General features: G+C 44.4%; 2 long non-coding RNA genes, 2 other non-coding genes and 2 pseudogenes across 6 annotated transcripts; 3 read left to right on the forward strand and 3 right to left on the reverse strand.

Annotated features, from left to right (window-relative positions):
• Positions 1-8,893: 8,893 nt before the first annotated feature.
• Positions 8,894-8,965, reverse strand: TRNAH-GUG (transfer RNA histidin (anticodon GUG)). The gene has a single exon. It is a non-coding gene; the product is annotated as a tRNA-His (tRNA).
• A 4,239-nt stretch (positions 8,966-13,204) lies between these two features.
• Positions 13,205-23,240, forward strand: LOC126932869 (uncharacterized). 2 transcript variants are annotated; one of them, XR_007718354.1, is made up of 3 exons: positions 13,205-13,634; positions 14,950-15,380; positions 20,611-23,240. It is a non-coding gene; the product is annotated as an uncharacterized LOC126932869 (long non-coding RNA). The 2 variants fall into 2 exon arrangements; XR_007718355.1 differs by having other exon boundaries at positions 14,953-15,380.
• A 4,995-nt stretch (positions 23,241-28,235) lies between these two features.
• On the forward strand, positions 28,236-28,307 carry TRNAQ-CUG (transfer RNA glutamine (anticodon CUG)). The gene has a single exon. It is a non-coding gene; the product is annotated as a tRNA-Gln (tRNA).
• A 6,043-nt stretch (positions 28,308-34,350) lies between these two features.
• Positions 34,351-51,611, reverse strand: LOC126932824 (uncharacterized). The gene is made up of 3 exons (XR_007718335.1): positions 51,498-51,611; positions 35,594-36,893; positions 34,351-35,291 (listed from the first exon to the last, which is right to left on the reverse strand). It is a non-coding gene; the product is annotated as an uncharacterized LOC126932824 (long non-coding RNA).
• Positions 51,612-66,921: 15,310 nt separating this feature from the next.
• Positions 66,922-69,127, forward strand: LOC126932481 (DENN domain-containing protein 10-like; annotated as a pseudogene). Its single transcript, XR_007718204.1, has one exon. The product of XR_007718204.1 is annotated as a DENN domain-containing protein 10-like (transcript).
• Positions 69,128-80,217: 11,090 nt separating this feature from the next.
• On the reverse strand, positions 80,218-81,987 carry LOC126932190 (guanine nucleotide-binding protein G(q) subunit alpha-like; annotated as a pseudogene).
• Between the last annotated feature and the right edge of the window lie 34,681 nt (positions 81,988-116,668).

Raw genomic sequence — 116,668 nt, forward strand, 5'->3', positions numbered from 1 at the left:
GGGTTCGTCCCAACCCTTCTTGGGAGTACTGAATGGAAAAGGGGGAGCCTGCGCAATTGCTTGGTCGAATGTAGACAAACATTGCGGGATTTGACTGTGGTACCATCGTTTAGACGTCCTAGTGATTTTTACACCTGCCTTCTGCTTAGGGCACCGGCCAGTTTTCCATTTGTGTCTACTCCACCTGCTGTCTTTGTTGGGTAAGCGAACATGGCCCCCCCTCTGCCACTTAATCGGCAAACGGGCGGTCCTGGAGGACCTCACCCGCCTCTCACCCCCCTCCCAACCTCGCGGACATCGCCTCCGGTCGCCTGTTCCAAGGCCTAAGAAGCACGTTAGCTGCGAAGGGAGGTGAGGAGGCTCAGCTGACCGCCTGTGTCAGCTGACAATGTGTGGCACGCACAAACGCCACAGCTTGGCTTGGCCTCTCTGTTATTTGCAGCTCAGCCCAATCGGCGCCTCCAGGACGGCGGAGGCGGCAAAGACGGTGGGCTTCTTGGGTGCAGCTCCACGAGGGCTGGCATCCCTGCACGGCGGTGTACACCTGAGCGAGACGCTCAGTCGCTCTCTAAAGCCCCTTCTGCGGATGACGGACACGGAGATAAATAAGAGCGGTGTGTCATGAGAGGCCGTCCACCAGGACTTACCCTCCTTCGCAAGGGTTTGCACCTCGCAGCGGAGACTGTTCTGCCTCTGGCCCTTGGAGCAAGCCGGCTGACAGCGGAGTAAAGAAAGATTCCTGCGGGTAGGCGGTCAGTGCAAAACAATTCCCTGACCGGTAATCGCACCCCGATGCGGTGGTGAAAGAGCTAAATGCTAGCCACTAGACCAGCAGGGGCGCACGGGAGGGTCTTGAGTCTCAACCTTCTTGCCATATAAGTGACTGTTTGCCTGTGTGCTGGGAGGACTTGGGCCTTGTGGGCGTCGTTGGTCGCTCCTGGAGTCGTCTCACAAGGCCTTTTCCTCCTTTCTCCGAAAGAGGAGCCCGCAGGCGACGCACCCAGCACTCCGCGAGGCGAGTCCTGGAGCGGGTTGCAGCGTCCCGGCTGTACCTGAACACTGACCTACAGATATGCCTTTGTGAAGCTGCAGCGCGTGGAGAAACAGTCACGGGTCGCCGGGGTCAGAGCCGCGCACCGGGTAGCCAGGAGCAGGTAGGAGCGAGGAGGCTCCCGGGTTGAGACCGAGGCACCCGAACATCATAAAGGACTCAGAGCTTGGCATGCCTGACACCATAAAGGACTCACACGGATGCGGAAACCGAGATGGGATGGAAAACTCTTTCCAGGGAGGCTCCGGGGCCCTCAACTGGTCTCCTACCTTCCCCTGCAACCTGCGACACCTGCCATTTTCCCATCTTAGGCAATGGCAACGCCACCCTTCCTTATGCTCCGGGCAAAACCCCGAGAGTTCCCTCTGATGCTGGAGTTTTTTCCTCATATCCAAGATCCAATTGGTCGCCAATTCGTGATTTCCCGTCGGCCAAGTGCGTGGGCATTGATCTACACGGGAGTTTCTCCACCTCCGTGGAATGGCTACTTCGGGGTTGGGGAGGGGCCCTCCGGTGAATTGTAAGGTGTTTAGCAGCATCCCTCGCCTCCGCTGACTAGATAGATACCAGGGGTTAACATTCTCCCTCCGGGCTTCCCCCATCGTGGCCTAGTGTCCCAGCAGGGATGGGGGAAGCATGTGAGGGTGAAGTTGCTGCCTGTTGAGAACCATAGTCCTGTCCTCTGAGCTTGTGCTGAGGACTCTCCAGATTAAGGCTCAGGGGTCGATCCAGCTCGAGAACCCCTCGCTCCCCCGCACAGTCGGACCTTAAAATTGGAGGGTTTTAACATCTCGACATCATGAGATTCTACCGTTAGGTCTTTTCTTCCCTTCTTTCCGCCAGTTCAGCTTCTTCTGAGTGTGTCAACCAGGGCCAGCCAGGCAGAAGGCTGGTTTCGCTCAAAGAGGATCCTCTCGCCCCTCCTGGAGCTTCAGGCCTATTTGGGTTGGGCCTGCAGAGACGCCTTAGGGGCCACTTCGTTCAGCATCGGGCGGGGTGGGCGGGAGGGGGCAGGTGCGCGATGCGGGGAAGAAGAGGGTTTGACTGCTGTTCCCGACCCCGGGTGCCAAACCTCCACCCTGGTGCCAAACCTCCAACCTGGTGGGGCGCACCCCTCCAGGCTCCTACTGGTCCCACTCGCTGGTAGTTAGGTCTCCGGTCAGCCTAAGCTCCCGAGACACCCAGGCCCAGAAAGACATGTGGAGATACCCAGGCCCAGAAGGACACGTCGGGGAAAACGGCTACTCACTTAGGTCCTGTCCGCAAGGGATCCCTTTCTGATGGGAAAGAAAGGCGGCGAGTCCTGTCCTGTTGAGTAAGCAGAAGAGAGATCAAAGGGAAGAGAAGAAAAATCCTGTGAGGTTTCAGGATCTAAAGTTACCATGAAGTCGACCAAAGCTCGTCTGGAGGTCCTCCCGTGGCTGGTGAATGTGACTCATGTCCCCGTCTTCAGTTTGTCAACGTGGAAAAAGCCTACGACAACGGCCAGTACCAGCTACTAGGAATCCCCAGTCTTTCTAGTTGGTGGTACTGGAGCTTCCCTACCCAGGATTTCCATGGATTTCAAGGATACAACTGAACAGCCTTTGTTGTTCCAACTGCTCTTATTTGAAGAAAGGGCCGATCTGTTGAGAAGCACATAGGAAAACCACTTCTGTAAGAGTATAGCAACTGTTGTTGAGACTGTCACATTCCCCCTCCTCCTCCTCCTCCCTCTTCCTAGAAATGTGCAATGAAAATTAATCCCCAGGATGGGCCTGTTGTACTTTCAATGCACAGTTGTCGGAACCTAAGAGAACTCTAGGAGGTTCTGGGATGAATATTTGAAGTATAACACAGTCATTTTTATTTACAGTTGCATTCCAAAAACACATTGGACAAACACATCCAGTTCATCTGTGCCAGACTTACAAAGATGGCAAAAGAGGGACTACATACAAACAAGTGAAAGATGTAACCAAATGGCTTTTAAATATTTGCTGTTTCCACTGAAGGTCTTCTCTGGATACACCTACCAGTGTCTTCTCTTTCCCTAAAGTCAGACATTCAAGTGCCAGACCCTGAAATCAGTTTTCTGGTTCCAGCTTATTCTTCCCCGTTCTGTGTCTCTGCCCCTCCATTCTCTTCTTTCATATGCAGTAAAAGGTCAGCTCTCTGTCAGTTTCTCATTTGCAACATCCCACTTGAAGAACGCAATGACCAGCATCAAAAATTAGACACCCTCCATGGGACTCCATCTCTGTCTTAGTTGGAGCTTCTATAACAATGTACCATAAACTGGGTGGCTTATCCACAACAGACATTCCTCACAGTTCTGGAGTTTGGAAATCTAAGATCAAGGTGCCAGCATGGTAGGATTAGGGTGAGGAACCTCTTCCTGGTCGTAGATTACCATCTTCCCACTGTATCTGCAGGTGGCTGAAAGAGGCTGAGAGAGCTCTCTAGTGTCCCTTTTATAGGGGCACTAATCCCACTCAGAAGGACTCCACCCTCTGGATCTAATTACCTCCCAAAGGCCCCTCCTCCTAATTTTAACACTTTCCAGGGGTGGGTGGGGGAAGGTTATGGTTTCAACCAAGGCATTTTTGGGGGACACAAATATTAGGTCTCCTGTGATCGTCCTAGAAAAAGAAGAAATTATAAATGATCCAAAGCTTTGTACATTTCACAGTCAGAAATAAAGAAAACTTTTCCTAAGATTTTGAAAGGTCTGAAATGTGAGCTTCCTCCCAACCAAACCCACCACTAAAATCTGGACTCTGTGCTGAGTGTTGTGGACTTTTTGCATGTTCATCCTCCCTGCAGACAACTGAAGATTTATTCTCTCCAGAGGGTAGAAGAGAAGATCTATTGGGAGAACCCACCCCCAATATTTCAATGTAGGTTCTTTCTATTTTCCGTGTCAGCCTGCTGAGAAATAAAGAGAGACAGTACAAAGAGAGGAATTTTACAGGTGGACTCCCGGGGTGACATCACATATCGGTAGGACTGTGATGCCCACCTGAGTCTCAGACCAGCAAGTTTTTATTAATGGTTTCAAAAGGGGAGGTGGTGTTAAGAACAGAGACTAGGTACAAAGATCACATGCTTCCAAGAGCAAAAAGCAGAACCACTGATAAGGGTCTAACAAAGATCACATGCTTCTGAGGGAACAGGGCAAAGGGCAAAAGCAAAACCACTGATAAGGGTCCAACAAAGATCACAGGGCAAAGGGCAAAAGCAGAACCACTGATAAGGGTCTATGTTCAGCGGCATGTGTATTGTCTTGGAAAACATCTTAAACAACAGAAAACAGGGTTCGAGAGCAGAGAACTGGTCTGACCACAAATATACCAGGACTGAGTTTTCCCAACCCTACTAGCCTGAGGGTTCTGCAGGAGAGCAGGGCTTATCTCATTTCTTATCTCAACTGTGCAAGACAGACCTTCCCACAGTGGCCATTCATAGCCCTCCCCCCCGGGGCACATTATTTTCCCGGGGTATCAATATTAATATTCCTTGCTAGGAAAAGAATTTAGCGATATGTTTCCTACTTGCACGTACATTTATAGACCCTCTGCAAGAAAAAAATACGGCTCTTTTTGCCCGACCCCACAGGCAGCCAGACCTTATGGTTGTCTTCCCTTGTTTCATAAAAATCGCTATTATTCTATTCTTTTTCAAGGTGCACTGATTTCATGTTGTTCAAACACACGTTTTACAATCAATTTGTACAGTTAACACAATTATCACAGTGGTCCTGAGGTGATGTACATCCTCAGCTTACAAAGATAACAGGATTAAGAGACTAAAGTAAAGACAGGCATAAGAAATCATAAAAGTATTATCTGAGAACTGATAAATATTAAGATGAAATCTTCACAATTTATGTTCCTCTGCCATGACTCCAGCTGGTCTCTCCATTTGGGGTCCCTGATTTTCCATAACAAGGATCCTTGGCCCCAAGGGGGCAATCAGCATAGATGAGCGAGGGCTTGTGTCCCACACTGAAATGAGAGGGATGAGGTGACAGCATATGTTGATCTGTGTGATGGTTACATAAGTTGTGACCTAATTCAAAGCTTATTGTGCTGTATTAAAAAGAAAACCAGAGGACTTGCACAACCTGACTTTCAGACTCACTCTAAGTTGTTATAAACAAGGCAATGTGCAAGCAGCATTGGGAGACCCAAATACATAAACAGACTGACTTGGGAGACCTCAAACTGACCCACAGCTATAAGATCCATAGGGTTTTTTTGTTTGTTTATTAATTTCTTTTTGCTTTCTGAGACAGGGTCTCACTCTGTCATCCAGGCTGGAGTGCAGTGGCCTGATCTCGGCTCACTGCAACCTCTGCTTCCCAGGCTGAAGTGATCTTCCTGCCTCAGTCTCCTGGGTAGCTCATACTACAGGTGCATTTTAGTAGACACGAGGTTTCGCCATGTTGCTCAGACTGGTCTCCAACTCCTGGGCTCAAGTGATTGACCAGCCTCAGTCTCTTACTGTGCTGGGATTATAGGCATGAGCCACCATGACCGGCCATAGGTTTTCAATAAAAGCAGTTCAAGGGGCAAAGGAAATAGTTTCAATTAATTGACTTTCATAAAAGAGAAGGAGGAGATGAAGAAGGTTATTTCTCCCTCACATTATACCTGAAAGTAACTTGAGGGACATTATAGACCAAAACTTAAAAGCTGAAGATATAAAGCATTTTGAGGATACTTTGTGACTTGTTGGTAGACACAGATTTATTAAACAAGGCACAGAAAAAAACATGTATAAAGGAAAGACTTGATAAATTAGACTTCATCAATATTAGCCATATCTTCTCACCAAAAGACACCACAAAGAAAGTGAAGAAATGAGTCAGCCTCAGACTGGGAGAAAACAGTCACAAAACCTATCTGACCCCCAAACCCTGTAACTATGATGTATGGTGAGATCTTCTTACCTGGTAATTAAAACAGCAACAACAACAACAACAACAACAACAAAACCCAATCAACCCAAGTATGCTAGATGGGTAAAAGACTTGAACTGATACACAGGAATAAAAGGTACACACATGGTCAACAAAGCACATACAGTATGTTTAGCTATCAGGAAAATGGAAATTAAAACCACATTGAGACAGCACTGTAACTCCCCGTAGCATGGCTAAATTTATAAGGAGAGGAAACACCTAATCTTGGAGAAGATGAAGAACAACAACAACTCTCACATGTCATTGATAGAAATGTAAAATGACACAACTACTTTGGGACAAGTTTTGACAGTTTTTATGAACTTGCACATATCCCACTCTTTGGTACCAGCAATTCTGCACCTAGGTTTTCCCCAAGAGACATGAAAACAGATGCCCTCAATATCTCTTGTGGGAAGAAAGTTCAAAGCAGGCTTATTCAGAATAGCCAATATCGATTTATTCAGAATAGCCAATACCCAAAAGCTCATTATCGGGTTGGGGGTGGGGTAGGAATGGCACACAAACTGTGCTGTTTCTTTGCAATGGAATACTACTCAGCAATGAAAGAGGAATGAACTTCTGCTACACTCAGCAATGGGTAGAGCCAGAGACATTATGCAGAGAGAAAGAAGCATGTAGAACAGAGTAGATGCACCGTGATTCCATCTGCGTGAAGTTCTAGAAGCAATGGTAAAGTGAAAACAATCTGGAGAGTGATTGTTCACAAATAAGGCAGAGGACAATGACAATGATTTTTGTAATTCTAGTGATTATGTTATTGATTGAGTAGTCACTAAATCCAGGCATGTCTGACAACAGTAGTGTAAGGCAGAGTTTGCGAAGTGGCCCAACCTTCCATAGAAAAATGTTGAGGCACATAAAATTTAAGACACTTAACCAAGGTCAGGCAAGAGCTGACACAGATTTCCAACACAGAACCTGGATTCTTGGACATAGGTTAGACTGGACCTGTCCACTTCTCTGTTTCAGGTGTCTCTGGGATTCTCAGCTACACCAGAGGAGAGAGAGAAGGAGATGGAGGGAGAGAGGAGTAGGGAAGAAATGGAGGAAGGCACAGGGCCTGTAGCTGTCGAAGAGCAGAGAAGGAATGCTTGCCAGTGTATTTACAGTACAGAGAAGTTTCCTGGGGATCAGGACATTAGCAGATGCTAAGCTTGCTGTGGTCAGGAGATGAATTTGATATGCCATAGATTTAGAAATTAAAACAAAACCCTTAAGTTATTGGAAGAGAATGTAGCAGAATACATTTCTGCCTTAAGAGACAACAGGAAAAAATAAAACAAAGTAGAATTTCACCAAAGTTATCAACTTCTGCTCATCAAGAATCACCATGAGAAAGTGAGAAGGTGAGCCAGAGACTGGGAGAAGATAATTGCACTGTGTTTACCTGAAAAAAAAAAATGACTCAAATCTTGAATATAGAGAGTACATTTTAGAAATCAGTAATAAAAAGTCAAGCCAATTGAAATAGGGAAGTTGCTTTGATAGCCTCTCTTCGCAAAGAAGGATTGCTAAATGGTGAAAGGCATTAGTAAATATGCTCAACAGCATTACTCATTAAAGGAAACACAAATTGAAGCCACGATGTGGTACCATTTTACATCCACCAGAACGGGTGTATTTAAAAGACAGAACACACCACGTACTGTCAAGGATGTTCAGCCAGTGGAACTCTCCTTGCTGGTGAGAAACCATTCTAGAAGAAACCATCTGGCTGTTTCTAATAAAGTTAACATTGCACCTACCCTATGACCCAACAATTCCAGTACTTGGTATTCCTCAAGGGAAATGAATGCACGTGTCCACAAAAAGACCCACGCAAGAAGAATCTTCATTTTTCTTGTCCAGCAAGTGGAATCTGTTCCTTATCAGCAGGAGTAGAAGTCTGAACACTTCTGGCCACAGCCTCTTGGTATCAGAGTCATCAAGGAAATACAAGCAGTCAAGTGCTGGATGGAAGAACAACACATTATTCACACAGAGAGGAGACAGAGCGGGGTATGGGCTCTGCTTTAGTCCTGTGCGTTGGTCCCCCATGGCCAGCAGGTCCCTCCGTTTGGCCTGCACACACAGCCTCTTGAGAAGCAGAATAAAGGGTCCCGCCCCCTCCCCTCAGTAGGGGGCAGATACAGCAGCTGGTCAGGTGCCAGTTGATGCACATGTTTAAGTGGAACAAAGGGGTACACACTAAGTCAGATCTGGGGAAAGATACTCCCACACAAGGGGGTGAGTCCAGCACAGGCTGTGAGGACTCCTTGTCTCCTGGGAAGGAAGTGCTCCAGGCCCAAGCCCCATTTCTACCCAGCAGAGTGGAGGTTGAAAGACCCCTGCAAGAGATTGCCCTTCTCCACAGTTTCCTGTTGGCATACAAACTTGGTGATGGGCTTGGAGACAAGCCATTTGAGGCCACAACAAAGAGTCTGGAGTTTAAAGTCATTAAAAGCTTGTCATCGTTTCGTGTGTAACTGCCCCAGTGACTGGAAAACAGGTTCTGATCACACCATTGCCTTCGTGTAAGCCACGACCAACACGGCTGACTGGGTTATTTGCTCTGTGAGGCTCAGAGACAGGAGGGTGCATGTCCAGGGTTTCCCTTGGACTCCTCCCCAGGTTGGTGAGCTGTGACATCTCTTCTCCTTCCCCTGACCTGGCCCCAGTGACTGGAAAAACGGTTCTGAGCATACCATTGCCTCCGTGTAAGCCACCAACAGGACTGACTGTGTTATTTGCTGCATGAGGCTCAGAAACAGGACAGAGCACGCCCAGGGCTTCCCTTGGATTCCTCGCCAGATTGGTGAGCTGTGAGGCCTTTTTCCTTCCCCTGAGGCGTCTGGTTGCGGGGAGCAAAAAGCGATAGCCTGAACGAACGACGTTGCCGTGACTCGGATTCGAACCGAGGTTGCTGCGGCCACAACGCAGAGTACTAACCACTATACGATCACGGCCAGCCACAGGCCAACTGGCAATGTCTGAGCTTGCTCTAGTAATTTTGACGTCAATAGATTTTGATTATTAAGCGGATTTGTTCCCAGACAGCCACGGGGGGTTCCCGCTTTTCTTTCTTTTATGCCTGCTCTGCTTTTCCCTCCCTTCCTCCCAATCCTCATATGTGATGAGAACAACTCTCATCTCATCTCCAGCCCGGGCCTCCCTGCACCAGCCTCTCTCGGGAGGTCTCTCTGTACTCGTCGGCACCTCCTCTGCTTCTCTCCCGCCTCTCCGTATTTCTGCTTTTCACCCTTCCTCTCTCCCGCCCCACCGACCGAAGCCGAGGTGAGCGAGAGGAGCGCAAGCAGCGCAAAAACTCGGGCGAAGGCGGTGCAAGAACGGGAAGAGCCATCACTAGAGCCCACGGTGCGTTCTGCTTGCTTCCCTTGGGACCCATGCTGCTTAGGCCCAGGGAGTCGCGGACCCGGACGTTTCCTGGGATGCTGGGTCTGGCGCCTGCGAGAGGCAGGACGCGGCGATGGCCATTCCCCTGCGCTTCCGGCTTCGGAATCACTCAATGCGTGGGTTTCAACCGTAGCCAGCAAGATGCGCCTCTCCTGTTTTCCGAGGCTTTGGAGCCTGCACAATTGTTCTACAAAAGGTGGTGGCTCCGCCTAACGTTGGATAGGCGCTTGCTCTGCATGGTAATACCAGAGAAAGAGTTGACTGTCCGTGTGTCGCAGTCCGGTGGTGTGCTTGCTTCCAAGTCTAGAGGTGGGTGGTTCAAGCCCGTTCTATGGAGCATTTCTTGCATTTTAAAAATGTTTAAACCGCTGGTAACTTTCTTCTATCCAGCACATGCTCTCATGGAAAGGCAGAGCGACAGAGCAAGACCAACTTTACCCTCTTCTCCTCCGTGTCTCGCGTACCACATGAGGACAGAAATCAAGGTCCGCTAGGATTCTGGAAACTCTCTCTCTCTCTCTCGCTCTCGCTCTCTCGCTCGCTCTCTCTCTCTCTCTCTCTCTGTTTTGAGACGGAGTCTCGCTCTGTTGCAAGGCTGGAGTGCAGTGGCACGATCTCGGCTCACTGCAACCTTCGACTTTCTGATTCAAGCAATTCTCCTGCCTCAGGCTCCCGAGTAACTGGGATTATAGGCACGCACCACCACGCCCAGTGAAGTTTTGTATTTTTAGTAGAGAGGGTTTCACCATGTTGGCCAGGGTGGTCTCCATCTCCTGACCTCGTGATCCGCCCGCCTCGGCCTCCCAAACTGCTGGGATTACCCATGGCGCCTGGCGCGCTCTTCTCTCTCTCTCTCTTTAACTATCATTCATTTAGCCCTTTCCATACGCTTTTGAGGTTAAATGGTTCCGTGATTTTACAATTAACATATAATGCTCTAGACATTTTTGTATGGGCATTTTCAGCCACTGGTGTATTTCTACAGCATAGAAGTTCAATTACTATAGGAAGAGCAATTATCATAGTATTCACATGGTATTTATATCATTCCATTCTCTCTCCTCTGTTGGCTTATTAGCTATAACTCTTTCTTTTGTTATTTTAGTAATTGCCTTAGGGCTTAGAGCAAACCTTTTTAACTGATCACAGTCAACCTTCAAGTGATATTAAACCTCGCTGTCTGGCCTTGACGCTACTGCTGACATGCACTTTGCTTTTAGGTATGTTATAAACCCAACAACACGGTATTATTGCTTTTGTTTAAATAGTCAAATTTTTACAAAAGAAATTTACAAAATAAAAGAATACCTAGGACAGTTACCCATTTCTGGTGTTCTTCATTTACTCGTGTAGATCTGGATTTTCATCTGGTATCGGATTCCTTCTGCCTGGAGGACTCCTTTGACGTTTCTTGTAGTGTGGGCGGGCTGGTAGTGAATTCGTTCGGCTTTTGTACATCTCTAAATGTCCTTATTTCACTTCCAGTTTTGGGAATTTATTTTTTCTGGCACAGTATTCTAGGCTAACTTCCCCTGCCCCCAGTACCTTAAAGATGTTGCTTCTCTGCTCGCGTGCATTGCTGCTTCTGGTAGAGGCCGGCAGGAGCAGAAAGGAAACTGATGCAATCCTCATCAGTTTCTGTGTATGTGCATCCACATGTTCCTGTGTATGTGCAATGTCTTTTTCTTCTGGCCGGATTTGAGCAATGTTATTTTGATGTATCTAGGAGTGGTTTTCTTCATGTTTCTTGTGCTTCGGTTTCCTCAACTTTTTGGGTCACTGGATTTATAATTTTTGTTATGATTGGGAAGTTTTCAGCTATTGTTTCTTCAGAAATTGGCCAGGCACAGTGGCTCACACCTTCAGGAGGCCGAATCAGGAAGTGTTGAGTAAGGAATGAAATTCAAGACCAGCCTGGGCAACATACTGAGACCCCATTCCTAATAAAAATAACAGAGAGAAAATAAATGTTTCCTCTCCTCCCTGCTCCTTCTCAGGGACTCCCATTACTCATAAATTAGACCTCTTAAGTCTGCCCTACAGTTCACTGATAATCTTTTCACTAAAAAAAAGTCTTTTGTCTGTGAGTTTCATTTTGCATATTTTCAATTATTCGTGGTTCCATGTTCCCTGATCATTTCTTCCACAACGTCTAATCTGCTGTTAATCCCATCAATGAATTTATCATCTCTGATACTGTGGTTTTGGTGTGATATTGGCTCACTGCAACCTCTGCCTCCCATGTTCAAGTAGTCCTCCTGCTTCAGCCTCCCAAGTAGCTGGGACTACAGCTATGTGCCACGATGCCCGGCTAATTTTTTGTATTTTGTATTTTGAGTGGAGATGGGGGTATCACCGTGTTAGCCAGGATCATCTTCATCTCCTGACTTTGTGATCCACTGGACTCAAACTCCCAAAGTGATGGGATTACAGTTGTGAGCCACCACACCGGCTCCTTCCTTCCTTCCTTCCTTCCTTCCTTCCATGAGACAGGGTCTCACCCTGTAGCCCAAGCTGGACTTCAGTGGTGTAATCTTGGCTCACTGCAACCTCTGCCTCCCAGGCTCCAATGATCCTCCCACTGCAACCTCCTGAGTAGCTGGGACTACAGGCACACACCACCATGCCTGGATAATTATTTGATTTTTCTTGGTAGAGATGAGGTTTCATCATGTTGCCCAGTCTGGTCTGAAACTCCTGCATTAAAGGGATCAGCCCACCTCGGCCTCCCAAAATGCTGGGATTACAGGCACCTGTTTGTTTGCAGAGAGGAGCAGTGGGCAGATTTCAGGCAGGAGAGTAAATCGGGCATCTGTTACTCCAACACTGCCAGGAGCTGAAGGCATCTCTTTACGTGTTCTTAGTTTGACTTCAACAGAAGATGTGCCAATTTATCTTCCAATATATTTTTCCAACTCAGTGAGAGAGCCTTTTCCTTCGTGCTCTTGCCAGCACAGCAAAGTTTCTATACATCAGTCTGATGTACCAGTGAGGGGGTGGTGCCCGCCTGACTTACCTAAGCAGTAGACGCAGCAGAAAGACATGGTGGACACTGACTGCCCAGAGATAATCTCTGGCACATGTTCCACAGCTAAACCTCCAAGATGTTTAGAAAGTCTTCCAATAATTGTAATTGTTTTCTCTGGTGATCTACCTAACTGAGTCCAGAGAAAACTGGCTGGAGGGACTCTAAACTGCTTCCTGTCAAGAGGCTAATCAAACAGGAGAGGAAAGAATGGCTCCTTCTAGACATTTGTTCCTCTTCTCTTTTCTTTATGAATTGCATTCTGCTTTTGTTAAATGCAAACGATCTACAGACTGTTCTCCCTCCTAGACAAGGGTGCATTAGCACATTAATAACTACCTCTGTGTTATTCCTTCCTTGGTGATGTTTGTTTTGTTTTTCTATAAAACTCAGATCTCACTGGAGACAAATCTCTTACGTCCAGCCAAACCTCAGACCTAAGAAGGTGGGGAAGAGGACATGTGTGTCTCCTGATTAGGCTGGAGTTTGTCCCGTCCCGCGGGATCGTCAATGTAGACCCTAGAAGAGGGAGTGGGAACTCGGGGGGACAAGAGACACGAGAAATGGAGACAAGACAGTATCGTGATCAAGTCTCGTTTATTGGTGGCAGCGTAATGCCTTATATAGACCAGCAGGGGCGGAGGTTGGGCCAGGGCGATGATGGTGGCCCTGCGGTGGGAGTGGCCAGGTAGGTTTCCCTTTCTTGGGTCGGAGGTCATGTTGCGCCTGCGCCATCGGTTGGTAATTTTCCCCGGCGCGGAATGGCGCCTACGCTGTAAGTTGATCATCTTCCCCAGCGCGGGAAGATGGGTGATGAAGAACCCCGAAGAGCGCCATTTTGTACTGGCCTATGAGATATCAGTACAGGGAAGAAAGTAAATCTAGGGAGGAGGCATAGAGTAGAAACTTATAGAGCTCAGGCATCAGTTGTCAATTATTATCGCTATGGCCGGGCCATGCGGCTCTGAACAGGAGTTGATTGTACATCAACAGAAACAGGTTAAAACAACAAAGCGAGGCGTCCGGGGACCACCAGCCTTTCTGTTAACAGAGGAAGGCGCTAACTGATTGCGCCACAGAGACCACTACTACTGATTCTACTGGGCGCTACATGTAGGGCACACCCACCAAACTCTCCCCATCCCTTCTGTCCTGAGGGCCTGCCCTCCGGAGGGAAAACCCAAGAGATTAGAGCGGTGAGTCGCACTGATCACGTTGCACACCCGCGGGTTGGGAGATTCTGGAGCCAGAAGGACAGCCTAATGGCCTTCGCCGGCCCTGCCCCTCCCCTGCTTCAGAAGCTCCCGGAAACGCCCCGTCTGCGACCCGGGCCCCAGCCGCCTGGGGGCCCAAGGGAAGCTGAACGCCCGGTGGGCTCCCAGGATGCCTCTTCCCGTTCTTTGCGCCGCTTTCACCCAGTGAGGGAGCTTGTGCCCACCCTGCCCAGTCGCTTTCGGGGCCGCTGCCGAGCTTTCGCTGCCGTCTTCGGATCCTGTGTCCGCAGGGGGGTGATGAGAGTCGCTCTTGCTCCCCTCGCGGGGAGCAGGGTCTGCCACGCACCAGGGTCGTCGCCTTTAGATTTTAGTCCTTTGAAGAGTCCTGAGAATGTAAATCATGAACTAGTTTTCTATGGGGAAGTTTTGTTTTGTTTTGCGACAGGGTCTCACTTGGTCGCCCAGGCTGGAGTGCAGTGGTGCAAACAAGGCTCACTGCAGCCTCGACCTCCCGGGGCCAAGTGATCTTCTTACCTCAGTCCCTAAGTAGCTGAGAAGACAGGCGCGCGCCACCACGCCCGGCTAATTTTTGTATTTTTTGTAGAGACAGGATTTCGACATGTTGCGGAGGTTCATCACGAAGGGGAAGTAAGCTCCTTTTTTTTTTTTTTTTTTTTGAGACGGAGTCTCACTCTGTCGCCCAGGCTGGAGTGCAGTGTCGGGATCTCGGCTCACTGCAAGCTCTGCCTCCTGGGTTCACGCCACTCTTCTGCCTCAGCCTCCCGAGTAGCTGGGACTACAGGCGCCCGCCATCTCGCCCGGCTACTTTTTTTTTTTTTTTAGTAGAGACGGGGTTTCACCGCGTTAGCTAGGATGGTCTCGATCTGCTGACCTCGTGATCCGCCCGTCTCGGCCTCCCAAAGTGCTGGGATTACAGGTTTGAGCCACCGTGCCCGGCTGTAAGCTCTTTTTAAAAAGCATTTATTCCGATTGATTTCTCGGCATCCTCTGGGGCGCGCAAGGGGCGAGGCCTCCAGTGGCCTCTCTTCCCGCTCTGAGGCAGGGAGCTGCCGGGGCTCAGCTGCGCTGTTTTCGTGTGCCTGTCTGGGGCAGGAGACCGGAGCCGGCCAAGGGTTGAATCCAACAGGGAATTGCCAGGAGGAGGGCAAAGAAGTCGATAGAGGCGTGGACCTGGGAGGCTAAACTTCGCAGTAGCTTTGTGCAGCGGTAAGGACTGCACACGGGAGACGTGAGAAGTGTGTTTTTTTTGTTGTTGTTGTTGTTTTGTTTTTTGTAGCAGAATGGGGAAGAAAGGGAGGAAAAACGGAGAGACAGCAAGAAAGAACGAAATCTACGCGGACCCTTAGGTCTCCAAAACGAAAGCAGCCCTGCATTAAGTTTGAAGAAAGAGCCCGGCGCGCTTCAGCTCCTGCGGCTCGCGGTTATCATACTGTGTTTAGTACTCTACGCTGTGGCCGCAGGAGGCTTGGCTTGGAATCCAAGTCATGGCAACGTCCATTCTTGAGTGCAGCGCTCTTCTTTCCCTTTCGCCTCCAACCTGAGCCTAGGCTGCGCCGTTGACCTGCGGCTAGAGAGGTCACAACTTTCCTGTGGCTTAGAACTCTCGGTAGAGTCGAGAACAGAGGGAACTCCTACCCTGCACGCCTAGGGGTCCGGTTATCTTGAAAGGCTTTTGCTTCCTCTCTGAGCAAGTACAACACCCAAAAGGTGAGGTGCCCCCTGTTAGTCAGCCTTATTGGAATCTTTTACTGTTGGCCTGATGTGGCCCTACCCGTTTTTCTGGCTCAGATATTTCAAAAATCCGTGGGGCCTTTTCAGGCCAAATCAGAAATGGACAAGAGAAGACGAGAGTTCGCACTCCAACTGGGTATTTTAAATAAAACCGAAAGAGTACAATAAAATCTAAAGTTAATGACATTCTCCAACCCCAATTTTAAATTTTGTTTGTATTTATTTATTTATTTTTGCTATCAGTAAATGACTGAAGTATAATCCACAGAGACCAAAGTGCACCAATCTTAAGTGTGCAGCCCAGTGCATTTTGACAAAAGAAACCATCACCTAGATCAAGTTACAGGACAGTTTCAACAGACCAAAAAGTCGTGCGAGCCCCTTTTCAGTCAATCCTCACCCCATCCCCACTTAGGCAATCGCCATTTGATTTCTATCTCTGTGGTATACTTTTGCTTCTTGTAGAAATCACATAAAGGACTATACTGATTGTGCCTGCGTTTTTCTTTTTTTTTTTAAATGCAACAATGGTTATGAGATGCTTCCATTTTATGGCATGTATCTCAGCTCTTTGGTGTTATTAATGAGTGCTATTCCAACATGTGAATATACTAGAGTTGATGGACAATTGGGATATTTCTAGTTTTGGCTATTGTGAATAAGGTGTTTGCAAATATTCTACTATGGGCCTTTTTATGGGTCTGTGCCTTCATTTCTGTTGAGTATAAACCTAGTAATAGAGTGGCTGGGTCATGAGTGGCTGGGTCAACTGTATTAGAAACTATTAGACAGTATTTTAGAATGGTGGCACTATTGTATTCTCTTTTATCTTTTTATTTTATTTTATTTTATTTTTGAGACAGTCTCACTTTGTCACCCAGGCTGGAGTGCAATTGCACGATCTCTGCTCACTACAACTTCTGCCTCCCAGGTTCAAGCAATTCTCCTACTTCAACCTCAACCTCCCAAGTAACTGGGATTACAGGTGCCCATCACAACACCTGGCTAATTTTTGTATTTTTAGTAGAGACGGGGTTGCGCCACATTGGCCAAGCTGGTCTTAAACTCCTGACCTCAAGTGATCCACCCAGCTCAGCCTCCCAAAGTGCTGGAATTACAGGCGTGAGCCACCACTCCCCGCTGTACTGTTATATTCTCTTGCCAGCAACAAGAATTACACTTGCTCTGCATTTTTATAAGCCAGTGGTTTTCCCTGTCTCTTAAATGTTACTCATTCTGATGGGTGTGTAGTGGTGTATCATGGCATTTTAAATTTGTGTTTCCTGAATGAGTAATGAAGCCAAGAATCCTTTCTTATGTCATTTGGCCATTAAGAAATTCTCTTTGGTAAACAAACACCATTCAAGTGTTTTGCCTATTTTAAATTGGCTTGACTCTTTTATCCTCCCCACATTATACACAAACTTTTCTATTAGAATAGAAAAGTTGAGGAGATAGTATACAAAATGGAGTAAAGAGGATGGAATGGGTTTTTGGAAACCAATTCACACTTTAAAGTTGTTTTAATATCCCCCATCCCCAAAGAACAATGTATGTTTTCCAAAGACATTCCCTTATTGAAATATGCAGAGAAAGTGTGGGATAAAAGAGCATATACTAAACTCAGAACGAGTTTCTGGAAGTGGACAGGGAAATGGGAGTGGGATAAACAGAGAAAAGAAGGAAAGACAGTAAGGGCCTTGCTCAGAGCAGCCACCATAATGTGCCCTGAGCTAAGGTACATGATTACCTTTTCCCTGTGCACCTGAGATCTAAGAAAATATATTAACTAATCAGGGACATGGAATTTCAAAAACACTACAGGAAAACAAAACATTTACCCAGACAGACCAGTCTAGTTAAGAAAGGCAGGAAGATATTTTATAAACAAAGCAAAAACACAGAAATCATACAATGAGGTGGTGAGAATGAGACTAACCATGCCCGTCATCTCCAACATAACACTAATTACTGCTAATTATTGCCTGGTGGTGGCGCCAGGAAGAAGTTGTTAGTAAGGCTGCTATTATGGCTAATTCCATGATTAGGAAAGCACACCTGAGCTGAAGTGCCTGCCATATGGGAAAGAGTGCAGGTCAAACAGATATTAAATGAAAATTGGGGAAAATGGTAGCAAACAAAAGCAGTGCTTTTAAATCCAGGAAGGATTGAAATTGTACAATTTCATGGAAATCCTATTGTCTTTATCAGGAGAATGACTACACAAGGTTTATTAACTGGGGGGAAATGCTTTAAATTCATTAAAACTATAATGGATTTAAGTCTCTCAGATTGGATAGAAAAGGAAATGCCAGCTCTGATGGTTTAATGGGCGGAAAAGGGTTAAATATTCAAAGCAGGCCTTTTCGGGAATTCGAAAGAGGTATAGGAGGAGAGAAGCTCAATTTTCACCGTGGTCTCCTGGAGTATCCCAGGCATAGTTCCAAGAGTTCAGCTTTCCAAACCGGGGTCCCCGTGTTCTTATGGCCTTTTTTGCAGGAAGTAATGATGTTCGTGTCAAGGTTGGGAGGAAAGGGTTTGGGAGGCACCAAGCAATGGGGAGGCAAAGAGAAGACATCAAGGAGCAAGGCAAGAACTTTCCACAGGCTCACACTGGATATAGGACCAGAGACAAGAAATTGAGTGAATTTCTGATGTTTTCCTACAGAGGTTTGTTATCCAGTTGCACAGAGCCTACTCAGAATAAGGCTTTTTCAAGTCAGCTCTTTTAATGTGAAGCCATAACTTTGTGGTGTTGCCTGATGCAAATCTCCACTGCAAGCCTTTGCTCTGGGTGTCTCTTTTGGTAGCCTCATCAAAGAGAACATGGCAAAAATCTTGACTCCTTTCCCCAAGTCTGTGTCTCAACTGTGTCCAAGGCTGCAGAGCTTGGGGTCAGGAGGCATTGGCGGTTCAGTGGTAGAATTCTCACCTCCCACACGGGAGACCTGGATTCCATTTCCGGCAAATGCAGTGTCCTGTCTTTGTGCCCTGTGGTTTTTACAGTTACTTACTGTAATTGTCCCTCAGGGAGGTCACAGCCTCTCTAATAAAGAAAAAAAAAAAAAAAAAGAAGCTACTGTATAGTCCTTGGGTTCTTTCCCTAGCGGAATTTATCTTTCCTTTTTAAAATTTTTGTTTGTCTGTTTGAGACAGAGTCTCAGTCTGCCACCCAGATTGGAGTGCAGTTGCACGATCCTGGGTCACTGCAACTTCCACCTTCCCGGTTCAAGCAATTCTCATGCCTCAGCCTCCTAAGTAGCTGGAATTACAGGCATGTGCCACCATTTCCTGCTAATTTTCCTATTTTCAGTAGAGACGGGGTTTCACCATGTTGGATTGGCTGATCTTGAACTCCTGACCTCACATAATCCACCAACCTCGGTCTCCCAAACTCCTGGGATTACAGGGTGAGCCCGGCCCCAGAGTGGAATTTATCTAAGCAGGGACTTTGCAGAGACAGTTTTGAAGCAGCCAGTGGGTCTGGTTGGTCTCTATGTTTCTACATATTTGGCGCTAAAACCGGAGCAACTTTTATCATCTCTGCTGTCAGATCCCTGCAATACAAAGAGTCACCTGATCACTGATTCTTTGCCTGGACCTTGGGTAGACCATTGGACCACATCTTGCGATGGAGTGTGGCTCAAGAAATGACATTCCTGAAAGAAGAGAAGCTGTGGGGTTGGGCAAACACACTCAGTGGTGGGGGACTGGGGCCCAGGGAAAGGGGAGGCATGTGGAGAGGACCCCCTCCTGTCGAGGAAGGCCCAGTCTTTGGTGGTCTTGGCAAAATGAAGGATGGGCCCCAGGTGGAGAGCAGCACATCCACAGAACTCATTTCTATCACCCCTGTTTGTTTTACACTCCACCAGGCAAATCTTCTGTCTAGCAAATCTTCTATCTAGGGATAGAGTCTAGCTCTGTCGCTGGGGTGTAGTGTAGTGTGCGATCTCGGCTCATTGTAACCTCTGCCTCCAGGGTTCAAACGATTCTCCTGTCTCAGCCTTCTGAGTAGCTGGGATTACAGGCATGCGCTGCCACGCCCAGCTAATTTTTGTATTTTTAATAGAGACGGGGTTTCACCATGTTGGCCAGGATGGTCTCGATCTGTTGATGCAGAAATGGAGACAGGGCAAATGGAAAACTCTTTCAAGCAAAATTTTGGGACCCTGGACTGATCTCTGTTTTTCCTCCTACAACCTGCCACACCTGCTATTTTCTCACCTCTGTGGATGGAAACTGCATCCTTCCATATGCTCAGTCCAAAAATCTTTGAGTTTTCTTCGACTGCTGATCTTTCCTTCACACCCTATAGCTGTTTAGTCAAGAATTCACATTATGCTGAGCAATCAGGTGTGGTCCTTAATCCACATCATCCTTTCCCCCCAGTTAATAAACCTTGTGTAGTCATTCTCCTGATAAAGACAATAGGATTTCCATGAAATTGTACAATTTCAATCCTTCCTGGATTTAAAAGCACTGCTTTTGTTTGCTACCATTTTCCCCAATTTTCATTTAATATCTGTTTGACCTGCACTCTTTCCCATATGGCAGGCACTTCAGCTCAGGTGTGCTTTCCTAATCATGGAATTAGCCATAATAGCAGCCTTACTAACAACTTCTTCCTGGCGCCACCACCAGGCAAATGTCATAGGATTTAATAGGTAAAGAATCATAGGATCGCCCTATTGCTTGGTGTTATAAAATGAATAGTTTTCCCCTGAATTCATATGTTGAAAGCTTAACCCCCAACTTGACTGTATTTAGAGATAGAGTCTTTAAGGAGGTAATTAAGGTTAATGAGGCCATACAAGTGGGGCCCTAATCTGGTAGGAATGGTGTCCATATAAGAAGAGGAAGGGGCCGGGCGCGGTGGCTCAAGCCTGTAATCCCAGCACTTTGGGAGGCCGAGACGGGCGGATCACAACGTCAGGAGATCGAGACCATCCTGGCTAACACGGTGAAACCCTGTCTCTACTAAAAAATACAAAAAACTAGCCGGGCGAAGTGGCGGGCGCCTGTAGTCCCAGCTACTGGGGAGGCTGAGGCAGGAGAATGGCGTGAACCCGGGAGGCGGAGCTTGCAGTGAGCTGAGATCCGGCCACTGCACTCCAGACTGGGCGACAGAGTAAGACTCCGTCTAAAAAAAAAAAAAAAAAAAAAAAGAAGAGGAAGGGCATCAAAGAATCTCTCTCTTTCTCCACAGAGGCACGGAGGAAAAGCTATGGGAGCACAAAGCAAGAAAGTGGCCTTCTGCAAGCCAGGAAGAGAGGCCTCCTCAGGAACCAACTCTTCGTGCACGTCGATCTCTGACTTTTGGCCTCCAGAACTTTGAGGAAAAAAAAAGTCTGTTGTTAAACCACCCAACCTTTCATATCTTTCTATGGCAGCCTGAGCTGACTAACACCCTTGGTAGGTGGGGGACATTCACCTTATTGGGCTACACAATGTGAAATTAAAGTAACTTCAGCAATAGGTACCATCTAATTTCATTGTATAGACACTGTGTCTTTTGCACTAATATTGCCTTTTTTAGTTGTATGTGTATTGATGCCTGGGCCTAGCATTACAAGACCAGTCGAAATGGGAAGAAAGAAAAGAAGGTGGGAAAGATATCAAGTTCCATAATTGCATCCTCTACCCACATCCAGTTCTCAGAATCTTTTCCACTGGAGGCCGCACCTGTGTACCCCCTCAAATTCAATCTGAGCACACAATCATTTAGACAACCAAGGCAACTTTTCCAATTTTCAGCATCACATGCTTGGGGAAACAAGTATTTCAATCACTAATTTAAATATTCATTGAGATAACTGTTCTGAGGTTGATGAAAAATGTGGTGTATCCATGTACTGTTGCCTTCTCCTGGGTCAAGAGTGTTGTCTTTACTCTGTTGGCTCACATTTGACCAGAAATTGTAGTCCCAGCAAATCTTAGTAGCTGCTCAGGAAGCCTGTTTTAAGATAGACCCAAAGTTAAGATTACCCAAACTCAATCTTGTTCTAAGACTAGTATACTGATTGAGGAGAAAGAGCCTCATGATAAAAATTCAACTAGAGCTGTGGGTGACAGTTGTGTGTCTCCTACTAGTCTGGGCCCAGGTTTCTCTTGAGCACCTAATGAATAGGCTCATTTGTAGGGATCGTCAAGATGTTTACTATGTCTACCTCAGAGCCTCAAAAGAGGTGATCAGCTAACAGAATTTGTGTAGTATCCTGAAGGGAAATTAATCCAGAAATAGAGAAGAATATAAAGATTTTTTAAATCAGACATGTGATTCAACAGTAGTTTAAGATGTAGAAATCTGTAAGAGACAGTTATTCCCACTCTAATGACAAGAAAATGCTGTATGGTCTGCGAAATCATGTGTTTTGATCTCACCAAAGAGCGAAGTTGCAAAGCAACTGAAGTCGAAAGCATGAGACACCCCCTATAGAAGGACAAACACATGAAGCGGTTCATCATCTTTGACAGATAATGGAAGGAAAAGATGGCAGCCATAAATGTTGGTTGGAGATAATCTCTGAAGTTTTCATCGTTTCTTAAAGGCCAAGTGTGAACTATTGTGACAGCTTAGAATCTCTGAGAGTCCCAGATACGTAGCATGTTTTTTGCCCATTTGCTGGGTCTTTCCTCTCACATCCTAAGTGCTGACAAGACACGCGTGGCAGGGAAAGCAAATTTCTTGAGTTTGCCACAGTGATGTAGGCATATAGGTCATTATCAGCCACCACCAGAGTACAGGTACAATACCTGGTTGCTTCTCTCACATGAAACAAAAGGCATCTACCACTGATGCTGGAACAAGGAACCACTCCAACCCTTGGCCCCAGGTATAGGCCAGCTGCTGCGGTAGAGTTAGACACAAAAGCTGTCTATACTGGACAAGGGGAGGAGATGTGCTCTTGCCCAAGACTTCCCATCATTGAAAGGTAGAGTTCCAATACCCCAAGGGGATGTCACAGGAACACTAGGACTCAGGCATCCATGGCCTGAGGTTTGGTACACATTCAATGCAATCAGTAATATGAGTTGGCTTCAATCAATCAACTGAGTTGGTTGCAGACCCTTTCCTTTAATGAGGAAAACCTGTGATGTGGGTACAAAGTTTCCACGTCCAGAAAGATTGGCCTTGTCCTTAAGGATATTATATTGATTGGGATTTCTCTCAGCCTCCTTAAGTTGTGTTTACCATTATTAAAATTAAGTGACATTCACTTGGATTAAGTGGTAATAAAAACAAGATGTGAGAATTTCTAGTGATTTTTGATCCCAAGCCTGGTATCACTGTTGGGCCTTCATGTGTGTACTTGAAAACAAAACATGTACAATTGTTGCACTGGTTTGAAGATTTTAATGGTGAAAGCAACCTAATCAGTAATCAGTAGCATATCCAGACACCAATCTTGGAAATATGTGATTATGCTCTTTTAAAATAGCTGAAAAGAAGGCTGGGTGTGGTGGCTCATTCCTATAATTTTAGCACTTTGGGAGGTCAAGTCGGGCAGATCACTGAAGGCCAGAAGTTCAAGGCCAGAAGCCTGGCCAACACGGCAAAACCCCATCTTTACTAAAAACACAAAAATCAGCTGGGCATGGTGGTGCCCACCTGTAATTTCAGTTGCTCGGGAGGCTGAGGCAGGAGAATCCGTTGAACCCAGGACTCGAAGCTTGAGGTTGCAGTGAGCTGAGATCCTGCCAGTGTACCCCAACCTGGGTAACAGAGGGAGATTCTGTCTCAAAATAAATAAATAAAATAGTGGGAAAAAAAATGACTGTGTGTTTATTCTCACTTTGTTCTTGTTTTGTTGTATAGTATTTAAATAAAAGGAGATTATCCTCATACTGAATTTCCAAAACTGGTATTTGCATTTAGCATTTTGTTAAATGATGGAGAGAAAATTTAATTGTCTTACTTTGAAAAGTTTGGCATAGGTTCTGTCACCTTTTTGATGCTTTCTATCACAGTTCTGTCATTAGAATGCTGGCAACTAGTTACATGCAAGGAGTATCCTAACCACTTTAATACAGTGGTTTGAAGTGCTGCAGGCAGTAACCACTGGACACCAAATCACAGTGTTTTTATTGGTGACATGAGAGGGAAATAGAACTTTCTGCAGTACAAATGTCCTATTAACTAATCCTTGTGCTGTTAGCTTACAGGGCTTTGACTCCTGGGTCTGAAAAAGGCAACTTCTCCTGCTAAATCCTTTTTTTTTTTTTTTTTTTTTTTTTTTTTGAGACGGAGTCTTGCTGTGTCACCCAGGCTGGAGTGCAATGGCCAGATCTCGGCTCACTGCAAGCTCCGCCTCCCGGGTTCACGCCATTCTCTTGCCTCAGCCTCCCGAGTAGCTGGGACTACAGGCACCCACCACCTCGCCCGGCTAGTTTTTTTTTGTATTTTTTATTAGAGACAGGGTTTCACCGTGTTAGCCAGGATGGTCTCGATCTCCTGACCTCGTGATCCGCCCGTCTCGGCCTCCCAAAGTGCTGGGATTACAGGCTTGAGCCACCGTGCCCGGCCTGCTAAATCTTGAATATTGACACCAATCAATGCCTCATCTTCAGACCCTGGGGAAGGTGACAATTAAAATGAACTGCTTTCATGAGAAACGGAACCAGAAATTGAAACCATTCAATCCCTCTAGGCCCAACAATCCCACATGTCCCCTTTTCCACCTCATGAACCCTCTTCCTCTAGACAGAAGAGGTGGGCACATGAGAATTGTAAGGCCGGAGTTTGAGGGATAAGTTTAATTCAGAGACTTTCTTTCTTTTCCTTCTTTTTTTTTTTTTTTTTTTTTTTTTTTTTTTGTATTTTTGGTAGACACAATGTTTCACCATATTGCCCAGGCTAGTCTCAAACTCCTAAGTTGAAGTGATCTGCCCACCCTGGCCTCTCAAATTCAGATTTTCTGTAAATTAGACATTACACTCAGGAGCACACTGATGCAAGGCCAGCATCTGGGCCCATGTATTGAAATAGCAGGGTTTTCTAGAGCATTTATCTACTCTTAAGTTGAAAAGTATGAAAGGTTATGAAAGGTTTTTGGAACTCTTACCTCATGGTCAAACTGATTAAAGTTAAATTTTTGTATAAGGTTTTATTAAAATTAGCTTTAACATGTTAATACACCACACAAAGGTAAAATTTGGTTTTCTCTTTTGATCAAAATGTTTGTGTAGTATTAATAATAGATAAAATATTTTTGTTTACTTTCAAAGTAAACTGCAGGGCAAAAGAAGGAAGGGGAGAGACAGATACACATGGCCTCATGTTGTCTTCATTAGCACTTACTGTTCAGAAAACTCAGCCTCCTTTCTAGCAAAGGGTGAACATTTTTGTTTTATCATTTTGTCGAAATGATTGACTATTCTAAGGTGACCTGTGATCCTATTTTGTGGTATCAAGTGTCTCAAAACTTTGATATCTGGCAAACTTTCTAAGAGTGAAGTTTCTAAATTCAGCCCTTTGGACCTCAAATTAACTTTTTGGATATTTTAGGTTCTTGAAGCTCAAGAGAGATATATTAAGCTTCTTAGGCCTATTTGTTATGCTAGAATTATGCACAATTATGCATAATTTGAATTATGTCAAATCTGAGGTGGTCTTTCACTTCCTTTGGGTTCTGTTGACACAGATGTGTTGTTAATGTGTGTTCCAGGATTGTATGAGATTCCTAGAGTTCAGATATGCTGTCAGTAATTATTATGATTATTATGTTAAATTGTTGTATGCCACAGAAACAACAGAATTCACTTGTCAACTGTGTCTGTAACTATGGCTGTCTTAAGGCTTTTGTCATCCACAATTGTTATTTTGCTTTGATTCTTCTCAAAAAGTGACTTAAAATCAGTTACAGTCCAGGCCTTGCTTCTTTGGGGGAAGTCCATAAAAAGGACTCTCGGATGGAGGTTTCTGGTAACTTTGGAGATTGTGCCATTGAACTAAAGAGAAAATTTCCAGGGCACTAATAGACAGGCTGATGTGTTCATAGAGATTGCTAGCCGAATAGGACACAGAGCAGGAGTTGATTGCATGGATTGAACTAATAGAGGACTGAAATAAGTTTTTATGGCCTTTGTTTCAAACATTGTTGATTCTTCAGAGTCTGGAGAACTTGTTTCCTTTTGAGCTATTTATAGCCTGCAACAATTGAGTAGAATAGTCTTCTAAACAGAATTTGAGGCATATTTTTCTCTCTCTGCCGAATTTCTCCAGAATTTGTAAATTGAATATTCTTAACTTGTGACAATGTGTTTGTTTGCAGAAGTTCAATAAGATTCTGTTTTCTTTTATAATGGGACACAGGTGGAGGAATTGATAATTTTCCCAGGGCTTTGCCTGAAATGGCATTGTGAAATGTTCCAGCAAAGCCCATTTAGGAAAGCCTATATGAACAATGATTCTTGCTGCACTTTGTGTGGGTAATCAGGCCAAGTATAGGGGACTGAAGCTTCTTTGGCAGGTACGTTGGTCCTACTGTGTTTTGTCTTTAGTGGAAATGGGGGACTGGAGAGAGGAAGATTGTATTTCAGGAGAAACTACAGTATTGGATAAACGTTTGATTCCTGGGTGGCCATGCATTCACCCATGGTGTGGAGCTGCCCAGGATGCCCTTTCTCCACATGACGCAGCCAGAAAGATCGACGACCAAATTCCCCATGATTGAGGAACTGACAAATAGAAAGTGGGGACTGAAATCGACCCAATAGTCCCACAGACAGTGTTTTTGGACAGACATAGAAATTGACCCTTCTGGTCTTAAAGCTTGAAATTTACATTTGTTTTATCTGAGTTCCTTCCTCAGGAAAGGACCCTCAGGGCTCTCAAAAAGCATCATAGACCTGAAACTCAGCAGATCACAGCCTCCAGACAATGAGATGTCAGTCCCCTCACTCATCATGAATGCTTCCTCACCCCTCCCTAGTTCCTCTTTTCCCACCCACAATTATGTTTATTCCCTGCTACATAGACCCCTCACTTTAGTTGACCAGGGAGATTGATTCGAGACTGATGTCCCATCTCCTCAGCTGCAGCACCCAATTAAAGCCTTTTTCCTCAGCAATACTCGATGTCTCAATGATTGGCTTTCTGTGAACTGAGAAGCAGGGCCTCGGCTGAACTCCTGGGCTTTCAGTAACAATACATGTGCGCTTTTAAAGACTGCAATTAATGGGTCATGATATATTGAGAAATTGGAATGGCATCAACTTGGCCAATTTTGAGAAAACACACTGTGCTTAAATATCAGGGCCCTGTCTCCTGACCTCGACAGTATATGGCTGATTTTGAGTCATCGTAGGAGAGTATGGCCTGGTTTGAGTGTTTTATAGAGATGTACAACATGGCTGATTGCTTTTATTTTAAATCCAACAAATCTCCATTTCTGGCGAGAAAATTTTGTTAAAACCAACCAACCAAGCAAACATAGAAGTATATGAAGAAAAAAATAAAGGATTCTGTGCTTCCCAATCTCACTGGATTGCTGTCTTCTATTATATACTACAGGGAGGAAGGGGGCAATGTGCCCAGGAAGTACCATGTCCTGTTTTGACAATCATCTGGCCTCCTTGGGCAAACAGAAAAGAAGGAAAAGCATAAAGAAAATAACAGAAATTTTACAGCTATTTCATCTCTGGGCTGGGCACGGTGGCTCACACCTGTAATCCCAGCACTTCAGGAGGCCAAGGCTGGCGAATCACTTGAGGTCAAGAGGTCGAGAGCAGCCTGGCCAACATGGCGAAACCTCATCTCTACTAAAAATACAAAATTTAGCCTGGCATGGTGGCCATTGCTTATAATCCCAGATACTGGGGATTACAATCAGCTGAACCCAACAAGACGGAGTTTGCAGTGAGTGGAGATCGCCCACTGCCACTGCGCATTCCAGCCTGAGCAACAGGAGACTCTGTCTCAACAGAAAAAGAAAGAAAGAAAGAAAGAAAGAAAGAAAGAAAGAAAGAAAGGAAGGAAGGAAGGAAGGAAGGAAGGAAGGAAGGAAGGAAGGAAGGAAGGAAGGAAGGAAGGAAGGAAGGAAGGAGAAAAGAAAGAAAGGAAAAGAAAAAAGAAAAGAAAAGAAAGAGAAATTTCATCTCGGCACAGGAAACTGCGACCGAGGCTTTAAGGAAAGAGAGAGAGAGAGAGAGAGAGAGAGAAAGGGAGAAAGGGAGAAAGGGAGAAAGAGAGAAAGAGGAAAGAGAAAGAGAGAGAGGAAGGGCCGGGCGCGGTGGCTCAAGCCTGTAATCCCAGCACTTTGGGAGGCCGAGACGGGCGGATCACGAGGTCAGGAGATCGAGACCATCCTGGCTAACACAGTGAAACCCCGTCTCTACTAAAAAATACAAAAAACTAGCCGGGCGAGGTGGTGGGCGCCTGTAGTCCCAGCTACTCGGGAGGCTGAGGCAGGAGAATGGCGTAAACCCGGGAGGCGGAGCTTGCAGTGAGCTGAGATCTGGCCACTGCACTCCAGCCTGGGCGACAGAGTAAGACTCCGTCTAAAAAAAAAAAAAAAAAAAAAAGAGAGAGGAAGGGAGGGAAGGAAGGAAGGAATTTCACCTTGGCACAGGTAACTCTATGACCGAGGCTTCACGGGCTCTTCTCTGGCCCTAAACCCAAGTGGATTTTGCCTCATTTTCCGAGATGCAAATGAAATGATAGAAGTCGATCAAAGGAGAGGGCAGAGAGGAAGCAAGAGGGGTGGCTCTTCTTGCAGGCCCACCTTCCTCAAGTGTTGCTTGTGGGATCAAAAGAAATGTCTTGACATGGGTAGGTGGGAACTATTGCTACTTATTAGGAATTCAGACTACTGCAGCAAGTTTGCATTGCGTGGTTCCATGGTGTAATGGTGAGCACTCTGGACTCTGAATCCAGTGATCCGAGTTCGAGTCTCGGTGGAACCTTACTGTTTAATTAGGATGGTAGTACCGTCTTTTACTCCCTAAATGGGGTAGTGCCGTCTTTTACTCCCTAAATGGAATGGGGATTCTGCTGACGTTCAGAAGCTCTGCGCTGCAGGCCTCCGTGTCCCTTCTGCTACCTCTGTCTGAGCCTCGCGATGTCGCCCGTGCTCTTCGTTCCCTCTTCCTCTCCCTCTTCGGTGTTCCGGGTCCCAGAAACCGGGTTCTCGCAGTGGCCCCGACCACAGCGAAACTGCCGAATCATCCAGTCGGGATGACCGAGCCTGCAGGGTCCCCTTCCTGGGCCAGCCTCCTGGCAAACAGCAATCGGAGGCTCGGATCCCCACGCCAGGGACCCAGCGACCCAGCAAGTCCTCACCCCCTCTCAGGGCGACCTGGGCCTCGGGGTGAGAGGTCTCCTCCACCAAAAAGGCTGCCGCCCCTCAATCCTAGACCCCGAGATTCCTTTCGCCCGGGAAATCTCGTAATGGCACCCATTGTCATTTTGGAAAGTAAACAGTGGCGTGAGAAATGTTGATGGGGTTAGCTCAGTCATTGGCGATTGTGTCTCAGTTTAGGGTCTATGGTTCGAAACCTAACTTGGGAGTAGCACTGTTTTATTCAGATGGCCCATCTGATTCTGAATGTTAATTTATTCTGTTCTTCATATTTAGATTTTTATGCCGAATTTCTAGCTCCTACGTTTCCATTGCGGGCCCTAGAAGTCGCTGTTTCTCTAAGCTTTGGAACCTGACTCCAGGAGATCTATTCTTTCGTCCCAGGATCTCAGCCGGAAAGAGAAATCCGCGCGGCGGCCTCTTCCAGCGCGCGGGCTGGGAGCGCGGGTTCTGATCCTCGGTCGCCCCGGCCGAGCTCCCTCAGGGCCACGGGAAAGAGGAACCTCAGCAGCTCTGAGGGGCGAGTCTCTGACGGTGGGGCTCCCCCTCGTCCTGCCAGGACCCTGCCCCAAAGTCTTGCCTTAGGACGCTACCACAGTTAAAAAACGTTTTCTCCTGCTCTTCAGAGCACTTGGGATAAGTCTCCTGATGGGTCTTGGGAATGAACTAAGATGTCGCTCCAGGCACTCAGGACCATCCCTCTGATTTTTATATTTTGGGGCTGAGGGCATTTATGAAGGACTGAAAAACACCACAGTCTTTGAGGGTCTCCGTTTGGAGTATGAGGGGGTGGGAGAGGACGCCTTCTTGGTCCTTGGAGTGGACTGGCAGGCAAGGAAACACACAAACTCCGTTTCCCCTTGCAGGCTGGACTGTAGGGCCTGGGATGGAAAATGGGACAAAGGCTGAGAGTATTTATGTAGAGTTTGGCTGCATGCATTAAAAATTGTTATCCCTAGAGATAAGTGTAGGAAGGGACCAGGGCACTGCTGTTCACCTCCAGCTTTGCAGCATATGTAAATTTGACAACAGTGTATAGTGCATAAAAATTCATTCCTGTTTACAAATTATTGATCACAACCAGTTACAGGTTTCTTTGTCCCTTCTCCACTTCCACTGCTTCACTTGACTAGCCTTACAGGGAAAAAAATTATTTGTAAATATGATATGGTTTCAGTTGATCCTCAGCCCACCAGCTAAAAGTAGTTGGAACAACAGGTGTGCACCACGTGCTGGGCTCATTTTTGTATTTTCAGTAGAGACAGGGTTTTGCCATATTGACCAGGAAGCTCTTGAATGCCTGGACTCAAGTGATCCGCCTGCCTGGGCCTTCCTGCTCTTCCCTGCTGGGATTACAGCTGTCAGCCGCCCCACTTGGCCATCATATTTTGAATTTAAATATTTTGTAGTCATCACTCTTCAAAGATTCTGGGTTTTGTTGCATGTGCATGATGGGGTTCACGACATGCTACTCCAAAATATAACATCTTGGGGTATTGAATATTTTATGTTTAATTTGAATAAACAATAGAAGCAGGAAGGTCACTGTCACCCTCCCCCTGCCCTTCTTCCCTGAAGTCAATTATAAGACCCTTATGTGAGAGGTGCCCTCTCTGTACCCAGAGGAAAGGTACATTCTGGAGTCTGAAGACCCAGGGACACAGAGGAGCCTGAACACAGAGGCCTGGCTACGTTTTCCCCAGTTTGTTACTGTTAGATCATAGTTTTATTGTCTTATCATACTTCTCCATGACCATCCATTCTTCAATAAAACTACAGTTAAAACAAACAAACAAACAAAAACCCTGAGGTTTAGCTGTTTCCATGGGCCCTCATTTCCTTTGGAAGGCGCTCCTGTCATGTAAAACTTACATTAAATAAATACATACGCTCTTCTTTTGTTAGTCTGTCTTTTGCTGTAAGGGTCTCAGCAGTGAACCTAGGCTGGGTAAGGAAAAGTCCTATTTCCTCCCCTACATGTATAAATGTCTTCCACTGTAAAACTATAAAAATTTTATTGGGGCAGACTTGAAGCAAGAAGTTGAATCATTATTCCCCTTTGGATGAGCTGAACAGATAAGCTAATAAACTCCCATCTCCTCCCAGATAGAAATACTTCTCTAGCTCATTCCCTGAAGCTCCTTGAGGGTCAAACCTGCTGGAGATTAAGGGGCCTTCCTGGGATCTCCCAGCCCAGGAGGTTATTGTTGGTGAGAGGTTTGCTGCAATCTCCCTGGGAGGGTGCACGGCCAATGGAAAGTATCACTGCTGTAACCAGTACAAATGGTTTTCGTCACATCTGCTCTTTGTGCAGTGTTGCAGGCAAAATACAAGAGCTAACATGCACATGAGTAACATATGCACATCATCAACCGTGCCTGAATCACAAAGTGCCACATGTCACGCACAGTTGATGAGTGCGTATGTTTACTCATTTATTCCTTACCTCAGGCCGAGGTCACACCATCACTTTCATCTTCCATATGAGAAAACTGAGATGCACGAAGACGTTAAGTGACCTGCCCAGGGTCACTCAGCCAGCAAAGGAGGATTTGAAAGCAGGAATTTGAAGTGAAGGCAGCCTGGCTCCAGAGGACATTCTCAGAACCACTGCGTTTTTACTGCTCCTAACAAAACTACCCTTGCAAAAATTATGACAGTGAGAAAAACCTGGCATAGGAAAACTATGACTGTGAAAGAAATCTGACCTGACTGACCGCATCTTAATTCTAACTTCTGAGCTGCCCTTGTCCATTCCTGGGCATAGGCCAGGCTGTGAGAGGAGTTTAGTTCCAAGTCTAAGTCTGAAGCAAAGATGATCTCCCCTTCCTGAGACAAACTCCTTCCTATCTTGGGGATCAGACCTCCTTAGCAAAGCTAACAAATTAGGCACGAGATTAGAAATTATGGCTCAGGAGCCATGCAGCCAGAAGCCACGTGATTCCTAAGCTCCCAAACTGTGCCTTTATATGACATTATTAGGGTCAAACCTAAGATTGGTGTTTAAGATATTTTTCAGACCCTGCCTTATGATGGACTAGCTGGTGCCACTCAGACCAGTAAACTGGCTCATCTGGTCTGGTGGCCCCCATCCAGGGACTGACTCCGTGCAAGTAAACAAGCTCTTATACCCTGTGATTTCCATCCCCAACCCAACCAATCAGCTTTGCCCATTCCTAGCCCCCTGCCTGCCAAACTATCCTTAAAAAAACAAAAAACAAAACAAACAAAAAACAAAACAAAACAAAAAAACCCTAGTCTCTGAATTTGGGGGGAGGCAGATTTGAGTAATAATAAACTCCTGTCCTAGTCCTTCAGCTGTGTCTGCATTTATTAAATTCTTTCTCTGTTGTAGAAAACCTGCTGTTCTCAGCTCCATTGGTTTATCTGGGCAACAGGCAAGATAAACCTACTGGGCAGTTACACTAATAAAAGAGAAACACAAATGGTAAGCATGCTTAAAAAGAAATCTGTGTGTTTCTTTTGAAGAAACACAAAGGGAGGAGGAACGATAAGACAGGCAATACACTGTACTACATATTTTTGTGATTCTCCTGCCTCCTTCATATCCTTCTTGTCCCAACAACTTCTCCCCAGAAACCTTCAACTTAAACATGATTCCCGCCAGAGCTGGGTTTGTCCTTTACTTTACATTTTCCTCTCATCTGCCCCACACCCCTTCCAAATCTAATCTGTTCTTTTACTTCCAGGTCATTGAGGATTTTTCATTTAAATATATAAAAATTCGTAAAGAGGAAGATAACTGGTCATCCATATTCACACCTCTTGGAATTAACTACTGTTAACATATCTATATATTTTTCTTCCAAATCATTTTAAGCTATTGTCTTTTTAAAAAAAATTTATACATGCTAAGCATAGACTGTACTAACAGTAGAGAAAATGTAAACATATGTAAAGTTCTTGATCACCTAAAGTTCAAAAATAACTTCTCATAACATTCAGGCAACACTGGAGTCATGGTATTGTGGTATATCTACAGAGAGAAGAATGTATATTTTAGCTAGACTGTCCCCCCCAGGCCCCACGAAAGAAAAAATAAGAAAAAAATAATAAAGAAGGATATATATACCTGAAAAAAATTGCAAAATAATAAAAAGTATATATTTAAAAATATAAAAAATACATATTAAATATAATCATATATTTAAATAAATATAAGCATATATATGTTTGCTTTTATAAAATTGAGCTTAGACTCTATTTTTATTTTACCAATATTCCATTTAATAATGCATCAACTTAACTGCAGACAAAGAGACGGAAACACAAATGAAGGAATTCCTGAACTCCCAATCACAGTTAGAGAGACATTTTTCTAAAGGAATCCTCTAAGGGTAAACATACACTAAATTGAGTAGAAGACATTAAGATTTGCAGTGGTTTTCTTATTCCTTTTTACAACCAAGTTGATTAAGGTGTGAGCTGACTATGGTACAACGCATCCATTTCAAGTTCGATGACGTGTCTATTACTCTAAAAGGTCCTCTTGTGCCCTTTGCAGTCAGTCCCGCCTCCCCCGCGACCCCAGCAATCAATGATGTAGTTTCTGTCACTATACAGGTTAGTTTCACCTGTTCTAGAAATTCACCTTGATGGCGCCTCACAGGATGCTCTCTTCATTACTCGGCATAATGTTTTTGAGATTATCCATGCCATCTCATGTTTCCGTAACGTCCCATTTTATGGCTGGGTAGTTCGGGTAACTGGGGTAGATTGCAGCCCTTTCTGCCTACAGGTAAGACTGCGGTTCCGATCTGCAGGCCTCGGTGAACGTGAGCAAGGGCACCTGGGCTCCGGGAGAGCCCTCCCGTTCCCCTACAGAAAGCAAGTGTGTTGTGTCTACAACCGAACGGGGACACTACCTTCATCACAAAGAACAGCACCAAAGGCCCTGCTTTCATCCCAGAGACAGCACCCGACTGCCTAGAGTTTCTACCTGGCTCTATGAGGTGAGAACACGTTCCCCGCTAGCACAAAAATCCCACAAACTCGCGTGGGGGCTGCGGTTAGAAGCAGAGGCTGTGTGAAGGGTGACTCTGGGGGCTACTAAGAAACACCAGTTTTCACAGAGCGTGAGAACTCAAGAGACTGGAGACAGTGAAGCAATGTCTGCAAAAAGGAGCCCCACGTAGAAAGGGAAGAGAAGGGCCCTGCGGCCACTTAGCTTGTGTTAAACAAGCTCACGACAGGGGCGGAGAGGACAGTAACACGGTACTTTCTCTGCTCACTTTTTGCACTACAAGATTTCAGCGGAAAACACTAACGCAGTCTCCCACTACCACAAGCTATGCAATTGAATTCCACATATATGGAGAAAACGCAACGATTAGCACGTGGGGAGTGTAATGGAATAGCCTCGTTCTGGCAAAACCACCTTCAAAACGTTATCTTCTCTGCCAGGTGAGTATGAGTTTACACACCTCCGCCCTGCCACAGCCCCACACGCCTCACCCTTTACACACACGGTCACTTGCCCCGCGCACCCTCGAGCCCTCCTAGCCCTGACACACAGCTGGGACTCTCAGGTCCGACCAGCGGTCCTGGACTCGCTCCCACAGCAAGGAAACTCCTTCGTGGCCTAGCAGCCGGTGGCGAAGCGGCAGCCCCTGCGCTGCCTCATCTACATAGAAGTCGCTCTCTCCGTGATGTCACCAACAGTGTCTTTCCCGTCCTACTCTGCGTTTCTGCCCCATCTTCCGCCACTCAGTCGAACAACTTGCTGCCAGAGCCTGCGGGGGCAGTGACGTCTGCCTCTCCTTCCTTTCCCTCCCTTCTCCGCGCCTGATCTTTCCAAAGAAGTGGGTGTTTCTGTTGTAGTTTTTTGTTTTTTGTTTTGAGCCGGAATATCGTTCTGTCGCCCAGGCTGGAATGCAGTCGCATGATCTGTGCTCCCTGCAACCTCCGCCTCCCGAGTTGAAGCGATTCTCCTGCCTCAGGCTTCTGCGTTGCTGGGATTACAGGCGCATGCCACTAAGCCCTGCTAATTTTTGTGTTTTTAGTAGAGACGGGGTTTCACCATGTTGGCCAGGACGATCTCGAACTCCTGGCCTCAGGTGATCCGCCCGCCTCGGCCTCCAAAGTGCTGGGATTACAGGCCTGAGCCATCAGGCCTGCCCAGAAGCCAGTTCTTAGCCTGTGTTGCCGAGGACCTCTTTGGCAGACAGCTGGAGCCTGTCCACCGTTCTTCAAACAATGGCTTGTAATGTGCAGACTAAAACATGTAGGATTACACAAGAAACTGGTTCTCTTCACGTCGTTATCCTTGTGATTAGCATTCTACTTGAAATTGGAAGCCGTTCAATATCAGAGGGAAACCATATCTATGAAACTAGAGAGGCTGCTCAGATGACTGCAAACCAGCCATCCTTACTTGTTTTACCACTAGCACTGTTATAAAGAGGGTGGTCCAATTTCATGAATCTTGTAGGGTGTTTTCAAATACAGCAATGTACAGATATGCTGCCAGCAGAGCACACTGGACACTCAGGCATGGTGCTGGAGTGTGTCATCTCTTCCACAGCCTTCTCTAGACCTTAGCACTTACCTCGTGTTAGCGCTTTATGCTCTGCAAAGACAGAAACAAAGTGGTCCAAATTTGGAGGAAAAAAAATTGAGGGGAAATTTTATTTGAGGTGCTTGACTGATTACTTTCAATCTGTAGAATACAACCCCAAACTTGGACAATACTCCATAGACTCCAAATCTATCAGACCAGTTTTTCCTGTCCTTTACTTTCATATAAATCGAATCATAAAGTGTGTAGTGGGTTTTGGGGGAGTATAACTGCCCAATGGGTTCACGTTGCCTGCTGCCTAGACAGAACCAATTTATTAAGACAGGGGAATTGCAATAAAGAAAGTTACTTACCCAGAGCCGGCTGTGTGGGAGACCAGTTTTATTATTACTCAAGTCAGTCTTCCTGAGCATTCTGGGACCAGAGTTTTTAAGGATAATTTGGTGGGTGGGGGCCAGTGAGTTGGGAGTCTGATTGGTCAGGTCGGAGATGAACTCAGAGGGAGCTAAAGCATCTTCTTGAGCTGGGTCAGTTCCTGGGTGGGGGCCACAAGGTCAGATGAGCTGGTTTATCCATCTGGGTGGTGCCAGCTGATGCATTGAGTGCGGGGTCTGCAAAATATCTCACACACTGATCTTATGTTTTACAATAGTGATTTGATCCCCAGGAACAATTTGGGGAGGTTTAGAATCTTGTAACCTGGAGGCTGCATGACTCCTAAACCATCATTTCTAATATCGTGGCTAATTTGTTAGTCCTGCAAAGCCAGTCTAGTCCCCAGGCAGGAAGGGGGTTTGTTTTGGGAAAGGGCTGTTATCATCTTTGTTTCACAGCTAAACCATAAACTAAGTTCCTCTCAAAGTTATTTTGGCCTGTGGCCAGGTATGAACAAGGACAGCTTGGACGTTGGAATCAGTTAGGTCAGATCTCTTTCGCTGTGATGATTGTCCTAGTTATAATTTTTGCAAAGTCGGTCTCAGGAGCAGAGGCATAGGTTTGACTTCTTTCACTCAGTCTTACATCTATGAATTGTTCATGTTATTCATGTGGTTATTTGTTTCTGTGTGTATTCCTTTGTATGAATATAGGCCAACTTATTTATTCTACTGTTGCTGAACATGTTGACCTAAAAGAAAGATGCTGAAGCACAAAATATAATTTAGAGTTTACTTGAGCCAACGTGAAGGCAGCTGCCTGGAAGACTCATACCCAAAGAACCTTGGATCTGAGCTCCCTTTGGCCTCTGTCACAAGCAGGTTTTTAAAGGTCAAAAGGGGGGACGCGCGATGGACTGATAGAAAGGTGCCTGTCCGGAATTCTCATTGATTTTCAGAAATGGCATTGATGAGAGCTTGGCTCTCCGTTGTTATACGGCGTGGAATATAGTGTTTGGTGTGGCATTATTAGATTAATTTACAGCTACCTGGAGTGATAGCAAGCAGTTCCAACAGATGAATACGTAGCTCAGAAGGAAGGAATCAGAAAGTGATTGCTGTCTTGATTTAATGTCTCTCTGATCATGTGAAGTGGCTCACATTCCTCAGATAAAAATTCTTTTAAAAATCTTTCTTCTTGAAAGCACTGATGATCAAAAGCTCAGGCACGGTGTCCCTCTTTGCCAGGAAGGCTCATTCCCAGATGGTCTTTCCCACACTGAGGGCGGGGGAGGAAATGAGAGAGAGACCTCAGTTAAGTCTACAGCTATCACTTGTTGAATCATCTCTAGTCTTCAGATACCATAAAATCACTTTTCTCAGAAGTAAAACAGGAAATATATAACATTAATAATTTGAATAGAACACATATAATGCACACAAGAATGAGAATCACAAAGAGAATCTGTATGCCAGAACAGTAAGGGAATCTATTCCATTAGGGAGCCAACTAAAAACATTGGGGAAAACATCACATCCCAGTTCTTCTTTCATGATTTCTTGTAGCCAAATGACTTCTAATTTTTTCTAGATGACGTTCTACTTCATGGGAAGTATTTATTTATGTATATGCAACAAGACTTTGTAACCAGCACACATCCACCTCCCTGCTCAGCTAAATCTACCATCTGAGGTAGGCTGCGGCTCTCCCCTTGTGTGTTCTGGGCTGTGTTGTGTTGTACTAAGTGGAAGAGGAGGTTGTGGGCAAGCGTTGTGCAGAGATCACAACCAGGTGGGCAGGCGGCTGCTGTCTCCACACTATCACCTGACAATGTACAATTCCTTTTATGAACTCTTGTAAGTGCTGCTGTATCTACCCGTTGTTTTTGTTTTGTTTTGTTTGAGACAGACTCTCTCTCTGTCTCCCAGGCTGGAGTGCAGTGGCACGATCTTGGCTCACTGCAACCTCTGCTTCCTGGGTTCAAGCGATTCTCCTGCCACAGCCTCTCAAGTTGCTAGGACTGCAGGCACACGTCACTGTGCCCAGCTAATTTTTGTATTTTTAGTAGAGACTGGGTTTCACCGTGTTGGCCAGGCTGGTCTCAAACTCCTGACCTCAGGTGATCCAACCACCTCAGCCTCCCAAAGTGCTGCGATTACAGGCATGAGCCACCGAGCCCAGGTTCTACCCATTTTTAAATAAGGCTAATAGTGTCTTTGAAAATATATATAATTGGCCGGGCGCGGTGGCTCAAGCCTGTAATCCCAGCACTTTGGGAGGCCGAGACGGGCGGATCACGAGGTCAGGAGATCGAGACCATCCTGGGTAACACAGTGAAACCCCGTCTCTACTAAAAATACAAAAACTTAGCCGGGCGAGGTGGCAGGCGCCTGTAGTCCCAGCTACTTGGGAGGCTGAGGCAGGAGAATTACGTGAACCCGGGAGGCGGAGCTTGCAGTGAGCTGAGATCCGGCCACTGCACTCCAGCCTGGGTGACAGAGCGAGACTCCGTCTCAAAAAAAAAAAAAAAAGAAAATATATATCATCTAAAGTGATGCAATTATCTAGTACAACCTTACCCAGTGAATAAATAGCTTTTTGTAGAGCTATGAAAGAGGCTACAATTTCATCAGCAATATTTCTTTCTTTCTTTTATTTTTGCTTCTTTCTTTTTTTTTTTTTTAAGACACGGTCTTGCTATGTTGCCCAGGCTAGATTGCAGTGGTGCAGTCTCGGCTCATGGCAGTCTCAACCTCCCTCGCTCAAGCAATCCTCCCACTTCAGCCTCCCAAGTAGCTGGGACTACAGACATGCACCACTATGCCTGGCTAATTTTGGTTTGTGTTTGTTTGTTTGTTTTGTTTGTTTGTTAAGAGATAGGGTCTCGCTATCTTGCTCAGGATGGTCCCAAATTCCTGAGCTCAAACAATCATCCCATCTGAGCCTCTCAAAGTGCTGGGATTACAAGCATAGGCCACCAAACCTGGACTCGTTATTTTTCTTTCAGAGAGACAGAGTGGCTCTGTTGCCCAGGCTGAAGTGCGGTGTCGCCATCATAGCTCACCGAAGGCTGGAACTCCTGGGTTTCAATGATCCTTCCACCTCAGCCTCTGAATCACTAGGATTATAGGCCAGAGCCACCATGCTCAGTTTTTATCAGCAATATTACCTGATGCTAAAGAAGGATTTCTAACCATGGGAAGCAACATCCCATCAAAGCAAAAGGGTGTTCCCCCAAAAATGTATGGAGCTACTTTCTTAATGTCCAGGCTGGTAATTAGCAAATTTTCCCCCAACAGGATCTCCATCTATTAATAAAATAGAGTGGTGGGCATGCCTAGTGAAAAGTTTGAGGATACTCTTCCAATTTTTTTGTTTGTTTGTTTTGTTGGTTGGTTGGTCGTTTTTTTGAGATGGAGCCTCTCTCTGTCTCCTAGGCTGAAGTACAGTGGCATGACCTTGGCTCACTGCAACATCTGCCTCCTGGGTTCAAGTGATTCTCCTACCTCAGCCTCCTGAGTAGCTGGGAGTACATGTGAATACCACCATACCCAGATGATTTTTGTATTTTCAGTAGAGATGGGGTTTCACAATGTTGGCCAGGCTGATCTGGAACCCGTGACCACAGGTGATCCACCCGCCTCGATTTCGCCATTCATCCAATGTTGAGTTTCTTCAGAGCTATATATAGGGGTGACCAAATATCCTAAAAGACATTGCACTTCATCATTCCATGCCTTTAGATATTTAATGGCCATGGATGGTGATCTCCTCCAGAGACAAAATAAATGCTGGTCAGAACAGGTAAGTGTAGTATAATTTGGGTACATCAGCTTTTGGCATTTCAACCATGGTCAGACATGTTAGAGCAAGAGGGCAGGTTGCATCCTGATAGCAGGAGGGAGTGTTTTTCTCTTAACTTTCCAATAGCATCATGGTGTTTACCCCTGACATTTCAGAGTGAGGCAACAATTTTTTGTTTGGTTGGTTTTGTTTTTGATTTTTGGTTTTTTTCAGCCGGGGTCTCACTGTTGCCCAGGCTGGAGTGCTGTGGCAACATCACAGCCCAGTACAGTCTTGACCTCTTGACCTTCAGGGCTCCATGAATCATCCTACCTCAGCCTCCCAAGTGCTGGAGTTACAGGCACACACCACCACACCCAGCTTATTTATTTACTTTCTGAGACAGGGTCTCACTCTGTTGCCCAGTCTGGAGTGCAGTGGTGTCATCAGGATTCACTGCAGGCTCGAACTCCTGGGCTCAAGTCATCCTCTCACTTCATGCTCCTGGTAGCTGGGACTAAAGGTGGGCACCACCATGCCCAGCTAATTTTTGTATATCTTGTAGAGACAGGGTTTCATCATTTTGCCCAGGAAGCTAGTCTCAAACTCCTGGGCTCAAGTGATCCTCCTGCCTTGGCCTCCCAAAGTGCTGGGATTACAGGCAGTTATTTTGACAGTACAATTATGATGGGTTAAACTGAGACATGGGGCTGGAAGGTTAGGATGAGTCAGACAGATTCGAAAAACAGGTTTTGCTTGATGTGACCCTGATTTGCATTGTCAGTACAATAAGGAGGAATACTGGTGAAATTTAGCACAGGATGTACCAATGGATCATTATGGTCAAAAATGGTTGGTGGTTTAAGGTGGCAAACTCAGCACCTTGTCAAATTTCCCACAGTGGCAATGGTTTGTGAGATTCTGATCAGAGAATTATCCTTCCCTGCTGTAATCAAATTAATTAGGGAGAGTAAAACAGAAATCTGACCATAGGCATTTTGCTATATATGTACATGTATGCATGTATATGTATATACACATACATGCAATAGAACTAGTGTGCCATATCTTAAGATAATATACATATAAGGTGATTTTACCAAAACCAAGAGAGAACCCCTACAACTTAAAGGAGCCTTAACGGCATATGTATTCCAGTCAATAGAAAAAGCGACCAACTCTTTCAGTTGCAGTAAGCCCTGGAATTGTGAATAACTGGTTATACAGCTGGTATGTTTGGCAAAAGTGGACTACAACAGATGTCAGCTACTTGCCATCTTGGTCAGGAATATTGCAGGTCACCTTTAAGTGAAAACCTCCACTGACAGATGTCCACTCTGGTAGGGATATGAGAAACATGAATCTGTGTGTCAATGCCCTTATGTTTACTGCCACAGAGATTGGGCAATAATACCTGCTGTGAGCCAGGTGCTGTGGCCCACACTTCTGGTCCCAGCTACTTGGGAGACTGAGGCACGAAGATGGCTTTATGTCAGGAGTTAAAGGCTACAGTGAGTCATAATTGCTCCACTGCATTCTGGCCTGGGCAACAGAGTGAGACCCCATCTCAAAAAAAAAAAATTAATATTAATAATACCTACTTGGTGCCTTCCAGTGAACTTGGAGGGAATATTTACTTGATGTTGTTTCCAGTAAGCAACATCTCCAGTTTATATGCATAATTTTTGATATTTTCATCTCCCAGCAGCTCATTATGAAAGACATCCTTTATTAATTTGGAGCTCGTGGTAAGAAGTTTTGTGAGACCTTAGCAATGACAGAGAATGCTACCTTTAAGAAGTGCCAGTTCATAAGCCCCTTCATCTAACCACTGCATGGGTCTTCCTGTTATTATTTCAAAGGGAGACAGTGGAAGTTTTCCAGAAGCAGTGGGTGATTTCTGGCTAGGGAAGGTTAAAAGCTTCTGTTAGCTTTGCCAATTGAGTGTTTATTGTACCATTTTTGAGTTGCACCAGTTTAGAGAATTAGGGGTGACAGGCACAATGGAAATGTTGGGACGTAGGCCAAATGTTACAAATGGATCCAACTACCTGCCTGATACAGTGTGTTCCTCGGTTGCTATGGAGATCAGATGGCACTCCCCATGAGGAATGATTTTTTCTCATCACAGCCTGCCTGCTGCTTGGCCTGTGGCTCATCGGCATGGAAATGCTTTACCCCAGTGAGAGCACAAACAAATTACCACCAGAAGGTATCTGTGACCCTGAGATGGAGACAGCTGGATAAAGTCTAACTGCCATGACTCAAAGGGTGCTAAAGATACAATGTCCCTGTGACACATGAAGGGATCTTCCAGGATTATGTTTGGGACAGAACAGACAGTACTACAAGAATAAACCCTTTGTGCAATGGTAGACGATGGCTTTCCATACACTGCTTTCCCCATGCTATCATTTTGTCTGAATTCCAACAAGTCAGCTTATGAACTACTTTAAAAAGGGTAATTGAATCCTAAGGGGTGGATCGTTGTATCATTGGGCCCATATCATATGCTGTTTCTGAAAAAACAAAAAACAAAAAACAAAAAAAAAAACTTGTTCCCTTTATCTTTCCGGAGATCTATCTCCTGCTTCGGAGATCCCACATGTGCTTCTTCTAATAAGGTTTTCAATGAGCCATAAGTCAGCAGGGTCATTTAGAGAAGTTCTGTGTCCGATGTCACCTTCAGAGCCGCATTCTTAGCTGCCGCATCAGCAAAACGGTTGTCCTTGCTCTCCGGAGCATCTAATTTTGAATGACCAGTAATTTTGATGATGGCCAAATATTTGGGTTTTCAAATTGCTTCTAAGAGGTAAGAGACTTACTGGTAATTTTTGTTGGGTGGACCTAGTGAAATAAGAAATCTATGTTGCTTCTAAAGCATTCCCAAATCATCACCGTCTCCAAATGCAACTCTGTGGTCAGTGTAAATGTTACGCTGACGCGGGAGGATTGATTGAGCCCAGGAGATCAAGACCAGCCTGGAAACCACAGTGTGTCCCCTCTCTATAAACAGTCAAAGAATTAGCCGGGTGCGGTGGCATGCACCTGTAGTCTCATCTACTTGTAGGCTCAAGTGGGAGAACTGCTACAGCCCAGGCGTTTGAGACTGTGGTGGGCCATGATGGAGCCACTGCACTCCAGCATGGGTGACAGAGTGAAATCCTGTCTCAATAAATACATACATGCATACATACATACATAAATTATTTTCAGCCATTTAAAATATCAATGACAGATTTGTTTGGCCTTTTAAGTGCATTGCTGAATTCTCCTCCAATCTACATCTAAATCTAAAGCAGAGCCTGCTTTAGAAAGAGAAGAGGAAAATGTATTTCGATTTAGAAAAGGGAAGTCTTTTACAATATTCTTAATTCACATTTTGGTGAAGCAGTATACACAATGGTAGGCTCCCCTCTTCCTGTGGGTTTTACCTTGAAAGGGGCTGTCAGAACAGAAGTTTCAGGGAAGAGGCCAGAGCCCTGGGGACTTTCCTCAGGTGATGGTGATGGAAGAAGAGGCAAGGCAGGACAGGAGGACTCAGGTAAGAAAGACTCTGCAGGTGCAGGGGCAGGAGGAGAAGGAGCAGTTGGAGGTGAAAGAGACAAAGCCTCCTCAATATTTCTCAATTCAGAAAAAGCGTCAGATATCCCCAGTTTACATCCTCAATGGAGGCAATTTTCTCAGAAGTTCTTTTAGAAAGTTCTAGGTATCATTGGAAGTAAGTCTCCCATTTAATTTGCCTGGTTCTAACACCAAATTTTTCCAATTGTGTGCCCTAATAAATTATTTTAGACATTTCAAAAGATCCCCATTTTCTCCATTCGACTTACAAGTTTTTCTGGTTACATGGGTCGGGTTTCTCGGATATTTACAAGTGGATGCTTCATAAGTGTTATACAGAAACCCAGCTGGTGGTTCTAAAGGCGTTTGTTTCTTCAAAGTGTGCTCAGATTTTGAAGCTTGATTTCCCATAATTTAGGAGCTTTGCAAAGATGACCAAGGCCTGCAATGTGATTTGGGTCACAGTGCGATGCTTATGAAGTCACTCCTACAGATAACACCGGAGTTGTGTATCGCTGTCTCAGTGGTTTCCACTGTTTCTAACCACCAGGTGGCCACAGAGTGCATGTGCTCTGGGGGACCCGTCTCACATATACCCTCCCAGAAGAGCAGGAAAGGGGGTTCATAAAGATGTTCTTCTGAAGGGAAATGCTCTATGAGGCCGCCTTCACATGGTGAGTAGTGATCATGACACCTCTGCAGCATCCCTGGTCACTTGGAGCACCTGAATGGGTCAGCGGAAGCAGATCACTTCTTTTCTTACAGGGCTGGAGAACACACCTCCATGAATTTTCCAGCCAAGGACTAACAGGGGCTGGGCGCAGTGGCTCACGCCTGTAATCTCAAGCGGAGGTGGGCAGATCACCTGAGGTCAGGAGTTCAAGATCAGCCTGACCAACATGGAGAAAACCCGTGTCTACTAAAAATACAAAATTAGTTGGGCGTGGTGGCACACGTTTGTCGTCCCAGCTACTCGGGAGACTGAGGTAGGAGGATCGCCTGAACCTGGGAGGTGGAGGTTGTGGTGAGCCGAGATTGTGCCATTGCACCCCACCCTGGGCAATGAGAGCAAAACTCCATCTCAAAAGAAAAAAAAAGAACTAACAAGAATTAGTCACAAATGAAAAGCTAAGTTTGAACTTTCATAAAAGCATGCTACAGAAAACAAAACCACCGATGTCTACCTGCCAATACCTTGACCCAGACCTTCCTAACGAGGGACAGAGACAGAAAACGCAGAAGCTTTCCACACAGCGCTTTGCCTGACTGTGACCCAAACTTTCTGACCTGAGGCAGAGGTGGAAAGGGCAGTTTTTCCTCCTGAAACTCAAGTCTCTTACCCACAGGGTAGACAGAAAACCTCCACTGTAGAAAGGGAAGGCTGGAAAGGACACTCAAGCAAACTCCAGGCCTTCAACCAAAGAGTGGGAAGGTCCAGATTTCAGGAGGATTCACCTTTTACTACCGCCCAACTGTTTCTCTCAGAGTCAGAACTCAAGAGCTTCAGAGCTGGCCAGGCACCCAGTCCAGGAGGAATGTGGTGTGATCTGAGAGACGAAAATAGATGTGCCATTGTAGACTAAGAGAGCTTCTAAGGTTAAGGAAACAAAAGTTAGCTACAGGTCAAGGATTCAGGGCTGGACTGGTATAGCAACTTCCTAAATTTCTATGGTTACAAGAAAAACCACACTCTTGCTAAACTCCTTAACAATAGGAGCTAGCAGGCAAATTGTCAAAATCTTCCCAGAAATTCTCAACTGGATTTACAACCCAGATCACTTGACCTCTGATGGGACAGAAGAGTGGCCTTCCATTCTCTCCTGATAAGCTACTGCAGAACTCAAGCCAGTTTCAGCCTGTGTGCAGTTCAGGGACCGCACACAAGCCGACATCGTGTCCAATAGTTCATCTTTTGACATAACGAGCCAATTTCCACCCCATTTTAATGCTAAAATCCCTTCCCAATGTGAAGATGGGGTGTATGTTACATATATGTACCCATTGCACATGAGCTCAATACCCCTTAGAAGTGTGTATGGCCTTTCCCCCAAACCTACTGAATATATATGACTCTATTGTGTGATACACACCCTGTGAGGCACAAAAACCAACCTGCCCTCTCTCTCTCTCTCTCTCTCTCTCTCTCTCTGAAGAGAAACCACCTCTTCAAAGACACACACTGGAGACTGTCTCTTCCTGGACTGCAAACTGATCTCACCAATAAAATTCTTACTACTATTTAGCCACCCTGGAGGCCTTGGAGAGGACAGTCAGATGGTCAGAGATGAGTGGCTCTGAATCCTGCTCCCAGGGCCAAAAACATTGACCTAGAAGGAAGGTGCTTAAACACAAAATATGATTTAAAGAGTTTGCTTGAGCCAATGTGAGGACATTTGCCCAGAAGACTCAGACCCAAGCAATCTTGGATGTGGGCTCCATTTGTCCTTTGTTACAAGTGGGTTTCTAAAGACCAGAAAGGGGGACCCGGGGAGGCTGGTACAGAATTACTTGTCAGGAACTCCCTGAGGTTTACAGAAATAACATTGATTAGAGATTAACTATACATTGTTCAGCTATAGGGAGTGAGAGATGGTGTCCAGTACACCACGTTTAGGTTACTTTATAGCTACGTGTGGCGATAGCAAGCAGTTTCAATAGATGAATACACAGCTTCAAAACCGGGAAGCAGGACGTGGTTGCTGTCTCATTTTAATGCCTAACTCTGGGCTTGTTAATTTGAAAGCACTCACTTTCCTCACATAAAAAGTTGTTTTCTTTCCTCAGACATTTGAATTCTTTATAATTTAAGAATATTTTGAATAAATATGAACTTTTTACATGTCTTTTGGTAAAGTGTACTCACATCTTTCTCTAGAAATAGAAATTCCAATAGAAATATAATGCCAGGCATATTTGTACTTTTAAATTTATTAGTAGACATATTTTAAAAAGTAAAAAGAGATGACTTTTTAATAATATGTATTCAACTAAATATGTTAAAAATATTATCATTACCCCATGTGACACTAGCAAGATTTCAAGTGTTCAACAGCTGCCCGTGGTTTGTGGCTGTCGTATTGGAAAGTACAAGTCTATGGGGTAGAAAAGTCGAATTGCTGGGTCATAGCATATATGTATGTGTGTTTTACCATTAGAGTATACTGCCAAACAATTTTCCAAAGTTTTTGAACTTATTTATACTCTTGCCAGAAATGAGTAGGAGACTGTAGTGCTTCCATTGTGCCAAAATCCGGGAATGTATTTTTTTTAAGTCAAGTTTATTGAGGTATACCACATTAAAAAATTCAATATGTAGGGCCATGTGAGGTGGCTCATGCCTGTAGTTCCAGCACTTTGGAAGGCCGAGGTGGCAGGATCACTTGAGGTCAGGAGATTGAGATCAGCCTGCCCAACATGGTAAAACCCCATCTCTACTAAAAATATAAAAATTAGCCAGGTGTGGTAGGGGGCACCTGTGGTCCCAGCTACTCGGAAGGCTGAGGCAGAAGGATCATCTGCACTCTGGAGGCTGAAGTTTCAGTGAGCATCATTGCACCACTGCACTCCAGCCTTGGTGACAGAGTGAGACTATGTCTCAGAAAAAGAAAAAGAAATTCATATATATATATATACACACACACACACACATATATGTTGTGAACCCAATAAGCAACACCATTCTCCAAGCAAAGTAATATAGAGAGAGAATCTTAAGGCAATCAAAAGTATTTATTATTATCTATAAACTAATCTTAAAGCAATCAAAATTATTTATTATTTATTATCTCTATTATTATCAAAATTATTTATTAACTCCATTATTAACTCTATATAATCATTAGTATTAGTCATGGATTTTTAAATTAACTATAGATCTTGAAATTATACATTGAGCTGACATTTAATAGAGGATGATGGCATCATGTATTAGATGATATCTAAATATATTTATGAAGAAATTGTAAGTGGAATAATTCAGTCTCTTAGTTTCTAGAATTATCTCCTTTTAAAGATATTACCTACTGAATTAGTAACTGAGTCCAAAGCTCACCCTGCTTGCTGCATGACAGCCAAGAAATCAGGAGACACAAGGTATTGGGGCAGGGAAGGTGACTTTATTTCAGAAAGCTAGCAAACCACGAAGATGGTGAACTAATGTCCTAAAGAAACATCTCAAGTTAATAAAAATTTCTGGCTTCTTGTATATTACGGAAAGGAGAAAGAAGCAGGGGATTGAGGTTAAGAGGTGGCTGACACTCCCAGACATCTGGGCGGCAGTGAGGGCCCAAGGGGATTTTGAACCTTCTTTCTCCTTGGTCAGGTCACCTGAACAGAACATGGTTACTTGTGTGCACATATCCCTTAGCTCCTCAGGGGTTAGTTTTGGAAAGGGACCTTTACATCCCTGCGTTATTATTATTATCATTATTATTAAGCCTGAATTTCACTCTTGTCGCCCAGGCTAAAGTGCATTGATGCGATCTTGGCTAACTGCAACCTCCACCTCCCAGCTTCAAGTGATTCTCCTGCCTCAGCCTCCCAAGTAGCTGGGATTACAGGCATGCACCACCAGACCCAGCTAATTTTGTATTTTTAGTAGAGACGGAGTTTCACCATGTTGGCCGGGCTGGTTTTGAATCCCTGACCTCAGGTGATCCAAAGTGCTGGGATTACAGGCATGAGCCACTGTGCTTGGCCTAATTAGCTAATTTTTAAAAATTTGTAGAGACAGGAGTCTCACTATGTTGCTCAGGCTGGTATGGAACTCCAGGCCTCAAGTGATTTTCCCTCCTCAGCTGCCTAAAGTGCTGAGAATACAGGTGTGAGCCACCACACTCCGCTTAATTTTCTTTTTTTTTTTCTTTTGAGACGGAGTCTGGCTCTGTCGCCCAGGCGGGGGTGCAGTGGCGCGATCTCGGCTCACTGCAAGCTCCGCCTCCTGGGTTCACGCCATTCTCCTGCCTCAGCCTCCCGAGTAGCTGGGACTACAGGAGCCCGCCACCACACCTGCCTAATTTTTTTGTATTTTTAGTAGAGACGGGGCTTTACTGTGTTAGCCAGGATAGTCTCGATCTCTTGACCTCATGATCCACCCGTCTCGGCCTCCCAAAGTGCTGGGATTACAGGCTTGAGCCACCGCACCCGCCCTAATTTTCTTATTTTAATTTTATATACGTAATTATTACTGTGCTTAAGATAATCAGAAGTAATTTCTTTAAAGTTTTAGAGAATTTATTCACTCCACTGAAAGACTATGCCAATTAGTTTCACAAGAAAATATATTTATACATTACAAAAATTCCTTCCACCAAACTAGCAGGCATTCGAAAGCAAATAATTTGGTTATGTAACATCATTTAAGGTGAAACCAGAGGCAATGGTGTCTATTAACAATGCCTATCAGTGAGGGAAACAAACTGAAAAATGAACTTCATTAGATCCTTGGAAAACCCCCACTGCTGAAAATCTGAGTAACTCTGTGATACCCTTTTGAGTCTGGTGAATAATTTCTTTTCGTTCATTTTCATTAAGGGCTGAACTTCCTTACTGTTCTAGAGGTTGTTAAATTTGATTTGTATAGTTGTGAGAAGTGCTCAAATTGCTGATTCCATTGCTTACTTTTGATCATGTCTCTCTTTTTTCTCCTTTCTGTGGTGTGATTTAAACTTAATCCTTAAAGGGCATATATTTGAATTTTTCAGCTAGTTAGAAACCCGAATATACAAATCAAAGAAAGCTGTTCCTTACATGCTGCAGATTCAGTTTTCTTCCCGTGTTAAGATCTCCTTCAGGGTTAGTAATTTGTTAAGGCCAAGAGCTCCTATGGAATGAAGTTCAGTTGGGGGTGAGGGGCATTGAGTAGTAAGATCATCTTTATAATAGAGATGCCACTCTTACAGATATTGACAGCTATTGGGCCCATAAAATTTTTACCAAACATTGGAAAGACAGGATATGAGCAACTTCTGATTACTGCAGTCTCAAATATCAGGAAATACCATTATCCTCAGGACAATGAATAAACAATCAAAAAAGACTCACAGGCTAGATTAGCTGTCAGGTATCACCAAACAGGGACTGGATTCTTGCCAAACACCACCCAACAGAGATTGTCCCGAGAAATTCATTCCATAACATTTACCAGAAACCTACACTGATGCCATTGATGGAAGAAAATAACGATGCAAACGAGAGACAGAGAGAGAGAGAGAGAGAGAGAGAGAGAAACAGAGAGAGAAAGGACTTGTCCAATGACCATACTTAGTATTTAAAAGCAAAAGAGCTCAGTTTCTGCTCATGAAAACAGAAGAACTGAGGGAACAAGAGCCAATAGCTCTAAGGATCCAGGTCTGCACCAGGGGCCTGTTAGGTGCAGGATTCTGTTGGCTCCAATGATGGGTCTCAGGTAGACTAATTTTTATGGACATAGTCTCTGAAAGAAATCAGTTGAGGAATAATATAGAGACACTTATCTGCATGCTCATTCTCCATTACTATAGAAGGAAGAACTGGCATTAGATTGTTTTCAGCGAATAAAAGTAAAATCAAGATTTATAAAGAAAAGAGGAAAGAGAAGGAGAAAAAAAAATGCCTGGGACCATTGTGATTTTGCTTTCTTCAGATAAGCGACTTGGCAGAAAGCTATCAAAGAGGTCACTGTGACCTGTCTTCTCTGGACCTATGTGACTTGGTCACCACAGGAAACAATGACAAGCCGGGCACAGTGACTCATGACTGTAATACCAGCACTTTAGGAGGCTGAGGCAGGAGTATTGTTTGAGCTCAGTTGGAGAGCAGCCTGATCAATGTGATGAAACACCATCTCTACAAAAAAATACAAAAATTAGCCAGGCATGTTGGTGTATGCTGGTAGTCCCAGCTACTCAGGAGACTGAGGTGGGAGGATCACCTAAGCCCAGGAAGGCTGAGGCTACAGTGAGCTGTCATCTTGCCACTGCACTCCAGCCTGGGTGACAGAGTGAGGCCCTGTCTCAAAATAAATACATTTTAAAAAGAAACAGGGCTGACCACGGTGGCATGCTGGTAATCTCGCACAGAACTTCGGGATACTGAGATAGGAGGATCACTTGAGCTCAGGAGTTGGATACCAGCCTGGGCAACATAGCAAGACCCTATCTCTAAAAAAAAAAAAAAAAAAGAAAAAGAAAAAGAAAAAAAGAGTTACTCTGGAGGCTGAGGTGGGAGGATCACTAGAGCCCAGGGGATGGAGGTTGCAGCAAGCTGAGATCACACCACTGCACTCCATCCTGGGTGACAGAGTGAGACCTAGTCTAAAATAAAGTTGGGGGGGCGTGTGAACAGTTTGTTGTGCCAGCAAGTAAATGAAGAAAGGGACAGTATTAGTGTTGAGAAATAAATTGGAATATGATTTGGTGCCTTTCCCACAGAAGATAAATGTGCTCAATGTGCTGAAGTTAGAGGCATTATATAAGGCCCATTGCAGTGGCTCATGCCTGTAAATCCTAGCACTTTGGGAGTCCTCGGAGCTACTGGAGCCCAGGAGTTTGGAGACCAGCCTGTGCGACATGGTGAAACCCCCTGTCTACAGAACATAAAAAATTTATCAGGGTGTGATGGCCCGCACCTGTAGTCCCAGCTACTGGGAAGGCTGAGAGATGGGAGGATCGCTTGAGCCTGAGAAGACGAGGCTGCAATGAGACGCGATTGGGTCACTGTGCTCCAGCCTGAGAGACAGAATGAGACCCTGTCACAAAAACCAAAACTAAAAATTAAAAAGCCTATAATATAGCAGTGGCACATTCAGTTCTCTACACTATAGAAATATCAGAGGTCAAAGATATATATACAAGAATGATGATTTCAGGATTCTTTGTAATCCTAAAATCATGAAGTCAACCTCATTTCAAACATATTTTGAAAAGGGGTAAGTAAATCATGCACAAACTGAGGGAAAAATACTGTTTTCAAAAATAATGGAGAGGATTATTATGATGATGAATGATTCCACTGGTCACATTATTGATAGAGCAATCACTAAATCCAGGCCCATCCTGGGGATAGGACACCTCTCTAGGCCTCCTATTAAAAATGAAAAGAATGAGGTTCCTCTATAACCCATCCAAACCTATAAGGGGCAGCATGAGGATTTTATCGCACCAGAAGTGACTTGTTTGGTCTCTGATTCTTGCACACAGGCACAAGACAACCTGACATTTCAGGAGACGTTCTGTCAGAATTGTATCTCTGAGTGGGGTGGCCCTTCACAGGAATCCCTGTTAACTGTGACTAGAATCCTGAGAAGAGAAAACCCTTCCTGAAATGGGCATATCCCTGGCTGGCTTGGAACCAACCTTTCGGACTTAGGACTATGGGAAGAATAGGGGGAGATTCTCTAGTGATGATAATACATGAGCTCTTTAAAAGCTAGAGCAGGCGTCCCTGGGTGGGCTTGAACTACCCACCGTTTGGTTAATAGCCGAACGTGCTAACAGATTGCGCCGCAGAGACAGGTACTAGTGATTCCACTGGGCGCTATAGGCAGGGCGCACTCACCATACTCCCCGATCCCTTCCAGCCTCAGGGCCCGCCTGGCAGGACTACCGACCAAGGCCTTGGAAAACCGGAGCGATTAGAGCAGTGAGTCGCGCTGGTCACGTTGGACACCTGCGCGTTGGGAGATTCTGGAGCCAGAAGGACAGCCGAATGGCATTCTCCCGCCCTGCCCCTCGCCCGCTTCAGAAGCCCCCGGAAACGCCCTGGTCCGCGGCCCGGGCCGGAGCCGCCAGGGGGCCTAAGGTAACCTGAACACCCAGTGGGCTCCCAGGATGGCTCTTCCGGTTCTTTGCTCCGCCTTCGCCCAGTGAGGGAGCCTGTGCCCATCCGGCCCAGTCGCTTTCGGGGCCGCTGCGGAGCTGCCGCTGCCATCTTTGGATCTTGTGTCCCGCACGGGGGCTCCACCAGGGCAGGGATGGTGGTGAGGGTGGCTCGTGGATCCCCTCGCGGGGAGCAGGGTCTGGCGCTCACCAGGGCACACGATTAGGACTTGTTGAATGAATCCATCGTCGCCTTTATCGTTTAGTCCTTTGAAGAGCCTTGAGAATGGAAATCATAAGAGATTTTTCCATTAGAAAGTTCTTTGTACAAGGCGTTTATTCAGGTTGATTTCTCGGCATCCCCCGGGGCGGGCAACGGGCAGAGCCTCCAGTGTACCTTCTGCGCGGTGGAACCGCGGGGGCTCAGCTGGGCGGTGGTCGGGCGGTGGTAGGTGGTGGGGCGGGAGGGCGAGAGCTGGGGAAGGGAAAAGCAAAAGCAGGGGAAGAAGCTGGGGAGCGGTGGACCAGACATCCAGACCTCCTGAAAGGCTCGTGCGGAGGCACAGGCGGGATCTTCTGGAGGTGAGAATTGTTTTTTTATTGTGACAGAATGGGGAGAAATTGAAGGGAAAATGGAGATGAACCTGAAAGAGCCCCAAACGCGAGAACGTGTACCTCCCCCAAGAATAAGATCTTCCAGAAGAATGAGACAGAAAAACTAGGCATCTGGGAACCGTGAAATCCTTGGAGGAGTAGCATCATCATGACCCTCTGTGTTCCTTTTAACAGAAGGACTTGCTTCCATTGTTTGTTTGTTCAATTGTTTGTGTTTGTTAAATAAATAAAACTCTTTTCATGTATCTTTGAAATTATGTTGGTTCTATTACTTTATGATTACAAACAATGCTGCAGTCGTCATTCTTGTACATTTCTCATTGGCCACTGGTGTATCTCTATAGGGTAGAGGCATGGAGAGCAGTTGTTCCAGCGTAGTGATTACATGGTTTTTTATATCATTCCATTTTCTTCCTTTTTTGGCTTATTAGCTGTAATTCTTTCTTTTGTTAAGTCAGTGATGGCTTTAGGGTTCCTAGAATACATCTTTATCAGTCTGCCATCGAGTGACATTATACTTCCCCTTCTGGCCTTTATGCTAGTGTTGTCATGTCATTTGATTTTAGACATGGTATAAACCCCAACATCTGAGTATGTACATAGCGATTTTTAGTCATCCCCATTTCTTTGTGTAGGTTCAGATTTCTGTCTGGTATCCTCATCCTTAGGCCTGGAGGACTCCTTTAACATTTCTTGTAGTGTGGGTTGGTCAATGCTTTCATTTATTTGTATGTCTTTATTTTTATTTGTATTTTGTTGAGATGGAGTCTCGCTCTGTTACACAGGCTGGAGTACAGTGGCATGATCTTTGCTCACTCCAACCTCCATCTCCTGGGCACAAGTGATTCTCATGCCTCAGCCTCCTGAGTAGCTGGGATCACAGGCATGTGCCACCACGCCTGGCTAATTTTTGTATTTTTAGTAGAGACAGGGTTTTGCCATGTTGGCCAGGCTGGTCTCCCAACTCCCTGTCCTCAAGTGATCCACCTGCCTCAGCTTCCCAAAGTGCTGAGATTACAGGCATGAGCCACCACGCTTGGCCTCATTTTTTTTGTATATCTTTGAGTGTCCTTATTCCAGTCACATTTTTGAAAGATTTTTCATTGTGGGATAGAATTCCAGAATAAGTATTTTTCCTCTCACTACTTTAGGATATTGCCCTTTGATGCCTTGTCATTGATATATCATCTTTTCTGTTTTTGTAAAACTGGCATAAAGGAGGTTTCCTGTACTTGTTATATAATTTTTGAAATGTGTATTTAAATTTTTTTAAAAAAATTATATTATACTTTAAGTTCTGGGATACATGTGCAGAACGTGCAGGTTTGTTACATAGGTATACATGTGCCATGGTGGTTTGCTGCACCCATCAACCCGTCGTCTACATTAGGTATTTCTCATAATGCAATCCTTCTCCTTGCCCTCTAGCCCTGAGAGGTCCTGGTGTGTGATGTTCCCCTCCCTGTTTCCATGTGTTCTCATTTTCAACTCCCATTTATGAGTGAGAACATGTGGTGTTTGGTTTTCTGTTCCTGTGTTAATTTGCTGAGAATGATGGTTTCCAGTTTTATCCATGTCCCTGCAAAGAACATGAACTCCTTTTTAATGGCTGCATAGTATTCCATGGTGTATGAGTGACACGTTTTCTTTATCCAGTCTACCATCAATGGGCATGTGAGTTTGTTCCAAGCCTTTGCTACTGTGAATAATGCTGCAATAAACATACGTGTGCATGTGTCTTTATAGTAGAATGATTTATAATCCTTTGAGTATATATCCAGTAATAGGATTGCTGGGTCAAATATTTCTGGTTCTAGATCCTTGATGAATCGCCACACTGTCTTACACAATGGTTGAACTAAATTAAAAATATGAAAATGGGCTAGGGGAAATGACTCACGCCTGTAATCTGAGCACTTTGGGAGGGGGTCGGGGGAGGATCGATTGAGGTCCAGCTCTGGAGACCAGGCTGGAGAAGATAGCAAGACACTCTCTCTCTCTCTCTCTCTCTATATATATATAAAATATATATATACACATACATACACACACACTATACATATGTATATGTACATATGTATACACACACACACACACACAGAGATACATCCATCATGAAAGTCCTAGATTCATCTTAAGTTGCACAAAAAGTGCACTTAAAGGAAAATGTTTCTAACCTGAAGGTCAACCCTACCTATTGACGTGTAATGTGTGTTTTTGAGACATTCTCAACAGCATTTGCTTTCCCTAGCATAGTGGTTTTCATGTTTTCCTCACACCTGAATGTCCTCAGTGCAAAATCTGCCAGAATTCATTTCCTTTGCTGTTCTTCTTTGAGAACCCTCCAGGGTTTTGTTTTATTTATTTAGTTTATACCTTTTAAAAGCATGGAGACAAAGACTGGCAAGTGGCATATATTACTACATTAGTCTGAGTTCTCCAGAGAAAGAAAATGAGCAGGATACACACACACACACACACACACACAAAGAGAGAGAGAGAGAGAGATGTGCATTGGTTCATATGATTATGAAAGCAGAGAAGTCCAAGGTCTACTCCTGAGTAGACCCAGGAGAGTCGAATATAGTTCACGACCAAGTCCAAGGCATAAAGCAGAAGACTGATGTCCCAGCTCAAAGACAATGAAGCAGAAAGACTTCTTTCTAGCCTTTCATTCTATTCAAGCCTTCTGTGGGTTGGATGAGGCCCACTCACACTGGGGAGAGCAATCTGCTTTACTCAGTTTACCAATTCAAATGTCAATCTCATCCAGAAACGTCCTCAGAGACACACTGAGAAAAAAATGTTTAACCAAATATCTGGGCACCCCATGGCCCAGTCAAATTGACACAAAAATTAACCTTCACAAATATTATCAATAGAAGTGACTAATAAATGTAGCATCATGTCCTGCCTGTTTATCCCATGACAATTAATATATTCCAGCATAATGTTGGCTTCCGTTCCCTTACTGTAGCAACATGTAGAAGTTTCACTTAAAATGTGAAGGGATGACCTGCGCCTCCACACCCGTGGGCGTTTCTCGTTAGGTGGAACGAGAGACTTGAGAGAAGAAATGAGACACAGAGACAAAGTATAGAGAAAGAAAAAGTGGGCCCAGGGGACAGGCAGAGGACCCACGCCTGCACCAGTCTCTGAGTTCCCTCAGTATTTATTGATCATTATCTTTACCATTTAGAAAAAGGGAAGTGGCAGGATAATAGGATCATGTAGGGAGAAGGTCAGCAGTAAGACATGTGAATAAAGATCTCTGTGACATAAGTTTAAGGAAAGTGCTGTGCCTTGATATGCATATGTAAACATCTCCATAAACCTTTTTAGTGCATAAAGAGCAGCATTGCGCTAGCAAGTCCCACCTTTCGCCCTAAGGTGGTTTTCTCCTTTCTCAGTAAACAGATCATACAATCGGGTTTTACACCAAGATGTTCCATTGCCCAGGCACGGGCAGGAGACAGATGCTTTTCTCTATCTCAACTGCCAAGAGGCCTTCTTTCCTCTTGTACTAGTCCTCATCAGCACGGACCTTTCACGGGTGTCAGGCTGGGGGATGATCAGGTCTTTCCCTTCCCACGAGGCCATATTTCAGACTCTCACATGGGGAGAAACCTTGGACAATACCTAGCTTTCCTAGACAGAGGTCCCTGCGACCTTTGGCCGTGTATGTGTCCCTGGGTACTTGAGATTAAGAGAATGGTGATGACTTTTCACAAGCATACTGCCTTCAGGCACTTGTTTAACAAAGCACACCCTGCACAGCCGCAAATCCGTTAAACCTTGAGCCACCACAGCACAAGTCTCTTGCAAGGACAAGGTTGGGGGTAGGGTCACAGATTAACAGCATCTCAAATACAGAACGAAATGGAGTCTCTTATGTCTACTTCTTTCTATATAGACACAGTAACAGTCTGCTCTCTCTTTCTTTTCCCCGCAAAATGAGGTTAATTTTGATATTATGGAGTCTCTCCCAAATCCCTACCTACCATTGTCACTTGTGGATTGTCATTTTGTCATGGCTTTCATTTTAAAATATATCAATAAGCTCTATACTTTGCTAATATAAGTTTGAATTTCATCCTGACTCCGTAAGCCACTTTCCATTTTGACAAAGCCTAGAAATATTTGTGTCCATCTCCTTGAATATGGATAATGGATACCTATTGTGGGGCCCACTCTCAATCTCATGTGTTTTCTTATGTCCATTCAGGTCTCCATAACTATGTCTGGGCTGCCTGAAAACCACTGAAAATGGCTTTATCCATCTAACAGAGTCCAGTAAAATCCAGGCCATCGAATGGGGGAATGGAAAGTGAGAACAACCAAACTCAGCACACAATGACTCAGTTTAAACCTCTGGGCTAAGAGATGACCAGACTCTATCATGGCATCTAGGAACATAAGGCTTTGTCCCAGGGATGGCCCTAGGCTTCCATTAAAATGCCTACCCCAGAAAGCTCAAGGCTGCCAGGAGAATGGTTATTAGTTCTAGCCAATACCTGCTGATGATGGTAGGTTGAGAATCTCCCTTTCTTGTAACACTTAGCAAAAAGGGAATCCTTCCTCCATCCCTTTGAGATGTGTGTGTATCTCCTAGGGACTCCAGTGTGTCTTTCCCTAGGATCTGAAAGCCATTCCTTTGAACTGTAGTCCTCAAAAAGGACTGAGCGTCTGTCTTCCAGTCTCTGTGGGAGGTTAGAATCCCATCTTCTAATATTGCCAGCTGGCAGACACAGCTGGCCTGATGAGGCAGAAGTTTACACTGAGCAACCTTTTGTAATGTTTCACAGATACCCTTCCCCCTGCCCTCTCCCTCTCCTCCCTCTCCCCCTATAATGCCATCACCTCTGCATAAATGGGAGCCAAGCTCCAACCTTTCCTCTACTGTCAGTAGTTACTGGATAAAATCTGTTTTCTCTGCTTTAATGTCTGGCTTTATCTTTGACAAAATAAGTGGGAGCAATTGTTTTTAGTGACAAGGCAGCTGCAAAGAGATGCACAGACATGGCAGGAGAGGGAGGGATCACCTGACCCTTCTCATTTCATAGGCGTCTATTCCTGCCTGGTGTTTATAAGCCTGACACTTGGCTGGGCCTCCTTGGGGTATCTCTCCATGGCTCTGTGGCAAGACTTGAATACACCAATGATGACACTTGGTGTCCCCATAGCCACCTCAAAAATGCATTAAAGATTTGCGAGAAAATGAAGGGAAACATAGAAAACCTGATTTTGAAAGTTGTTGCCTCTCCTTCTTCCTCATTCAGAGTGTGTATGATATTGTTGTGTGATGTTGGTTGGACTGCAATTTAGCACAACACCTTTTCTAATATTTGGCAGTTTCTTACAGAGTTAAGCCTACCCTATAAGGAAGCAAATTTACTTTCATTCATCACCCATGAGAAATGAACACATACATCCAATAAGGCTTCTACAAGAAATGCTTATAGCAACCTTATTTTTATACTAAGGAAAAACTGGGTACAATACAAGTCCTCATCAACAGAAAAATTTAATATCTACTGTTATATAGTCATAAAACAACCTCATGCACAGGAAACAAAAACAAGCAAACAGCAACAAAAATCCAGGCAAAGTTTGAAAAAACACAGTAACACGAGTAAATCCCTCTAAACACTATGTTTAGCAAAAGATGCCTATAAAATATCTCTTTGAACATCTAAAACAAATTTATTTCAATGTACCTGTCTGACACTCCTGTGTGATTCCATTTATATGAATCGGTGGTTCAGTGGGTAGATTCTTGCCTCCCACGCAGGAGACCATGGTTCGATTCCGGTCAATGCAGCTTATGGTTTCTGCACAGTGTGGTTTTTACGTTTATTTACCATAACTGTCTATACCTCAGGTAGGTCACAGCCACCATAATAAAGAGAAGGAAAAGGTAACCACTATATAGCTTTCGGGTTCCTTCCGGAGTGGAATTTCTCTAAGCAGGGACTTTCCAGAGACTGTCTTTGAAGTAGCCAGTGTGTCTGGTTGGTCTCTGCGTTTTTGCATATTTGTCCCTAAAACCGGCGGGACTTTTATTGTCTTTTCTGGCAGATCCCTGAAATACAGAGTCACCTGGACACTGATTTCACTGACTGGACTTTGGTCAGACCACGTCTCGCGGTGGAGTGCAGCTCAAGAAATCACATTCCTTGAGTTTCCAGGATTCCTTGAGCTTCCAGGAGAGAAGTTGTGGGGTCGGACATATGCGTGGGGAAGTGGGGAGGGGGGACGGAGGTCCAGGGATAGGGGAGGCGTGCGGGGAGGAACCCGCATGCAGATGAGGGAGCTGCGGAGAGGGGCCTCGGACCTTCCTGTCGAGGAAGGCCCCAGTCTTTGTTGGTCTTGACAAAATGAAGGATGGGCCCCAAGTGGAGAGCAGCACGTCCCCAAAACTCATTAAGATTACCCCGGTTTGTTTTATAAACCACCAGGCAAATCTTCTGGCTAGGGGATTCTTTTTAATTTAATGCATCTCTTTAAGCAGCGTGCTGGGGAGGCCATGACAATCATTACCTCTGCAGGTTTGCAGAGGAAACCTGGAAAAGGAAAGCCCCGGGATCATCTCGTTTGTCCTCCCCTGTTTTCATCTACTCTTTTCCTCAGGGAAGCTTATATGGGTCCAGGTGTCACATCGCAGCTGCCACACTGGCGGATTAAGAGCCGGGCACGGTGGATCACGCCTGTAATCCCAGCACTTTGGGAGGCTGAGGCGGGGATCACAAGGTCAGGAGATCCAGACCATCCTGGCCAACATGCTGAAACCCTGTCTCTACTAAAAACACAAAAAGTTAGCCGGGAGTGGTAGCACCCGCCTGTAGTCCCAGCTACTCGGGAGGCTGAGGCAGGAGAATCGCTGGAACCCGGGAGGTGGAGGTTGCAGTGAGCCGAGATTGCGCCACTGCACTCCAGCCTGGCCAGAGAGCGAGACTCCGTCTCAAAAAAAAAAAAAAAAAAAAAAAAAAAAAAAAAAGAGCCGCTGACAAATCTCTCTCCTGAAGGGGTAAGACCCTCAGTTGGCCCATAGCAATGGAGTCAGAAGTAAAAGCAGAACCGAAAACACTTTTCTCTATGTCATTCTCTCTCTCCTACCTGTGAACATCAACCTTCCACACACACTGGTTCAAAACCGCCTTGGTCTCTAAGGGAGGTTTACCATTTTTCACAGGTCCCGTGGAGCCATGTTTCCTTCTTGCTTCTCCGGTTCTTCCAGGGCTGAGTCTCAGGAGCTGCTCAGCAGTGCAGGCTAGTTCAATATCCTGGTTCAAAACCGTTTGTCTTGTTTTGCTACTAGAATAAAGTGCCTCCTAGACCAGAGATAAGCCGTGTTCCCTCGGCTTCCATTTTCTAGAGATAATTGGTATCATTTATTCATTAGATGTTTGGTGGTGAAACCATCTAGATCTGGTGCTTTGTTCTAAGGTTGTTAATCGTTGCTTCAGTTTCATTAATAGAGATCTATTTACGTTATCTATTTCTCCTTGTGCGAGTTTTGGTAGACTGTGTCTTTCAAGGACTTGGTCCAATTCATCAGGTTATCAAATTTGTGAGCAGAGAATTGTTGATAATCTTCATCTGTTATCCTTTTAATAGCCATGAGATCAGTAGTGAGGACCTTCTTTTCTTTTTGTTATATGTAACTTTTATCTTCTCTCATTGTTTCTTGGTTCACCAGATAGATGTTTATCAATTTTATTGATTAATTTAAAGAACTACGTTTTGGTTTTGTTTTTTTTTTTTTTTTTTTTTTTTTTTTTTTTTTTTTTGAGACGGAGTCTCGCTCTGTGCCCCAGGCTGGAGTGCAGTGGTGCAATTTCGGCTCACTGAAAGCTCCACCTCCCAGGTTCATGCCATTCTCCTGCCTCAGCCTCCTGAGTAGCTGGGACTACAGGCGCCCGCCACCGCGCCCGGCTAATTTTTGTATTTTTAGTAGAGACGGGGTTTCACCGTGTTAGCCAGGATGGTCTGGATCTCCTGACCTTGTGATCCGCCCGCCTTGGCCTCCCAAAGTGCTGGGATTACAGGCGTGAGCCACCGCGCCCGGCCCGTTTTGGTTTGTTGATTTTTCTCTATTGATTTCTGGTTTTCAATTTCCTTGGTTTCTCTTCTAATTTTTATTGTTTCTTGCATTCCACTCACTTTGGATTTACTTTGTTCTTGTTTTTTGAGTTTCATAAACTATAAGTTCAGATTATTGATCTTTTCTCTTTGCTACAATATGCATTGAATACTATGAATTTCTTTCTAAGCACCAATTTTCCTGCACCCAGAGATTTTTTATAAGTTGTATGTTTGTTTTCATTTAGCTCAAAATATGTAATTTTCCCTGAGACTTTTTCTTGACCCATATGTTATTAGAAGGGTGTGGCCTGATCTCTAATTTTGGAATTTTCCAGCTATTTGTTATTGATTTATACTTCAGTTCCATAATTTGAATGGAGGGCATATTTAGTATGATTTCTATCCCATTAAATGTGTTGAAGTGTGTATTATGGGCCAGAATGTGGTGGATCTTGCTGAACATTCCATGTGACCCTAAAAAGAATATGTATTCTGCTCTTCATGGATGAAGTAATCTAAAAAGTCAGCTGGATCCAGGTGACTGATGGTAGTGTCCAGTTTCACTATATCTTTATTGATTTCCTGCCTGCTGGATCTGTTAATTACTGATGCTGAAGATTCCCACTGTAATAGTGAATCTGTCTATTTGTCCTTGAAGTTCTATCAGCTTTTGCCCCTCATACGTAGATGCTCTGTTGTTTGGCGCATATCAATTAAGGATTGTCATGTCTTCTTGGAGAAGTGACCTCTTTCTCATTATGTAATGACTCTCTTTATCCCCATGATTTTCCTCCCTCTGAAGTCGGCTCTGTCTCAAATTAATGTAGACACCCTAGTTTTCTTTCTTCCTTTCTTCCTTTCTTTCCTTTTTTCCTTCCTTCTCTTTCTTTCTTTCTTTCTTTCTCTTTCTTCTTTCTTCCTCTTTCTCTCTTTTGCTCTTTTCTTTTCTTTTCTTTCTCTGAGTTTCACTCTTGTTGCCCAGGCTGTAGTAAGTACAATGCTGCAATCTCGGCTCACTGCAACATCCGTCTCCCAGGTTCAAGCGATTCTCCTGCCTCAGCCTGCCAAGTGGCTGGGATTAAAGGCATGTGCCACCACAGCCGGCTAATTTTGTGTCTTTAGTAGAGATGGGGTTTCACCATGTTGGTCAGGCTGGTCTTGAACTCCTGACCTCAAGAGATCTACCTGCCTCGGCCTCACAAAGTGCTAGGGTTACAAGCGTGAGCCACAGCACCCAGCCTCTGCTCCAAGTTTCTTTTGGTTACGATGAGTATGATATATCTTTCTCCATCTCTTCACTTCTAATATCTCTGTGTCTTCTTGTTTAAAGTAGGTTCGTTGTAGATAGCATATAGTTGGACCTCATTTTCCATTCTGCCAGTCTCTGTCTTTTAATTGATGTACTTGGACCATTCACATTTAAAGTGACTATTGATATCATTGGATTAATATGTACCATAGGTGTAACTGTTTCCATTTTTTTACTTTCTTCATTGTTTCCTTTTGTGTCTTTTACTCTTTTTCTGCCTTCTCTGGCTATAATTGAACATGTTATATGATCCCATTTTTCTTCTCTCTTACAATACAAACCTATTTCTTAACAGAAAAAATGATGTTTTTGTTTTCACCCTATTGCTTGCCATATATATTTACAAATAATCTAAGTCAACTTAAAGTAATGCTATGATGTTTCATGGGTCATGCAGGTACCTTAAAAACAAAATTCCTAATTCCTTCTTACCACCCTTTAAAACATTGCTATCATTCATTTGATATATTCATAACGTATAATCATCCAATCTATTATTGCTGTTTTTATTTTGACGGATGGTTATATGAATTAAGAATAAACATAATAAAATATTTTATTTTATCTTCGCTTATTCCTTCTCTAACTTCCTTCCTTCGTGTAGATATGTCTCTAGCCCTTGTGGTTTTTTTTTTTTTTTTTCTTTTTGAAGAACTTCTTTTAACCTTTCATGGAAGACAAAATTACTAGTGACAAATTCCCTCAATTATTGTCAAAGAGGTCGTTATTTCTCCTTCACATTTGAATCGCAATTCTACACAATTCTAGGTTAACAGGGTTCTTTTTCCTCCAACACTAAATATGTCAGCTGCATGCAGTTCTTGCTTGCATGGTTTCTGAAGATAAGTCTAATGTAATACTCATCCTTGTTCCCTAAGGTAAGGTGTTTTCTTTCTCTAGCTTCTCTCAAGATGTTCTTTGGTCTTTGATTTTTTACACTTTCAATATTATATGTTGTGATGCTTAATTGTATGTGTAAATTTGGCTGGGCCATGGTGCCCAGATATTTGGTCAGATATTATTCTGATGTTTCTGCGGAGGTGTTTTTTTTTTGTTTGTTTGTTTGTTTGTTTGTTTTTTGATGAAATGAGACATTGAAATCAGCGGACTTTGAGTAAAGCAGATGACCCTCCATAGTGTGAGTTGGCCTCATCTAGTCAGGTGAAGGCCTTAATAGTATAAAACCTGACCTCCCCCTAACAAGGAGGAATTCTGCCAGCAGATTCCCTTTAGACTTGAACTGCAACCCTCTCCCCTAAGTCTCCAGCCTGCTCGTCTACCTCATCAGATTTGATATCACCAAGCATCCACAATTATGTGAGCAAATTCCTTAAAGTCAATCTCAATCTCTCTCTCTCTCTGTCTCTCTCTCTCTCCTCTCTCTCTCTCCTTCTCTCTTCTCTCTCTTCATCTTCACCTCTATCTATCTTCTATTATGAGAAGTGGCAGGTAAAGAAGATAGGGAAAAGAAAACAAATCATGTAATTGACTGTCGTATGGAAATATTTGATGTTGAAAATTATAATTTAAAATGTATAAATCAAATATTAGAAGTGTGTATAGTTCGAAGGGGAAAAAACTATCAAAGCATTTTAGTGCAATATTAAGCATGACCTATACAACCCTTCCTAAATGCCAAAGGCACACACAGACACACACACAATCAAAGAATACAAATAATTAGAACAAAGAAATGTAGTAAATACAATCTGTTACATATGATAAACATAGCCTACAATGTGGGAAGGTTTAGAAAATAAACACGCAAATAAAAATGTTTTTATTAATTCACATAATTACCTGCCAAAACCAATCAACATAATAAAAGATTATAACATCGAATATAAAAAACAATCTACCAGTCCAAAGTGATAGACAAAAAATTTTAATTGTATAGATTAAAGTTAACTTTGGACAAAAATTAAAACCCAGGCAGGAAATGTTTTTTTTCCAACAACAGAAACTAGCAAAAACAAGGATATAGTAAAAACTGAAATAGAAAATTTCTAGTGTAGAGATATGAATATAGTAATTGACACGGGCAGGGATGATTAGTGAATGATAAAATATTTAGAGGATGATCATTAGAATATAGGACATTTATAGTTTTAAAAACCACTTTCCCAATTACTTCATTAAAAATAAGGTGTCTCTAAAAGGGACAGATCTCCTAGATTCCTCCTTAACCAAGTGACCAGTCCTAGTATCATGATAATGGTGATGGGCAAACTGGACCTTCTCTGCCTACAGATGGGCTGAGGTAGGAAACTCTCAGTAGTGACCCTGCAGGGTTCCTGGCAAAACGACTAGGCTGAATTTAATCATGAGGACGTTTTTGGACAACTTCAGAATGTAGAACATTGAGCCAGACAGCTGACCTGTCCTCTACGAACAAGTCCATGTCACCATCATCGATGACAACAACAAAAAGATGGGGAGATACTTTGGGTTCAAAATAACTAAAGAAAGGTAGCTACATTATCTTTTTACTTTTTTTGAACCCAAAATGTGCTTTCTCCTTTTTATTGTGTGATTCGTGGTGACATGGACTGTGTGAAGGAGACAGGTCAGTTGTCCTGCTCAGTGTTCTACATTCTGCAGTTGTCTGTCTGATGATTACCTCCTATGAAACTCAAGCTAAGCATATTTAGCAAGAACATGGCATTATTCATATTCTGCACCGGCAGAGTCTCATGTGACACGCTGTCTCCTGCCAGAGGCTCCTGACTCCTGTTCTCTACAGGATGGAAGCTGAGAGGAGTAGGGCTAAAGCCTCTCAATGCTGTTTGTCCATCTGGCTTTGGTCTTCCTAAGTATTGATATTAAGTGGAGGCTGAAGGACTGTGGCTTCTCTAACCAAAGGAGCCTAGTGGGTTAACAATTGTCAAGAGCAGTCAGCGGTTCTGAAATACAATCCTCAGCCACGGATCCCTCCCGTGTTGTGTTGAGCTTTCAATTGCTCTGCTCTTTTAGTTTTTTTCCATCAAATGAAAATGCTTTGTGTGACATCTGTTCTTTCTTTTCATTGTTACAGCAGCATTTAGTATCTATAGGAGAGAGAAGAAAAAATCAAATGAGTATCTTTGTCAGGTCCTGCTGATGGCCAAGTTTAGAGGGACTGCTAAGTGGTGATAGTCCAGGGTCAAACTGAGTTTCTGCTAGAAGGATGAGCTGAAGGGTGAGCCTCAGGCTAGGTGAAGAGGCAAATGCCATCCACAAGTGAAAAGTAAACACCCCTGAACTTCCAGTCAGCATGAGATGAAGGATATAGGGACCCTAGCTCTGCCCAACCAGCAACCGGTGACATCAGCTCCTTTCCTCCTGATTCCCTTTGTCTGGTGCACAGCGATGGCTTTTCACACCTCTCAGTGAGGATGTTCTCAGCATCAACCATGAAAGCTCAGAAACAGAGGGCTGCAGAAGGAAAGGACCTTTTGCAGAGAAACCCACCCCCTTACAACTCCATGTCCCAGTCTCTTAGGGAAGGGTGGGCAGGGCCATGGGAAGAACCCTGGATATTAGATACAGGAAGGACCTCAGACCACATCCACGTCCAGTTCTGCCTTTTACAACAGAGGAGCAGTGATGCCACAGGGCTGACTTAACTAAAGCCACATGACTTGCTATTGACAACCCTGAAACTGGAACCCATGCACGAAGGCCCCTTCAGTAAGTTGGAGAGAAGGGAGAGTAAATTCTCCAATCTGGAGTTCTCAACAGTCGCTGGAGGTTGCTGGGTCACCTTGGCTAGGATAGGAATAAGCTTTGACAAAGAAATATGATGTCACTGCTGCTTGTTTTGTTGGTTAAAATAAAAAAATGAGAAAAAGACAAAAGAAATATTATGTGTTCTTCCAAAAATGATCAGAGAAAAAGGAAAAAGAAAGAGTCAAATGGAATTACAAAGGAAGGGTAGAGATTGTAACCATGGCCCAACTTATTATCCCTAATTCCCAGAAGTTGATTCCATACCTGGTTACACCTTAATGCATTTCTAGAAATATTCTCAATATCTGATAGACAAAACTCTGAAGTAGAAAGTGAAAAGGATTAGTTTGTGTTTTACTACATTCTCCTCTCCCTGTTCTATTTTTCCCAAAGTGGTTTGTTGGGAAAGATTTCTTTTTAGTATTTTATGCCAGCATCAAGGGTAGCATTAAAAAGTATTCATATATCATCTCTTCCTGGGTATTATTATTATTATTTTGAGACAGAGTCTCGCTCTGTCACCCAGACTGTAGTGGTACGATCTCAGCTCACTGCAACCTCTGCCTTCCAGATTCAAGCAATTCTCTTGCCTCAGTCTCCCAAGTAGCTGGGACTACAGGCGCATGCCGTCATACCTGGCTAATTTTTGTATTTTTAGTAGAGATGGGGTTTCGCCATGTTGGCCAGGCTGGTCTCGAACTCCTGACCTCAGGTGATCCACCCTCCTTGGCCTCCCAAAATGTTGGAATTAGAGGCATGAGCCACCATGCCCAGCCGAGTTTCAGTTTTTCTTATTATATTCTCTCTAGTGAAGTGAGACCTACGCGTTCTCTTTGAGGATTTGGCTGAATGAAAAGAATTGAGCAAAGCAGAATTTTTACATTGCAGTGCTGAATCCATTAATGGGCTGTGGAATCAGTGTATGAAAATGTAAACTGCAGAATTTATTTTAAAATTGAAAAGAAGGCTGGGCATAATGGCTCATGCCTGAATCCCAGCTCTTTGGTAGGCCGAGGTGGATGGATCACTTGAGGCCAGAAGTTCGAGACCAGCCTTGCCAACATGGTAAAACTGTGCCTCTACTAAAAAATACAAAAATTAGCTAAGTGTGGTGGCATGCACCTGTAATCCCAGCCATTCAGGAGGCTGAGGCATGAGAATTGTTGAAGCTGCTTGATGGAGGTTGCAGTGAGCCGAGACTGTGCCACTGCACTCCAGCCTGGGTGACAGAGTGAGACTCAGTCTTAAAATAAAATGGCCTGTTATGGGGGCGGGTCCTACGGCGGGCGGGGCGGGACTCCGGTGCGAGGTGGGTCCTGCAGGTGGCAGCCAGAGCTGCGCACCGCGGTGGTGGAAGATGGCTGCGCGGAGGTGGTGGACACTGAGCTAATGCTTAGAGTCGGGCTGATCCAAAAGGACACAAATGGAGAAATTCTGTGGATGTGGTGTTATCCTTCCACGACAGCCACATTAAGGAACCTGCTGCTGAGAAAATGCTGCCTTACAGATGAAAACAAACTTCTCCATCCCTTTGTCTTTGGTCAGTACGGAAGAAATGGTTTTATATCACAACAATTGAACTTCCAGAGTCTTCTATTTTGAAAAAGGTGACTCATTTTTCTGTTGTTCTGACCACCAGAGATTTTAACCCAGTGAAGTATGCTGCCTTCACTAGGATATTGTGTAGAATGTACCCGAAACATGGGAGCCCAGTTAAAATGATGGAGAGTTATATTGCAGTTCTCACAAAGGGGATGTGCCAGAGTGAAGAAAATGGCCCTTTCCTTAGTAAGGATTTTGATGTCCGAAAGGCCTACCTGGCTGGCTCCATCAGAGACATTGTATCTCAGTTTGGAATGGAAACTATTCTCTTACACACAGCACTGATGCTAAAGAAAAGAATTGTGGTGTATCACCCCAAAATAGAAGCGGTCCAGGAGTTTACCAGGACTCTGCCTGCCCTGGTGTGGCACTGACAGGACTGGACCATCCTTCACTCTTATGTGCACCTCAACGCTGATGAGCTGGAAGCCCTGCAGATGTGCACAGGTTACATTGCTGGATTTGTAAACTTGGAGGAGAGCAACAGACCAGACCTCTATGATGTGTTAGTGAATCTGGCAGAGAGTGAGATTACCATTGCTCCCCTTGCAAAAGAGGCCATGGCAATGGCCAAACTGCACAAAGAAATGGGTCAGCTAATTGTTCAGTCTGCAGAAGATCCAGAGAAATCAGACAGCCAGGTCATACAGGATATTGCTCTAAAAACGAGAAATCTTTACCAACCTACCACTGTTTTCAGAAGTTTCGGCTGATGGAGAAAAGAGAGTCCTTAATTTGGAGGCGCTAAAGCAAAAACGATTTCCGCCAGCAACAGAAAACTTCCTTTATCATCTAGCAGCAGCCGAACAAATGCTGAAAATCTTACTGTGTGACAGAATGTATCACTGATGACTGATAGAAAGCCCTCTTTCACTCTGATTATCCATTAACTACATAAAGTCCTGAAAATAACAGAGAAACTGTTATATATTTTTAATGATTTATTTGCAGGTATTGAGATTTGACCTGAAAAACAATGAAACACATGAACACACTTCTGATTCTCTCCCAGCTGATTAGTTTCCTGCCTGCTCTCAGTGTTGGACAAAGTGCTGTAACTACTTTATATAACATTACAAAACAGCTAGAGGTCCTGGGGTAAGAGAAAAAAAGCACATCATGACAAATGCGAAAGCTTTCATTATTACACGTTCCAGTTTGTCTCACTGTGTAGTCATAAGCTAATGGTTTACTTTCAGAAAGCTGTCTGAAACATTGCTTTGTATTCTAGGAAGAACTTTAATTCCTCCTGAGAAACTCTACTTTCTGAGCCCAACTGCTAAGTTTTCTGTGGAACTGTCTAGAAGATCATTCAAGAGAGCCTGCAGTTGCACTTTCTTGTAAAAGTTAAAAACAAAAAACAAAAAACAAAGGTTTTTCCCGGCTTTTGAACATTTTGCCTATGAGAGTTTTGCATATATTTTATACTTGAGTAGACAACTTTAATAGTCCATATTTATACTATCGCAGATGTAAGCATTTGGTAAACGTTCAGCCATTAACACTCATTTGACCCTGTTAGCAATATTCTTTTGAAAAAGGTGCCAGTCCTTATGTGGTAAACTAAGAAGCCCATTGAATATAACAGTGTGTAGGACTGAAACAGTGACCTTATATTATTGCTAAGGGAATATGAGATTAACTTCCTACAGGGGCCAAAACCAGAGAAAGGCTTCCAACAACTTTGGTGAAAGTAATTTGGCCACAAGTCAAGCCAACTGTTTGTATTCATTTATGTACCTTTTTCACAACGGGAGGCCTTAAAATTGCCAAATCAGCATGGAAGCCTCAATTATGTGCTTGTTAGTGTGTCATTCATGTTGATTGTAAGGGATTATTTTCACTCAGTACTGATGTCCTTGGAAATCTTACCTGGAAACATGTTTGCAAAAAACATTATTGGATCTTTCATTTTTTTCTTGGTATTACATATTTGTTAAATAAAAATTAAACACCCTCCCTTTTTGAGTGAGGGCAGGGGAGGACCTGAAATAAGACGATGTTTACTAAGGCAAATTATAGAAAATTAAATCTGCACTTTATGGAAATGAAAAATACTAACATCTTTTTCCTCATTTTTTTTGTATTACTATACTAGCTAATGATCAAAGTTGTTAAAATTATAAATTTATGATGCAGAAATAAAAAGGAAATATTTTGATATTCAACTAAAAAATAAAATAAAAAACAAAGTACAATAAAATAAAATTGAAAAGAAAATACTAAATTTGAATATGTGTAATATACGAGGTGTTGTTTTCTGTATACTGGATTTCAGTATAATGACTATTTCTTATTTTACTTGTATTCAAAATTAAGCAAGTGTGCTTTAAGTAGAGAGACTATAGATCTAATCCATCTATTTTCTTGTTTTTCTTTTTGATTTTTTTCTACATTCTACAAATGCTACTGTTGAGAGGTGAATACAGATCCCATCAATGTCTGATGGATGCTCAGCATTTGTGTGGAGTAGCCACACATGTGGTCATCTCCATGTTGAAAACCTGAGGTCAGAGTAGACCAGTGGTCCTTGTCATCTTCAGCTGTGTATTAGAATATCATGGAAGTTTTTTAAAGGTACTGATGCTCAAATCACACCCCAGACCATTTAAGTGAGAACCTCAAGATATCAGTTCAAGGCATTCATCTTTATTGAGTCTCACCAGGTGCTTATTACATGGTAGCAGATTTAGAGACAATGAATTAACCAACCTGATTTCCCATCATTTTCTTTCGTATCCTCATTTCTTTCATGATTGCCTTCATTCTCTGTGGCTCTATGGATTTTAGTCTTTCTTCTGACAATTTCAGTTAAATCTCTCACTTGGGCTGGTTTGAGGCAAAGACTATCCTATAGATACATTCTTGTCTATCATCTTGTATAGACATAAAGCTGGTCCCTGGACTCACTTCTCTCAAAGTTAATTCATTAAATGCTCTCTTATTTCTCTGACCTCAAGATTCACTTTAGTTGTGCTTTAGACTCTTACTGAGCTTGTAGAAGTAGATACATGAACAAAAGGAGAATGTACCTCATGGTCTATGCAGGTTCAAAGTCCTGCCCTGCCCTCTGCATCTACCTTTGGCTGAGGTCCCTTTGGAATGTCATAAATGTTCTCCAGTTTATGTAAGCTAAGTAAGTCCATGAGGAGCAGACACTGAGTCCCTGGAAACTTCATCCACATTGCCATAGGGTTGCCCATCTACAGCTGAAGTTACACCTAACTCCAGGCTAGCGGGGAACTCTCATCTGTGATCCAGGTTCCAATTTAGTTTTTGATTTTTTTGTTTGTTTGCTTTGTTTTTGTTTTTGTTTTTGTTTTTGAAGGAAAGATGTGCAGAGACCAGCTTGGTTGGGGAGACCCTAACCCAGCAGTGCTAGAGGAATTAAAGACACACACACAGAAATATAGAGGTGTGGAGTGGGAAATTAGGGGTCCCACAGCCTTCAGAGCTGAGAGCCTCAAACAGAGATTTACCCACGTATTTATTAACAGCAAGCCAGTGATAAGCATTGCTTCTATAGATTATAGATTAACTAAAAGTATTCCTTATGGGAAATAAAGGGATGGGCCAAAATAAAGGGATGGGTTTGGCTAGTTATCTGCAGCAGGAGCATGTCCTTAAGGCAAAGATCACTCATGCTATTGTTTGCAGTTTAAGAACACCTTTAAGCAGTTTTCCACCCTGGGTGGGCCAGGTGTTCCTTGCCTTCATTCTGGTAAACCCACAGTCTTCCAGTGTGGGTGTCATGGCCATCATGAACATGTCACAGTGCTGCAGAGATTTTGTTTATGGCCAGTTTTGGGACCAGTTTATGGCCAGATTTTGGGGCACCTGTTCTCAACATGTCCCCCTTATTTGATTTGCAAAGTTATAAAAGCAAAGGCAACTTTGTGATGGTGAACTACTTCTTGCAGGAGTTGGGATCTGCATCTGCGGACTATACAAAAACAAACAACACAGATTAAAAGCACAACCATCATTGAAATCACAGAGTTTCCAAGTGTTTTTATCCATTTTAATGCGTTACTAGCTGCTAATCTGCAGCTCCTTCAAGCACTCCTGTTCTTGGCATTAAGGTCAGATGTGCCTGGGATGCTTTAAATGTTTGATCTTTTAATTTTGCAATACCCAAAGACAAGTTTGTAGAGTGTCTTTCTAGATGCTTTTTTATTATTTCCCAAATTTTGATCTTATTAAGAGTTATTAATAGTTTTCACAAATCCTGATGTTTAGCTCCTACAACAGGCCATATCATTTGAGGTTGAGGTGCCCTATACTGCCATGTTTTCCAGTAATAGAAACTCTTGCTGTACTTCTTATCATTTCTACCATTTGACTGTTTTGCCCAGACCAGCTGAATATTGTGTGGCCGTGGCATGCAGACTGAGAGGTGCAATTCAAGCTAAACGTCCCCTTAGGGGACCAATTAATAATGATTCCATAGAAATTGTTGTGCAGCGCCTTTGCCTGTTCTGCAATGCAGTCTTCCTAAACAAGTACATTCATTTTTTCTAACTGGGTTCAATTTTGTTTATGAATAGGTTTTTGAGGGCAGTATGCCTCAATTATAGGAGCAGATTTATTATGGTAAATACTGAGACCAGAAAACATGTGTAACTGTGTCATAGAGTGATTACATCCAGGCATTATTGCCACCCATGATTGATAAATATGCCCAATATGTATAATTGTTTTCCATGTCAGCATTTGTTGAAGGAATACTCATGGCAATGGTGATCACCACCATCATCGCTACCATTAAATTACTCATTGTGACTGGTTGTCCCACTTTCCTCAGGTTTTCTTCCACCATCTGTGACAACTTCTTGATCTGTCCACAGGTAGGTGGCTGTGTTCAATGGGTGGTGCTTGTGACAGTTGAGGTCCAACCTCAACATGGCTGCAACCAGGGGGTCCTTGGGATCCTCCTGGAATCTCTTCCTTGGCATCTGGCTCATCATAAGGTTTCAGGTGTCTTGATAGTATCCAAATTGGCTGTTGGTTTGGTCCTGGAGAAACACAAGCATAACCTGTACCCCAAGTTATTATTTTACCTACTTTCCAATTTTTTGTTATTGGATCTCTCCACCAAATCAGTTGTTCTGCTTCTGTCTTTGCAGCTGGTTTCTGTAGATGCTGTTCAACTGCTGATAACATCTGGCCTTTGGGCAGGCTCAAAAAATTTAAAGTTAATAATGCTAGATTCAATTGTTTATGGGCTGTCCCATAATCCCTATTTCTCCCCCTTTTTTGTTTTTGTCATCAGCTGTTCATCTGCATGAAATTGTAACTAAGCATTTTCAATTAACTGTGTGGAATGAACCATGTATGATGAATCAGAAATTATATTAATAGACATATCAAAAGCAGTCAATACCTCAATTACAGCTACAAGCTCCGCTTTTTGAGTTGAAGTATAGAGCATCTGGAAAACTTTACCTTTTGATCCAGAATAAGAAGCTTTACCATTACTAGACCCATCTGTGAAACAATGAAAATGCTTAGCAGGCTGCAGGTTGTTTACTGCAGGAATTGTAAATGCAAACCATTCATAGTCTTGCTCAGCTAAGGGGATAGTAAAGAAACAGTCTTTTAAATCTATGACTATTGAAGGCCAATTTTAAGTCCTCTAAAGCCTCCAGTTTCTTTTTACTCTTTTTACTCAATTCTAACCAAATTGGCTTATCTGTTAACCATTTTAAAGGTATAGGTTCTGGAGGCTTAACAATGGCTGCCATCAAAAATGATATCCTAAACCTTGGTGGGAACTTTGTCTTTCCATTTGAAGTGGTTTTTTCAAACCTTGCAATTTTTTTCCTAGTCCCATACTAGGGGCATACTCCATTTCATGCATCATATGTTGATTCTGAGGGCTATATAATTGTTCTGGAATTAGAATTTGTGCTCCCCATTGTTGCAATAAATCTCTTCCCCATAAATTTATAGGTACAGAAGTTATAATTGGTTGAATAGTCCCAGGTTGTCCATTGGGCCCTTCACAATGCAAAATATAACTACTTTGATATACTTCAGGGGCTTTACCAACTCCAACTATGTTAAATTGAGTGGGTTGAATTGGCCATGTGGACTGCCAGTGCTGTAGGGAAATGATTGAAATGTCCACTCCTGTATCTACCAAACCTTTAAATTTCTTTCCCTGAATAGTTATTTCAAAGGTAGGATATTTATCAGTAATTTGATTTACCCAATAAGCTGCTTTGCCTTGTTTATTTGTGCTCCAAATCCTCCTGTTTGTTTAATTTCACTTTTCCCCATTTCCACATACGACACAACCAGGAGCTGTGCTATGCACTCTCCTAGCTCTGCTTTCCAGGAACAGAAGTAGATATAACAATTTGGATTTACCCATTGTAATCCGAATCAATGACTCCTGTATGTATTTGTCCCCTTTTAAATTTAAACTAGACCTTCCTATAATTAATCCTGTCATCCCTGCTGGCAAGGATCCACAGACTCCTGTTGGGACCTTTTGTGGGGGTTCCCCAGGCAGAAGGCTCACAGCTTTGGGGCAACATAAATCTACTGTAGCACTACCAGCTGTGGCGGGGGACAGACATTATACAGGGGTGAGGGAATGGTCTGAGCCGGAAATGCCCCGGTTTGGAATAGGGCGTGTGACAGGCCCCTCATGGCATTTCCCGAAATCAGGTTCCCATCTTTATCAAACTTAGAGTGACACTGATTAGTCCAATGTTTTCCTTTTTTACAATTTGGACTTATTTCAGGCTCAGCAGTTTTCTTTTTTCCCCTGTCTGGTGACCTGACTTGCTAATTTTTTTCTATATTCTTTTTTAGTATGACCATGCTTCTCACAGTTAAAACAAGCTCCAGGAAATGGAGTATTTCCTTTATCTACTCTCAGTCCTGCCATTGCCTGTGCCAACAAAGTAGCTTTATGCAGATTACCTCCAATACCATCACAGGCCTGGATATAACCAACTAAATGTGCTTTCCCTCTAATAGGTTGCAGAGCAGCCTGACAATCAGGATTAGCATTGTCAAAAGCTAATAACTGCAACACTATTTCTTGAGCAACGAAGACTGCAATCACCTTTTTAAAAGACTCCTGTAACCAAGCTATAAAGTCCACATATGGTTCTTTTGGTCCCTGTTTTACAGCACTAAAGGAAGGGTATTGTTCTCCACCTGAAGTGATTTTTTCCCAAGTTCTGATGCACACTCCTCTAAGCTGTTCTATGGCAGCATCCTGCATGACCACTTGTGCCTCTAAACGAGCCCAGCCGCCAACCCCCAAAAGTTGGTCTGCAGTTATATTAATTTGAGGTTGGGCCTGGGTGTTGCAAGCAGCTTGAGTGGAAGCTTCATCTACCTACCAAGTTTTAAATGTAAAAACTGAACAGGAGTTAGACAAGCTCGAGTAAGAGCATCACAGTCAGTAGGAATCATCCGACTGGAAACAGCTATATTCTTTAACAGTCCCATTACAAAAGGAGAACCTGGTCCACACTGATTAATAACTTGTTTAAATTCTTTGAGTAATTTAAAAGGAAAAGGCTCAAGTGTAGCTATAATATTTCCCTGTTGATCTGGGGCGATGTATTCTAACAGGGAACTGCCAAGCCTCTAAATCACCCTCTCTTCTAGCTTGCTGAATTCCTGCCCGAATAGAACTGAGAGCAGTCGCTTGAGGTACTGCTCAAACAGTCACTGGGGCAACTGCTTTTCTCCCGTTGTCCTCTGTAAAAGAAAGATCTGGAGGGTCAGGCCACTCTTTTTCTTCAAAATAATAATGAGGGGGTGCAGAAGGGTAGGGATCAACCTCTCCCTCCTTTGCTGCTTTAGCTTTAGCTGGCAAACAAACCTGAACTGTAACCTCTTCTGTTACTTCATTATAGTCTCCTTCCTCCTCATCATTAGTGTGAAAAGGTTCCAAGGTGGAATGAACCAGAGCCCACACTTGTCCCATTGTTACCCTGATGCTTCTGAACTCCCCTTCTTACTCACCCCAGGGATTGCTTTAACAGTACTCAGGTGTCCTCCAGCTTAGTTTTCCACATTCTCCAACCATCGCTCTGGTGACCCTTTGACCTGGATTCGAGCCCCAAATTGGGTGCCTCTTGCCAAAACCAGCTCGGTCAGGGATACCCTAACCTAGCGGCGCTACAGGAATTAAAGACACACACGCAGAAATACAGAATGTGGAGTGGGAAATCAGAGGTCTCACAGTCTTCAGAGCTGAGAGCCTCGAACAGAGATTTACCCACATATTTATTAATAGCAAGCCAGTAATAAGCCTTGCTTCTATAGATTATAGATTAACTAAAAGTATTCCTTATGGGAAATAAAGGGATGGGCCAAAATAAAGGGATGGGTTTGGCTAGTTATCTGCAGCAGGAGCATGTCCTTAAGGCACAGATCGCTCATGCTATTGTTTGTGGTTTAAGAACGCTTTTAAGCAGTTTTCCGCCCTGGGTGGGCCAGGTGTTCCTTGCCTTCATTCTGGTAAACCCACAGTCTTCCAGTGTGGGTGTCATGGCCATCATGAACATGTCACAGTGCTGCAGAGATTTTGTTTATGGCCAGTTTTGGGGCTAGTTTATGGCCAGATTTTGGGGGGCCTCTTCCCAACAGGATGTATTTCAATACTCCTGCAAATCCAAAACATTCTGAGAGGGACTTGGGCAACTTCAACAGAAGCAAAACTCAACAATGAATAATACTATAGTAGAAAATTATGGCCAAAAATACTGTATTTTTAACCAGCAAGATCATTGGGGCATTATTATACAACATCAGGTGTTTTTTGCAAAACTAGTTCCCATCCCCAAACAATAGACACTACATGCATTTGAATGACATTTTAGGAACAGTAAATATTCTTTTAAATACTGCAAGTTAAAAATTTTTTCTGACAAAACTCCCTAAATACATAGGTCTAGTAAGGGTTTCCAACAGGATGATGGGTGAGGAATCCAGAAAGGAGTTACATTTAGAGAGTTCTTTGAGGAAAAGAAATCCACCAAAAATGTGTTTCAGTCAAATTAACCTGGACAAAGTTACATAGTATTATTCCAGCATTCTTTCCTGAACTTAAAAATGTTCTACTGACCAATACCTTCCTGTTTTTTCTGTCTACCAAAAGCTTATATAAAAGTCAGAATTTCTTCATCCAAGACCTGATTTTACCCAATAGATGTTTTCATAACATGTAAATGTCATTTGCTATTGGGTTGGAATCATATGGGGAAATGGAGAACACAGGATAGATAAGGAAGGCAAGGAGGAAATTAATATTTGAGCACCTACTATGTGCTAGGTGTGTATTCACACTTTGAACGTATGATTCTAGAGGTCAGAGTGTTATTGAAAGGATAGTGATCGTTCGGAAGACAGCAGGAAATGGCTATTCTGTGAGAAAAACAAATGACAAGTTTAGACTGTGTACTAAGTTATCTACTAAACAGCAGGTGTCTGGCTCCAAAAATGTCTAGCTAATCATATACAACTAAGCCATTTCTTTTGCTAATTTGATGGAACCAAAATGAAATCCCAAAGACACAGTTACCAGGACAGATCTATTAATGCTACATATGCTGGAAATATGTAGAGCTAGATAAACATTCAATATTACTAGTTTTATTTTTGTGTGTGTTTCTAACCAAAGATATATCTTTGGAAGAAAATATTAATGTATACCAAACACACCTTATTTGTATCCACTGAGATGTTGATTACTAATTAAGTGGTTTTAAACCCTTATTTAATTTGAAGAAGAGCAGCAATATACATTACAATATTTGGGTACACTTTATTTTTGTATGGGTTAACATTCTGCTATATTTCATTTCATTCATTTTGAGAAACTTAAAACAAAGGGAAATTAAGGGTAATCGGTAGGTGATTTGAGGGAAATTTCCAACCAATATGTGAGTCTTGCAGTATTTCATTATACAGCCCTTTCTTCTCATTATTTATTTATTCATTTATTTATTTTTGCAAATAAGTCATTTTGACCCAAATCCAGCATAGCTTTTCACCAATTCCTAACTTAAGACAACTAAAATTTACAATCATGTGGCAGTATAAATTTTAAAATTACAGTTCATACACTTTGACAATCAAGATAGTGTGAAGCACAAAAAAGTAAATTGCCCTTTAGCTGAATTACCTTTGTAAAATAGGTCTGCTAGTTAATCTATCAAAAAAAAAAAAAACAAGTTTCACGTGTTCTTCAAATTCCTTTTGTAGTTGTCATCTGCTAGTAAAAAACATATGCAGAAAAAAAAAAAAAAAAAAAAAAAAACATATGCAGGTTCCCAAGATTTTTTTTTCCAGTCTATTCATGACATTCAACAGAGCCCTTTATATGGAAATGTTAAAAACAAAAACTTCTAGGAGATTTATTTACTTTTGAATGGGTGTGTTGTTTCCCTTTGTTTCAGATATGAGGCACAAACTTCTGAATTTAAGCTCTGTAAGACATAGTAGAAACTTGCAATTTACAAATAAGGAATTCTCTGGGGTTTGGAACTGCCATGTCATGCAAAAAGGGAAAAATCATCTGTAAACTGGTACACTGCAATGTGTTAAGTGAGTCATGAAATGGCTGCTTGCCTTGATGTGCTGAAGAAAGGTTTCTGTGTTTTATGTTTTTGTTTTTGAATAAGACATGCCCAAGTCATCATAAAACTCACCACAGGCCTCCATTACCTAAGCATCAACAATAGGAGGCCAGTGGCACACGCTTATAACGCTTGCAATCACAATATAACCTAAAGCGTGAGTAAACTTTGTTTTTATAGAAAACTGAAAAGAATCCCATCCCGCCCCTAGCCCCTTCAATAAAACCCCAAAGAAACAGAAAAGAAAATCCTTTCGTTTCGATTGACTAGTGTGGCTAAAATTAGGTTTCTATGCATCACTGCTGCTAGGGTGATCAATTTTTTCCTTTCTCAAGAAAAGGGATGTTGTCATGCACCCTACAGGAACAGTGAAGCCACAAACCTCAATTCTGCATAGCAAATTCCATCCCAATTTCATAAAGACAAATATAACAATCTTTCCCTGTTTTGCTCAGCTTCTTCAAACTTTGAGATCAGGTTTAATTGACTATATATACTATAGCTCTATTAAACAGAATATCTTGATTCCCTAAAACCGTGACACTCATGATCTTGTGATGAGGTTTTCTCTATACACACTGTAGGCCTTCAGATGTTGTTGCTTACTTTTTTTTTCCTGCAGCAAATTTAAGAACTCCTTTTCAGGCAAGCAGTGGTCTCTAGCTGTTGAAACACGTCCTTAGTGGATCACAATAGTTCTAAAACTGCCTTTCTAGTAAAGGCCATCAGAGAGGTAATACTAAACTGTGCATTTGCCAAATAAGAATATGAATTGTATAAAAGCTCATATTCCAATCCTAGATCAAACAGTGAAAGTTCTACAAAGTTGACTTCCATGTTTGTATAAAAGCTCCAACTGATTTTATGTATTTTGCTATGAAATTACCTTTGGGTCTTATAATCAGTATACCTCTACTCAGGAACGTGCAAATGATTTTCCCTAGTCAGAAATAAACTGACAAATTCACATTCTCCTCTCTTAAAAAAGTAAATAAAATAACATTATTCAAAATGTGAAATAGCTATAGACATACAATATAATTACATAGATACATATCAATATAGCACATTCAATCTGTCAAAAAAATTAATGATTACAAAGCCAGTATGGATGCTGCAATACCAAGAGAGATGTATGTACAATGATTAGAACATTTGTAATGCACTATACCTACAGGCAGTCTGTTTGTTAAATTACAGGTGTTTTCTGAACAAGGGAAAAAAAAAGTAACCTGTGTTGTTTGAGGCTGGGAGAAGAAAGAATGAGAACATTTCATTACTGTTTGGTGGCTTTGGTACTCATCTAACAGGCCATTAATATTCTCCCTCCTCCTTTATTGTTCCAAAAAAGTGATTTATATAGAAGTTTAGACTAGTGCCAAATACTACTATAGTTAAAATGAGAACAGTTATCATGGCCTAAATCTAATGTCCCAGCAGCTTTAAACAACCATGATTTATTTTCTTAAATCAAATTTCACCTCAAGCTGCTTGACAGAAGCTCATCAATACATGTGCTGTATTTCTTTGCATTTGTTGACAAATTGCACACATAGAATTCCAAACATTTCTCCTAGTAAGTTCAGTTACACAAATACATGTTCTATAGAACACCGAGAAGTTACTTTTGAGTTAAGTCCACAAATCTTCCGTAAGTTCAACCTAATCAGTTACTAGTTCAAGAAGATCTTGAAGGTGGTAAATTAGCAGGGACTTCAGATTTTGGAAATTAAAGGTGTCAGAATAATACTATCAACCAATGTTCCTGGCAGACTGAATTGAATTTAAAGAACCATTGAGAGTAAAACTGGTTTCAAATAAAGAGACACAAACAGATTTCCTGTTAAACCACACAGGATACTTTTTACATTGCCGGTTTGGACACTGAACATGGGACAGGGACACTAACCATGTCATCTTAAGGACAAAGAAAAGAATAGACCATGAGAATCAAATTTACAGTTACCAACTGTTAGGCAATTGGCATTTCTGGTTCATTCTCAGCCAGCCATTTTAGGCTCCACGGTCTTACTCTCTTAGATATTTTAAGATACCAGCTTTTATTTTTTAAGTTCTTATTCATTTTATTTGACAAAAAGCCAGCTTTGGCAACACATACCCATAATAAAAGTCATTTTAAAATTGTGGCACAAACACCAAGGAAAAAAAAGAAAGGAAAAGCTTAAACAACAACAACAAAAAATATTAAGAACAACCTATAAAAAGTTTCTGGGTAGCAGCCATTAGGGTAATGTAGTGTCTGTTGGCATCTTTTTTGGCATCTGCAATTGAAAGAGAGGGGGAAAAAAGAAAAAGAAGCAAAGAAAGGAGGAAAGACAATGGCACATGGCATTTCAAAAGAAAGGACTCCTGTGTGTCTTTGATCCTGCCTTCTGTACACTTCTCTGAGCAATCAAGCTGAAGGTAAACATCTAAAAGAAATGACACTTAACGATTAGACAGGCATCCATTGTCCTAGTCCAAAGTGAGACAAGACAGTATACTCTATTAAAAAAGAAACTATGTGTGTATCCAGAGCAACACATTTAAAATCATAGTATTAATACACATAATCCTTCAGCAAAAACTACAAACTTAACTTAAGCTGATGATGGCTTAAATCGAACGATGTGTCCTGACTGTATCAGTGGAGAGAAAAACTTGACCAAGAATGGATCTAAGATAAAGCCCATTGTAACCTGGGGAAAAAATCAGGAGGGAGGTATGAATTGGGGGATGGGGAAAAAGGGAAATCAGCTTTGTTTTGCTCTATAGAAAAGAAAAAGAGAGAAAGAGAGAGAGAGAGAGAGAGAGAGAGAGAGAGAGAGAGAAAGCCTTATCATTGTGAGTGCATGACTGAGAATTTAAAATACATTGAGTCACAAGGTTTTGCCTAAAAAAAAGATAGAGAGGAAATGTGCTGGGACTGTACTTCAGCATCCTCTGTATTTCCTCTGAATAGTTTAAATAAAATCATAATATTTACCATAAACTCTGTGGACATGCTCACACAGAGTCCAGGAAAGCAATAAATTAGTATTATGCAAATTGTTTTCCACAGAAACACAGTCCTTGTATATCTTCAATAGCTCACCAGGGAAGGGCAGGGCGTGTGTCTAGGAGGCACAATTAGACCAGATTGTACTACTTCAGGTTCAACTGGAGGATGGTGTCCTTGACGGCAGCAAAGACAAAGCGGATATTCTCGGTGTCTGTGGCGCATGTGAAGTGGGAGTAGATAATTTTGTCACTGTCTGGGTTCAGGTCCATGAACATCTTCAGAAGGAATTCCAGGGCTGCCTGGGCATCTCTCTGGGGTCCATCATATTCTGGGAAGTAGTCGACTAGATGGGAATACATGATTTCCTCCTCTAGAAGATCTTTCACGTTTAAGAACAGAATAACCGAGGAGTTCTGGAACCAGGGATATGTGATAATTGTTCTAAAGAGAGCCTTCCTTTCCTCCATTCTGTTCTCATTGTCTGACTCCACGAGAACTCGATCATATTCACTAAGCGCTACTAGAAACATGATAGAGGTGACATTCTCAAAGCAGTATATCCATTATCTTCTCTCTGACTTTGGATCCCCTACATCGACCATTCTGAAAATGACACTTTGTAAATCAAAGGGTTATTCGATGATCCCTGCGGTGGGGACTCGAACTCTAAGCACATCTTCTTGCGTAGGCAGGTAGGCAGGGTCAGCTACGCGTCCAAGTCGTTGAGATAGTATTTGGTAGAGTCAGATAATTGATATTCTCGTCTATCATAGCATTCCTGGATTCCAGGATCATTCCATAAACTCTTTATTGCACCTACATATGGATTCTCAAAAGCAGGCACCTTCTCCACATCAACTTCTCGAACTAATTGTGCATGAGCCTTATCGTGCTCATACTTGTACTGGATCTTGAGTGTGATGGATCTGATCTGGATCTTGTACTTGTACTGGATCTGATCATGGCCTGCATGGCCGTGAAGATGTTCTGATAAACCAGCTTAGTGAAGACCCTTTTATCTTCATTAGAGTATCCTGACCCATGGATGATTCTCATCTGCTTGATAAATGTACTCTTGCCACTCTCTCCTGTCCTGAGCAGCAGCAGCTTGAGCTCCCGGCAGGCGACCCGCTTGTCCCTGCGGAGCTGCTGCTCGATCTTGTCGTTGATCCGCCGGGCTTCCTTGGCCTCCTTGCTCAGGCAGCACGCCTTGATGGACTCCAGAGTCATTCTTCCAACGTGCCTCCGCTGCAGCCCTGCCGAGACCCCCTGCTCACAGCGCGCACACACACCCTCCCGCCCTCGCTCCCACGTGGCAGCGGTGGCCACCGAGCCCCAGCTGACCGGGCAGGCATCCGGGACAAGCTCCGGGAACCGCCGCGGGGGCGGCGGCCACGGCCGGGGCCACCAGGTGGGCAGTGGGCGCGGCGGGAGCGGATGGCCTGGGCCGACGGGAGAAGCGAGGCGGGCGCGGGAGGCAGGCGCTGGCTCGGGAGGCAGGCCCAGGTTCGGCGGGCAGGGGCGCGTAAGAGAAGGCCGCCGCTATCGGCCTGGCTCAGACGCCCTCGCCTCTTTCCCCGGGAACTGGCGGCCAGCGTCGCCCCACTAGCCGCCGCCGCCGCCAGCGAGGCTCCCCTACGCCGTGTGCCTGGGCGAGAGCTCATCCATCGGGATGTCCCCACAGCGAGCGGCCGCCGACTGCTCCCCGCGCCGGGCGCGCCGGCTCCTCGCCGCCGCCTGACTGGGCTCCCGGGCGCCCTAGGCCCTGTTAGCGCCCACTGCCCGGCTTGCTCGCAGACTCTGTTCCCCTGATTTGGGGTTCTTAGTGCTCAGTTTTAACATTTCTCATTCCCATGTACAAGGTGAGGGTTAAAGTTTGATTTTTTGGGTTGCTCAAATACTGTCCCAAGAGAAAATTCTGTGTATAAATGGCGTATTAAAGCAATGCTTCCGGCAGAAAGGGGCAATGGAGTTTGGGATGGAGGAAGGAAAGGCAAATTACTCAAACTGTGTGATTCCATGCACAGAATCCTGTGTTTAGCAGCTCACACCATGCACTTGGAGGGGGATAAGGAGGCTGGGTTCTCCTGCGGCCTTGAAAGGGACTCTCAGGACAGCAGTAGTGGGAACAGAGCAGAGTTCAGAGAGCAAACAGGCGATGGGGACCAGAAGGGCCTGGCAGGGTGGCAGCCCATGGGACACAGAGGTAAGACCAGACAGAGGTGACAGGGGCTTCTGAAGAGAACAGATAGGAAAGAGAAAAGCAGTGGGGGAAGGAGCTGTCATCATAGGCAGGGAAATAAGGAGTGAGTGCAGCTAAGAGCCATAGATGTGATTACCTTTGTACCCTAAGCTTGCAGGCCAGGGAATCTGCATGCCAGTCTCCACTTGCTGAACGGCAGTTTTCTTTTGATCATCTTTGGTCTTAGGACACTTGAGGCATGAATGTGGCCAATGACTTGATGCCCATGTGTGTTGTCAGCTGAGCCTTCAAGACCATCACCTTCCAGCTGGGGAGGGTTCTTCATTCCGAGGGAAGGCTCTAAACCCAGCTCTGAAAATGAAACCACACCCAACAGGGTTCACTGTTATCCATGATCTTATTGTGACTTTCTCTTCCACCCAAGAGGATCATCAGAGAAGGAAAGTGGCCTTGAACAAGAAAGTCCAAGGGGTAAAGGGAAACCAAGAAAGACATTTTGGTATTTTCTGTATTGTTGATTTTTCATGCATCACCCATTAATGATAAGATTGCCAGGAGGAAAAGGTGATCCCAACTGACAAACATATTTAAAAAACTTAGGATTAATAAACACAAATAACTTCCAGGTAGACAAGGCAAAGGCAAGGAAATCACACTGGATACAGGCTGTGTTCTGGGAGGGAGGAGATTCTAAAAATCAACATTAAATGAACATGTGAGAGAGGAGAATTGGATGCACTAAACATGGGATATTGATGAAATGATCATACAGATATGTATATAGCATGTATCTACATTTTATTAAAAACATACGCCAAATATGCATAATGTATATGACAAATGACATAAATACATATATTTATATATAAAAATTTATTGGAAGAAATTACATAGGGATGTGGAAGATGTTGAATTAACATTATAGTCACTACCATTATAATCTGGTCCATTGAAATTGGAAAAAAATTTAGAAAAATAAGATGAATGAGAGAGGGAAGACATGGTGAAAAACAAATGCCCTATTAGCAGGGAGAAGTCACCAGGTAAAGGAGAATGAAACAAAAGGCATTCACTCTGTCCTCTTCCCTGGAGCCTGGTTAGTGCTCTGGACTCCTGGGGAAGCCAGCAGGTGAGAGTGTTGGAGCCAGCGGGGTGAGTCCTGACTGGGAGTGTGGGAATCCATGAAGAAGCAAAAGAGACATCAGTGGGAAGAAATCAGTTTAAATACTCGAAGTTATGAGGGCATGTGTCAGGGACTACGCATCCCCCGACACTCACTGAGCGTCTTCCGTGTGTCCTCTCCAGGGATCCAGATGGTGCTCGTTACATCACGTGACCCTCCCTCCTGAGGACATGGGTCTCCTTATTCCTCAGCTGGGGGCATCACTTGACAGATGAGCATCAGGCAGCCCCAGGGGATCCAGGAGGAGATATTGAGTGGGATGGAGAGTAGGATGAACACGACCCAGGGTTTTAAGGAAATCTGAGCAGAAGTGGATCCCTGTGAGAAGAAAATGGAGGACATGGCCGTGGACATGAGTGGAGATGATGAACTAAATGGAGTTTCATAAAAGAGACAGATTTATACACTTTCAATGAGAAGGTTGCCCTTTTATTCTTTTATTTCAAAACAAGGGGAGAAAACATAGCAAGAAGCAGGAGACTGACTTATGGGCCCAGGATTTGCACTTTTACTGAATGTGCCTAATAGGTTGTTACTGAAAATGCTCAATAGGGGAAAATTGACTTAAAAAGGGACGCTGACGGAGAGGAAGAAAACTGGCAAAATAGATTTTCTAAGAAAACACAGGAAGGGGGTCCCTAGAAAGTAGAGATCCTAACAGTTACTCCTCCTCAGATGAAACTGCATGTGAGGCCGGGCGCGGTGGCTCACGCCTGTAATCCCAGCACTTTGGGAGGCCGAGGCGGGCGGATCACAAGGTCAGGAGATCGAGACCACGGTGAAACCCCGTCTCTACTAAAAATACAAAAAAAATTAGCCGGGCGCGGTTGTGGGCGCCTGTAGTCCCAGCTACTCGGGAGGCTGAGGCAGGAGAATGGCGTGAACCCGGGAGGCAGAGCTTGCAGTGAGCCGAGATCGCGCCACTGCACTCCAGCCTGGGCGACAGAGCAAGACTGCGTCTCAAAAAAAAAAAAAAAAAAGAAACTGCATGTGAAGTCACTTCCTAAGTGCTGATTTACCAGAAAGGTAACAGAATTAGATAACATGTATTCATAGATTTATTGAGTAATTTTTATTGAATTAGCCATTTGGAAATTATCATAATTAATGTTATCAACAATGATTGAATGTAGATATTATTTTTCAGGTCTCTCAGATGACAGAACTGAGATGTAAATGCCAACACCACAAATGACTTGGCCGAGGTGAATAATGAGTAAGGGTTAAACCCAGGACCTGAGAGCAGATTTGATCCTAAACCCCAGGCTCTTGCTCACTCACTAGGTTGGAACATTGTGGATTTCTACCTGACTCTGAGAGAGCACGAAGAGACCCCATTGCCTCCTCCCCTCACAGCACCATGATCACCAACACCCAGATTAGAGCTTCCTGGTCCCCTTTCCTTCCCTACCTTGGAAGGGCCATTGCTTCCCAGGATCAGCGTTGGCTGTGAAGCTGCAGGTGGCAGAGGAAACGCCCCGCCTGGCTAAGCCATAGCCACAGTCAAACCCTTGATCCAGTTGCTGTCGCAGACAATTGGGCACCAGGGTTCTCAGCTCCAGCTGTGCCTGTGAAGCCTGCACTTCTGACAGGTGGTGGCTCAAGTCTCCACTCCAAGGTCTGTGGGGACAGGCCGCCTGGGTGGGAGCTGAAAGGAGAAGGGGCTTCAGTAGGAACGCTTTCACTTTTCCCTTTGTTAATCATGCCCAGAACACCCATCTCTGGTGTCCCTGCCTCTGAGGTGAGCCACCCAGTGGCCCAGGCCACAAAGACAGACATCATGTAAATGGGTGATGTCACTTCCTGTCTGTGCCTGGGGATGCTGAGATGGAAGGTACCCAGGCTGGATGTCACTGAAGTGAAAAACCCCCACTTCAGCCCAGAGGGCTTTGGATTGGCTAACAAGGCCAAGCCAATTATTCTGTTATTATTAATCTCCATCCTGCAGCCTAGAAAGAATGTTCTGGAGAGCCTTCAGAGCATAGGAAATGCTGTTTTTCTCAACACACAGGAGTATAAGAACAGGGAGGACTCAGAGCCTCTAGGTTTTGGGATGGAACCACAGAAAAGGGTTTTGGGACACTGTAGACCAGCAGTCTCCAAACTTTTGTGCCCCAGGGACTGGTTTTGTGGAAGACAATTTTTCCTTGGTCCAGGGGTGGGGGATGTGAAAAGAGGGAAGGATCATTTCTGAATGAAACTGTTACACCTCAGATCACCAGACATTAATTAGGTTCTCATAAGGACAGCACAACCTAGATCCCTTTCATGCACAGTTCACAATAGGGTTTGTACTTCTATGAGAATCTAATGCCTCCGTTGATCTGACAGAAGGCGGGGCTCAGGCTGGAATGCTCGCTTGCCGGCTGCTTATATCCTGCTGTGTGGCCTGGTGCCTAACAGGCCCAGGACAGGTAGCTGACCACAGCCCCGGGAGCTTGGGGCCCCCTGCAATAGACCAAATACTACATGAGGCGAACTTTTTAGGGTGCTGGAACATTTTGAATTTCCATTGCCTATAATGGTTTTACCACCTACCCACACATATACATCTTGTTGCCATATAGGTGGGTGTCTGCAGCCATAAGCAATGTTGTAGAGGGACCAGTCACCTCACGGACACTTAGGGGCCACAGGTATTACCAATCAGCGTGTGTGCTTCTGTAGGGAGATAACACCGAGCACAGTCCTCATCTTACCCGCTCCTCCAGTGGGGTCCAGGCAGCGCCCCTCATAAAAATTATCGCTATTTCCACAGGAAGAGGAAATCACACTCCCAGAAAGTGGACTAAATGCATTGTGATTTGCAGTGGTTTCCTTTTTCTTTTTTTTTTTTCCAAGACCGAATCGCGCTCTGTCGCCCAGGCTGGAGTGCAGTGGCGCCATCTCGGCTCACTGCAACGTGATTCTCCTGCCTCAGCCTCCCAAGTACCTGGGATTACACAGACGCACCGCCCCCTCCAGTTAATTTTTGTAGTTTTTTTAGTAGAGATGGGGTTTCACCATGTTGGCCAGGGTGGTCTCAAACTCCTGACCTCAGGTAATCTGTCTGCCTTGGCCTTCGACGTGCTGGGATTACAAGCGTAAGCCACCGCGCCCAGTGGCTTTTTAAGATGTTTGGAAGAGTTCACCTGTGAGGCCATTTGGTCTTGGGCTTCTGTTTGTTGGGAGGTTCTTCAGTCCTTTTATTTGTTGTTGGTCGTTCAGGCTCTCGGTTTCTTCTTGATTTGATCCTAGTAGGTTGTATGTTTCTAAGAATTTATCCATTTACTCTAGGTTATCCAGTTTGACGGTATAGAGCTGTTAATAATAGTTTCTTATGATCCTTTTTACTTGTGAGGCCTCTGTTGTAATGCCTCCACTTTCATTTCAGATGTTACTTATTTGAGTCTTCTGTATTTTTTTCTTAGTTATTTTAGCCAAGTGTTTGTTAATTTTACTTTTTCCAGAAAAACAACTTGGGTGTGAGAGGCCTACGTTGGATCAATGGCGGCCAGTAGTTCCCAATTAGCCTGGGAAGAATAGTAAGACGTTGTCTCTCCTAAAAAGAGAAAGAGAAAGAGAAAGCAAAAGAAAAAGGAAAAGGAAACAAAAAACAAAAAACCAACAACTCAGTTTTATTTTTCTGTAGTATTTCTATTCTTCAGTTGATTGACTTCTGTATTGATTTTTGTTTCCTTTCGTGAATTTTGAATTTGTTTTGTTGTTGTTTTTTCCTGGTTTCTTGAGGTGTAATGGTGTAATGTATATTTGAAGTCTTTCTTCTTTTTTAATGTATGCATTTATGGTTGTAAACTTGACTCTTAGAGCTATTTTTGCTGTTCCAAAGATTTTGTTATGTTTGCTTTCACTGTTGTTTGCCTCAACATATTTTCAAATTTCCCTTTTGATTTGTTCTTTGATCAATCAGTTGTTCAGAGGCATGTTTAATTTCCATGTATTGTTGAATTTTCCAGTTTTCCTTGTGTAGTTAATTTTTAGTTTCATACCATTGTGGTCAGAAAAGATAACTGAACAGATTGGAATCCTTGTTAATTTATCTAAGATGTACTTTTCATTATTTTAACTGATGTATAATAGTTGTTCACATTTTGGGGATACACATGATATTCTGGTAAATGTATACAATTTGTAATGATCAAATCAGTGTGAGTAGTATATCTGTCACCTCAAAACTTTATCTTTTCTTTATGTTAGGAATATCCCAATTCTTCTCTTCTAGTTATTTAAAAATATTCAGTAACGTATTTTGAATTATAGTCTCCCTAATATGCTATCAAATACTAGAACTTATTCCTTCTATTTAACTATATTTTATATGCATTAACCAGTATCTTTTCTTCCTTCTCCCCTATCTCCTTCACAGCCTCTGGTAACCACTAATTTTTCTATGTGAAATGACACATGAATTCAATTTTTTCTACTTGTTTATTTTTATATGGTTACAAATATGTCACATCCATTGCTTAAAAAGAAAATTCTCAATCATTTGTTGAAATATTATGCATCATTTTTAAATACATTGCTTTTCCAATATATCTGTTCTCAATATATGTATTGGTTTATATTTGGACTCTATTTTCTTTTGATCTAATCACATGCCAAAGCATTCTGTTGTGGCCATTACAACTCTATGATTGTTCTTTAAATCAGTTGGAGCTAGCTGTCCAATTTTGTTCTTCGTTATACAGGCATTTTGGTTGTGCCAGTTCATCTTAATTTTAGAATCAACTGACCATTTTCTACCAATGATGCATGCTGAAATTTTGAGTTGGATTGCATTGAATTCATAGATCAAATTAGGGGAAATGAACATCTCAGCAATATTCTTACACATGAACAAGCAATATTTTTCTAGTTATTAGACCTGCACTATGTTCTCTGTGAAATATGCTCTAATTTTCAGTCATATTCATATTTATGGATTTTATACACTTGACATTATCATAAATGGTATTCCTTTTACATTTAAATTCTGCCGTGCAATTGCATAAATACAATTTATTTTTGCATATTGATCTTATATCCTGCTAGAAACAAATGCTTTTCGGATTCAGGTTTGATTGGCCAATGGCAATATCTTAGGAAACTTGCGTATTTACCAGGTATGAAGAATCTTTCTCATTTCAATTGGAACTTTATCACCAGCCCAAGGGAGAGGAAAGTCCTAACCCATATCAAGTTCTGAGGTTGGGAAGAGTTTGTACTTTGTAGACAAATGCATGTGAAATGTTCTGTATGTTCACCGATAAGTTTTCCTTAAGATTGTTCATGCAGTTGATAAGGCTGCCACTTGCACTTGTGTTTAGCTGCAATGCTATAGTTGTAAAATTTAGAAGCCAACGTTCTCCCTTAGTTTAAAATGTAATATTGAAGAATCTACTCCAGCATTATGTAGTGCCAGAAACTTTGGGATGATAATGCAATGATATGTCCAGCAAATATGAGTTTGTACCTGATCCTTATTAGTCTTACTTCTGATGTGATCTACTATAAAATGAGACCACTGAGAGCTTTAAAATAATTAATAATGCCAAGCTGAGGCGGTTAGTTTGTGGGATATTCAGTAGCCATAGGAAACAGTAGTTCCTACTCTGTAACTCAAGTGGGAGTCCACTGTTCAGTATGTCACCAACAAGACCCTGATCTGCAGTGGAATTTGCAGCCCCCTGCTGTGTCAGCTTCATTACTTCAAGGGAGGGTGAAAGCCTTCAGTTCCTTAGGTCAGAGCTGACACATGGAGCACATTTGGTACCTCTTCAGTTACTGACCTTTATGCCCAATCATGTCAGGCTTGCTCACCTGAGTGATTCACAAGATCACATTCCCAATGCATCGGATCACTGTGTCACACACACACAAAAGCATTTATTTGTCATTATGTATCTCTCCTGAATTTCCACCTTGATAGGCAACATGGCTCACAAACAGCTTTAAATTTGGTTTCTCAAATGTCTAATGGTTTACAAAAGTCCAGTTACTCAGATGAATTTATCTTACAGTCTGGTTGTCTATTGTTCCATGCTGTGCCTCTGTGACATAAACCAAGAGTCAGTATGTAAAAAGATTTATTTCCACTCGTTTATAACCAACCAATAAATAGTATGCATCTTATATATAGTTCTGTGCATTGGGTTGCCAGTCTCCTTCCTTCTTTTACCTGATTTTTGTTGGAAGTGGAGATGATGTAATATTATGGGTCACTTCTATTAGCGTCCCTGGACTACAGTTCTACTATCTACTTTTTAAGCTGTTTTACCTTGTCATTATAAGATCTGCATATTTGTGAGCATCATTTATGTTATTAATAGTTAACATCTATGGTAGTCACTTTTTTGGTTAGGTCAGAGACTAAAATCTGAAAATTAGAAATTCATTCTTTATTTCAGGTGTGTGTGCTGTTGTGTTGATCCCTCTCCTGTCTCAGAAACGTCATTGTAGGCCCAAGTCAATGAAGGGACAGACTGTGAAAGAATGGATGCAGAGCGTGGACTAACTATGTAGTGCCCACTGAATGAAAAACTTTGTTAAAGTTGCTTTTGTGCTATTGTCTAACATTCCTCTGAGTTACCTCGTCTGCTGCTTAAAAATCCCAAAGCAGTTTCTTCACCGTCTTGTGGCCATTGTTATAAACTCCACTCTGCTCCTCCTATGTCAACTACCACAGTCTGTTTCATTGCATGGCCCTAAAGGCAGAGCCATGTTTCCAACTTTAAGTGCACTAAGGGTATCCTGTTTCTGCAAAACCAATGGATGTCAGTGGTTCTCTTAGGGTTTTTTTGGTTTTTGTGTTTTTTTGACATATAAGGCCATAATTGGAGTAATGTGAAAAATATTTTTTCCTCCGGAAGTTATTAGATGCTGCTATATACAATATATTTTCTATCATTACACTGTAATGTATCCCAGCTATGCATTTTATATTTCCTAAAACTTCACTTCTGAGAAGGCCCTTCACGTGTTTTTAAAATTCATGGCCCACCCCAGCAGCATTACTAAGTCTTTTGGAGTCTAGCCTTATGGTCTTTCTGTTGATTTTCCCACTGTCAATATGTAATCTGTGAAATGAAACAAAGGGAGGGGATCCAGGCTGAGACTTGGTGACACTCAATTCATCGACCCTTTCACCAGAATGCACCTGTGGGTGTCGGCTACTGATTTTCTCATCTCCAGGCAACTCAGGCTGAGCTGGCAGCAGAAATCTCAAGCTCTTGTCACTAAGGACTCTTCTGGGCTTCCTCTGTATCACCCACCGTAACTAGCATAACGCTTTACCCACAGGGGCTCAGCAGATGCATTTGTTAAGCTCAACAAATTGAGAATCCAAGTTGTCTCGATAAGCAGAGATGTTATAGTGTAGAGAACTGGATAGGGTGAGCAGAGGAACAAAACAGGTTGTCATTTTGTTGTTGTTGTTGTTGTTTCTAATAGTACAAAAATTGTGACTGGCAACTGCTGGGGAATCCTAAGGCAGCACTCTAGTCCCTGACCACCCCCTACATTCTCACTACATTCATGGAAGCTGCTTTACTCCTTTCCGCCTTAGTTATTTAATCTATAACTAGAAAATAAAATACACAATTTCTAAATGCTAGTACTATAACTGATACAGAATTTATTTTGGACACAGGTGACTCTTGAAGTCTGCAAAGCATTTAAATTACCAGATAGAGGCTGGGTGTGGTGGCTCACACCTGTAATCCCAGCACTTTGGGAGGCCGAGGTGGGTGGATCACCTGAGGTCAGGAGTTCGAAACCAGCCTGGCCAACATGGTGGAAGCCCGTCTCTACTGAAAATATAGAAAATTAGCCAGGCGTAGTGGCATACGCCTATAATCCCAGCTACTCAGGAGGCTGAGGCAAGAGAATCACTTGAACCTGGAGGCAGAGGTTACAGTGAGCTGAGATCATTCCATTGCACTCCAGCCTGGCAAAAAGAGTGAAACTCCATCACCATATACATATATATATATATAAATAAAGCCAGACAGAAGATAGATCATCTGTGATTACTATGTCAAGGACAATTTTAGAATACTTGTTAAACTCACCTCTTTCTTTTCACAGCTGGCCAGGACATAGTCAGTATCTACTGATACCTTGAATACCTTGGCTGTGTTAACTGTTTTGACCCAACATGGAGCCAAGGTGTTGGTTGTGCCTTGAGATGCTGACATCTGGCTGAAGTCCAGGGTCACTGGCCCAGGACAGGTCATTCAGCTGTTTGAAAAAAAAAAAGCAGAAAAGAGACCAGGGCATCCACTGGGGTCATCTCCATGCAGCATGGGCCACTGGTTCCAATGAACCCATCATCACTACACTTCTCAGGAATCGCTGGTCACTAGACTGAGAGTTCTGTGACAGCTGAGATCGTGTCTTACTGATCTCTGTGTTCGTGGTGCCCAGCTCAGGGTCCGGCACTGAGGGAGTTCTCAGGAGAGTGTTCATCAGTTATTGAATGAAACCGATTGCAAACCTCCTCTCACCTGCATTCCTGTCCCAAATGTCCTGTCAGGGGTGCTGAGATTTCTCCCAGGATGCAGCAAATCCCTTTCCTTAGACTGGCCCTTGCCTTACACCATTCATGCCCCAGGATCCCTCTCTGTGGGACATTGGAGGAAAATGAGTCTGTTCTGAGGAATTCCTCCTGTGGCTCCCCCTGTCATTAGGAGCAATGTCTGCACCTAAACTCCCATTCTCTGAGTTGCCACAACTCCCCGATGTGGGGGAACTTCCATATTTTCTTAAAATGCTATGTTTGTGTTCTTTCTCTCATGAGCTTGAGTCCCTTTGGGGAGACATTAATATCTGAATCCCAAGTGTTTAACACAGTGCAAAGAAAATTAAACATCCAATAAATATTTATGAGATACCATTTGGAAACCTCTTTCAACTGTAAGTACAGAAGAATATTGTAAGTATCACTGCTTTGTATACTAGCAAGGGACACTTACTCTGGCACCTGACCTAGGGCAGAGCTTTTTAATGTAAGAATGGATGTCTCCAACCCTTCTCCCAGCATGGTTATTCCCTCTAACCCACACCGACCTGAAGAGCATCCACTGCTACCGCAGCCCCAAGGTCGAGGCTCCTGGGTCTGGGGCGGAGGCTCATGGTCACATCTTCCCCCTCTTGGAGTTGCTGCTGCCCCTCACTATAAACCAGCTCTGATCCTCCCTGTGGCTCTCCCTGGCCAGGGGCAGGAGACTCCTGTGGAGTAAGTTTCTCTCAGTCCCACTGCTCAGCTCGTGCTGCTCCTTGAGGGTTTGGATGATGAGAGGCATTGACCATTTCCCCTGAGGCTTCTGTCCCAATTTGTCCTTATTCCCCCCTTCTTTGGTTTTCATTTACCAATGGCTTATCCTTTGTGGGTTGTTCTCATCCCCTAAACCTGCTGACTTTCTTTCTTTCATCTGTTCCCTCAGTTCTGGGCTTCCAGGGTGTGGACTCAGCTCAGGCCCCTGCAGGAGACACAGAGTCAGGTCTCAGCTGCCGGTGCTGTGCGGCGTTAAAAACCATCTCAGTTCCTCAGAGACTCAGAGAAAACACAGCAGGAAGGGACCTCAGAGAGGAGCAATAAGCCCCTACCTTACTGACAAGGAAAGTGAAGCCAAGAAAGACTAAGACTCTCCCAGGCTCCGTCACCACATGGTGGCAGCAGATCGACCACACAAGCCTTGGCCTCAGCCTCCAGGTCCAAAGCACCTAACTCACCCTCCAGGAACTCACTGCTGCGTTTCAGAAGACTCTGGATGAAAAACAGCAATTTCCACTGTGAAAACAAATAAAAGGGCATTTCACTGGACAAACCCTTTATCACCGTTCTGTAGTTCTAGTATTTATACTCAATCCGTTGTCATTCGCTGGCTGGTAGACTGGGGCAGGGAGGACATAAAGATTAAATAATGCTTAGCACAAGCCTGCTTTCCTGGCCTGGGATCTCAGCTCCACCATTCTTCAGGGAGTTTCCTCTGCTGTAACTGCTGGAGAGTCTCAGCCCTCACGTGGGTCATTTCTCCATGACGATACCTGTTATTTTCTTCCTCTCTTGGAGATAAGAGAGGGCAGAGATTGGTTCTGCATCTCCACAATTCTAGGTTTTCTCTTAAACCAGCCAGGTCAGCTGAAAGCAATCATGACAGAGAGGTCAGGTCAGTGAAGAGGGTCCCAGGGGAGCAGGGGTTCCAAGGACAGCCCTCATGGAGATGGTCAGGATCATGACATGGGCAACATTTGACTAATTCTGCTGGGGATGATGTGTCAAGGATTAAGGGGAGGATGCTGCCATAAGGAGAAAGGGGAAGAACCAAAGGAGTAGGAGAAGAAGGAAAATAAAATGATTTCTGTAAAGATAGAAAGAAATGCAGAGCCCAGAGGCAAAGCCCGTGTAATAGAGGGTTAGTTCCAGGTTGTGGATCCTAACCAAGAAATTCCTGCTGGGCTTTGCTCAGCCCCATTTCAAAAAGGTTTTGGATCAGTGACTTCTTTGGTACTTCCACCTTCCCCCTTTGTGAACAAGAATCACTAGAATCTTTTTCTATGTCTGTCCCACCATTGCACACTGAGGGCAGATAAGCTGTTTGCTGAGTTTAACAGGTTGATAGAGGGAAGGGAATTATGTCAAGGATCTGGACTTAATGGACACCCTCAGAAGCCTCATTCACACTTGGTGTAGATGATTAAGATAAGATTTTAAACTTTTGATCTGATATGGTCTACATAACATTTTTCACTTTGAACTTATGCTTTAATGACATGAAATTTGGAAACCTTAGGGGAGAGGATGAATGTATTTTGCAGATGGGGGAATGTGAGTGTCCGACTGTGGTAGATGGAATTTCTGAAATGGTCCCCAAACACGCCACACCCTTGTCTCTGAAGCCTGTTAAGGTGAGGAGACATCATTCCTGTGATTATGTTGTTACATGCCAGCTATATGACTTTAAGATGATGAGATTCCCTGTGTAAACTGGATCTTATCACATCGCTGCATACATGCCAGTGGTTTCTCTAGCTGTCAGGAGAAGGTGACGTCACAAAGAATGGGAGCTTGAGAAGGACTCCATGAGCTGTTATTGGTTGGAAAATGGAAAAGGCCGGGTGAGAAGGAATGCAGGTGGCCTCTGGAGTCAGAGTGTCTCCTGTCCGACAGCCAGCACAGAAAAAGAAAACCCAGTCTTTCAACCCCCCCAAAATGAATTCCTCCTACACCTGAAGTGAACTTGGAGAAGCAGCCTGAGCTCCACGTAATTACATAGCCAGACACACCTGGATTGAGCTTCCTAAAACCCTTATCAGAGAACCCAGCCTCTGTTCCAGACTTCTGTGGTTTCAATCCACTACAGCAAAAATCTTGCACTCACCTTTATGCCACTCTTCTGGAGCCCTTGCAACCTGAAGAAGATAACGAGAGGCATTCCAAGCACGTGAGGAGTATCTCTAATGTTACCAGCCAAATTTCTGCAAGAATAAAGATGGTACAATACTAACTCCACATAATCTTATCTGCAAATTCATCATCTATCTCTATTTATAATAGCACATTATTTTTTTTTTTTTAGCTCCTTCATTTAGGTTTGCCAGACCAGGTTTGGTAGCAACTATCAGTTATCAGTAAAAATGAAACAACTCACAAAGAGCAATGAAAAGGACTATTATTAAGTTCCTCAAAAAAGTGCCTAAAATGCAATATTTCCTCTAAATGTCACAAAACTAAGACAATGAGTCACTATAAAAATTCCCAATCTAAGAAAAGTTGAAATTTAATGATGTCGGTTTTCCAAATTTTTATTTTGTTGGGGCCCAGTCATGGGCATCAGAGATTAGGAAATGACTGTGCAGAGGCTTGAGGGAATTTGGGGAAAGAAAAAATATTCTAGAGTGTGACTCTGCTGATGTCTGCACAATTCTAGAAACCTCCTTAAATGATTACTTCGTAGAGTTAAAACTGGTGAGTTTTATTACAAGTAACTTTGTATTTTTTATTTTTATTTATTTATTTTTTGAGACAGAGTTTCACTCTGTCACCCAGGCGGGAGTGCAATGGCGTGATCTTGGCTCACAGCAACTTCCGCCTCCTGGTTTCAAGAGATTCTCCTGCCTCAGCCTCCTGAGTAGCTGGGATTACAGGCACACGCTACCATGCCTGGCTAATTTTTGTATTTTTAGTAGAGATGGGGTTTCACCATGTTGGTCAGGCTGATCTCGAACTCCTGACCCTGTGATCCACCCACCTCAGTCTCCCAAAGTGCTGGGATTACAGGCTTGAGTCACCACGCCTGGCCACAAGTAACTTTTTAAATGAAATTTCTGGTTTCAACTCTGGCATATAAAAAGGTGGGAAGTCACCATTTGTCCTCACAACAAGACAAAAGCTGAACAAACTGAAAACCAACAACTCTTCTTAGATGGCCAGAGAATTGAGGTCACTGCCACCCTGAAAACTAGAAAGACAGGCAAACACAGGGAGTCACAGCTTGCCAGGAACAGAAGCTGCTGGAGCCAGCACTTGGGAGGAGCACTTAAAAGGTATTGACAGATTACTAGAAGCTGAGGGTGGCCTGGCTTGAGCATTAAAAACTCTCTGAGAACCAGCCATGTGGGGATATCACACTTTCCTAAGTCTGACCACTAGGAACCCAACAAGGTTCTCATGGTGAAGATGAGAAAAAATCCCTGAAAATTGGCTCTGCCAACTTCAGGACACCTGGTAAAGCTACAGTAACCAAAACAGTGTGGAGTTGGTGAAAAAAGGTAAAACAGACTCATAGATCAATGAAAAAGAAAACAGAGCCCAGAAATAGACCTACATAAATATAATAAACTGATCTTTGATAAAGGTGCAAAGGCAATTTAATAGAGCAAGGATGGCCTTTCCAACAAATGCTGCTAGAACCCCTGGACACCCACATGAAAAAATAAATAAATGTACACACACAAATCTTAAAACTTTCACAAATGGATCTTATAACTACATGTAAGGTTCAAAACCACAGGATTCCTAGGAGATAACATGGGAGAAAAGCCAGGTGACCTTGGGTTTGGTGATGATTTCTTAGAAACAGCATTGAAAGCAAAATCCATGAAAGAAACAAAATTGAAAAGTTGAGCTTCATTACAGTTAAAACCTTCTGCCGGCCGGGCGCGGTGGCTCAAGCCTGTAATCCCAGCACTTTGGGAGGCCGAGACGGGCGGATCACGAGGTCAGGAGATCGAGACCATCCTGGCTAACATGGTGAAACCCCGTCTCTACTAAAAAAAATACAAAAAACTAGCCGGGCGAGGTGGCGGGCGCCTGTAGTCCCAGCTACTCGGGAGGCTGAGGCAGGAGAATGGCGTGAACCCAGGAGGCGGAGCTTGCAGTGAGCTGCGATCCGGCCACTGCACTCCAGCCTGGGCGACAGAGCGAGACTCCGTCTCAAAAAAAAAAAAAACAAAAAAACAAAAAAACCTTCTGCTGTGTGAAAGACACTGTTAAGAGAATGAAAAAACAAGTTACAGACTAAGAGAAAATATTTGCAAAATACAGATCTGATGAAGGGCTGGTGTCCAAAATAAATGAAGAACTTCAAACTCAATAATATGAAAGTGAACAACCCAATTTAAGAGTAGGCAAAAGATCTGAACACCTCACTGAAAAGATGTACAGATAGTAAATAAGTAAATGAAAGAGATACTCAAATTCATTTGTCATTAGAAAATTGCATATGAAAACAATGAGATAACAGAACACACCTATTAGACTGACTAAAATCTGTAAAAGGTGACAGTCCCAAAAGCTGTCAAACAGGGCTATAGGAATTGTTGGTAGATATGCAAAATGGTAAAAAATTGCTTATGAAAAAAATGAGATAACAGAACACAGCTATTAGAGTGACTAAAATCTGTAAAAAGTGACAATCCCAAAAGCTGTCAAACAGGGCTATAGGCATTGTTGGTGGAGATGCAAAATGGTACAATCACTTTGGAGAACAGTTTGGGAGTTTTTGTTGTGTTTTGTTTTGTTTTTTTCATTTACAAAGCCAAACATAGTCTTACCCTATAATTTTGCAATGGCAGTTTGACCTATTTAGCCAGATGCGAGGAAGGCTTGTGTTCACCAAAAACCTGCACACAAGTATTTACAGCAGTTTTATTTATTATTGTCAACAACTTGAAGTAACCAAGATGTCCTTCTCAACAAGTGAATGGATAAACAAATTGTGTTGTATCCATACAATGGAATATTAGTGATGAAAAGAAATGAGCTTTTTCATATCCTTTGCACACTTTTTGATGGGGTTGTTTGTTTTTTTCTTATAAATTTGTTTTGAGTTCTTTGCAGGTTCTGGATATTAGCCTTTTGTAGATGAGTAGATTGCAAAAATTTTCTCCCATTCTCTAGGTTGCCTGTTCACTCTGATGGGATTTTCTTTTGCTGTGCAGAAGCTCTTTAGATTAATTGGATCCCATTTAAATGTCTATTTTGGCTTTTGTTGCCATTGCTTTTGGTATTTTAGACATGAAGTCCTTGCCCATGCCTATGTCCTGAATGGTATTACCTAGGTTTTCTTCTAGGGTTTTTATGGTTTTAGGTCTAACATTTAAGTCTCTAATCCATCTTGAATTAATTTTCGTATAAGGAGTAAGGAAAGGATCCAGTTTCAGCTTTCTACTTATATGGATATGAACAGACACTTCTCAAAAGAAGACATTCACACAGCCAACAGACACATGAAAAAATGCTCATCATCACTCGCCATCAGAGAAATGCAAATCAAAACCACAATGAGTTACCATCTCACACCAGTTAGAATGGCAATCATTAAAAAGTCAGGAAACAACAGGTGCTGGAGAGGATATGGAGAAATAGGAACATTTTTAAACTGTTGGTGGGACTATAAACTAGTTCAACCATTGTGGAAAACAGTGTGGGGATTCCTCAAGGATGTATAACTAGAAATACTATTTGGCCCAGCCATCCCATTACTGGGTATATACCCAAAGGATTATAAATCACACAGCTGTAAAGACACATGCACACATATGTTTATTGCAGCACTATTCACAATAGCAAAGACTTGGAACCAACCCAAATGTCCATCAATGACTGACTGGAGTAAGAAAATGTGGCACATATACACCATGGAATACTATGCAGCCATAAAAAAGGATGAGTTCGTATCCTTTGTAGGGACATGGATGCAGCTGGAAACCATCATTCTCAGCAAACTGTTGCCAGAACAGAAAACCAAACACTGCATGTTGTCACTCATAGGTGGGAATTGAACAATGAGATCACTTGGACACAGGAAGGGGAACATCACACACTGGGGCCTGTTGTGGAGTGGGGGGAGGGGGGAGGGATAGCATAAGGAGATACACCTAATGTAAATGATGAGTTAATGGGTGCAGCACACCAACATGGCATATGTATACATATGTAACAAACCTGCACGTTGTGCACATGTACCCTAGAACATAAAGTATAATTAAAAAATAAAAAAAAGAAAGAAAGTGGCCATTCTTTTAAACCATTATACTGGCCGCTGCACCATGTTTTCCCATCCTGGACACTCTGGAGGGCAGCGTCTATAGCCATACCCATCTCCCTACCCAGGACAGTGCAGCAGCATTAGTTTGGGGGATGCCAGTGGGCAGGGAAGGGGTGAACCATGAAAGCTGAACAGGAGAAAACAGGTGGAAGGGGGCAGCAGGGTGGAAACAGAGAGAGAAAATAAAGGTGGGGTAGAGAATGGGGGGCTTCGAGGGGAAAAAGAGAGAGAGAGAGAGAAGCAGATCTAGCCACAAAGGAAGGAAAAATCCAGAAGAGAACATTTGTCTGCTAAAGTAAAATAACTTACACCTAACCAGGTGCAAGGGCACTGCAGGTCGTGGGTGGCATGCCCTGGTCATGCTGTGATGTTTAGGGGCCATGACATCTACCCTTTGAATCCGAATCATAATAGAGGGGACTCTGTCCCTATCTAGCTGGCAATGCCTTGTGATTTTCCCTTTCGGATCTGGCAGCTCTCCACATCTGCTCACTTTGTGGGAGGCAGCTCTTGGCACACCAGATCAGGACGATTCAAAAACCAGAGCCTTGGAGACTTCACTGGGAACCCTGGGCAGTAGTAGCTGGTGGCATCCAGAGGGTGGAGTCCAAGAGGTAGCAGCGCTGAGGCTCCACACACCCTCAGGAGGACAGTAAGGGGTAATCTCTTGGTGAGCACCTACTTCCCCAGGAACCTCCGCCTAGGTGGAAATGGGCCCCATGCCCAGCTTTTCTCTGGACAGGCCCTAGCCAGGCATCCAGGGTACCAGCTGAGTCCTGGGCAATGCAAATGCCTGTGTGCTGACCTTGTGGTGGCTGGAAGGGGTCCAGTTTCTGGGACCCCTTCCACTTGGAACTGGACTTGCAAAGACAATGACTCCTGCTGCTTTCAATTTCCTTGGACTTTGGCAATGAGATTTATCCTTTTGGAATGGGAACATGACTCTTTTGGGTCACCCAAGGTATGGGGTGGCCTTGGATCTGCCAGTCCTCCCCAGGCCTCAAGGACTGGCTGATGTTCATCGTCTAGGTTGCTGTCACCGCACTCACACTCCCCAGCAAAGATCCCCCAAAGTGTCCTGACTAGAAACATATTCCTCAACTTCCTCTCAGACTGTGATAGCCAATTCTTCTGTTAGTGTAGGCTGCGTGTGGGAGGCTGGTGGTGGGTAGGGTGGGAGCCTACAGAAGGAAGAGGAATGGTAGCCAAGAAGGAACAGAGGAGAGGGAGGCAGGAAGTATGGAGAGCTGGAGGGGGCTGGGGAAAATGGGTGTGGGGGTAGTGTGAGGAAGACAGGGAGCAGGAGAGAGAGGGGATTGGAAACAGAATGAGAGGCGGAGGAGAAAGAGGAGGAGAAGAAGGCAGAATAAGAAGGGCGGAAATTTCAGCATATCCCAAATCTTGTTCCGGAAATGGTCATCAGTGCTCCATGGATAAAGGGAAAAGGAGAGTTGCAAAGAGAAAGAAACCCCAGCGGGTAGGGGGTCTTGGCAGAATGTTTATTTCAGGGCAGGAAACTCTGGCAACCCAGGCAGAACTGGTGGCTTTAGTGGAGGCCTAAATATAGCTCTTCCCTGTCCCTAATCCGGAAAGGAGATTAATCTCATTCTCTGAGATAGAAACCTAAAGAGAAGATCAGAGAGACATAAGTCTGGGGCGACTCTTCCTATTGTTAGGCAGGGACCCGGACCTGACATGGCGGCGCCACTCGGCGTAGCAGGCCCTTTGTTCAAGGGGGCCCTTTGTTTCCAGACTTCCCTCCCTCTTTGAACACACCCTCAGACTCACATACATCAGAGGTTCCAGCTGGGCAGTCACACTCCCCCATGACCTGCAGCTCACCTGCATTCCACAAGTTCCTAAACAGAGTTTCAGTTGACAGTTTCCAAAGACCCCTTCCTCATGACCCTTACTCAACTCCTGCCCTAGTAGTTTCAAGACCCCCCAGGCCCTGTTTGCACAACCAGCTTCCCTACCTCTCAGGCTATAAGAAGCCCCTACCCTCCTCCCTCAGTGCGACTTCCTCGGCCCACACCTTTGGACGGAGGAAACTCGCCCGCAAGCCCTAATAAAAGGCTATTCTCACTGCCATTTGCCTTGTGTCTTTGTTCCTGGTTTGGCTCCAGCCTCAGTTTACCTTTACATTTGGTGCCAAAACCCGGGAGGAGACCCCCTCCCTGGACCCCTGCCGGGTCGGGCAGGCTCTCCTCTCCCCGAGCCAGGACCTCCTTTCCGAGTCGGGAGCCGTTTCACCAAATCCAAGACTCAATTCAATCACTGCTAGGTAAGTTTCCCCCCGTCCTGAAGGCTCCCTCCGGGAGTCCCTCTACGAAATGCACGGCTGCGTCAGGGGCTCTCTCCAGTCAGCTGTGACCTCGGCACCGGGGACTAGGAGACATCCAACCTCCCCGGAAGCCACCGTACCCCGCACTCCGCGTGGCAGTGGGAGGACGCTCCCATTGCCTCTGGACTGCCTGCCTTGAGACCATGGGAACTACCCAGTCCAAACCAAACCAAAAATCTCCTCTGGGGTGCCTCTTGGCGAATCTCCAGACTTTAAGCCTCAGCCAAGACATAAAACGAAAGCGGCTCATTTTCTTCTGCACAATAGCATGGCCACAATATAAATTGGATAATCAGTCTCAGTGGCCTGCAGAAGGCACTCTAGATTTTAACATTCTCACAGATCTGACCAACTTCTGCAAGAGACTAGGCAAATGGTCCAAGATACCCTATGTTCAGGCCTTTTGGGACTTGCGTTCTCACCCAGATCACTGCGCCCAATGCTCGTTAGCTCAAGTTCTGCTCGCAAAGTCTCTTCCCTTGAGCAAGGAGAAGGATGATTCCTCCCCTTTTTCTGAGCCTCCTGACACCCTATCCCGGCCACCCCTCCGGTCTCCTGCCCAACATCCTCCTTACCCTGACCCACCGTTATCCCCATCCTCGTCAACGCCTCCCCACCCTTCCCCCCATCCTGTGCCCTTACCAAACCCAACAGATTCTGTCTCCCCTACCTCCACCTCCTCCCCTTCCTCGCCTGTCTCAGCCCATACTCAGTCCAGGACCGATCTGTGTCCCTTACAAGAGGTAGCAGGCGCCAAAGGAGTAGTCCGGGTCCATGTGCCGTTTTCATTGGCAGACTTGTCTAAGGTTGATGAGCGTGCAGGCTCCTTTTCGGCCAATCCTACTGGTTATATCAAAGAGTTTAGGTATCTATGCCAGGCATATGATCTCAGCTGGCATGACCTTCATGTCGTCATGACCTCAACCCTGTCTCCTGAGGAGCAGGAACGCATCCTAGTGGCAGCCAGGCAGCATGCTAACCAGGTTCATTTAACTGACCCTGCCATGCCAGTCGGCACCGAGGCAGTGCCCTCGGCTGAGCCCGACTGGGACTACCAGGTGGGGCAGGCACGCCGCCGCCGCCGAGACATGATGGTTCAGTGCCTTCTTGCCGGCATGCAGGCAGCCTCTAACAAATCAGTCAACTTTAACAAACTAAAGGAGGTAGTCCAAGGCGCAGATGAAAATCCGGCCGTTTTTCTTAACAGGCTGACTGAGGCACTTATTCAGTACACCTGCCTTGACCCTGCCTCCCCCGCAGGGCGGACCGTCTTGGCCTCATATTTCATTTCTCAGTCAGCCCCCGATATCCAAAAAAAGTTAAAAAAGGTGGAGGACGGCCCTCAAACTCCCATCCAGGACTTAGTCAAACTGGCCTTCAAGGTCTACAACTCCAGGGAGGAAGCAGCTGAGGCCCAACAACAGGCCAGGCTAAAACAGAAGGTACAACTCCAAACCCAGGCTTTGGTAGCAGCCCTGAGGCCAGCCGGCTCCAGGAGTTCCCAGAAAGGAGGTACTACCCGAGCGCCACCTGGTGCCTGCTTCAAGTGCGGCAGTGATGGCCACTGGGCCAGGCAGTGCCCTAACCCAAAGGAGCCAACCCATCCCTGTCTGAACTGTCAGCAGATGGGCCACTGGAAGTCAGACTGCCCCGACCTAAGGACGGTCGCTGTGCCTCCACGGGACGACCCTCCTCCATGTATTGGAGGCGCCTTCCAGCTCCTCGACATCGATGAAGATTGAAGAGGCCCAGACTCGGGGACCCCTCTCACTCTCGCCAAGCCCAGGGTCATGCTCCAGGTAGCGGGTAAGTCCATATCCTTCCTTATGGACACGCGGGCTACCTACTCTGTTTTGCCTTCCTTCAGTGGCCCCAGCCACCCCTCCACTGTCACAGTCATAGGAATTGATGGCAGTCCCTCCACCTACTGCCAGACTCCTCCTCTGTCTTGCTGCCTGGATGGCTCCCTCTTCTCACACTCATTTCTTATCATTCCTTCGTGCCCAGTCCCCTTGTTAGGATGGGATCTCCTCTCCAAGCTAGGGGCCTCAGTTCACTTCCGACCCAATCCCTCCCCACACCTCGCGTTCCTCTTTCCCCTTCTCTCACCTGACAAACCCCGCCAGGCTGACCCCCGACTCCTGTTTCCAGTCCCCATTAACCCTAAGGTGTGGGACACCTCCACCCCGATCATTGCCCAGCACCACACTCCGGTCCGCATCCGGCTAAAAGACCCTTCCAAGTTCCCTTCTAGACCCCAGTTCCCTATCTCCCTTGAACATCCACGGGGATTAAAACCTATCATTACACGCCTGCTCCAACAGCACATTCTAGTTCCAGCCAACTCACCATGCAATACTCCTATCCTGCCTGTACAGAAAAGCTCCGGGGCCTCTCGTCTCATGCAGGACCTACGCCTCATCAATGAGGCAGTGGTCCCTACCTTTCCAGTTGTTCCTAATCCATATACACTCCTCTCACGCGTTCCCCCTGACACCACACATTTCACTGTCCTTGACATAAAAGATGCCTTCTTTACCATCCCTCTACACCCAGACTGCCACTTTCTGTTTGCCTTCACATAGGAGGACCCAGACACTCATGTTTCTTCCCAGTTGACCTGGACTGTCTTGCCTCAAGGGTTCCGAGATAGCCCCCATTTTTTCGGCCAGGCACTGGCACAGGACATCCTCCTCTGACCCCTAACTCATAGCACCCTTCTACAATACGTAGATGATCTATTACTATGTAGTCCTTCCTGGGAGTGCTCCCTTGCAGACACTGCTACACTTCTAAATTTTCTAGGCAACGGAGGTTATCGGGTTACCCCGGCTAAGGCTCAGCTTTGCACCCCTTCTGTCACCTACCTAGGCATACTACTCACACCCACTACAAAAAGCCTTACGGCAGATAGAATAAGCCTCATTAAAACTCTCCAGCCTCCTCAGGATGCGGAAGAGATCTTGTCCTTCCTAGGACTGGTACGGTATTTCAGGCATTGGATTTCCAACTTCGGGGTCCTAGCCAAGCCCCTCTACCAGGCTGCCAGGGAGACACCCACCAGACCGCTGTCCGACCCCTCCTTGGTTGCCGACTCTTTCAAGAAGCTTCAGGACTGTGTTCTTTCTGCCCCTGCTCTCTCTCCCCAACCCCCTTTAGCCCTTTCATCTATTCACCGAGGAGTGCCAGAAGGTAGCTACTGGCCTCCTAGCCCAGCCGGTTGGATCCACATACCAGGCTGTGGCTTATCTCTCCAAGCAGTTAGATCCCACAGTCCAGGGCTGGCAACCTTGTCTACGAGCCCTGGTGGCTGCCACAGAACTTACCCAAGAGGCCCTCAAGGTTACCCTAGGACATCCTCTCACAGTCTACTCTTCTCACCGACTGTCAGATCTCATCACACACAAGTGTCTCAGCCATCTTACCCCCTTCCGGCTTCAACAGTTCCACCTGCTATTCATTGAAAGCCCTCACATCACTATCACCACCTCACCCCCTCTAAATCCTGCTACTCTCTTGCCCACTCCAGGACACAATTCCGCCCCTGCACATTCCTGCCTGGAAGTTCTCACCACCTTGCCACCCGCCTGCCTCGGTCTTTCCGAACAGCCGTTAGAACACCCAGACCATACCCTGTTCATAGATGGGAGCTCTGTCTTAACCCCCGATGGCCGCAGACAGGTGGCATATGCTGTCGTAACAGCAACACAAATGGTTGAAACCAGGTCCTTGCCTCTAGGCACCACCTCCCAGAAGGCTGAACTCACTGCCTTTACACATGCCTTACTTCTCTCCGAAGGGCAGAGGGTTAATATCTATACAGACTCTAAATATGCTTACCTTATTGCACATACTCACTCCACTCTCTGGCAAGAGCGCAGGTTTCTTACCACCAAAGAGATGCCAGTAGTCAATGGACCACATATAAAGAGATTGCTTGATGCTCTCCAGGCCCCCAAAGAAGTAGCCGTCATCCACTGCAAAAGCCACCAGCATTCTAAGGACCCTGTGTCACAAGGTAACAGCCTAGCTGACTCCACCGCACGGGCCACTGCCCTCACTTCCCTCCCTCCCCGAGCGCCTTTACTCTTTCTTTCCCCCGCATATTCCCCCGACTACTCTTCTCAAGAACTTCAAACCCTGATGGCCCACCCCAGTGTTACCCGGAACAAGGTAACAAGGATGGGGTATTGACAGCTGAATAGCACTCCCTCAGACTCAGGCAGTACATATACTGACCGACATACACTGCTCTCTCCACATAGGACTCAAGGCTATGTATAACTTCCTAGAACCCATCTTTCACCTTCCCTCACTACAGGCCCAAATTAAGAAAGTACATCAACAATGTGCCACCTGTTCGGCCACTAACCCCCAAGGTAGGCTCAGACACCCAGGGCCTACTCATCAGCTAAGAGGCCACCAGCCAGGAGAAGATTGGCAACTTGATTTTACTCACATGCCCCGACATAAAAAATGTTGCTACCTGCTGACCTTAGTTGACACCTTCTCAGGATGGATTGAGGCTTTCCCCACCACTCAAGAGACTGCAGAAGTCGTGGCAACTATTCTCCTAGAGCACATCATCCCCAGGTTCGGTCTCCCCCGAACCATCCAATCAGACAATGGTCCGGCTTTCATTTCCAAACTCACCCAGCAGGTGGCAGCCGCACTCCAGATTACCTGGAAGCTCCACATTCCCTACCATCCGCAGTTGTCTGGTAAGGTATAACGCGCAAACCGCCTTCTTAAACTGCATCTAACCAAGCTCACTCTAGAAACCCGCCTCTTGTGGATAACTCTCCTTCCTCTGGCTCTTACTCATCTCAGGGCAGCTCCTCGGGCCCCCACAGGGCTCAGCCCTTTTGAGCTACTGTACGGACGCCCGTTCCTCTTCCAGGAGCTGCCAGCCCTCTCCCCTCCCTTAGGCTCCTACTTCCCTTACTTAACCCTCCTATGCGAGCTTCTAAGAAAACATGCAGACCGGTGTCTCCCCACATCGGTTTCCCCAAACCTTAAAAATCCCGCTGTTGTAGCACCAGGAGACCTGGTACTGGTCAAGCAGCTGCAGCCCCGAGCCTTATCTCCCTGGTGGGAAGGACCATATACCGTAATCCTTATCACGCCCACTGCTGCCAAACTCCTCGGCCTTCCCTCCTGGTATCATCTGTCCCAGCTGAAAAAAACACCCACCCAGCATGATTCCAGGTGGACGGCTCAGGCTGTTGTCCCTACTAAACCACGACTTATGCGTGCCGGTAACGACCCTCTGCCTAACCTTCCTCAGCTATCCGGTGCTCCTGAGCCTAGGTAAGACTCCTACCCAAACTTCCCCCTCTCCCCCGTCAACCCATTCCGCTGGAGATTCTATCTGTCAGAGCCCTGGACCCAAAACAATCACATAAGTTCCCTCATCTTAGCCACAGTTGACTGCCGACCCCAAGGGTGCCAGAGTCAAGTTACCTTTAACTTCTCCGCCTTTAACAGTTGCCCTGACTGGTGGAACCCAGTCATATGCTTTCTCTATGATCAAGTAGAATATAACTGTCTCAATTACTGGGTAGAAACCAATGGCGGGTGTCCATATCATTATTGTAACATGCATTTTACTTACCTTGACATGTCATACACCAAGTGGCAGCAACCGGCATCAACAGTTCGGTTAGTCAGATCATACGGACGAGGAGAAGTGCCTACATTCTTCCTTACCATTCCTGACCCGTGGGACCCTCGGTGGGCATCAGGTATAGAGGCTCGCCTTTACCGGCACGGCTACGAATCTTATCCCGTAGCCCGACTCAAGATTTATAGGGCCTATGTCAGGGTCACAAGCAGCCTCGTCAGTCTGGCCTCCAACATCAAACAACAAGAAAAAGTCATCTAAGCTCTAGCCAACCCAGACAACACAGTCAACTCAGACAACAAGCCTCAGGGCAGCGGTAACCCGTTTTCTTGGCTAACCCTAGTCAGAGAAGGGGCCCAGGTAGTACATATGGTCGGAGTGCACAACATCTCCCGTTGTTTCTTGTGTGCAGCATTTAATAAGCCCCCACTGGTTGCGGTACCTTTACCTAGCCCTTTTAACTCCTCTAACCTAACCCCCTCCTTTCCCCTTCCCTGCCAAGCCCTGAGGGAAGTTCCTTTGTTCCAAGACCCGCTTAGACAACAACTCCCCTTTTGCTACTCCACCCCTAATGCTTCCTGGTGCAACCGGACAGGATCGGTGCCTCCAAATCTCACCGCCCCCCCAGGCGAGTATTTTTGGTGCAACTCCACCCTGTCAAAAACTCTCAAGGCTTCCGACACTACTCTATGCCTTCCCATCTCCCTAGTTCCCAGCCTCACCCTGTACAGTGAAGCGGAGCTATCCTCTCTTCTGCCCCTTGCCCGCCCCCGCCAGGCAAGAGCAGTATTCCTTCCGCTAATGATTGGAGTCTCCTTAGCCGCATCCCTCGTGGCCTCTGGCCTTGGAACTGGAGCCATAACTCATCCTGTCCCATCCTCTCAAGATCTTTCAGCCCGATTACAGGTAGCAATCGAAGCTTCGGCAGAATCCCTGGCTTCCCTCCAACGACAGATCACCTCAGTGGCCCAGGTGGCAGCCCAGAATCGCAGAGCACTCGACCTCCCTATGGCTGACAAAGGCGGGACCTGTATGTTCCTTAATGAAGAATGCTGCTACTACATCAATGAGTCAGGACTAGTAGAAACCAACCTCCTCACTCTAGAAAAAGTCCCAGAAGGACTCCACAAAAAAACCTCAGGATTAGAGTCTTCATTCGGGTGGTGGCAGTCATCCATGGCTAGCTGGGTCCTACCCTTCCTAAGCCCCTTACTAATCATTGGCTTCTTACTGCTCAGAGCTCCCTGTATCATCCGCTTCATCCAGAACCGCATAAAAGAAGTCTCCCGGATCACTTTCAATCAGATGCTGCTCCACCCCTATACCCGAGTTCTGACCTCCGAAAAACCCCACTACGACCCAAAACAGCAGGAAGCAGCCAGATGAACAGGTCGCCCGTTTTTCTTATTAGAAAGAGGTCGGAATGTTAGGCAGGGACCCAGACCCGACATGGCGGCGCCACTTGGCGTAGCAGGCCCTTTTTTCCAGCGGGCCCTTTGTTTGGAGACTTCTCTCCCTCTTTGAACACATCCTTAGACTTACATACATCAGAGGTTCCAGCTGGGCAGTCACACTCCCCCATGACCTGCAGCTCACCTGCATTCCACAAGTTCCTAAACAGCAGTTTCGGCTGACAGTTTCCAAAGACCCCTTCCTCATGACCCTTACTCAACTCCTGCCCTAGTAGTTTCAAGACCCCTCCAGGCCCTGTTTGCACAACCAGCTTCCCTACCTCTCAGGCTATAAGAAGCCCCACCCTCCTCCTTCAGCGGGACTTCCTCCGCCCACACCTTTGGACGGAGGAACCTCGCCCGCAAGCCCTAATAAAAGGCTATTCTCACTGCCATTTGCCTTGTGTCTTCGTTCCCGGTTTGGCTCCAGCCTCCGTTTACCTGTACACCTATTGTAGATTAAAGGTACTCAAGTCCTGTGTGGCAAGGAGAAAAGAATACCTGCAAAGGAAATTCTGGTGACTATGGAGGCTTGCCAAACGTCAATAACTGAAAACATTCCAAACATCCGGTTCTAGGGGCTAATGGCGAGCGCTCTGGACTCTGAATCCAGCGATCCGAGTTCGAATCTCAGTGGGGTGTTGCTTTCACTGGTGTTTTACTCTGGAGCCAGAAGCCCGTCTGGGAAGCAAACTCCTGCCTCAAAGACAAAGTGAAAGGGATGTGGTTTACATTTGCCCTTCTGCTAAGTCCTGGGTGAGAGAAGAGAAAGGAAGGTTTGGGTCCCAGGGAAGGAAGCTCTGCTGCTGCAGGCACCCTCGTCCCTCCTGCTCCCGCCTCGCAATGCGTCCGGTAGGATGTCCCTCCTCCTCTCCCGTCCCCCCCCCCTTGAGAGGTCCGGGTCCCAGAAACCGGCTTCTCACAGGGGTCTGGTCCACAGGGAAATTGCCCAAACACCCAATGGTAGTCACCAATTCAGGTCCCAGTCCTGGGCGAGCCTCCTGGCCCCCTGAAATCCGAGGCCCGGACCCCGCAGCCAGTGCCCCAATAACCGAACAAGTCCCCACCCACTCTCAGGGCGACCCTGGGCCTGGGGGTGAGAGGTCTCCTCCACTAAAAAGGCTGCCGCCCCTCAATCCTAGACCCCGACGTTTCTTTCACTCGGGACATCTCCTAATCTTGTCATTTTGGTAAGTAATCGGTGGGGTGAAAATTTTTGATGGGGTTAGCTCAGTCATTGGTGATTGCGTCTCAGTTTAGGGTCAATGGTTTGAGACCTAATTTAGGAGTAACACTGTTTTATTCAGATGGCCCATCCTATTCCGAATGTTAATTCTCTGTTCTTCATATTCAGATTTCCATGAGCCGAATCCAAAGTGTTCTGCCAAGCAGAAGAAAGGATTTTTGCATCTGTCTTGTCCTGAGGTGTCTTCTCCTTGGGGAGAGGTCCTGGCGGGACCAGGGGGAGCCCCATCGTCCCGCACTCATCCCTCGGAGCTGCTCAGGCTCCTTTAACCCGTGGCCCCGCGGGAGCCCGGCCTGGCGACCAAGGATCAGAATCCGCGCTCCCAGCCCGGGCGCTTGAAGAAGCCGCCACGCGGATTTCTTTTTCCGGCTGAAATCTTGGGCCGAAAGAATGAGATTTCCCGTACAACCTAAGGCGGTGAATAAAATGCCTTTTTATTGAGCTGCAAAAGAGGCCGCAGTTTCATCAGCAATGTTTTCCTTTCTTTTTCTTTTTCTTTCAGAGACAGTGTCTGGCTCTGTAGCCCAGGCTGGAGTGCAGTGGTGCTACCATAGCTCACTGCAGCCTCGAACTCCTGTGCTTAAGTGATCCTCCTGCCTCAGCTCCTGGGTCACTGGGATTACGGATTACAGGCCAGAGCCACCATGCCTGGTTTTCATCAGCAATGTTTCCTGAGGTTACAGAAAGATTTGTAATCCTGGGAGGAAACACTCCCTTGAAGCAAAAGTGTTCTCCCCTCAAAAATGCAAGGAGCTATCTTCTTGATAGCCAGGCAGATAATTCTCAGGTTTTGCCCCGTAGAATCTCTGTCTAAAATACAGCAGTGGTCATGCCTAGTGAAAAATTTGAGGGAACTCGCCCAATGTGGGGTTTCTTCAGATATATATATATATGACCAAATATCCTAAAAGATACTTCCTTCCATCATTCCATGCTGTTAGACATTTATAGGACCATGGATGGTGATCTTCTCCACACAAAAATAAATGCTGGTGCAGAACAGGTAAGTGTACTATAATTCGAGTACATCAGCTTTTGTCATTTTAAACCGTGGGTAAGACACGTTGGAGCAAGAGGGCAGGTTGATAACAAGAGGGAGTGTTTTTCTTTTAATTTTCTAATAGCAAAGTGATGTTTCCACTGTCATTTCAGAGTGAGGTGACAATTTGTTGTTGTTGTTGTTTGGTTTTGTGGGATTTTTTTGTTTGTTTGTTTTTGAGACAAGGTCTCACTGTCGCCCAGGCTGGAGTACAGTGGCACGATCATGGTTCACTTCTGCCTTGACCTCAGAAATTCAAGCAAACCTCTTTGCTAATCCTCCCGAGTAGCTGGACTACAGGCAGGTGACACCACACCCTGGGGTGTGAACTGGGATTTGATGTTTTCAGTTGGCTCCTTAATGGAATAGGTTCCCTTACTATTCTGGAATAGAGATTGTCTTCATGATTGTCATTCTCATGTGCATTATATTTCTACTACCCTGCTAATTTTTTTCTTTTTTTCTTTTTTCTTTTTGAGATGGGGTCTCGCTCTGTCGCCCAGGCTGTATTGCAGTGGCAGGATCTCAGCACACTGCAACCTCTACCTCCCGGGTTCAAGTAATTATTTTGCTTCAGCCTCCTAAGTAGGCACCTGGCTAATTTTTATATTTTTAGTAGAGACAGGGTTTCACTATGTTGGCTGGTCTTGAACTCCTGACCTCAAGTGATCCACCCGCCTCGGCCTCCCAAAGTGCTGGGATTACAGGCATGAGCTACCACGCCTGGTTCTCAAACCATTTGAAGTAAGCAAAGACAGATTTGTCTGGCTTTTTAGTACATTGCTGAATTATCCTCCAATCTATATTTTTAGGAAGGACCTGGGGAATGGCAACATGGAGATATTTGGCTAAAATATGAGCCATTTCATGTTCTGCTTCAGTCTCTTTTGAAAATCCTTCCAATTTGACTTTTGCAACCAGTTAGTGGCCTTGCCTTTCTCACCAGCATGTGAATTAATTGATAAAGGTCAGAATATTTGGGCTCAAAGGTTTCAAAAGTTAAGTCAAATTTTCTGTCAAACCCTGTACGGATCTTGGAGGATCTTGGAGCCTGCTTAGGAACAGAAGAGCGAAATGTATTTAAATTTAGATCAGGGAAGTCTTTTATGATATTCTTAATTCACGTTTTGGTGAAGCAGTATACACAATGATAGGCTCCCCTCTTCCTGTGGGTTTGGGTTTTACCTTGAAAGGGGCTGTCAGAACGGAAGTTTCAGGGAAAGGGCCAGAGCCCTGGGGACTTTCCTCAGGTGATGGTGATGGAAGAAGAGGCAAGGCAGGACAGGAAGGCTCAGGTAAGAAAGACTATGCAGGTGCAGGGGCAGGAGGAGAAGGAGAAGTTGGAGGAGAAAGAGACAAAGCCTCCTCAATATTTCTCAATTCAGAAAACGTGTCAGTTTACCTCCTTCAGCTTACTTCCTCAATGGAGGCAATTTTCTCAGTTCTTTTAGAAATTTGAGAAATTTAGAAATTTCTAGGTCTCATTGGAAGTAAGTCTCCCATTTAATTTGTCTGGTTCGAAAACCAAATTTCTCTCTCTCTCTCTCTGTTTGTTTGTTGTTGTTTTTTTGTTTTGTTTTGTTTTGTTTTTGAGACAGTCTCACTATGTCAGCCAGACTGGAGTGCAGTGGTGTGATATTGGCTCACTGCACTCACCGCTTGCTGCATGACAGCCAGCAAGTCGAAGGACAAGGTGTAGGGGCAGGGAAGGTGACGTTATTCCAGAAAGCCACCAAACTGAACAGATGGTGAACTAATATACTAAAGAACCATCTTAAATTAATACGATTTTCAAGTTCCTTGTATGTTAGGGAAGGGAGGAAGAAGGAGGTGGTTGAGGTGAAGAGGTCTGACAATGACAGACTTAGGGGCTGCAGTGAGAGCCCAAGGGGATGGCGAAAATTCTTTGTTCTTTGTCAGGTCACACTGCTCTTATAAATCTTCAACATAACACTGTTACTTGTGCATACAACCTCTTTATCTTCTCAGGAGTCAGTTTGGGGAAGGAATTATTGTCATCTGTGCTTTAAAGTTAAACTGTAAGCTAAATCCCTCCCATGATAGCTTGGCCTATGTGCAGAAATGAGAAAAAGCAGTTAGCCTGAAAGATATCACCACAGGGTAGGAAGGGTTAGGAGTAAAATGCAGTTAGTCATGCTAGGCCTCCTTTTTATTGTTATATATTTAATTCACTTGAATACGTAATTTTAATTTTTTATACTTTTTTTTTTTGAGACAGAGTCTCACTCTGTCGCCCAGTCTGGAACAGTGCAGTGGTGCGATCTTGGCTCACTATAACCTCTGCCTCCCAGGTTCAAACAATTCTCCTGCCTCAGGCTTCTGAGTAACTGGGATTACAGGAGCCCGCCACCATGCCCGGCTAATTTTTGTATTTTTAGTAGAGAGAGGGTTTCACCATGTTGGCCAGGCTGGTCTTGAACTCCTGACCTCGGGTTCCCCAAGTGCTGGGATGACAGGCATGAGCCACCTTGCCCAGCCTAACCAAGATTATTAAACCGTTCTAATTTGTCTAAAGAATCACATTGATTTTTAAAAAATAATGTAATGGGCCAGGTGAGTGGCTCATGCCTGTAATCCTAGCACTTTGGGAAGCCGTAGTGGGCAGATCACGAGGTCAGGAGCTCGAGATCAGCCTGACCTACATGGTGAAACCCCCATGTCTACTAAAAATACAAAAATTAGCCAGCTGTGGTGGTGTGAGCCTGTAATCCCCGCTACTCAGGAGGCTGAGGCAGGAGAATCGCTTGAACCCGGGAGGCAGAGGTTGCAGTGAGCCAAGATTGCACCACTGCACTCCAGCCTAGGTGACAGAGTGAGACTCTGTCTCAAATAAATAAATAAATAAATAATAATAAGATAATGAACTTTTTCATGTCTTTATATATTAAATATTTACGTTATTTAAATTATTCAAAAGCATCAAAGATTCCTCTCTGCTATCAGCTTCATTTCATTTATTTCATTGTACCAAACTATCAAGACCATTCATTTAATCTACAGCTAAATCTAGTATTTTTTCATGTTAGAAATTCAACAAGAAAATTTTTCCCTAATGAAACCTCACATTTCAAGCATAAGTAGGCTGGGCGAGGTGGCTCACACCTGTAATCCCAGCACTTTGGGAGGCCAAGACAGGTGCATCACTTGAGGTCAGGAGTTTGAGACCAGCCTGGCAAACATGGTGAAACCCTGTCTCTACTAAAACTATAAAAATTAGCTGGGTGTGGTTGCGTGCACCTGTAATCCCAGCTACTCTGGAGGCTGAGGCAGGCAAATAGCTTCAACCTGGGAGGCAGAGCTTGCAGTCAGCTCAGATCGCACCACTGCACTCTAGCCTGGGCTACAGAGCAAGACTCTGTCTCAAAACTAAATAAATAAATAAGCATAAATAGTAAAAAATAAAATAAAATAAAAAATAAGGCACAGGATCTTGCTCTGTTATCCAGGCTAGAGTGCAGCGGGGCAATCATAGCTGACCAACTTGGAACTTCCGGACTCAGGAGATCCCCCTGGTTCAGTTTGCCTTGTATATTTTTAGAGATGAGGTCTTGCCCTGTTGCCCAGGTTGGTCTCCAACTGCTGGCCTAAAGCAATCCTTCCGCCTCAGCCTGTTAAGTTGCTGGGAGTACAGGCGCAAGACATGCAGCCTAGCATTGTAGTAAAACAATTTTCAACAAATTCTTAATTTTCTTTCTTTTTTCTTTTTTTTTTTTCCTGAGTTGAGAGTCTTACTCTGTCACCCAGGCTGGAGGGCAGTGGTGCAATCATAGTTCACTGCAGCCTGCCTCAGTCTCCCTCATGCATTATCATGCCCGGCCAACTTTTAAAAACTAGCTAATACTTAAAAATTTGTAGAGACAGGGGTTTCACTATGTTGCCCAGGCTGGTCTCCAACTCCTAACCTCAACTGATCCTCCCTCCTCAGCCTCCTAAAGTGCTGGGATTGCGGATATGAGTCACCATACCTGGCTTAATATTCTTATTTTAATTTTATATTAGTGATTATTATTGTTCCTAAGATAATTGGGGCAGTGACTCCTTTAAAATTTTAGAGACCTAATTTGTCTATTCACTTCACTGAAAGAGTATGACAGTTTGTTTCATGAGAAAATATCCTATATTTATAAAGCAGGAGAATTCCTTCCACCAAACTAGGGGGCATTCTAAGGAAATGAATTGCGCTAAGTAACATCACTTAAGGTGAAAACAGAGGCAATGAATGGTATCTATTAATGTTTATCAGTGAAGGAAATAAACTGAAAATATTAACATCATTAGATCCTTGGAGGGCCTTCATTGCTGAAAATCTGAGTAATATTGTGATACCCTTTTGAATCCGGCAGGACATTCTCTTTCCAGGGCATATAACAGTGGGTGAATAATTTCTTTTCATTCATTTTCATTAAGGGCTGAATTTCCTTAATGTTCTGGAGATTATTACATTTGATTTGTATGGTTGTGAAAAGTGCCCATATTGCTGATTCCATTGCTTGTATGTGATCATATAAATCTTTTCTCCCCTTTCTGTAGTGTGGTTTAAACTTAATCCTTAAAGGACAAGTATTTGAATTTTAAAGCTGGTTAGAAACCTGAATATACCAATCACAGAACACTGCTCCTTACATGCTACAGATTCAGTTTTTTTCCTGTACTAAGATTTCTTTTAGATATAGTAAATTTGTTAAAGCCAAGAGCTCCTATGGAACGAAGTTTGGTGGGAGTGGGGGCACTGAGTAGTAAGATCACTCTTGTAACAATGATGCCACTCTTGCAGATATTGACAACTACTGGGCCCATAAAATTTTTACCAGACATTTGAAAGACAAGATATGAACAACTTACCATTGCTGCAGTCTCAAATATCAGGAAATACCATTATTCTCAGGACAATACATAGACAATAAAAGAGACTCACAGAGCAGATTAGCTGTCATGTATTACCAAACAGGGACTGGATCCTTGTCAACAACACCCATCAGAGATTGTCCCCAGAAATTCACTTCATAACATCAAAATCAAAAACCCACACTGATGGCAAAAAATAATGATACAATAATGAGAGAGAGAGAGAGAGAGAGAGAGAGAGAGAGAGAGAGACCTGTCCTATAGCCATACTTAGTGGGTAAAAGCCAAAGAGCTCAATTTCTGCTCATGATACTTAATAGAACAGAGGGAACATAAGCCAATAGCTCAGTGGGTTCAGATCTGCACCAAGTGCCTGTTGCATGCAGGATTCTACTGTCTCCAATAATATGTCACAAATAGACTAATTGTTTTTTGTTTTTTTTTTTTTTTTGGACAGAGTCTCACTCTGTCGCCCAGCCTGGGGTGCAATGCA

The sequence above is a fragment of the Macaca thibetana genome, chromosome 1 (genome assembly GCF_024542745.1).
Source record: "Macaca thibetana thibetana isolate TM-01 chromosome 1, ASM2454274v1, whole genome shotgun sequence".
In the NCBI taxonomy this organism is placed as follows: Eukaryota; Metazoa; Chordata; class Mammalia; order Primates; family Cercopithecidae; genus Macaca; species Macaca thibetana.